Genomic DNA, 144,179 nt, shown 5'->3' with positions numbered 1-144,179 from the left:
GCTGCGTCAAATCTGAAGTCTGGTTTTGAAAAGTGTGGAATTTATCCTTTAAATGAAGACAGGGCTCTTTCCTCACTTCCACATCGCAGCACCGGTACCGAACCAAATGATGGAGATTCGTTTTCTGCAGTGGATGATACCTTAATTTCAGTATTGGAAGGAATGCGTTACAAAGCTAATGCGCAACACAAAGCTCAAAAACGGAAACGGCTAACTGTGGAACCCGGAAGAAGTGTAGGAACGGCCGATGTTCCTTCATGTTCTGATCAAGGTGTGTCACCGGCACAAACTTGTATTAACACCGAATCAACAGAAGTGGACGATTTTGAGGAGGATGATATTGTTGAGATAAATGCGGCAGGAGATTATGTAATTTTTAATTATGAAGGGGAGGTTTTTCCTGGCCAGATCATAGCTGTGGAAAGCGAAGGCTGCTTAATTAAATCTATGGTAAAAAGCGGCTTCCATTGGAAGTGGCCGAAAGACGAAGACATCCTCGTTTATCCTTTTTCAGATGTCAAAAGGAAAATTGCACCTCCACTGGTCAGGAAAAGGGGCATATTCGCTGTACCAGAACTCGATTCCGTTTGGGGATTTTGAACTCTGATATTGATTGATTGACTGCATGGACTTATTTCTTGAGTAACAATAAAACTTCGTTTAAATGCAATTATGTGTGCATTAGTTGCTCCACAACTCCCACATGCGGTTGTCATATTGTAGATTATGAGCCACAAGTCGAAGCATGTTTATTTTAGCAACATCAGTTGGGTTTTATAGGAACAAATACTTAAAAAGCAAAAGCGTTCCTTTTCACCCCGAAGTGTGGGGTGAATAGGAACATCACTTATTTGTCTCTGCTTTCTAAACGTAGTTACTTTCCAACTAATCTGGTTGTTACACGTATACCTAGTGTTGATGTACACATTTTGGAACTATTGTGGTATTGGTTAAGTCGGTAATTTCAAAACAGCATTACAAAATACCTCCAAATTGTTCCTATCCACCCCATCTTACGGTACCAGCTATATCTTTTGTTTTGTCTAATTATAAAGCACTGATGCGTCCCCTTCAAGAATTTAACAACATCAAAGCGATAGGACTCCTTTCTCACTTATTACAAGGCAACACACACTTTGCATTGCAAGTTTGCAAAGTGTTGTTTCAACCAATCGAAAAATTAACTGGCTTGTTGCAAAGCAAAACTTGGATCTTTACATTGAATTCCAGCAGCAAGTTGAAGACATCGGTTGGACAAAAATCCAAACTTCGAGAAGGTGCTGCCAACAAGATATTTCTCATGATGCCACAGAAGAGCACTATAGAAGACAGTTATATACAATTATATATGCATCGACAATTTGGTTCAAGGTCTTACCTATCGCTTTACTGGTGAAGGCACTGAAAATACCAAATGCTTGAGGAAGTTTTGTTTGGTATAATCCAAGACAGCTCTATTACAGCTTTAGAAGAATATGGCTAGTAAAAGTTTTGGGTCAAAATTTAAGTCACTTTCTTCAAAAATTTGTCCCCATCACACACGTATGGGATGCAAAAAATAGATTAATGGGGCTGAAACTTGTTGTGAAAGATTTGTACATCAGTGTGGAAAATCTTGCAAGGCTGCTAATTAGTTAATGGCCACTTTTCTGCGGAAGGAGAAAGAAGCTTCAGCAAATTACGGCGGTTGAAGACATGGCAACAAAGCACGATGACAGCTACCTGACTAAATTCTATTGCTGTATGTCATAGTCACCAAGACTTTTTGGATGAACTAAATGTGGATCGAATCTGTCAAAAATTTGTTTTCAACAATTCTCAAAGATATAAATGCTTCTTAACTGTCTAATAATATTTCAAATTTTAAAGCTTGAAAAACATTTTCATCATAAGTTTTTGTAGGCTAGGCTATAAAAAAGAAAACAGTAGCAGAGGAGAAAATGCTATTCAATTCCAAATGGGAGTTGATTGTTTCATGATTGAGACTCCATCGCATACTATGATGTGTCTAATGTGCAGTCAAGTAGTTAAAACTGTCAAAGCAGATAATGCAAAGCAGCATTTTCGTCGTCATATGTCACATAATTACGTACAATTGGAAGGTGAGTTGAGGAAATCTGTGTTCAAAATTTGAAGAGAAGTGTGTGACAGCAGACATCTTGCATGCCCACTTTCATTCAGTCGAACAATAATCGCTGAGAAGCTTCTTATAAAGTCACATATCATCTTGGTGTGGCGGGAATGCCTTATTCGGATGGAGAACTCGTTAAGCGATGTCTCATAGACGTTGTTAAGTGCATTCATCCTGGTAAGGAAACCGACTATTCTTCAATTGCTCTCTCGCGTAATACAATTCACTTTGTTTTCACTGGCTATCAATGAATCGACTGACATTAAGGACTCTGCGAAAAGCTTCTTTCAATGGAAACACTCTCTTCTCGCACCCGTGGTGGAGACATATTTGTGGCTGTTAAGAATGCTTCCATTCGCAATGGATTAGACTTAAAAAATCTTCGTGGTATTTTCACAGTTGGAGCACATGCAAAATGGGTAACACACAAGGCTTTGTGGCAAGATTTTCAGAATTTGTCTCAAAAAAGTACGATAAAAGCAGCTCACAAACCTTCATTGTATTATCCACCAAGAAGGTTTTGATAGATTCACTGAAGCTTTAAAATGGTGCTTTGAGGAAAATTATGTGATTCTTTTGGTTTTGCATGGTTTATGAGTCAAGCTATTCGTTTTTTCAGGAAATTATGATTAACCACCATCGAAATTTTGCGATGACACAAACCTTGTACCGTACTGTGCACTAAAAGATTACTACTATCACTGCTACAGCTAATCAATAGCACTGATATTTGAAAAGTATTGCTTTCCCATAAAAATATTTATAACATATGATATTTTGTGATATATATGATATATACTTTTTGATCACTTCATCATCTTATCATACGTTTTAGCTGTTAATAACACTATCTCAATAATATTCAGTTATGAATGAAGACAAACATCATATACATGACTTGCAAGTTTTATCCACTTGGAAAGTAGACAATTTGCAGGATTTTTGCAAAAGTTATGGTTTAATTGTTAGCAAAAAGACCAAGGATCAACATTCTGCCCAAGTTATGAAAGTGGAGCCTTCGACAGATAAGCAAAATTCATCGCCTCAATTAGACAAAGAATACACTGACATTTTAAACCTTTCAAACGGGGATACAATTGTCAATCCACTTGTTCTTCCTGATGATGTGTGGATAGCAGAAAGTGCTGCAGTACCTCAGTGGCCTTATTCAAGAAGCTGAAATAATGGAATTTTTGCCCACTACCTCAACTAAGGCTTATGAGTATTTAGAAAGTGAGTGGATAAAACAGGTTTACTTCTTTCGGTGGGGCAAATACTGTTTGTTCAAGTCAAAGTGTACTCCATCACAACGAGTTAAGGACATTCCCCACTGTATATGGATTTGTGTGAAGCATGCAACTGGCTCTATAATGCGGGCATATTGTTTCTGTACTGCTGGATAAGTTGTGCACAAAATAAAATTGTTTGTTGAAGTCTTACTTTACCAATCATGATAGTTTTTCTACTTCCTTGTTGTGTAATACATTCAAGCTGGTTTGTTTGGTTTGGTTTTAAATTTTTATCTTTGGCCTTACAGAGCCTTTGATATTATACTTGTAGATGCTTTTAACACAGAGCCGGTCACCGAGATTGACAGAGTGAAGTTTTCCGATACCGTAAACCGGGGTGACTCAGGCATCCTGGTGTGACAAAGGCAGCATCCCAGGAAAATGTTTTGAGGTACTTTAACGTGTGCTAACGTCTTTTTTCTTTCAAAGTTGTAGATTTTTCAAGTTATTATAGGAAACTGACGTTGTGGTAGACCAGTAGAGTATAACTTAGTAAAAAAAAAATTGTGGATATTTTCCTTCGGTGAGTGAAGTCTATTTGAAAAGTGACATCAATTTTGGAGTTTGACGGATTCTAACTGATATCGCCAAACTTTGGTAAGTGCACTCTGTTCTATTACATTTTCAAAGTTGGGTAAAAGTTAAATATCTTCATTTAATCATCATATGAGGCACAAAACTTTTTTTTTGAAAAATCGTAATTTAAAATTTAGATTAGTTCTCATGGTTAAGAATGGGGTGGCTAAGGCATATCATATAATTGATTTTTATGGGACACAGTATCGTAATATGGCAGCTAATCGATGACTTTTTTTTTATTGTATGTATTTGTATTTCTTGAATAGGGTTGCTAGTGACAATATTTTATGTTTTTAAGCTGAGTGCTGTCATGCCGCGAACCTACAAACCAAAACGAGGAGCACGGTCCTAGAATAAAACCTCCGAAGATTTGTTTAAAAAAATGCATGCTGAACATATGGGTCCACGTCTATTAGGCGCAGACAGTTAGGCGCTGGTCAAATAGGCGCGCACACTGTGGCGTCAGAATACTTAGGTGCGGAGCACTGTGGCGCCCGTTCATTTAGATGCTACTTCTAGTAAAGTCTTCAGATTGTATCAGCTCAGCTTTGGCAAAACCTAGTTGGGGTTTTGATGGAAAACTAAGTTACTCTTCACTCAAGCCCACCACTCGCTTGAATATAGGCTACGGCATATTTTTTACTGATGTTTAGTGTAGTTATTATTTGACTTATATAACTAAAAGCGAACTCAGTCATGTTTGGAAACTTGAATAATTTATTGATAAAGCTTTCGCCAACGCAAACCTGGACTAACAACAAATAAATGCCGAACACGCCCATTAAAAAAAACAATATATTTTTCTGTTCAATAAGATTTTGTGTGAAAAGCATTGCTGGTTTAAGCAGCTTCACTCACCGAAGCCATGACATTTTTTTCTGTTCAATACAACATTTTGTGTGAAAAGCATTGCCAGCTAAAGCAGCTTCACTCATTGAAGCCATGACTAACAACAAATAAATGCACGCGCATTAACAAAACAACATATTTTTCTGTTCAATATAACATTTTGCGTGAACAGCATCGCCCTACCTGCCAAGCTGATACAATCTGCAGACTTTTCTACGAATAGCACCTAAATGAACGGGCGCCACAGTGCTCCGCACCTAAATATCCAGACGCCACAGTGTGCACGCCTATTTGACCGGCGCCTAACTGTCTGCACCTAAAAGACTTGCTCTCGAACATATTGCTGGTGCTTCACCAAAATCTGTATGTGCCAAATACAGCATGACAAGATCAGTTTTTCAGCGTTATATCAAGCAGCTTCAATCTATAGAACGGAGACGAACGCCAGGTGGGCAAACTGCTTTACCCTTTGAAACTAAGGAATCCATCGTTCAACATCTTCTTCATGTGTCTGCTTCGCATGACCGTAAAAAGACTGTTGGACAAACAAGGCACAGCAGTGCCTAAATTCAAAGATAATTTACCAGGCGAAGAGTGGGCCTATTCGTTCATGAAACGACACAAAGACAAAATCAAAAACCAACTGTGTCGAAATATATCTAAAAAGCGTGCTGCCGTGAGCCATGAGGTCATTGTTAATTATGCCTGGAGGAGCTCCAAACCTCCATTACTGCTTCTTCTGACTCTCGTTCATGTACAACCTCGATGTCTACACTGAGCTCGCCTGCGAATTTTAGGCGCTCGGAGCCGAGTACCTCTACTCCGAAAATTACGGACTCCACCGACTTCAAACCCAAACCGAGGTCCAATGACTCAAGGCGTGTTTTATGCTATTACCACCTCACATATGGTAATAAGGCACATCGCTGTGAAAAACCTTGCTCTTGGGTCCCAAGAGGCAAGCCAAAAAACCTCCATTACTGCTTCTTCTGACTCTCGTTCATGTACAACCTCGATGTCTACACTGAGCTCGCCTGCGAATTTTAGGCGCTCGGAGCCGAGTACCTCTACTCCGAAAATTACGGACTCCACCGACTTCAAACCCAAACCGAGGTCCAATGACTCAAGGCGTGTTTTATGCTATTACCACCTCACATATGGTAATAAGGCACATCGCTGTGAAAAACCTTGCTCTTGGGTCCCAAGAGGCAAGCCAAAAAACGAATAACGCCGAGGGATGGACGAGTGGGCAGCCTCGGCTCCGCAGGACCTACGACACATTCCGCTCTTTTCATGATTCTTGACACTCTTACTGACATTAACTTTTGTGTTGATACAGGATCGACCTTTTCGTTGTTGCCGCGTTGTTATACCGACGTTTCCGAACCGCAATCCAGTCTACGCGCAGCTAATCACACTGCGGTTAACATTTTTGGCGAAAGACCATTGACTTTGTCGCTTGGTTTTGACCGCACATTTGAGTGGACGTTCCGCGTTGCAGACGTAGATTTTCCCATTCTTGGACTGGATTTCTTACGCCATTTTTGTTTAACACCTGACGTTGTTAACGGCCGTCTCCTACAGACGACCCCAGCCGATCCCTGTGTATCGAGTACTGACTTTGCTCCTGATACGGATTTGTCTACTTCACCTACTGATGCTGCTGAAGTTCAACTCTATTCTGATGCCTGTTCACCTTCTGCGAGCACGGCACAGATTCCTGCTGAACTAGCTTTCCTAGAGGAAGAGTTTCCTTCTGTTTTTGAGCTGGAGAACTTCAACCGTCCAGTTCGCCACACAACGGAACACTATATTCCTACCAATGGTCCACCTGTGTGCCAACGGGCACGACGACTATCTCCAGAAAAGCTGGAGGGTCTCCGCAAGGAACTGCAGACGCTCCTTGACTTGGACATTATAGAACCGGCAAACTCTCCATACGGTACACCAGTACACCTTGTACCCAAGCCAAATGGGCGGTACAGAATCACGGGTAATTTTCGCTTGCTCAACAAACAAACCACGAAAGACTCCTACCGCATACCCTATCTTCACGACTTTGTAGACCACCTCTCTGGATCCACTATCTTCTCCAGCCTGGATCTCGTGAAGAGCTACCACCAGATACCCATAGCAAAACAGGATCGTCACAAGACGACCCTTGTGACTCCAATGGGGAGTTACAACTTCAAACGTACAGCTATGGGTCTCTCGGGTGCCGCACAGACGTTTCAGCGCTTCATGGATGAAGTGCTGCGGGGACTTCCCTATGTCTATTGTTACATTGACGACGTCCTCGTCCATTCTCGAGACTTAGAGGAGCACAAACGCCACCTATCTCAGGTGTTCAAACGTCTTGACCACTACGGTCTCATCCTCAACAAGGAAAAATGTTCCTTTGCGGTACCCGAGCTGAAGTTCCTAGGACACCAGCTCGACTCGAGCGGCATACGGCCGCTTCCTGGCAAAGTCTCAGCTATCCTGAACTTTCCTCTACCCACCACCGTAAGACAATTACGATGTTTCCTGGGTATGCTCAACTTCTACCGCATGTTCATACCACACTGTGCGGAAATCCTTCAACCTCTGTACACTTCCTTACCGCCTGGTAAGTCGTCAAAGAAACCTCTGATCTGGACTGACATCATGAAGCATGCTTTTGAGACTGCGAAACAGAGCCTCGCGAAAGTCACGTTACTCTCTCACCCCGTTCATGGTGCTCCCATCCAACTAGTCACAGACGCGTCAGATACGGCCGCTGGCGCTGTTGTTCAACAACTCATCGATGGCGAAGCCAAGCTGCTCATGTTTTTTTCTCGTTTCTTTAATACAGCTCAACAGAAGTATAGTGTCTTTGACAGGGAGCTTACAGCCATGTACCTCGCCGTCCGACATTTCTCCTACTTCCTTGAGTCACGTGATTTCACAATCTTTACAGATCACCGTCCGCTAGCTGCAGCTTTCAGCGCAACGATGGCGAAAGCCACAGCACGACAGTTACGTTACTTGGCCTACGTCAGTGAGTTCTCCACTGATGTTCGATACTTAAAGGGTAGTGAAAACTTGGTTGCAGACTGTCTCAGTCGCGCTGCAGTCAATGCCATTTATGAAGATGGTATCAACTTCGACTTTTGTGACCTGGCCATTGCTCAACACGATGACACCTCCTTAGCTGACTTTCGTATGAATCCTACCTCTCTTACATTGGAAAAACGACTCCTACCTGAACACGGCATCTCCATCGAGGGGGATACCTCAACTGGACGCTTTAGAGTCCTGTTGCCGACGACGTATCGCCAAACAGTTTTTGACAAACTGCACAACCTCAACCACGGGGGAATCAAATCAACACAACGCCTTATTGCTCAACGCTACGTTTGGCCTGACATGAAGGCTGACATTAAAGCTTGGGTTAAGACATGTGTCTCTTGTCAACGCGCCAAAATTCAACGGCACGTCTCGGCGCCTCTAACTCATTTTCCTACTCCTGACAAACGTTTTGCGAATGTCCATGTTGATATCGTTGGAGAACTACCTGAGTCCAGCGGATATTCGTATCTCCTCACCGTTATTGACCGCCACACGCGTTGGGTCGAAGCCCTACCGTTGACCAGCATTACTGCACGTGCATGTGCTGATGCCTTTCTCTGGGGTTGGGTATCACGCTTTGGCGCCCCTGTCACCATGGTCACTGACCGTGGTCGACAATTCACCTCTCTCCTGTGGAAAGAGCTATGCCAATACCTTGGGTGTGATCATCGTACAACTACTGCTTACCACCCTGCTTGCAACGGATTAGTTGAAAGGGTGCATCGCACACTCAAAACTGCCATCAGAGCTCAATCCAACCCAAACAACTGGTTCTCCCACCTCGGATTGGCACTCCTGGGCACTCGTGCAGTGATAAAGGAAGATCTTGGTTTTTCTTCTGCTGAAGCCACACTTGGCACCACCCTTCGTTTACCAGGTGATTTTTTTGCAGACCCCGTTGTAGGTCCTGTCAATTCCCACTACGTGCGTCAGTTATGTGATTTTGTCAACAATTTTCCTTACATACGCCCGCGTCATGGCAAACGCTCTGTTTATATGGACGCTGACCTTGACACATGCTCACACGTTTTTATACGACATGATGCAGTGAAGGGACCGTTACGTCCACCTTACGACGGGCCTTACCGTGTAATCGATCGTTGTGAGAAGTACTTTATCGTTGACATCGCTGGTCGCACTGATACAGTTACCATTGACAGATTAAAACCTGCTTATATGGACACCTCCCCTGATGAGGATTTTTCAAGTCATGCCGAAACGTCACTGCCGTTTCGAGACGATACGTTCTTAACTTCTTCGACTTCTTCTATGCAGTACGTTCGTTCCCAGGATGATCCTAGGGTTTCCGATGAGCTCCCAGTCTCATCGACCGCTTCACACTACGTGACACGTACCGGCAGAGAAGTCAGGTTACCTACTCGTTTCCGGAAGTGATGAACCCTTGCCTTTACCGTACCTTTCTGCTGTACACAGTTCCTTTTTTTTTACCTTACCTTGAGTCTAGGGATTCTGTGTTCGTGTCCCTTAGTTTCTCTGGTGAGTCTTGAACATCTTTGAGTATGAGTGTGATTCAAAATTTTTGACTTACTTTAGACACCTTCCTTATGAAGGACTCTTACTGCCTTGTATATACTTTGTAGATATTCACCTCGAACACTGCTGTAGACTGGGTGACACAACTTTGAAAGATCAGAAGAAATCTAAGGACTGATTGGACAATTACGGACATTATGTCATCGCGAGCAGGGATACTCTGCATGTCGATCGCTCACGCGATACTGCGACCGTTTCGCGGGATTTTTATCACATCCGGATCGCTACTCGGAATGACCGTCATGCTAGAAGAACAACGATCATTCTTCTCCGCCTGCTTCATGCCGTAACAACGACCATCAACCGATTCACCCAGAACTACCAATATTTTGTCATTTCGTTTTGTATTCTTGTCGTGTGTTCGCATAACTTCGTACCCACTTAGAGGGGGAGCTATGTCGCGGTACTCCCCTCCATGGAACCCAAATAATAATGTGTTTTGTGCATCACTGGGGAGACAAGCTCGTAGTAGCACGTGATTGGTCCTGTCTTCCACAGTTCTGGAATGTGACGTTAGATTGAGTGAGAGCGCAGTGTTTGTTTCTTCGTTATGAGAGATGCGCTCTTCTCTTGTAAGAAGCCATTTTTATTTCTGAAACTTGAAAAAGTTAGTTCGTTTTGGACGTCTGCTTAACGGTCGCTTATTACAGTCAAGCACTGGATATATGTTTAAATGCATAATCGATTTATTTCGGATCTTGTATCAAAGTAATGATTATATATTGGAGATACAACCCTCAACCTTTGGATGTACAGTAACGTGGAATAAACTACTGGACGCAGTGAACAGTGAATACGGTAATAAGTAGGTTACACAGTTATTGTTATACAGTTACACAGTCGCGTCGCCGAAGCGACTTCCATCACAGTTGCTTCGTAGACCGTGTGGCGCTTAGCAAAGGGCTAAGCTGGTGACCCCAACCCATCCATAAGCGGAAAGGCGACAATACTTAACCATGATTTGCGCAGCAGATTTTTTTTTCAGTTATGGAAACTTCTTGGCTAAACAAGCTAAAGACTACAAGTCTCTCTGCCAGGTACCAAAGATGGTTGTCAAGCTTAGCATGGAACAACTGTGCCAATGGTTTAAACAATTTAGGATACCTGCCTGTGTTACGATCCATCATCAACATTAAATCATTGCTGGGTGACTCAACAGTCAAAGGAGCAGTGAACCATGGCTTAAAGTAAAAAATGCAAAGAAAGACTGTTAACTCTGTTATTCTTTGCAGCTGCTCATCACTACAGATTACAGAAGCTTGGATTAGCACAGTTATCTGCTTTTTTCTCTGCTCTTTTCTTTTTCTGCTTAACTTTAGTGCTGAATTCGACTTTAGGTTTCTCAACAAAGCTATTTTTAGTGTGCATATAATATTATTTTTGTCATCCATCAAGCATGATGGTAGGTACCTGGAGCTTTTATTTTGAAGTATTTTCCATCTAGCAAAATCCCCCTCTGCAATTAAAAACAAGTCTCAGATTTCTCATGTAACCCCTTTATCCGAAGCATCTGACTGCTGTATTGAATTTAATATTAGAGGCTATTTAAATGAAGGTTATTTAACAATTGACAAGTGATAACTGTACTAAAAATAAACTGGAAATGTATTAACTAGTACTGGTTCGAAGTCGAAACCAGCATTAAAGTCAAGCAGATAACTGTGCCAATCCAAGCTTCTGCAACCTGTGGTGATGAGCAGCTGCAAAGAATAACAGAGTTAGCAGAGTTAGCTACGTCTACGAGTTAGCAGAGTTAGCTACGTCTTATGTGCTAAGCAACGGGAGGGCAAATGTTGCGCAAATTTTATGGCAAATGTTTTTCATAAAAAAAAATTTGTTGGAATAAATTCTTGTACTTCAGTTGGCTGTGAAAATGGTTCATCGTTCTACCAAGCATTTTTTGGTTTATCAGAAACTTATTTTTAGAATTTGAATTTTTTCAATAATCAAAATAACCAACTGAATGAAATATCAAAAATAAACAGAGAAATTGAATATTTTTTGTTCCAAATCCAGCATTTCGGTTATTGTTGATCAAAACAAAATATAGTTGAACATCATTACTAAACATGGAGGGTAATATTTTTAATTCAATTGAAAAGCAACTTGATTCATACACTAAAGGGGTTTTGACCAGTAATAGGTGGTCAAAACTGCCCGGTTTAAACCAGGTTTTAACCGGTTTAAACCGATCAACTCTGAATTAAAGGCAGCATTTTTGCAAAACTTTATATGGTAATTGTTTGCTTTTATATGTTTGCTTCAGTGTACTAATAGAAATGCCTTTAGCAGCATTATGAATTTGTTTTTCTTTGCCTTTTTTCTAAAAACCCAATAAATTTCCAACTTTTTTAAGCATTTTTGCTGAAAAAGGGCTCTGATGCCACTAGAGCTCTTGGATAGGGGTCAAACAAGGTCAACAAATGTTTTTTCAAGTACCAATGCAAAAGATGGCCCAAACTGCAACTTTTAGCAGATGCACTAAGCTGAACTCAAAAATTAGTTTTTTGTGATCCACCCTAAAGCGCACGCCCCGAGAACCAAACCAGCGCCGCTTGATCTTGAGTCGGGCGGTAACCACTGAGTCAACGGGGCAGATGAAGTAATTTAAAGTCACACAAAAAACCATTGCCAGAAGATAGCCTATAATTTTGTATTTTTTGCAGTCTTTCTGGAACTTGCAATCATGTCACTGTCATGTTGTTTCAGATTGAACAAAAAAATTAATTACCGTGCACCTCCTTGCCGTGCATGTGGGATGTTCCCGAGCTGACAAAACCATGATGTCGCCTATTATGATCAATGATATGATTATGAACTTCAAAAAGAGCATTCGTGGAAAAACAAGTAGGTTATTGTTTTGTACTCTTTGTGGTTTTGCCATTGCAATGAATGAAAAAGAGTATAAGTGCTTACAACGTCAACTTTATGCCTGATGGAAAACTTTTGAATTGGGCTGTATTGTGAAAACAATTCAGCAATATTCATTCTTTTGTGGTTGTAGCCACTACATAGTTCATCAAATCATTGGCTTGTTTTTAATCTTTTAGACACTACAGTTCTTGCGGATAAAAAGAAAAAAGAGTTCAACCTATTTGCTTGTCAAGCAACAACAACAACACAAGAATGTATCACTCTGCTACAGAAGGTTGTTCCGGAAAGCTGCTTGGTGTCAGCCTTCGCAAAACCCAAATCAACAGTGCCTGAAGATACCCTGCAGTTGATTGACATGCATGAATGTGTAAATTATAATTTACTCTCTCCTCCAATACTTTCATGCAGCACGGTTAATGCTATTGAAGTTGCTACAAGGGGGCAGTCATCAAGTCCGCTGTGGAAGAAAGCAAGGACAGAGAGAATAACTGCTTCTACTTTTCATGAAATCTCAACGAAGATCAAGAAAGTGAATGCAAGCAAAGCGGCAAACTTTGACCCATTGCTTTGTAAAATTATGAATATAAGCAAACCATTGAACCATATTCCAGCTTTGCAACATGGTTGTGATATGGAATCCACAGCAAAATATGTTTATACTAAGATGTTGCAGTCGCAAGGTCATATCAATGTTGTGGTAAAAAACTGTGCCATATTTCTTGATTGCAAGAACATTTACATAAGTGCAAGCCCAGACGCAGTAGTACCCTGCACAAGACTCTAGAGGTAAGTACTCTTCAGGTACTTTGCAAATCACTAAATTGACCCAAAAATTGTCCAAAAAAACTTTTTTAGCTCTTTACAGAACTCTTTGTGGATCGAAAACGATTGTTGACAATCACAATCTTTTTATGTGTATTTACATGATATTTTAGTGTAATTGTACTCCAGTACTTCAATTTTGATTGCTGTTAACCTTTCATTTTATTCTATGTTGTCTTTTTATCTCAAAACTACACAATGTGTTGGGCAAAAAAAAACAGTGTGATATATTATGTCTTTAAATTAGAGTATTGAGTGAATGATAAAGTAAAACATGGTGAGGAATTATGAAAAGGTGAAGAATTACGCTAAGGCGGAAATTGAAAAAGCAGTGGCCGAAGTACAGCAAGGCCAAAGCTTGAATAGCGCTGCTATGAAGTATGGTGCATCCAGGATGCTTTTAAAGAACCGTTTGAAAAATCAAGTCAAGAAGCGAGGAAGGAAGACAGTGTTTCCAATGCATGAAGAAGAGAATATGGCAGCAGCAGGGTTTAGTCCAACTATTCAAGAACTGCAATCAATAGGGAAAGATTACGTTGAAGCAAATGACATTGCTACTCCTTTCAAGGATGGGTTACCCGGTTATGACTGGACTGTGGGATTTATAAAGTGACACAACTTATCCCTGAAGCGTGGAGGGCTGGAGGCCTCATGCAACTGGCAAGAAAAATGTTACATCTGACCCATTTGTAATTGTAATATGGATTTTATGCACTTTTAGATGCTGGAACTAAGAGATTGGGAATCGAGGACCGGCCAGAATGTATCTGGAATTGTGATGAAACAGGTTTTCCGATGGATCCGTCTAAGTTTAAAACCATAGGAGAAAAAGGGAAGAAGTCAATACGTGTAACATGTGGAGCCAACCATGTGAGCAGTTACTGTGCTGATGGAAGATGTTTAGACCCTTAATCATTTTCAAAAGAAAGAACCTGTAAATTTCTTGGCATGGTGATAAAGCTCTTCCAAACACATATTATTCAGTCAGTGAAAGTGGTTGGATGCCCAATTGACCATGGATGTATTTCGTGCATGGTTCGTGAAGTTTGCTGAAGACACAAAAGCAATAAAGCATTAGCTTTTGTTGTTCGATGGCCATATGACGCATTCTTCTATTCAAACAATTCAGTTGGCCAAACAAGAGAATATTTTAATAATGAAATTGCCAGCTAGGGGTGTTCAATTTCGATTTTTGATTCGATTTCAATTAAGGTGATATTCGAAATTCGTTTTCGTATCGGATATATTCGAAATTATAGCCGCCCTTTCGGCTGAACGCAGTTAAAAATAACGCGAGTAGCGCGAAATCTGTATTGTCGCATTTTGCAAGCAAAAAAAGACTTCGACGCATGCGCATCGTCGATCACGTGACTATCACACGCTCTCGCGAGTCCAACGGCCAGTCCTGCACACGTGCGTTGAGGAAAGACAGTAGCCTACTGTAGCCAGAAATCGCCATCAGTGATGTCAGCTAGTTCTTTTAGTTTTAAGGTACCGGTATGTGAAAACACGCTTGCTGATTCCGAACATTAATATTTATTGCAGCAACAATTTAGTTAAATATTAATTTGAAAGTGCCGTGCGATGGCATCAATCTCGAATCGCAGAAGAAGGCGTAGTTCACCTGTTTGGAAACATTTTTCAATTCTGAAAGCCGGTAAAAACACAACAGATATGTTCACGCAGTGCCTAATCTGCAAAGACTGGATGAAGTATTGCGGCTCTCCGACCAGTCTGGCGCAACATCTAATACGACTGCATCCAACTGTGGAAATGTGAGTAATTTTTTACTTGACTGCATAATATTTGTAAGAAACGCCAATTATTTTATTGTGCATTATTTTGTCTGATGAAAAGCGCCCTTTTTTATTTATTGATTGTTCTACCCACAATGCCTTTCGTGTGTGGAAACCGGTAACTAAGGACCTCGTTGTGAACTTTGTAGTTTAAATTTGAAGGAAAGTAATGTTGGCTGGAACTTGGATTCCATATCGTTTTAAATCTTGATCTGTACTTCACTGAATTAGTTTAAACTTTATTTGCGATCTTGCTTTATGCCGGATTTGACTTAATCGTAATTGAATTGATTGAACGCGAAACCAAAATACAGTTATACTAGTTTCTAGTGCTGTTTGGATTGTAGCAGTTTAAGAAAGTCAGTGTACACCTTTACGTTAGACTAAACTCCTGACAATATAGGTGCGCCTGTCAGAGTGCCAGCGACGCATAGTTTACTTTATTTAAAACGTGGTTTAATTCCTAGTGTCCCAGTAAATTCATTTGTTTAATACTGCTGTTGTGTACAGTAGTGTAGTTCTTGAATTGTAAGGTTACTCTGTGACTTGGTTTATCGCAGAGTTTGTAACTTAGTTAGTACCTTAAGCAGGTAGTGTCCTGGGTACGGTAAGTTATACTGTAGATCGATATCGACAGCTTGTAGTAGCATTAATGTGTGTGATAGTTGTGCTAACTATTCGGTGTTGTAACTTTAATGTTTGTGTAATTTGAGGTAACTATTACTTGTAACGTTACTTTGTAATTGTGAAATTAAGTTGTTCATGATGAGTAATAATCAAGGTGATGGCGGGGAATCTGACTCGAGCCATTCCCCCACTGTAGCACCAAACTCCGATCATATGATTAAGAAGCTGAAAAGGGATGTGTTAAAATTAAGAACAGCCCGAGCCCTCCAAAGAAGATTAGGAGAATTTTCAGCTACCACCACCAAGCACAGTGATGTGGTAGCATTGGAGTCGGAATGTTACGATTTCTTAGATAACGTCGACTCCCTTCAATCCAGAATATTGGACAATCCTAGCCCTCTCGAAGCCTTGTGGACAACGGTGGAAAGTATTGGAGATATGGTGGCCAAGGTACAGGATGGTTGTGGTAAGTGGAAGATGCGGTGTGGGCCATCGCTGTCTTATGAGCATAGCGAGTCGTTCTCGGCTCATACCACAGCTGTATTCCATGAACCAGTGGTGACTCCAACCTCAGAATCTTCCCAGGAGGTCAAGGTCACCTCGCATCAAATGCAGGACGTCAACAGGAGCAAAATGATTTGTTTTTTCCAAGATATGAAACGCCCTTAGTGAATATCCCAGGATTCAATCCATCGACTCAATTACCTATTCCGAGGTGTGAGCCTTCTGCTCCATCTCCCACATTTCTAAACCTTCCGCCGGGATTTTCGAGCATACCAAAACTGGACAACAGCGTTAAATTTCCACAATCTTATTTTGGAACCCCTTATCACACCAATACACATACAGCACCGTATCTAGCACTAGAAAACTTTGACGGGGATATTTTGCAATCCGCAAACTTCAAGAGAAAATTTCTGAAATATGTGGATAATGTTTATGCGGACTATCAAGACCGGATGGCATTCCTGGAAACAATGTGTGTTGGTCAGGCACACGATGCCATCGCTGGGCTCAGTTGTTTGGAGAATAGAAGAGAGGCCTATGAATTAGTGTGGACAAGATTGGAAAAGAGATTTGGTTACCCCAAGAAGTTGATGTCGGAGGCAAAACACAATTTGCTGGATGGACGTCCAATCAAAGAATGGGATTCCAAGGCACTTACACAACTGTGATAAAATGTATAAATGCGAGACTAGCTTCAAAGCATGGGGAAAGGCAAGCCTGCTTGATAGTGATGATCTTCTGCAGAGGCTCTTTAATAAGTTGCCATATAAGTTAAGAGCAAAATTCCTCACTATCAGCAACAAGGGTCCAAACCATGGAACCTTTGTCGATCTTCAAATACTGGTGGAGAATGCTGCATCCGAAGCAGATAGTGAGTTTGGTTAGCTACTTCATCAGCCCAAAGAGCGAGAAAAGAAACAGTCTCCATCGTCACAGGCGCCGACTTTTCAAAAAACTTTGGGGGGCGAGAAAAGTGATGACGTCATTACCATAACGCCATTTTTCTTAACTAAAATAGTCTCTGATTAAGCTTACTGTCTTGTTTATATTGACACCTAGGTCGCAAACGGAATTTATTAGAACCACTGCTTGAAACGATTAGTTTTACGATCAAGACAGTGAAGTTATCAAAATAAACCACAAAAAATCATGGTCTCAAGCAGAGTGGAAACCCGCTATCAGTGGGAGTGGCCAGTCTTTTATCGAATAGTGCAGTTTTCTCATGATTGATCAAAAGTGGAAAAAAGTAACTGCAAAAGGTGGTCTGGTACTAAGATACTTCCTCAAATAGGCCATCTACCATTCTACCTAATACAGAAGCTATCACTAAGAAAACAAATTGATAGTTTTTTTTGTTTTGAAAGTTTAGACTGTGAAGAAAAAAAGAACGATTAATTTGTTTTCTCAATAATATATACAAATCAATACAATGCTTATTGAAGCAAAATACGGATGAGAGTTTTGAAAAATGCATTTTTTCTTTAAGCTGTATTCACGTAATTGTTCGTTGCGTCGTAGTTTCAACTGGATAAAGTTTTCTAAAATCGATTTCATGTTTGAAGTCACAGAAAATCTAACGGACGTTTGGATAACTCGTGAAATGAGTAACACTCAACCTCGCATTCGCTACCACGCATTTTGACTTTGAAGTTGCTCCTCACGCGCGGGAAGATAAGCAGTGTGTGACTGTGAGCATGCGTGCCGTGCGCATCTCAGTAGTAATTCACGTTCCAGAGAAAGCCATGCGATCAGCTGTTTTGCGGGCAAGAACAACGTAGACTGTTTTTCGTTTTCGGCATTCTTTAAGTCCGTTTAAATGATCCAAATCTATTTATCGTTGAAACACCACTTGTAATAGTCATTTTTGATGCCCCTCAACCATAAATTTACGGGGGGCGCCGCCCGGCGCGTATGTCCATCGTCCCATGGTTATGGAAATAGACAGTTAACACAAGTGACCATATGCAATGCTCAACAGCATGCAACAAAGTCGCCAGTTTCCCATCGGGACGATCCATGTATTTGTTGCAAAGGAATGCATCGATTGTGGAAATGTCAGACATTCAAGGCCAAGACTGTCGCAGAAAGGATGGACCTTGTTAGGCATGAATGGTTGTGTTTTAATTGCCTGCAAGCTGGACATAGGGTGTCCCAATGCAAGTCGAAGGTTTTGCGTTTAAAGTGCAACAAACACCACAACACTTTATTGCACCGAGAAGAGAAGGATACACAACCAAAAAAGGAGTGTGGCCTCAAGGGAGACGAAGATGTTGTTTCTGCTTGCAGCGCCAGCAGCAACACATTTGTGGGAACGAAAAACACCATATTCAAGGTACTTCCAGTCAAGGTGTGGTCCAGTGACCCCAAGAAGAGTGTATTTACATACGCCTTCATTGACGAAGGTTTGAGTGTGAATATATGCTCCACTGGCCTTGCAAAACGATTGGGAGTACCAGTGAAAAGAGGGAAGGTTGCATTGGTGACTACAAATGCGGTCACCGTGCAAAGCAAACAGATCGAATTTTTGAATATTCAGGGCTTATCTGAAAGCTCTGCCTTCACGCTCAATGACACTCTGGTGATGGATGAAGTGGTGGATGTAAGTTCCAGTATACCAACGGAAGAATTGGCAGAGTCATATCCCCACTTGAAAGATTTAAAGTTCCCACGGTTAAAGGAATGCAAAGTGGAGCTGCTACTGGGGAGTGACTTACACCAAGCATACTTGCTCAAAGATGTCCGCATTGGAGCTCCCGGTGAGCCAAGTGGAATGCATACAGCTTTAGGATGGACCATTTATGGAAAGGACGATGGAGACCATCGTCCTTTCCATAAATTGACGCCAAGCTAAGTACCTTGATTGTACATGAACTGGAGGTTAAATTGCATGCTGTGTATTTGTGGTCAGATGCCACTGTGGTGCTTCGGTACTTAAATAATGAGTCTACTCGATTCGGGACATTTGTTGCAAATAGAATTGCACTCATTCATACTATGAGCAGTGTTCCTCAATGGCGTTATGTGCCATCCACACTGAACCCGGCTGACCTTGCTTCAAGAGGTGTGTGGCCTGATAAGGTCGATTCTGCTGCACTGTGGTTCGACGGTCCAGCATTCTTACGTAAACCTATGGACAATTGGCCTAAACAGCCAGATTTTCTGGCGGACCTTGGAGAAGAGGATCCAGAGGTGAAAAAGAGCTTCTCAACCCAAGTACAAGAGACATCCAATGAAATCATGCACCAGCTGTTCGTGCGGTATTCTGACTTTCGGAAGTTGCAAGTAACTGTGGCGTGGCTACTGCGATTCAAACAGTACCTGAGACGAAAATGTTCAAAGACTTGTTCATCGCCTGCTGTAGGATATTTATCGAATGAAGAGTTGACATTGGCTAAAGAAGCCATCCTGAAATCTGTCCAACAGCAGGTTTACCCTGCAGCATTTGTTGTTCTGCATAATCACGAATCGTTTTGGTCCCCACTAAGTCTAGTATCGGAAACCCAATTGAAAAGGAGTCCCGCACTACGGACGTTGCAGTCTCTGAACCCTTATTTGGTGGATGGCCAGCTTCGTGATGGCCGGCTGATGGCTACCGTCGTTCGTGGAGGAAGACACAGTATCTCGCCGATCGATTCTGGGAGCGGTGGATTTCCCAATATCTACCCTTACTCCAACCTAGGCAAAAATGGTTTGCCACTGCCCCAAGTCTGAAGGTGGGAGATGTCGTTCTGGTTGTGGATGAAACATCTAAACGAGGGCAATGGCCCAAGGCAGTAGTGTTAGAAGTCATCCCAGACTGCAACAACCTGGTCAGAAGAGTCCGTGTACGAACTGCTGGTGGTGCTACATTCCTGAGAGACATTCGCAAAATTTGTTTGTTAGAAGGATGAATGGACTAAGTCTGTTCTTGAGTAGTGAACTGAAAATGAACTTTGAAATTAAGTTGAACTATTAGGCTATGAGTGAACTTCGTTTGGTGCACATTGATTGCATGCTCAATGTTACCATGTGGGATTTGCATGTATAGTTTCATTGTACTGTAGTATTGTAGGTAGTCATTTACTAGGCCTAATGTCGCAGTGGCTATTCTGTTGTTGTGTGACTTGTGTCGCCACGAATTGTGTTGATTCCGCCAAATAACTATTTGTGCTTGCGACCGGGAGCCCCAAAAACTCCACTAATCTCGGTCAGCCCCTTTAAGTATCATACTAGTTTGTTGTCGTTAAAAGCTTACGTTTCGTTGCTCGAGATGGGGTGATTTACCTTATCTACTATACTCCCTATTTTGTTTGGTAGCTTTTTTTTGCGTTTCTTTCCGTTTTAAAGCTACAGTTGTTGACTTCCGCTTTGGAGGTGGGTATGTAAGAAACGCCAATTATTTTATTGTGCATTATTTTGTCTGATGAAAAGCGCCCTTTTTTATTTATTGATTGTTCTACCCACAATGCCTTTCGTGTGTGGAAACCGATTACTAAAGACCTCGTTGTGAATTTTGTAGCTTGAATTTGAAGGAAAGTAATGTTGGCTGGAACTTGGATTCCATATCGTTTTAAATCTTGATCTGTACTTCACTGAATTAGTTTAAACTTTATTTGCGATCTTGCTTTATGCCGGATTCGACTTAATCGTAATTGAATTGATTGAACGCGAAACCAAAATACAGTTATACTAGTTTCTAGTGCTGTTTGGATTGTAGCAGTTCAAGAAAGTCAGTGTACACCTTTACGTTAGACTTGCCCGCTGTTCTAAACTCCTGACAATATAGGTGCGCCTGTCAGAGTGCCAGCGACGCATAGTTTACAATATTGTCTGGGTAATGCATGCTCGCTATCTTCTTGAGTAACTAACTAACTTCAAACGCGTGTGGTTATTTCATAAGTTGCGCTGCCGTTTGCTAAGTCTTTCATGAAATGAATTCGGCAGTAAAATGATGGCCGTTTGCAGCAGCTTAATAGCTATTGTTGCGCAACAGATTGCAACTGCACGTGCCCTAATTGCGTGTGTGCACGAGCGTGCGCCAGAGTTGTAGCAGATCAAAAGCGCGCTTACCGTGATGTATTTCTTGGAAAATAAAATACATGCCACGTAACGTACTTACCGGTAATGCCACTCTTTCCCGCAGTGAGTCTTTCCTAATAACACGTTTGCAATTGTTGCAGAAATGATGATGAAGCTGGGCCCAGCACTCGAAGTGCCAGTGAGCCACTGACTAAATATTTTCGCTCATCAATGACAAAGAACAGGAGCGACAAGATCACGAAATTGCTGTGCAATTTCATTGTTGCCGATCTGTGCCCCATTAATACTGTGGAGGGTGAGCATTTCCAAGCACTGCTTAATCACCTGGAGCCACATTACCAAGTGCCCGGGCGACACTCCATCACAAACCACATCAAAAAAGAGTACGAGGAGAAAAAACTAGCCTTGAAAAGAAGGTTAGCATCAACGGCTCACTTGGCCTTAACCATTGACTTGTTGACCAGCTGCGCCATGGAGTCTTTCCTTGGCATTACTTGCCATTTTGTCATGAAAGACTCTAATTCATCGTGTCTGCGACTTGCACGGTGTGTGCTGCTACTAAGCCTGTCACTGCAGCACACACTGCCGGTAACATCGTGCGCTGGATCAAAAGCATTATGGAAGACTTTGCCATTGATCCTTCGCAGGTGGTTGCAGTTGTTACTGACAATGGCGCAAACATTGTGAAGGCAATGACAGAGCTAACAGAGGATTACAACTGGATACATCACAGATGCATGGCGCACACTCTTCAGCTATGCATTAATGACTGCCTGAAGAAAAGCCAGTACGATCGAGCAAATGGTGAGTGAACATTGCGTGTGCGCCATGCATCTTGTACAGCACTTCCGGCAGTCGTCAAAAGCATTAAACTTAGGCAGAGATACAGAGCCAACGCAACAGAGACGAGAATGACCCGCCTTCTGTTGAGTTAATAATGGACTGCCCAACCCGGTGGAACTCAACATACCAAATGATCGAGTGCCTATGCAGGTACCAGTGGTTGGTGCGGCAGGTCCTGGAGGACATGACTGTATGTTCTAGGAGCGCGTCAGCTCATCTAGAGCTGCGTGATTCGCACTGGATCATATTGCAAAGCCTCGTCAAGCTTTTGGAGCCCATGAAGGTAAGCATGAGACGAATACTTTTGTCTGGAGACTACAGAACTATTTTTAATTTACGACACTAACGAATTTCTTTGTATTATTTAGATTGCCACTGAATTTCTGGAGGGTGACAAGCATGTCACCATCGGAGCCGCTCTACCCTTAATCAAAGGGCTGCTGGAGAAATACGCGAAGACCAGCGTAGGATATGACCGTAACAAGTTGCCATTCTCATTGGATATGGCAAGCTCGCTGAAAAGCAGATTCTCATATGTCTTTAATCCGAACCCCAAAGCGTTGTGCGAAGCCATGCACATTTCGACGTGCTTGCATCCCGCCTACAAGCTTTCGTATCATAGTCGAAATCAAGCTTTTCAGGTATGTAGACTGTCAGATCTTACAACTGTTTGATTGCTTTGCACAGGGTGAAAAAATATGCCACCCACGAAAGTTTAAAGTTTTGTGGGCGACATTTCTTGGTCACCCCGCGCACGTGTTTTGATTAGTTTTTCAAACGTGTCAGTTACGACATGACTAGGCCAGCGTTGGTGTCTTAACACGATCTTAGCTGATGCATTGGTTATTTAATTCAGGTGAAAATCTTAGTAGAAAACCACGCAACGTCGTTGACTTCCACGCGCGTGCAGCCAACGGGAGGTGTCAGTTCTTCCGATAGCCCCGACGTTGAGCCAACAGAGGTGACGCCATCAGGCGATGAGCCAAGACGCCAGACCACTCTGACGGAACTCTTCCCCATGGGCAGGGTCCAGACGGAAGACTCCAACAACAGTGATGATGATGAAATCAGCTCAATCTCAAACGAGATTTCCTATTTTATGAAGCAGAAGCTTGCTTTTGGGCAAGCTGATCCGCTTTTCTGGTGGAAAGCAAACGAAGGCGAGCTATCGCTGCTGAAAAAGCTAGCCGAGAAGGTGTTTGTGATCCCAGCGACCTCGGCTCCAGTGGAGCGATCGTTTTCAAAAGCTGGCCTGACCGTCACGAAGCTGAGATCCCGACTAACGGGTGACCATGTCGATCAGCTTGTGTTCTTAAACACCAACATGGGCCTGGAGCTGTAGACGTTATTTTGTGTTCTTTTTTCGCAAATTTTCATGGCGTTTCTTTCAATAAAATCACATTTTGCAGTGTGGTGAATAGTTGTGATATTCGAAATCGAAAATAAATTGAATTTCAAATATTCAAATAATTGAAATCGAACACCCCTATTGCCAGCTCATTGTACTGATTTGTTGCACCACTTGATGTCAGCTGTTTTGCTCCTTTACAATACTGCAATGCTAATACTGCAATACAATACTGCACAGGCCTGCAATGCTATATGGTAGCGAGACATGGGTATTGAGAGAGAGTGAACTGGCAATCCTGAGAAGAACGGAAAGGTCAATGGTGAGAGCAATGTGTGGGGTGAAAACGAGAAGGGAAAAAAAGGACTGAAGAATTGTTGGATATGCTAGAGATGAGAGAGACCGTAGACCAATTGGCAAGGGCAAATGGAGTAAGATGGTATGGACATGTAATAAGGAGGGAGGAAGGAAGTTTTCTTAGAAAGGCACTAGATCTAAAGGTGGATGGGAAGAGGAAACGCGGTCGTCCAAGAAGAACGTGGAAACAACAAGTGAAGGATGAATTTAAAAAAGTCGGACTGAAGGAGGAAGATGCAAGGGACAGGGTGAAATGGAGAAAGGGGATTAAAACAATTGCTGCACGGAAACAATCGGCCACCCCCACTAGTGGGGAACAAACCGACGATGGATTATGATGATGACAATACTCCAGTGAAAAGGAACTGTTACAGCATGTCCATGAGACCAGAGGACGACAACCACTACGAAAGGTACAGTTTGTATACATGCTTTGTAGTATTTGGAGAAAGGGTTTGCATGAAACAAATATAAAAGCAGGCTTTAAGCTACTGGCATTTTCCCTGTGGACAAAGAAAAGTATAAAATTTCCCGACTGGATAAATTCAAATTGGAGTTGTATAATAAATGGCAATCTAGTGGGTGTTCAAAAGATGAAGAAGGTAATCCAATTTTGGAAAAAGCCAGTCCACAGGAAACTGAATGGTCAAGAATTGTAGAAGAAATGCCATCCACCTCATCAATCTGCAACACTTCCACACTGTCGACGAGCACCACAGTACAATCACGGATCAGAACAAAAAAAGACATCATCAATGAGTTGCTACTTCACGCTCCCGAAGGGATGAAGTATGAAATGCGGCTTGTGCCAAAAGATGAATCGGTTTCAATAGAAAGTGTGTTAAAATCAATAGGACGACAAACAAATTACAAGTAAAAAAGAGTGAAGATGAATGGAAGCATTTTAAGTTAACAAATGGAACAATGTCATGAAATGTCAATGTCATGAAAAAAAGTATCAACACCCTAACCCAGTGTTTCTTAACCTTTTTTACTTTATGGCGCAATGGGCAACCAAAGCAAGCACAAATTTTTTTTTTGCTACGGTATACCAGGGTTTCTCTTGAATTACTTGCAAGTTTTTCAAGACGAGCAAGCAAGCAAGACTCATAGTTTCAGTATCTTTACAGCACTACACAGTATATGCTCATTGCTCAATGAGATAAGCCAAATTAGAAAAACATCTTGTAATTAATAAAACCTTTGATGTTGCAACACAGCAACAGGCCTAATTTCAAATTATGAAAACATACAGCACAAACTTTTGTGTAAAAAGAAATTTTGGTTTGACAAAATATCACCACACCATTCAATAAACGGAATACCGGTAGCCCAGCAAACAGAAAACATATACACCTTAACCAGTGTGCCATAGATGGTTGCCAAGTTCGTGCCGGGGAAATGGAAAAATGTTGGGGTCTGCTACTATTCGGCGAGTCCGATTCGGTGAGTTCCTAACCTCTAATCCCTAACCCCTAACTCTAAAACGGCAATGATAATTAGGCTACGGTACCCGATAATTAAAAAAAAAAATTTGAAAAAATCCCCCGTTAGGGATCGGACTCACCGAATCGGACTCACCGAAACGGGCCATTCCGACCCTTTCTATAGCCGAAATCTCAAAAGATTGCCAATAAATTTGACATATTGGAAGTCTTAAGTACGCCTTATGTACAAAGTCTATTTAGACTTAAGTAGGGTATTGGTAGACTTCCATCACCTTAAATCAGAGACATAGCCACAGGAGGGGGGAGTCGTTTTTCCAAAATGTCATCTTTCCCCCAAAAAACATGTTTTAATACTACTACAACGTTTTAATACCATTATGGAGGTAAGAAAATAGGCTATGCACAATTTTTCGAAACAACGTGCGTGAGTATTGAGAGAAGATCACTTTGTCAGCTTGATTCCACTCGATGTGTAGTATAAAACAATTTTAGAAAGAGCATCATATCAAACGTTGATCTGCAAGAATACAGTAAAAACTCATGAAACTGGAAAGCAGTGCAAATTGAGCAAAGGCACTAAAACGTAAACCACTCTAACCAAACGAGACTGATACAATACCAACTTACGCTATTACAATAATCTAACGAAGCTGATAGTTGACATTGCCACATCCATGATTGGAACATAGACTAATATTGCCAACATGATTCGATGAGCACCACAAAATAAAACAAAAAAATTATCATTTACTAAAATCATTACATGGGCTAAAAACAAAAAAAAAATAACACTTTTCATTTTTAGCAACTGTGTTTTTATTGTAGCCTACAGTAGTAAAGTCTAGACTCTAGATTCTAGAACGTCTTCCTCGACAAGTTTTGCAAAGCCAATTGTAATACAACTTACAATGCATTCATATGAAATAGAGATGTACCGATACCAATATTTTGGCCGATACCGATCCCGATATCACTTTTTTAGGCCGATACCGATACTGATACCGATATTTTGGCCGATACTTTGGTGTTACAAGAAGAAGCAATTTTGGTATTTGCAAGGAATTATATCAAATGCTAAGTTTTACCTTATTTGCATAAAACTATTAAAAAAACCCTTTCAATTGGCATAATTTATTAAAGATTCAAGAATCCAATCTCAACCGCATTGTTGTGTCATAATAGTAGGTTTTAGTAATGAAAGGCCATCGTAATTGAGGATTGGGGTATAAGGGAAGAAACATTACATCACAATTGGGGTTTTTGAAAAATTAATAAAGTGTTTGCGCAAACTCTCCAAATAGGCTATCATAATTGATATAAGATGTAAAATGTAAACCAAGTGATTTGTGTAGTCGTACAAAAACTATTCGACAAGTAATGTGCAACCTAAGGGCGCTTGTTTGGTTGAAAAGCTTTTTTTGCCAGGCCAAGACTACTCAGACTGTAGCAAAAATGCACAATTCTGCATCGCTCCCACCCCGCCAAACGCTCAAAAAACCCGTGCAACTCGGCTGCCCCCAGCAAGCCGGCTCCACCAGTCGGCGATTCAACTTCCACCCTTAGCCGCAACAAACTCACCAAGCCCAAACAATGACACGGCAGAATAAGTAGGCCCAAAAAGAAAGCAATGGGACCACAAACCCTCACTAAACCAATCAAAATGGTCCCGTTGCGCCCAAGATGACAACCTCATTGCAAAAAAAGGAGCGTCCCCCCCCCTCCCGGCCACCAGCACAAGGCTGAGCACTCACCAGCACAGCGAGCTGACACGACCGGCCAACCACAATGGTGCAGCTTCCACACTAGCCATATCAATTCTTGTCGATGTCAATTCTTGCTACAAAACGGCTGCCGAGAAACATATAGTTGATTGGATGGTCTAAATGGCTAGCGTGGAAGCTACACCATTATGGCCAGCGAATCGCAACAGCCCGCCGCACCAGTGAGCGCTCAGCCCCGTGCCAACAGCAGGGAAGGACACCCCTCCCACAATGAGGCCGCCATCCCAGGCGCAACAAGACCACTTATCGATTAGTTCAGTGAGGATTCGCAGTCCCACCGCCCCCACCCCGAGCCCACCCACTCCGCCACATCATTGTTCAAGCCTGGTGAGTCCACCACAACGAAAGACGGAAACCAAATCACAAACTGACAGAACCAGCCCACAAAAAACAACCAAGCCACACGGGTCCCTCAAACGTCCAGTAACGCAAAAACGATGCAAAACTACACATTCCCGCCACCTGGGTAGTCTTGGCCTGGTTTTATCCTCTGCTGAGAGTAAAAAAGAAAGACAAATGATAAATATTGGAAAAATTGAGTCTCCTTCACAACTTAAGAATCGAACAACGCAAAACTGCTGAAACAAAACGTTTTGTTTGAGTGAAAGAATCACTGTAAGCAAACAATGCCAAAAGGTGCGTGCATGAAGTCATGGGAGTGTGAGGTATCAAAAATTTGAACAGGTTGTTATTTTTCTACTTCAATGTGACGTTAGTTACTACTTTAAAAAAATCTATATCTTTGCTTCTGCAGAAAATCCGCAGCAAACGCCTTTTTTTACATGTTTAGTATCGGCCACAGTATCGGCCAAATTTTGCCAATACCGATGCCGATACCGATACTCAAAAAATGGCCGATATCACCGATACCGATATATCGGTACATCTCTAATATGAAACACCATAAAGCTACTGGTACCTGCCTACTAATGACAGCTGGCTTGTTCATATTCAATAAGAGTTTGAATATTTTTCCAAAGAAATTCTTGCACAAATTCTTTAGCTTGTCGTTGGCTTTTCAAAAATGCATTCAATGCATCAAACAATCCTTCAAAGCTAAGAGAACTACAGCAATTCAAAATTTCAAAATCTTCTGAACTGCAATGCAAAATTATATATACAACTTTGGGAGAGAAGTAATTTGTGTATAATGACATGATGCCTTTAAGAGATGATCTTCAACAAAGCAATTGGGTTAAACAGGATCATTCAATTTAATAATAGAACAAGTTCAAACCTGTTCGTTTCAACTCTCATATCCTCGTCAGAAAAACAACAATCAATTACATTCAAAGAAATGAAAGATGAACTAACCAGTGCATTACAAAACTATCCAGAGATGCATTGCGTGTATAATATATGTATAATTCACAGAAAAACCGATTTTGTTAACCAGTAACTCTTAAACGTTCACGTGCCATCACCCCTTAAACATTTTTTTCATCCCTGTTTTAAAAATAGATTATATAAGCTATTCTACGAAATAGTATAGGATTGCATGGTTTGCAGTTCAATGTGATGCATGAATTTCGTAGTCCTTACAGAAGTTTAAGAGTGTAGCATAATCTTGCTGAGTCAATGCCTAGGTAGCAAATATAGCATTGAATATACTTGGATAGTGGTTTAATATTTTCATCCTCCCTCCCCGATAGCTCCTTTAAACTTTTTTTGCACTTACTAATCTTAAAATCGCCCATTTTGAGAAATCTGGTGTAAACCATAATAATGGGGCCATGTCTTTTACGTGTCTGCCAAATAGGTGTGCGGACTGTGGCGTCAGTATAAATTTAGGTGAGGTGCCCGGTTATTGAGGTACTATTCAATGTGTCGAATTACACTCATAATCATATATCAGAACAAGAAATGCTACTAACGAGCATCTCGTTGGACAGCAGAACGAAAGTTTTTCTCGAGATGTACTTCCAACACTTGATGAATGTCTTTGTGTTTACTTTCATTTGCATAAATAAACATGAAAAACAAGGGAAACACGATGCACTTGTATTCGCATCTAGGATGATTATTGAGATCTGGAAAAAGGCTAGAATACATGCCATGGAAGAGCGGAATATAATGAGAAAATAAGAAAAGAGACAAGTAATATAGACAAGTGTTAAAGAACAAGACATCAAGCGGGAAAAAGCAAAGAAAGAAAGAATCGAATTTTCAATCCGCGTCCGCGTGTGTCAAGTTGTTCGATGTTGCACACAGCCACACAGTAATGCTGACGAAACAGTATATACTGTAACTATTGAGGAAGATCGAGTATTTCTTAAAGATCAGAGGGGAAAAAGGATTATGTTGATTGGTGGGGTTGACAAGGAAGTTGCTGAAAAAGAATATTGCCAGTTAACTAACTTGCACTGCACTCTAGACAGATTGAGAACCAATGTGACGGACAGAAAAGCAATGCATCTTCTTTCTGCAACCACTCTTAGCCTTGGACTTGGACATAACATTAATGATGTAGGTATATCTTTCACGTAGCAGTATTCGACGTGCAAGAATCCAAAACCGAGTGACTGAAAAGGAAAGGGCGAAAAGAAGCATTGAAGACAAGGAGTTATAGTTCATTGGGATGGAAAAATTGACATTGTCTTGCATGGTTCAAGGTTGAGATTTTTGAAAGAATGAATAGCCCTAGGCAGTACTTACAGTGAACAAATCGCTATGAAACTTTGGGAACTTAACTTTTTAACCATTTGAAGCTCAAAAATATATTATGAGCACTTAAGAAAAAAAATTTTGGACCACCCTATTACACATAAATAAGTCATGCCACCAGTATAAACATTCACGCTCTTATCATTGCTTGCCATTTAGCTGCACAAAAGGTATTCAACAGAGATTAGCTGCCTGAAAAAAACCCTCTGCCAACAATTAGACTTAGTTTGAGACTAGAATAAAGCAAAATTCAAACCTGAGATCAGACTTTGCACTAATGTTGAGCATCAAACATCGACCACAAAAGTGAGTGCTAAATGAAAGGTCTATAATATTAGTTTCCTGTTTAGAGCTTTTACTCTGAATGAACTGTATATTATAGAATACACAGTCTTCTTTCAAGCTTCTTTTGTCTGTGATATGACCTGAAAACAAAAAAAAGTTGGTAAACTAGATGTAAAGTGAATTCATAAGTTCTGTCTTTAGAAAATAACTATTCAATAAGAGTTGGAACAACCACACAGTTATTTATTCAAGCAAGGTAGCTAAAATCATAGGCGCCTAACTATTTTTTTGGCCGTGGGGGCGAAAGCGTGTTTCATCAGCAACAACGTAAATTCAGCGAAATGTCACGCAGATGGATGACGTAATTATGTCGTCACACTAGGATTGCTTTTATTGCCACACTCGGAGTTATCGCTACGTTCGACCTATCGTTAATTATTATAAACAAAACTCGACCAAAACACATGCTATGCGTCTGCGTTGGCTAGCGGTTGATGGACTGCGATTCTTCAAGCAAAGCACAACATAAAGTTTAGCAACGAACAAGATTTATTAGCATGAAACAAGAGACGAAAAGGTTTACTAAAAGGTATTGTCTGTAAATGGAATGAAAATACTAACTTGATCATACGCTTGAAAATATACCTGTTGAAAGCAAAATCATTCATGTTTACATCAATTCAACAGCACGTCACCTTGAATAAATTTAAAAGTTGCTGACATCCGTAAACAGCCCTTGAAAAATAGTTACGGAGAGACGTTTGATTAAGTTTTCGACTAGACATTGCTCCCTTTTCACTACAATATCGCAACTTATCGCTGACCAGCTTTCAAGTTTCAATTCGCTGTAATACGCCCGTTTTCGTGTTGCAAATGAAACAAAAGATGCGCATATTCCCCGACTTTGATCGGGTTTCTATGGCAACGGGCGTGTGTGCGCCATGCGGTTTGTACCAGCCCTTGTTGCGTTGGTTAGTGGTTACCTCGAGCCGAGACTTCAAGTTCATTTTCACAGCAAGCGGTTCACTACCGCCACAATTCTCTGCAGAGGTTTCGACTTTCGAAAGCGACACCGAGTCTGCTTGCAAGCGCATTAAGCTAAACGCACGCTGCGTCAACGTAGCAAATTATGTTGTTTTTGGGTGCATTCAACATCTGATGACATTGAATCGACGCAAAATGGTAGATTTTTGCTATGTCTCAGGCAACAAAATCAGTCATTTTTACATTAATTCAACGTCTGCAGACGTTAAATCAATGTAAAAATGACAGATTTTTTTTGTCTGGGGTGGGATTGTAGCATCGCCACTCGTTCTAATGATTATTTAGCGCGAAGCTGTTGCGGTTTGCATTTAAAAATGTTTTCCTGCTGCCAATCGCTAGTTCATCTATTGTTTTATGTATCACTGCAGCATAAAAAGTTGCTCCCACGCATAAATATGCGTGGGGGCCTGGCCCCCACGGGTTAGGCGCCTATGGCTAAAATAATACAAAAAGTTAAATCTAAGACTGTAAAAAAAGCAGTGATCAAGGATTTTAAGAAATTGAAACATACTATGATTATGTATTCACTATTCAAGGATATCACAAAGAACTTTGACAGAGAAAATTAAGGCAACTGAGAACTACTAAAATCAAGAAATCAAAATAGATTTTATTGCTGTTTGTAGTAGTACACACATCACAAATCTTATAAAATAAAATGTTTTTTGAATATAGGCTATTACTTCTTTAAATACTTACTTAACCATTCTTTATGGTATGCTAGCATTTCCTGATACCATGCTTGTAGATGATGATTACAAGAATTGGTGCTGTTCGATGAAACATATTCTCTCTGAAATTCAAAAACATGTCAATAAAACAATGATCAAGAATCATAACTTAGAAAACCTGCAAACCCCAACACTACATTCACATAATGTCGTTTATAAATGAATTCATTCAAGTAATAAAAATTAGAAATACTGCACAAGCATCTAAGCTCCTTTATTTTTCCAGCAACCAAGCATAGGCCACCAAAGCTCTTTCCTGGCAGCCAAAATAATAAATCCATCAAAAATCTGTTATTAAAAATCCGTTTATATCATGCTTTTGGTTCATTCAGATGTGGACGTTGCTATAATAGCATCTGGACTGGAAGCCAAACGCCGCTGTCCAAAATGAGGCCTGAAAAGGATTGCCATTTTTCAAAAACGTCAATTTTGAAAAATATATATGCTTTTTTAAATGGACTTTCAGGTTAAAATATGGCACGGTTGCAACACATAGGCTATAATACTTCATACTAGTAATCATGCTGTTGACAAAATCATCCCAAAATGCAATATTATGAAAAGCAAGATCTAGATTCAAAAAAAGTTGCCTATTCAAACTTGATGTTTTGTAAATAGGCTACTAAAACAGAGTTTTTTAAACTACCTGGAATTCTAAAAAAATTAATATGTTAGAATTGCAAATATGGCAATCCTTTTCAGACCTATTCTTGGATGACAGCGCTTGACTTCTAGTCCAGACACTATTATAGCGACGTCCACAATTCTGGTAAGAACAATGCAAACAAAGCCTTGAAGCACATTTGCAGTTGAATTTCTCGTCAGCGTGTAAAAACCTTTGCCTTGTTTATGAAAATCTTGTAAATGAAACTGAAGAGAAAAAAGTTTTACAAACATACGCAAGTGAGAAAAAAGTTTCAAATACCAACAAAGTGTAGAAACGTTGGCATGTGGAAGCGGGTGACCTTTGACCAAACATGACCTACAGGCGCGGTAGTTACGGAGGCAATTTAACGACTTCTCGGCAGCTTTGGTTGCGATGGCCACCGGTGCCTTAGAGGCCTGCTGGAGAACCTTTCTAATGAAAACGGACAATACTTATAGTAAAATGAATAGACTACCCCAATAAAAAAAACAATGCTACCTTTTTGGCTTCCAGCATATTTTTTCGTTGTTTTATTTGTTCCTCAATTTCAAGCAGAAGGCATTCTTGATAATCAAGTGACTGATAAATTGGCAAAATAGTTGAGTAACTACAAATTATATAAAAGTTCGATTTTAAATGATTGTTAATGTTGTTTTACACAAAGATAAAGTTAACTGTTTAGCGAACAGTAATAAAAAGGAAATGCAACTTATAAACCATCAAGCAGGGAACACAAAAACTGCTGTTGATCAGCAAGTTTTTATATTTGTTGTTTTTATAAACAAGTTGAAAACATTGGTCACTCCATGTGCTTCTTCACAATTTCTGCTTCAGTCCAATTATATAAGTTACAATCAAATTCATATTGAACAACTGTATTACAAAAATACAAGCTTACAATGGCAAACTTTGAGGACTTTGAGTAACACTGGTATTTTGGCAATTATCTTGTCTTTTTCTCGACTTATCTTTTTCTTTCAACAATGTTTTGCATACATCCTGGCAAGTTGATTCTAAGTTTCTGAGTTGGGTTACATCCAAAGACATTATTTCCTAAAGATTTTAGGGTATAATATCAACAGCAGCACTAATTTGTTGTTGAAACTTGTTTGTTTATAATAAAACTCTAAGTAAAAAATACACATCAAAGCTAATCACACTGTAGACAACGTTGGTTGAATGATCAGAAAGGTACAATTTCGACAATCCTATACCAGTATGTTTCATTAAATTGATCATGTAACATGCACTACTTGATTGGTTGATTGAATCTTTATCCTCGAACTGGGAAAGCTTCTTGCAGAGCTTAATCCTGGCAGTTTCGCATACTTGTAGAGCAGGGTTTCCCAAACTTTTTTGGGCCATGGACCACTATTTGTGAATCTGTTTATTCGTGGACCCCCAATTTCAATACAAAGGTAAAAATGAATAAAACCGAATTTTGTTTATTTAAAAAACTGACATCAGTGGGACGGATGGGATTGCTTCTTATTGCATAAGTCATCAATTCTCGGAGTTATTTGTGAAAGGCAAACTCATATAAGTCAGGGTCCACGGAAAGTCTGAACCTGTAGGGCGGTAGGCAATTTTGTCTTCATGTTGGCAAGAGCTGAAAATGCTGTCTCACACATATAGGTCGTGGCAAAAGGCAATACAATTTTAGTTGCCTTTTGCGATAGCAATAGGTATTCCTCCACAACACTCAAACAGAAAGATGCAATAGCTGTTTGATTGAAACTAAGCATTAAAGTTCGACCAGATGATAATTCGTCTAATTCTTCTTCTTCGCGTCCTGACAGATCAGTCTTTGTAACAACAAAAGGGTTTACGATCCAGTCAAAATTCTCATATGTCTCTTTTAAAAAGTACTTCTTGAAATGTGCAGAAAGCAATTCCAAATGTTGTATAACGTCAAGAGAAAATCAACTCTGTATTAATTAAGAACTGCGGCAATTATCTTTGACAGGGTACGTAGGCTACTGTACAACATATATGTGTGACTTTTTAATTTCTTGTCATGTCGCCACGGTCCACCTGTGCAGTCGTCGCGGACCACCAATGGTCCGCGGACCACAGATTGGGAAACCCCGTTGTAGAGGCTTTGAATCACTAACGCAGGCCCGGTCACCCAGATTGACAGAGTGAAGTTTCAGATTGATTAAGTCTTGTTGCCGGGGAACTATTCCATCCATTAGATGCCGCTGAATGGAAAGCAGTCCTTAACTTGCGTTGCTCAAGCGCACACCCCAAGAGTCGATCCAGCGCAGCTTGATCTTGAAGCTTCTTCGTTCCAGAAGTGACGTGCTAACCAATTGAAGTATCGGGGCAGACTTGGTATAAAAATGGCATGCAAATCCACTTCTTCCTTTTTCACAATGATTTCGACCAAATGATCAGCAGCTGCAAAAGGAAGCCGATGTTCTGCAATGAAACTAGCCAACTGATATTCAGCACAAGCAACTTGAGCATTGTAATGGAATCCCTGTTCACTTTCTTTCTTAAAAAAACTTTAAACCTTGCAGGATTTCTTGATTGCAAAAACATTCTTTGCATGTGCTTTGCTGTCCTTGTGACGTAAAGGATCTCCTTTTTTTGGTATCTTGAATGTAAGGTTGCAGACGGTACCTCCAAATACCCATTGTCAGGCATTGTCGGGCATTGTCAGGCATTGTCGGGCATTGTCAGGCATTGTCGGGCATTGTCAGGCATTGTCAGGCATTGTCAGGCATTGTCGGGCATTGTCGGCTTCTCGGGGGGTTGTGGAGCATTTCTAGGGGTTGTCAAGCATTTTCAGGGGTTGTCAGGCATTGTAGAGTAGCTACTTTCAGGCATTGTTTGGAATTTCCAGGCATTGTCTAGGATTTCCAGGCATTGTCGCCATTATCAGTGGTTGACGGGTTTGTTAGGCATTATAGAACATTTTCAGGCATTGTCAAACATTTTCAGGGCTTGTCCAGCATTTTCAGGGGTTGTCAGGCATTGTAGAGTAGCTACTTTCAGGCATTGTTGTGAATTTCCAGGCATTGTCGATCATTATCAGTGGTTGACGGGTTTGTTAGGCATTATAGAACATTTTCAGGCATTGTCGAACATTTTCAGGGGTTGTCGAGCATTTTCAGGGGTTGTCAGGCATTGTAGAGTAGCTACTTTCAGGCATTGTTGTGAATTTCCAGGCATTGTCTAGGATTTCCAGGCATTGTCGATCATTATCAGTGGTTGACGGGTTTGTTAGGCATTATAGAACATTTTCAGGCATTGTCGAACATTTTCAGGCATTGTCGAGCATTTTCAGGGGTTGTCAGGCATTGTAGAGTAGCTACTTTCAAGCATTGTTGGGAATTTCCAAGCATTGTCTAGGATTCATTTTCAGGGGTTGTCAGGCATTGTAGAGTAGATACTTTTAGGCATTGTTGTAAATTTCCAGGCATTGTCTAGGATTTCCAGGCATTGTCGATCATTATCAGTGGTTGACGGGTTTGTTAGGCATTGTAAAACATTTTCAGGCATTGTCGAACATTTTCAGGCATTGTCGAACATTTTCAGGCATTGTCGAGCATTTTCAGGGGTTGTCAGGCATTGTAGAGTAGCTACTTTCAGGCATTGTTTGGAATTTCCAGGCATTGTCTAGGATTTCCAGGCATTGTCGATCATTATTAGTGGTTGACGGGTTTGTTAGGCATTATAGAACATTTTCAGGCATTGTCGAACATTTTCAGGGCTTGTCGAGCATTTTCAGGGTTTGTCAGGCATTGTAGAGTAGCTACTTTCAGGCATTGTTTGGAACTTCCAAGCATTGTCTAGGATTTCCAGGCATTGTCTAGGACAGGGGTGGGGAACCTGCGGCCCGCGGGCCGAATGTGGCCCGCGTGACTGTTCCATGTGGCCCGCGTCAAAATTTCTTTACCCAAAATATATTGAAACAACAGCTCAAAAAAGAGTAGGCTCTGCATTCTCGGTATATTGCGAATGGCCGTCGATGAAGAAATGAAACGAAACGAAGTCGATCAGTTCATGAATAATCAGGGAAACCATGTCGTCGAACTCACTGATAGCCAATGGTTGTGTGACCTAGCGTTTATGGTTGACATTAGCGCAGGGGCGTATCCTCAATGGAAGCAAGGGAAGCATTGCTTCCCCTGTCAAAATTGAAAAAGAGAAGCTGATATTTTTCAGTAAAACGATTTCGTAATTTCTTTACCTAAATGCGATTTAGAACGGTTTTTAACTCATGTCCCCCCGTATGATTTTGAACTCGGTTTTAATTTTAAAAAAGTTGGAAGCCAACGGAAGCGAAGATTCGTATTGCATCCGTTGCTCTCGTTTTTGCAATAAGAAGAAACAAGTTTGAAAGAAAGGAAAAAAGCAGCGCAAAGTTTTCGCAATTTACGTTTCTTTTAACTAATCGCTGGAAGCGATTTGAAAATTGCTTCCAGTCGCGGGGTTGCCAGATTAGCCAAAATCCGCGAATTAGTTTTTTTTTAAATAACTTTTCAAAATGCACAATAATCAATATTTCTCTAATATTGTAACCTTACCAGATGAAACCATATTCAGCATTGTTCAATACATGTTCTATACTTGTTTAATACTCGTAATGTGGCGGATCAAAACTCATCCGCTACTTTTATAGGCTAACTTGCTATTTTTTGGACTACTTTCAGAATTATTTTTGCTACAATTTATTAAAATCCACTACAAGTTATAAAATATATATGTAAATTTTATTATTTTTGATAGAAACAGGTAAATATATCCATTTGGCCTTTTTTGTCTAATATTTTCTTTGTTTTGGCCTTTTCTTTGTATTATTTTGGCTTTAAGACTTTTTCATAGTCTGGCAACTCTGCTCTGTTGGATGTTGTGCCAGTGAGCTATGTAATGAGAAAATCTAGGGCACTGTTATGGTTATAATGTCGGCCTTGTAAGCAAAAGTTTGAGTCAAATGTTGGCTTTACACTGTTATCCTAGCTGGATAGACTTTGGAATAAGACAGGATATGTGAGGTCTAAGCTAGACTTGACTTTGTAGCTGAGTTTTTGGTGTTCTCTAATTATAGTCGCATTTTTGCCCTTTGTTCGTTCGTGTGTAAGAGCTACCTTTAATAAGTTAATAGCTGTTTATCTGCTAATAAATTTCATACAAAAATTACCCTAAAAGTGTTTCCAGAAAGCAGTATAATTCATTATTTGAGTGTAATTTTGCAAAAATTTTCCGGGGGAGCATGCCCCCGGACCCCCCTAGAAAACACGTGCCTTCGGCACGCTCTATTCCCCCACGAGTTTTATTGCTTCCCTTGCTCAACCAACCAGGATACGCCACTGCATTAGCGAGCACCTCTCCGAGCTCAACGTCAAGTTGCAGGGACCGAATCAGCTTTTGAACTCCTTGTTTGCAAAAGTGAAATCATTTGAAGCTAAACTACATCTGTGGAAAGTACAACTTGAAAACAATAAGATGTTCTTAATAATGATGTTCCTAATAACTTCCAACATGAAATAGTAGATCTCCAGAATGACGGTAGGCTACGTTGAAAGCGATGTACCAAAACATTCCACAGCTCAACTTTTATCAAAGCTGCATAAATGCTGGTGATTTTCCAGTCATGCGGGAACATGCTTTGAAATATGTGTCTCTGTTTGGAAGCACCTACCGCTGCGAATCAGTTTTTTCTGTAAATAAAATTTCGAAATTTTTAGTGGCCCGCTTGTGTTATTTCTCATTTTATGTGGCCCGCAATACTGAAAAGGTTCCCCACCCCTGGTCTAGGATTTCCAGGCATTGTCGATCATTATCAGTGGTTGACGGGTTTGTTAGGCATTATAGAACATTTTCAGGCATTGTCGAACATGTTCAGGGGTTGTTGAGCATTTGCAGGGGTTGTCAGGCATTGTAGAGTAGCTACTTTCAAGCATTGTTGGGAATTTCCAAGCATTGTCTAGGATTTTCAGGCATTGTCGATCATTATCAGTGGTTGACGGGTTTGTTAGGCATTATAGAACATTTTCAGGCATTGTCGAACATATTCAGGGGTTGTGGAGCATTTTCAGAGGTTATCAGGCATTGTAGAGTAGATACTTTTAGGCATTGTTGTGCATTTCCAGGCATTGTCTAGGATTTCCAGGCATTGTCTAGGATTTCCAGGCATTGTCGATCATTATCAGTGGTTGACGGGTTTGTTAGGCATTGTAGAACATTTTCAGGCATTGTCGAACATTTTCAGGCATTGTCGAACATTTTCAGGGGTTGTCAGGCATTGTAGAGTATAGCTACTTTCAGGCATTGTTTGGAATTTCCAGGCATTGTCTAGGATTTCCAGGCATTGTCGATCATTATTAGTGGTTGACGGGTTTGTTAGGCATTATAGAACATTTTCAGGCATTGTCGAGCATTTTCAGGGGTTGTCGAGCATTTTCAGGGGTTGTCAGGCATTGTAGAGTAGCTACTTTCAGGCATTGTTTGGAATTTCCAGGCATTGTCGATCATTGTTAGTGGTTGACGGGTTTGTTAGGCATTATAGAACATTTTAAGGCATTGTCGAACATTTTCAGGGGTTGTCGAGCATTTCCAGGGGTTGTCAGGCATTGTAGAGTAGCTACTTTCAGGCATTGTTTGGAATTTTCAGGCATTGTCTAGGATTTCCAGGCATTGTCGATCATTATTAGTGGTTGACGGGTTTGTTAGACATTATAGAACATTTTCAGGCATTGTCGAACATTTTCAGGTGTTGTCGAGCATTTTCAGGGGTTATCAGGCATTGTAGAGTAGCTACTTTCAGGCATTGTTGGGAATTTTCAAGCATTGTCTAGGATTTCCAGGCATTGTCGATCATTATCAGTGGTTGACGGGTTTGTTAGGCATTGTAGAACATTTTCAGGCATTGTCGAACATTTTCAGGCATTGTCGAACATTTTCAGGCATTGTCGAATATTTTCAGGCATTGTCGAACATTTTCAGGCATTGTCGAGCATTTTCAGGGGTTGTCAGGCATTGTAGAGTAGCTACTTTCAGGCATTGTTTGGAATTTCCAGGCATTGTCTAGGATTTCCAGGCATTGTCGATCATTATTAGTGGTTGACGGGTTTGTTAGGCATTATAGAACATTTTCAGGCATTGTCGAACATTTTCAGGCATTGTCGAGCATTTTCAGAGGTTGTCAGGCATTGTAGAGTAGCTACTTTCAGGCATTGTTGGGAATTTCCAGGCATTGTCTAGGATTTCCAGGCATTGTCGATCATTATCAGTGGTTGACAGGCTTGTGAGGCATTATCGAATATTTTCAGGCATTGTCGAACATATTCAGGGTTGTCGAGTATTTTCAGGGGTTGTCAGGCATTGTAGAGTAGCTACATTCAGGTGTGGCGATCCCCGCATCATACCCTTCATATAAAATTCCCGCACAGGCAATATTGGGAATTTCCAGGCATTGTCCAGGATTTCCAGGCATTGTCGATCATTATCAGTGGTTGACAGGTTTGTTAGGCATTATATAACATTTTCAGGCATTGTCGAACATATTCAGGGGTTGTCGAGCATTTGCATGGGGTTGTCAGGCATTGTAGAGTAGCTACTTTCAGCAGGATTGTCGATAATTTCCAGGCATTGTCTAGGATTTCCAGGCATTGTCCATCATTATCAGTGATTGACAGGCTTGTTAGGCATTGTCGAACATTTTCAGGGATTGTCGAACATATTCAGGGGTTGTCGAGCATTTTCAGGGGTTGTGGAGCATTTGCAGGAGTTGTCAGGCATTGTAGAGTAGCTACTTTCAGGCATTGTTTGGAATTTCCAGGCATTGTCTAGGATTTCCAGGCATTGTCGAACATATTCAGTGGTTGTTAGGTTTGTTAGGCATTGTCGAATGTTTTCTTGGGTTGTCGATCATTTCCAGGTTCATCAGGCATTGTCGATGTTACACACTATCCACAATACACAGCAAAAAACATACATTAACACATGTTTTCGATAACAAACATTCATACAAGGAAGAAAAACATTCCTAAAAAGCATGTTTTTCATCAATATTCCGGAGAGAAACATTTTCGATCGACTCAGATAATTTGCTTGGTAGATAAATCCAGTCAGAGCTTTAGTAAGTAGGCTGTAGAAACAAAATATCCATTGCTGAAAAATAGAAACTGTTTTTGATGATTTTGAATCTCGATTTAGTGTTTTTCATGAAATCGAAGAAATAGTCGACTACGTCTCATACCCGTTCAAGTCGGATTTAATTGTGTCTACTCTCTACTAATTTCTCTCAAAATAAATGAAATATTTTTGTTGGAAACAGGTACGTAGGTACGATTGAAGTGGAAATGTAGACATTGAAGGTTCGAGCATCCGAAGATGATTTCTGGTGATTTGTTGTTGATGCAAAATAGTGCAATATCAAAAGATGTGCGGAACACATCCATTCTAGTTTTGGTTCAACTTATTTATGTCAATCTGCATTTTGATTTGTGAACGTAATCAAAAAAAAGCAACGTGCTGTGCTAACCGACCGCCACCTGGACGATTGCTTTAGACACCTGATGTAGCCTAATGATAACGGCAAGCTGAAGTACCTACAACATGATGACTCTAATATTTCACTGACTCATTTAGAATAAATTTAAAGTAAATTTACTTGTAGAACATAATTATCCTTCTCGTGTTTTATTGTAAAGAACCAAATTAACTGAAACATGAATAGACTGCTCTGTGCTGACGATGGTAGATGTGTGATAAATGTAAATGCATTTACAGTAAAGGTGTCACTGGAAAAAAATTGTTTAGTGACTTTATCACCGACCGATTGATCGCTAGTGATTAAGAAATTTTCTAGTCGATCACAATCGATGAGAAGTTGGCCATCCCTGGCCTAGTGTATAACAGGAGCAAATTGTAATAACTGCTTCCGAAGTTTGCTTAGGCTACCGTATATCTTCTTCAACAGGAATCCAAAAATAGTCAAGTGGTATAGCGTATTGAAACAACTTTAATCCTTGAGTTCCGTCAGTTCAACAAAGACAACCTGACAAACCTTGCCTCGGAATTTTAGTATGAGGCTCAAATAGAACTTAAGCCTAATCTTTTTGTTCTTCAATAATGGTGAAAACGTCTGCCCCGAATGGTCTGTGGATAAATATCATATTTTAGTAAAATAAACAAAAAAGCAGCAAGATCAAACGAAAGTAATTTTTTAATTTTTGGAGTAGGCTATGTAACTATATGAGCTTGAGCAATGTAGGCTACTTCAAAGCAGTTTTCCATATTCAAATCTGGAAAACAAACAGTAGGCCCATAAAGAACTAACTTCATAGGACCTCCGACCGACAATTTATGCTGACTTCTGAAAATCAAATCATCCTATCAAATCACTAGTCTGCCTTCAAATTGCGAGTCGCTTTTTTAAAAGTATGTTCAGATTGCGGTCCGTCCCGATAGCTCAGTTGGTTAAGCGCCCCCCCCCCCCCCCCCCTTTATGCACTAGAGAAACCGCAAGGCTCTCTGATTCAGCTCACAGGGTGTACGCACGAGCAACACATTTTAAGGACAGTTTGTTTTTATTTCTGACCATCACAGCGAATAACAATATATGCCAAACTTAACAGAGGTCTAGAAAAAGTAGAAGCGACAAAACGCGAAAGTTATGACGTGCTTGACACCAAAATAGAATAATCAGCTTAAAATATGACACAAAGGTAAGCAAGAACTATCTCGAAAAAACTATCCTCTTCTTCAGGCGTACTGAGTAAACTTAGAAAATTTACTTCTAGAAAAGTTCTCATCAATATTTATTATAGCATTGTAGGCTACACTCGCACCTACAATATGGAATTATCAACTGGGAATGCGCACCCACAAAATACTTGAATAGAATCCAAGTTAGACAAAATAAGATAATTAAAATGAAAACTAAATTACTGCCACTCTATCAAGAAAATAAAATAGCCTACTAACTGTTAATTCTCTCTCTTTAGGTATCATAGCTGATACAGCCCTCGATGTACAATGATGTTCCAGTTTGATCGATCTCGTGCTTCTTGCCAAATTTTAGTAGGGTTTTTGATAAGTGGTTGAAAATTGTGCAAAAATGTGAATCTTTGAGCTCCTCTTGACCGTTTTCCTAGAATTTTTCCACTTAAAGATAAATTTTCAAGTTCGCCTTTCCTTATAATGTGACCTAAGAACTTCAGCTGCCGCATTTCTAAAGATCTCAGTATCTGCTGCTCCTGGCCCATCTGTTGGAGAACTGCTCTGTTGGTTCGAAAAGCTGTCCATGGAATTTTAAGAATTCTTCGGTAAAACCACATTTCTGCAGCTTCAAGTTTTTTTCCTGTTTTTGCCGTTAGTGTTTGATTGATTGATTGGTTTATTTTGTTGTGCAATATTATAACAGTAAAATCATTAAATGATGCAGTAGCCTACGCTTAACGAACACAATTGAAACAAAGAAAAATAACAAATGTACACTGCATCTTTGAAGTAAATCACAACGGGAAGCTGCGAAGTGACCATGACGGTCTTCGAGTCAAGCAGCCACCCTCAGCCAAGTCGATGATAAACATTTAGTAAACATTACACTAAAATATCTACACTAGCAACAAAGAGTCAAGATAGGAAACAAACTTGCTTCCATAATATGTCAAAATTTTCACATCCATACATCAAAATTGATCAAACAAAGTATTTTAACAAACGAATTTTTAAGGTTTTTGGAGAGCTTTCGATCTTTAAAGATTTTTGCCATGGTGTTGAAACTTGACTTTGATAATGCAATGCGTCGTCTAATTTTTTCTTCACATCGGGTGCTTGGATTCAGTATTGAGCCCAAATAATTGAATTTTTGAACCTGTTCAATTTTGTTATCATTGCAGTACACGCAAATTGTTGGTTCAGGAAGACATTGTTAATTCTACTTATTTAAGTTACTTAAGAAGACATTGTTAATTCTAATTAATTCTACTTATAGCCTAAACTGGAAATAAGCAAATTTATGTTCAAATTTTATAATAATAAACTACCGGAAAACTTCAAAACTTTCTTTACACATGTATCAGCTATTCATTCGTATAACACCCGACGTTCAAGCTCTAATTCACTTTATACTAAACAGGCAAATACCCAATTATTTCAAAAAAGTTTAAAATGCATGGGAATCAAGGTATGGGACAGTTTACCTCAAAATATGAAAAAAAAAACATGAAAAAAGGCTTCAAATTTTTCATTAAAATGTGCAAAAAACACTTCTTCAATAATCAAGAGCTATAGAAACGACATCCACTACCTGACTATGTTAATTGTTATTATTTTTTGTAGTATCTGTATTTGTTTTTTTCTGTTCTTCCTTCCTTCTTCTTTTTTGTGTCAATTTGCTACAATATTTAAAAACCCAATAGGCCTACTTTCTTTCGTATAACTATTTGAATGAGAGAGTGCAGACTCGACGACCTCCTACGGCCTACGCCTTCAGGGCTACGGTCTTTCGCACTCTCTCATTGGCTGCACACTGTCAGTTTTTGTTTTATGTATGTTTCGGCGTTTCGCATCCAAACAAAAATAAAATGACCATCCATCCATCCAACACCTTCGAAGAGTTTCAATATTTAGAAAAACGACGAGGAAAAAAGAGCAAGGAAAATTTTTTAAATTTATATTGGTAAAAACAAAAAATAATAAACAGTTGCTATGTTGATCGGCCTTGGTGCGTTATCAAGAGTGCTGATGGTCTGGAGGTGTGCGTTATAGTCATGGGGTGGGTGTCTCATCATGGAGGAGAGCAAGCTATTGAAGGTATTGCATCATGAAGAAGAGCTCCATTCAGCTACACTTACTGGATGGAATAATAACAACACTTCAGCAAACGGAAACTTCACTCTGCCAATCTAGGTGACCGGGCCAACGGCGGTGGTTCAAAGCCTCTATAAGTAGGCTATGGGAAACTACAAGAATTAAGCTTTCAAAGAAGGTTTTTTAGTCCAAGGATAGAAACATCTCAAAATCAATTATCATTCCGTTGGCTACACCTAGTGCCGCCGCTCGGCACACTACTGTGCCACGGCATGCTGGTTACAAAGTAGCCCACTGGGCTGTAATGATGTTTCTGAAGAAAGGAATTTGAAAACCTTTACTTTTGTAGTTGGTGCATATAGGGCCTAGATGATGAACTGTTTTATTTTGATCAACGACGCACGAGTACAAAATAATTGACACGGCGAGAAGAACACAATAAACATAGCCAGGTCAGAGACTTTAAAGAACCGGCCTGCCACGCCCCGTGGAGGCGGGAAGCGGCGTGATTATGGGGTGGCGATGCACCCGGAAGGGAAGTCCACCAGCTTAGGTCGCGGGGGCCAGGCTGGGGAGTCTAGGTACCCGTGGAAGGAAAGTGTGGATCGAGAATTTTGTGCGACTCGTCCGCAAAAGTTAGAATGGCGGAACGGCCAGGGAGACGGGCTTTGCTTTCTGCAAACGCAAAAAGGTCAGCTCACAACGGGCCGGGCGACAGAAGTTTTATAAAGCCAGGCAGCGCCCGTAATACAGGTACGTTTGACTCCTACACCCGGTCTGCCCGTAGGCAGAGCGGATAAACGTTGGGGTCTCCCACGAGGAAGAGAAGCTTAGCTACAAGGACGATTTGAATACTCGTGGGAGACGAAAATTATATAAAATCTGGAGCAAAGGCTCAATTAATTGGTGTAAAAAAAAAGATGGCAAGTGGGAATATATTGTATGCTTTACCTACCGAAAAAGTGTTGACGTTGAACCAACGAGCACGGATGTGCACTGGCCAGACGTTGAGGCAGGTTCGCCCAGATGGGTCGGGGGGACTAGCGATCGAAGCATAGATATGACTAGGCTACGTTACCAGGAAAAATATAGAATAGTGGGATGAAACTTTGGAGGTTGCATTGAGTTGATCAGGAAATCATGTTTATCGATGAGTTAAAAGCAACGCGAGGTTGATCCGAGCGGGAAAGAGCAGCATATCGGGAGAAGGTAGTGTGTGATAATCTAAAATATTGCTTTAACTGCAGACAGTGCACACCGTTTCGACCTCCCGGTCTCATCAGTGCAGTAGTTAAGGTGTTAAACTGTTTTATTCGCATCAACAGCGCACGGGTACAAATAATTGACACGGCGAGAGAGCACAAACAAACATAGCCAGGTCGAAGACTTTCAGAAACCGGCCTGCCACACCCCGCGGCGGCGGGGAGCGGCGTGATTTAGGGGTGACGATGCACCCGGAGGGGTAAGTCTACCAGCTTAGGTCGCGGGGGCCAGGCTGGGGAGTCGAGGTACCTGTGGAGGGAGAGTGTGGATCGAAAACGTTACATGACCCGTCCGCAAATTAGAATGGCGGAGCGGGCCAGGGAGACAGGCTCTTTCTGCATTGCCCAGAAAGATGGCCTGCGACGGGCTGGGCGACCCGTCGCGTGTGGAGGCTGGAACCGGCAGTAATTGACCGCCGGACGGCGCCCACGTCTCCCTCACGCGACCTCGGCGCAGGTACTTGACTCTTATACCCGGTCTGCCTGTAGGCAGAGCGGATAAAATTGGGGTCTACCATGAGGAAGAGAGTCAACTATTTAAGGATAATTTGGCTCTCGTGGCAGACGAAATTCAAATAAAAATGTGGAGCAGAGGCTTCCCATTTGTGGTACCTAAACAGTAACCAAAAATGGTACTACTGCCTGATATTTTTTCAATGTTTTTGCAAACATTGCGAAGTTAGAAAGTGAATTGGCTAAAGACATTCATCGTGTTTGAATCATCATCATCATCGACGTATGAGCAGGTCTTTCCAGGCTAGATTGGAGGGCAGGAAGTCATCAGCCACTCAACAGTCTCGTCGTTCAGGACCCTTGGGCCATGCGCACCGTGTGAAGGCCGGTGGATTAGGCAGTGGTGAATGACAGGTCTGCGGTCTGTTCTGTGGCGCCACACTCGCATTCTGATGGAGGAGCCAGGCCCCACTTGTGCATGTCCGAACGAAAGCGGCCGACGCCAGTTCGCAGGCGGTTAAGCCTGATCCACGCAAGCCTTGCGAGGGACATCCCCGGTGGACGGGGATCGGCGTCGGGTATGAAGTCACGGAGCGTGGAGGTATATAGTTTTGCCACTCCGTGATCCACATGTGGTTCGTCCAGTGTTCCCCACTTAACCCAAGTTCTTCTTCGTTCTTAAGTAGTTGTTGTGCGGCAGGCACAAAGGGGCGTCTTGATTTCAGTCGCTGCTTTATAGGTGGGGGTCGCTTGAATGTTGCATGGAGGGGATGGTCGGGGTCCAGAGCGCGGCGAGCGAGAGGAATCGTGGCTCCTTTACGACGTTGCTCAGCAGATTGGATGCCTGCTAGGATAGGTAGACTTAGTCTGTCGGGGTGGAACGCAGGCATCCAGTCACAGTACGCAGCGCATCGTTGATGGCGGTATTAATATGGTGGGTGTGAGAACTACGGCACCAGACTGGTGCGCAGTACTCAGCAGTGGAATGAACAAGGGCTAGGGTAGTTGTACGAAGAGTTTTGGCACCAGCTCTCAAGCAGGAACCCGCCAATCGCCTCAAAAGTGCGAAGCGTGGAGATATTTTTTTGCGCAGTGACTCCAAGTGTCGGCCGTACGTGAGTGACCTGTTCAGGGTTATGCCGAGATAAGTAGGTTCGGCAAGTAGGGAAGGCGTTCCCCGTCAATGTTGATGTTTATCTCGCGCTGTGCTTCCCAGTTGTTAAGGTGGAAGGCCGCCGACACTGTCTTAGCCTTGCTGAGCTGTAGCTTCCATTTCTGGAGGTATGCTGATAGTGTTTGCATGTCTTGGCTGAGGTTCCTCTCCACTGACTGCCAATTTCCCTCTGAGTGCAGGAGTGCCAGGTCGTCTGCGTAAGCATACTTCGTGAAGATGGTGGGGGCATGTCGTAGGTTTAGGCTATGTGTTGAACAGGACAGGAGCCAAGACTGAGCCCTGTGGGACGTCGATTTTGAGTCGGCATAGTCTGCTTCGACGACCGCTACCGGTTGTGAGGGTAAAACTGCGGTTTTGCACAAGTTCCATCATCATATGAACCATGTGTCTGTCAGGGAGCAGACGGAGTAACTCGCAAGTAAGGCCGCTATACCATACAGTATCATAGGCATTAGACAGCCGTGAGATTGACAACACGGCGCCAGCCTTCTTCTTAGCCGAGAAGCTGTCCTCAATGTCTTGGGTCATAAGTGTGACCTGATCTACGGTTGGTCGTCCGTGTCGGAAGCCAGCTTGTTCACCGGGGAGCTGCGGATCTTTTATTGGTTCGACACGGGCGTAGATGAGTCTCTCGAGGATCTTGAAGGGGATGCAGAGCAGTGACATTGGGCGGTAGCTCTTCGGGTCCCCTGGGGGCTTCTTTGGCTTAGGAACTGCAACCACAAGGGCTCTTCTCCAGATCCTGGGAATTCTCAGGTGGCGCAAGCAGCAGGAAAGGAAGTCTTTTAACCAGGACTTTGAGGAGGCAGCAGCATGGAGTATCAACTCCGGGCATAGGTGGTCAGGGTCCGGGGCTTTACCTGGCTTTATGTGCTGGAGGGCGGCGGAAAATTCGTCCGTGGTGAACTCACCCGAGATGTTGTCTCCGTCTGGGGTTGTTATCCTCCAGAGGTCCGTCATTTCTTATAAGACGAATCTGTCTGACTCACGGTCTCTCGGTTTGTATTTCCCGTTCTCCACAAGTTGTGAGGCGATGGAATTTGCTGAAACGGGACGTTGTTGACTAGAGGCATGTGATCTGCCAGTTAGGTTGTTCAATGTACTCCATGCTATGCGACTGGAGTGCGTGAAGTTGATTGATTCAACGGCTTCTGTTCAGCGCTCCTTCCTCTTTGAGTCCAGCTTTGCCAACAGGGCTGTGGCTGAACTGTTGGTGTCATTGCCCTGAGGGGCGTGGAGGAAGTCGGAGAAGAGGCTTTCGCACTCCTTGTCCCAGCACGGCATGTAGTTCTTTCGTCGGCCGCGGGGGATAGAGTGTTTTGCCGCTGATGCTATTGCATCACAAAAGTCCTAGTAAGCTTCTTCCACGTTCTTGGTGTGTGGTGATGGAAGATACTGCCTGGCTTCGTTGGTGAGGAGGCTATAGTACTCCCAGTTAGCCATTCTGAAGTTCCATCGCTTAACAGGCTTGCTCGAGATAGGCATTGTGAGCGTTGGAGCCGTGATAAGCGAGGGTCGGTGTTGAGACTTGGGGAACTTCTCTAGCACACGTTTGTCCGGTTGGCCATTATCGGGGTCATCACTCACGAAGCCAGGTCGGGGTTTGTACCAGTGTTCCAGCGCCCGGAGAAGAAGCTCGCTGCACCCTTGGGATCGTGCAGTAGGGTGAGGTTATTATTGGCTGACCATGAGGCCAGGCTTTCTCCGTCTGTGTTGGTGGTGTTGTAGCCCCAGTGAACGTGGTGGCAATTAAAATCGCCAGCATAGAGGCTGGGTTGGAGGAACTTTGTTTTAATTCTCAATTGATTGATTTTAATGCATTGCCATAGGCTACTTCATTATTACATTGTTATAGGCCTACCCTAAATAGTCGAAGATGAGCTGCCATACTGTATTTTTTGGTTATAGGCTACGATAGAAGCTGACTTTTCTCACCCTGTGGTATTTCACCCCCATCCAAAGTAGGACTTGAGTATGGTATCAGCACCATACGCATGATAATCGAAATAGCCTACTGCAGCGGTCCCCAACCTTTTTGCTCTCACGAACCGTTTTTAAATAAAAATAGCCTTGCGGACCGGCGATAGGAAAAACAAAGTTTGACATCTACGTATAGCCCAGGTCCAATTTTTTATTGCGGTTTAAACACACTTTGAGCAAGATTTGTAAAATATAATAGACAATGTAACAGTTGAGGTCGGAAAATGAAGCTAGTTTAGCAGGGAGTCTGTGAGGATTGCTCCCCAGAAAATTTTGACTAAATTTACGTTGTTTTGATTGCATTTTGATGCACTTTTAGGCCCAATAATGATTTATTTATGAAGTCGCACACCTCGTAATTGCTCAACATCATCAAATTAAAAATAGATTTTTAGAAGTTTGAGTGACAAATTTTGATTTAAAATTAAAGTTACTTTTTAAATATATTTTCTTTCTCGACTACAGAAGGATTTCAATAATTTATTTGTTAAAAGTTTGTATAGTAGTATATTGTATGAGCTTAAAGTAAAATTTCGAAAATCCATTTCAGGTGCCCCCACCTTTCGTATATAGCTTATACAATGCACATTTCACCTTATACTTCAATTTTATTGTTGGGTAGTTGATTGATCTTTATCCTCGGACTGGGAAAGCTTCTTTGAGAGCTTAGGTTAATCCTGACAGTTTCGGGTACTTGTAGAGGCTTTGAACCAGCCGGTCACTGAGATTGACGGAGTGGAATTTTCGCTTGTGTTCTTGTCGGTGTTGAAGTGTTCTTGTCGGTGAATTATTCCATCTACTTGGTGCCACTAAATGGAGAGCTAAACTGAAATGCGTTGCTCAGTCAAATACACACCCCGAGAGCCGAACCAGCGCCGCTTGACCTTGTTTAACTGTAATTAGTTTATTCTATGGCTAAGGACATACTGGGTCGCGACCCGGTTATTGGGAACCCCTGGCCTACTGTACAGCATAGCCTACCCGCGATCTTCATATTTCAAGCTGCATCGAAGAAATAAAAACAAACTGAATCTCACAATGAAGATAGAGTGGAAAGTCTAACTTTTATAAGCTAATGTCTTTCTTATTCCAATTTTGCAGTTCGCAATTTGAAAAAATCGCATCTCGAGTTGGCCCATGTTTAGTCAAAACACCAAGTAAAATGCAGAGCTTTTTATGATTAGGCCTATATGACGATTCAAGATAATGGAAATAAAAAACACGATAATCGTGGATGCGCAGTGTGAAACATGGCTTTGGAGACGGAATCTGGCGTATTCAGACAATGCCTGGAAATCCTAGACAATGCTTGGAAATTCCCAACAATGCCTGAAAGTAGCTACTCTACAATGCCTGACAACCCCTGAATATGTTCGACAATGCCTGAAAATGTTATATAATGCCTAACAAACCCGTCAACCACTGATAATGATCGACAATGCCTGGAAATCCTATAGACGATGCTTGGAAATTCCCAACAATGCCTGAAAGTAGCTACTCTACAATGCCTGACAACCCCTGAAAATGCTCCACAACCCCTGAAAATGTTCGACAATGCCTGAAAATGTTCTATAATGCCTAACAAACCCGTCAACCACTGATAATGATCGACAATGCCTTTAAATCCTAAACAATGCCTGGAAATCCTAGACAATGCCTCGAAATTCCCAACAATGCCTGAAAGTAGCTACTCTACAATGGCTGACAACCCCTGAAAATGCTCCACAACCCCTGAAAATGTTCGACAATGCCTGAAAATGTGTTATAATGCCTAACAAACCCGTCAACCACTGATCATGATCGACAATGCCTGGAAATCCTAGACAATGCCTGAAAGTAGCTACTCTACAATGCCTGACAACCCCTGCAAATGCTCGACAATGCCTGAAAATGTTCGACAATGCCTGAAAATGTTCTATAATGCCTAACAAACCCGTCAACCACTGATAATGATCGACAATGCCTGGAAATCCTATAGACGATGCTTGGAAATTCATAACAATGCCTGAAAGTAGCTACTCTACAATGCCTGACAACCCATGAAAATGCTCGACAACCCCTGAAAATGTTCGACAATGCCTGAAAATGTTCAATAATGCCTAACAAACACGTCAACCACTGATAATGATCGACAATGCCTTTAAATCCTAGACAATGCCTGGAAATCCTAGACAATGCCTCGAAATTCCCAACAATGCCTGAAAGTAGCTACTCTACAATGCCTGATAACCCCTGAAAATGCTCCACAACCCCTGAAAATGTTCGACAATGCCTGAAAATGTGTTATAATGCCTAACAAACCCGTCAACCACTGATCATGATCGACAATGCCTGGAAATCCTAGACAATGCCTGAAAGTAGCTACTCTACAATGCCTGACAACCCCTGCAAATGCTCGACAATGCCTGAAAATGTTCGACAATGCCTGAAAATGTTCTATAATGCCTAACAAACCCGTCAACCACTGATAATGATCGACAATGCCTGGAAATCCTAGACAATGCCTGGAAATTCACAACAATGCTTGAAAGTAGCTACTCTACAATGCCTGACAACCCCTGAAAATGCTCAACAATGCCTGAAAATGTTCGACAATGCCTGAAAATGTTCTATAATGCCTAACAAACCCGTCAACCACTGATAATGATCGACAATGCCTGGAAATCCTATAGACGATGCTTGGAAATTCCAAACAATGCCTGAAAGTAGCTTCTCTACAATGCCTGACAACCCCTGAAAATGCTCGACAACCCCTGAAAATGTTCGACAATGCCTGAAAATGTTCTATAATGCCTAACAAACCCGTCAACCACTGATAATGATCGACAATGCCTTTAAATCCTAGATTCTATTTGAATACAAGGACTATTTGAATAAGTTTCAGGGAATGCTGGAGTAGCTGACATTGTATAGGTTCCTGTATTTTTACTGATAATATCATATTAAATAATTCAAAAAGAAGAAAATATTGAAATATTTGAACTGCAACATGACTACTGAGGACAAGGCAAAGATGGATGAGATACTGAAAGGAATGGCAGAGATTATGGAAAGTCAAAAAAGGTATGAGAAAAAGTATGATAATGTCCAAACCACTGCTGCACCCCCTGCTGCTGCTGTGTCTTCATCTTTTACAGATGGACTTCAGCAGGCCCAACGCTCGGAGCTGACGGAGCTATCAAAACAAGTTTATGCTCTGCAAGAACAAGTTTGGGAACTCCAGCACTCTGTATACAGAACAGAGCGCAAGCTGGATGACTTGGAGCAGTATGGGCGAAGCAATTGCCTCATACTTCATGGATGTACTGACAGCCCAAACAAGGGAAGTAATGTTGATTACTCTGAATATGTGGTAAATAAAATTAATCAAGTAGTTAAACCAACTAACTGCCTTGCTTTGAGTGACATAGATGCATGCCACCCCCTGCCATCTAAAAAACTAAACAAACCAATAATTATTAAATTTGTTAGAAGGATGACAAGGGATGAAATTTTTTATTCAAAAAGCAAGTTAAAAACTGATGATGGTCCTAAACTATCGATTACAGAGTCCTTGACCAAACGACGTCTGTCATTACTTCGTCAAGCGAGAGATGCTTTTGGTTTCAAGGACGTCTGGACATCCAAAGGAATAGTGTGGTGCTTCTGGAATAACAAAAGGCAAGTGATAGATGATTTTTCAGATATTCCAAAAATTTTAAACCATAAGGCATAAAAATTTTAAACCTAACTGCTTAACTTATTTTGTTAGGCTGTAACATTATGCAGTTTTCATTTATCCTTTTGAAGCTAAACAAACCATCTCACATGATATATTATTACCGATGACAAAAAAAAAAAAAAACTCAGGAACCTTTTTACTTTATCCATTCTCTTAATCCTTAGCTTAGCTTTCAACCAACCCTATTTTATACATACCTTTTTGTTTTTCAATTCTACGTTTAAATAATACATGTTATTAAAACCAAAATGTAACTATTGCATGAAAACAATCAGAAAAAATCAAAAATTTATTAAATGTTTAACTTGTCCCATTGAAGTTCATGTTAAATGTTGTAAAAAAAGTGCAAATTATCATGACACACAAAATTGGACATGTACCTTGTGCAGTGACTGGATTCCCCCTTTTGTCCATCTATCCAACACCGAATTAGCTACACTGGTTGGAAGCCACAGTGTATCAAATCTTACCTTCAAGCCTGACTATCTGAATGATATGTTTGCTAGCACATCTTACACAAGCAACAATGACATAGATGACCTTTTTATGCCTAATATATCTGAAACATATGTAGACTCAACAACTGTCAATAAACTAAAAATGGACTGCTCACTAGGGCCAGTCTTCACTTCATTATGTATCAATGCTCGGTCTATTGTTAATGTAAAAAATTTCACCAAACTTGAGGCCCTGTTGATGTCTATAAATATCAGTCCTGATTTAATTTCTGTAGTTGAAACATGGGTTCAGCCTAATTCAAAAGGTCCTTACTTAAACCTACCGGGCTATACATTCATATCAAATGCTCGAATTAACAGTCGCGGTGGAGGAGTAGGAATATACTTAAAAAGTGATATTATGTATACCAAGCGTGATGACCTAACCATTATGAAAGAAAAAGTATTTGAGTCTATTTTTATTGATATTTTTGTTGGTGGTAAACAAGTGACCTGTGGTAGCATTTATCGAGCACCTGCATTGGATGCTAAGTCAAATTTGGAATTTCTTGATATGCTTAGTGAGTGCATGAATAACATAGGTACATCAAAACAATGCTACATAATGGGAGATTTTAATTATAATTTATTGGATTATGAAAACATCAATGTAGGCAATTTTACAGACTTGATGTTCTCAAATTCTTTTTACCCACTAATTAATAAACCTACTAGAATAACTGACACCAGTGCAACAGTCTTAGATCAAATATGGTCCAATGTGCAAACAGGTAATGAAAGTCGGTGTGGAATTCTAATTAATGCAATCTCAGACCACTTTCCAGTTATGCATTGTACAAATATTGGAAAACCCTCAGTTACATGTCATCAATATACCAGATCATTTAATCTCTCAAACATACAAAATTTCTCAAATGCTCTGGAAAATATGGACATCACTTGTTGCTTAAATCAAACTGATGCTGATGAAGCTTATGAGTCATTCATAGGAGAATATACTAGTCAATTTAATAAGCATTTTCCTTTACAAAAAACACCTTTAAAAAAGAATAATTCTTGGTTTGATAGAGAACTACTACATCTATTACGAAGAAAAGAGCGTTTGTTTAAAAAGTACATAGCAAATAAAACTGTTCACTCCAAAAAGAACTACACCTCTGCAAGAAACTTATACTTCCATACAGTTCAACAAAAAAAGAAGGAATTTTATAAATCTAAATTTGAAAAGCAAAAGTTTAATATGAAAGCTACTTGGCAAACAATCAACAATCTATTAGGTAAATCCCAGTCTAAGACTAACCATGGCATCAAAATAAATGATAGTACAGTCATTGACAGATTAACTATTGCAAATCACTTTAATGATCACTTTTCCTGTGCTGCCCATTCCCTTACGAAAAAAATTCCCAAATCAAATACAATATTTTCAACATATCTCGATTCTCCATGCTCTGAGACAATTTATATTTATCAAACTACTTTGAATGAAATTAACAATATTATTCATGCTATGCCAGCAAAAACTAGCAGTGGCATCGATGAAATACCATCCATAGTTGTAAAGTCAACCCCAAACAATATACTGCATGCTTTAACTCATATATTTAACTTATCTTTAACGAGTGGAAAATTCATAAATACATTTAAGTTGGGGAAGGTGATACCTATCTTTAAAAAGGGTAGCTGCAAAGATTCAAACAACTACAGACCAGTCAGCCTACTTCCTGTCTTTTCAAAGATATTAGAAAGAATCATGTACAACAGATTATACTCGTTTTTAATTAGACATAAATTTTTCTATAACAATCAATTTGGTTTCAGAAAAAATCATTCCACAAGCCATGCTGCTTCAATGCTAATAGAAAGTATCACCAGTATACTAAACGACAACCATCTTGCATTAGGAATCTTTCTTGATTTATCTAAAGCATTTGACACCATCGACCATAAAATATTGCTAGCTAAATTATATCATTTCGGAATAAGAGGCGTGGCCTATGATTGGTTCATGAGTTACCTGAGTAATAGAAAACAAAGAGTTGTTTTCAATGGCACACTATCTTCTAACGTTAACAACATATCTTTGGGTGTCCCACAAGGGTCTATCTTAGGCCCTCTTCTATTCCTGATTTATGTAAATGACTTCCCTAACTGCCTTCAACACGGAACTGCAATTATGTTTGCAGATGACACCACCATTATATATAAAAATAAAACCGTTTCTGCTGTATATGATATTGCAAATCAAGAGCTTGTATCCATAGATCAATGGCTATCAACAAATCGATTGTCTCTAAATGTCACCAAAACCAAACATATATTATTTTCAAGTCAAGGAAGCAAGACACTATCAAACAACCCACCCTTAAATATTCGAAAAAACAACATAGAACAAGTTGCCTCAATAAAGTTTCTGGGAATAATTGTAAACGAGCATTTGTCATGGAAATCTCATATGGAAATCTTGCTTCAAAAAATAAGATCAACACTCTGCGTGACAAAAAAAATTAAGCCTTTCCTAAACAAACAAGCACTTCTCTCCATTTACCATTCCTTAGTTGAGAGCCAGATATTATATTGTATCTCAACATGGTGTCATGAAAACAAAACTACATTGCAAAAGCTACAACGTACATGCAATAACTTTCTTCGTACTGTATTTAACATTGACCGCAGAGAAAGCGTAAAAGGTGTGATGGAACTCAATAATTTAAAATCAATTAACCACATGAAAACTACAGAGATTGCAACTTTCATGTTTAAATATTCAAAAAGGCTACTTCCCACAACATTCAATGATATACTTATGTGTAAACAATCAAGTAGCCTAACAACAAGAAGTAATTCTCCTTATATTCCGATATATTGTAGAATTAACACTTGCAAACAATCAATACGGTACATGGGGCCAACAGTTTGGAACAAGCTTCCCCCCACTATAAGAAATGAATGTAAAACTGTAAAAGGCTTTAAATCAAAAATGAACAAGTTAAATCTTTCTTAAAATGATCCTATCTAAGTATTACTTGCACCAAACATACTAATATTTTTTTTTGCCCAGAAATGATAGGCCAATGTGTGTAGATTCATTAGCAAAATAGTATGGTTGTAAGTACTCCTACTGGCCTTCTGGTTCTTGTGTTTTTTGTCCACAGAAGTTCTACAGAGTCTTCAGAAGTTTTTCCATCCTCTTCGACCAATCGCCATCTTTCGGTGAAGCGGTGGCCATGTGCTCCAACCAGTTGCTTTTATATATATCAATATCTTGGACTGGATCGTCATGCTATTGTCTGATTATTTATCTATTTTTCTAACATGCCAAATTGGATTTCTTTATCACTTTTGTTATGGTTTAACGTGTAAAACATATACACGGTAACCCAAATTTATCATATTACTGTGACATGCCACTACTACATCCCAGCTGGCGATCCCTGACGTTTTTGCATTAATTCAACGTTTGCTAACGTTGGATCAGTGTGGAAGTGACGAGTTTAGCTGACTGGGGTTTAAAATTATCGCTTTATCAACGCAACTTTTATCAAAGCACGCTTGATATCTGCAAGACATAACTTCCTTGGGTAAAATTGAATTTCCGCAAGATGATGATGTTGTTTTTGCTAGTTTGTTTTATTTGTTTTTGTCATTGTTTTCAGTGTCGTCAAGTTATAGCCTATCTATTTTGTGAGTCGTGCAAGGCCTATGGTGCGTTGCGCTTGAAATGGCTTTGCCCGTGGTAGGATTTCTTTGTGGGGTTTTCTTTGCCTGCCTTGCTCTTCTTGCTATGAGCTAAACGCATCAAGACGTGTTCCCCTTAAGACCATCAGCACTCTTGATAACGCACCATGGCCGATCTTCATAGCAACTGTCCATACTGATCTTAAATATATCAGCTAAAGCCATGTGGGCTAATAAAGCTATAGCCTAAATTTATTTGTTTTTGTTTTTTTAACATTTTCTTTTTTTTTTATTTTCTTTGTATATCTTAAATTTTTCTGAAGGTGTTGCGACCGTGCCAAATTTTTTTTCAACTCAATAACTTACTTCGGTCACAAGCACGTTTTTAACGTTCGCGTTTTGTCGCTTCTACCTTTTTCTCGACCTTTGCTATGTTGACGTGTATTGTTTTGATATGATGGTCAGAAATAAAAAAACAACTGAACTGAACTGAACAATGCCTGGAAATCCTAGACAATGCCTGGAAATTCACAACAATGCCTGAAAGTAGCTACTCTACAATGCCTGACAACCCCTGCAAATGCTCGACAACCCCTGAAAATGTTTGACAATGCCTGAAAATGTTCTATAATGCCTAACAAACCCGTCAACCACTGATCATGATCGACAATGCCTGGAAATCCTAGACAATGCCTGGAAATTCCCAACAATGCCTGAAAGTAGCTACTCTACAATGCCTGACAACCCCTGAAAATGCTCGACAACCCCTAGAAATGCTCCACAACCCCCCGAGAAGCCGACAATGCCCGACAATGCCTGACAATGCCTGACAATGCCTGACAATGCCCGACAATGCCCGACAATGCCTGACAATGCCTGACAATGCCTAACAATGGGTATTTAGAGGTAGCCTACCCGCGCTCGTTGAAACTCTGTGAATATTTCAATTTCTTATTTTTCATAATTGGTTCACTAGCACTTTCTGAATTATTAGGACTAGACATCTGAATAGTTCCTTAGAAATAGCCTGTGGAGTGTGGACACATAAAGCCTAAGGCTACCCAGTAAACATTGATTGTTGGGGCAACATTGGCAAGAAGTTGGCCGCAACATTGGCAAGATGCAGACGCCAACATTGGCAAGATGTTTTATGCACCATTTGGATGCATCTGGCCAGCGTTGGCGTCTGCATCTTGCCATCGTTGGCTTCTGCATCTTGCCAACATTGGATTATGCATCTTGCCAACGCTGGCTTCTGCATCTTGCCAACATTGGCTTCTGCATCTTGCCAACGGTGGCAAAATGTTTTATGCACCATTTGGATGCATCTGGCCAGCGTTGGCGTCTGCATCTTGCCAACGCTGGCTTCTGCATCTTGCCAACGTTGGCTTCTGCATCTTGCCAACGTTGGCTTCTGCATCTTGCCAACATTGGCTTCTGCATCTTACCAACGTTGGCAAAATGTTTTATGCACCATTTGAATGCATCTGGCCAGCGTTGGCGTATGCATCTTGCCACCGTTGGCGTCTGCATCTAGCCAACGTCGACTTCTGCATCTAGCCAACGTTGGCTTCTGTATCTTGCCAACGTTGGCAAAATGTTTTATGCACCATTTTGCTTCATCTTGCCAACGTTGGCATTTGTATCTGGCCAACGTTGGCAAGATGGCTTGTGCACCATTTTGCTTCATCTGGCGCCTAAATTCTGGTTGACTTTTATGCACCATGATGCTGCTTCATCTGATCTATTGACTATTGTGATGCCCGCGCTTTGACCAAGGTTGGCCATGCAAAGCAAGCTGGTGCATAAAACATCTGAACAGCATTGGCATCTACATTTGCCAAACGTCTCTGTACTTAAACCTCGCTCATCACCAAAAGTTTATTGTTGAACCTAGCTAATCCTTGGGCGAAAGAACAGCAGCAACACGGATTTATAAGCAACACTTCTCCCTTTGTGACAAAGCAAAGTAACAGCCGAGCTTCGTATATTTTCACATTTATTAGAAACAAGCCACATCAAATCGTATTGACAGATGGAGATTCATTGCACATCAGCAGCTTTTTCTTGTGTATCTTTATCATTGTGAATTCCTGCGAATGAAACAAAAATATTTAAATCAAGAGGGCTGTTTGGCAACAGTGTAGGAATCATAGGCGTAACCAGGGGGGCAAAAGGGGCCATGCCCCCCCAAATTTTCAAACTTTGGATTCCGAAGTTGAGCCCTTTGTTGAAAATGCAATAAAGTTTGTAGAAATTTATATCGTTTTCCAAGAGATCTGGCTATTAACACCCCCAAGGACTTGTTTTAGACACACAGAAAGACACCAATAAATTTTCCAAATCGTAAATCGCCCAAAATTTACGCGATTTACATTTCTTTGAACTAATTTGTGGAAGCAATTTCAGAATGGCTTACTCTGTTGGGCTTTTGTGTAGTTATTGAGTTTTTGTTTAGCTGTGTTTTTGGTGTTCTCTAATTTAACCGCAGTTTTTGCCAGTTCGTGTGTAAGAGCTATCTTTAATAAGTTAATAGCTGTTTATCTGCTAATAAATTTCATACAAATATTACCCTAAAAGTGTTTTCAGAAAGCGCTATAATCTATTATTTGAGTGTAATTTTTCAAAAATTTTCCGGGGGAGCATACCCCCGGACCCCCTTAGAATACGCGTGCCTTCGGCACGCTCTAACCCCGCTACCAGTTTTATTGCTTCAACCCACCAGGATACGCCACTGCACATCAAGTGGCGATGGCTTTAACCTGTTAAGTGCGTATAACGACAATTGTCGTCCGAGACAGTCGCTCTTGCTGTGCGTAAGACGACAATTGTCGTTTTCGTGATCGCAGCTATTCATGGCACTTTTAATTTCGCTTTCCTCTATTCGCTTTGTCTGGAAGGCGCAATTATGACGTGTGAAGAAACATAGATGCATTGTTTACACTACAATAACGATTGCAGCCTGACGGAAATCGTTAATCCCTAAATCATTCTATTACAATATTAGGTAGCTTTTGCACTCACCTACAATCTAACCACAATTGCAAGAATAAAAAGATTTCATCCTAAATGTTTTTTCTTCTGAAATAGCTTCCTTCCGGTGTATAAAATTCGAACCACATCATGCGCGTTCAATCAGTGTGAAGTCATTTTCATGTAATGTTGCTAGCAGTTTCAGAAATATTTTGTTGTGTTCGAAAACATATTTTGTAACATATAGTCAACAAAACAATACGGTTTTGTGTTGCTGCTAATGTTAGAACAAGCGTCAGAAAATGATACAGTTTGAATATTTCCAAACTAAACTTACGTGTACTTTGTTTAGTGTCCTATAAATGCTTAGAAATTATTCTGTTCTGTAAACTGATGTATTTTTTTTCTTCATAATGAACAACTAGTTGAATAATTTCACAATATGAAAGGTATAATCACTTGAGAGTAATGCGATTACACCAGAAAGCAATAGTCCAGGCGGAGACTTCTCCGCAATAGTCGATGAAAAAGTAAAGCAATAGACACAAAAGGAAATTGAACAAAAGCGTATTGTGCTGCGTCATGGGGATTCCCCAATATCCTAGCAAGTAATAATGCGACGAAAAATACTGCGAGTGATCAAATTAAATACGCACAGTAAGGAGAGTTTTGAAAAATTAATTACGCACTTAACGGGTTAAATCAAACACTTTGTTGTTCTCTTCAATTCATCAAATATTTGGCCCCCCCAAAACATTTTTCTGGCTACGCCACTGTGTAGGATTTTGATCAGTTGTCGTTCAGGATACTACGAAGTTAATTGACAATCTGCAATATCAATGTAATATCCCTCTCTCCAACGTGCGTGACAAAAAACTTATCATTCGATTCTGCGCCACGCAGAGCAATAATCAAGTTCCAATACATTCTAATTGCGTGTACAGTAGTTATTCAACAACTAAAGCAACACATGCGCTGTTGTCTTTCAAACATATAACAAGCTCACCAAAAGTTAGTTTTTGCCGTTTTCAGTCACCTTGCCTGTCCTTCCAATTTCGAAATCACTCTGAAACTCTTCATCAATTTGCTGCACGGCAGCAGCTTTGTCGTGCGCCATCACCATGTCTAATCATGAAAGTAAAAAAAGAAATGTTAAATCAGTATATAAATGCCGACATAGCCTACTAACCACCATGCTCGTTGTTCACATCACTGCAAATACACCACTAAAACATTTTCATACATTACTCAATACTCTTCACAATTACATCATACATTAATCAAAAGAACAAAATGGCATAGTTATGACATAATCATTTAGTCGTAGTAAAAACATTTATCCGTACTCACCAAGAACAATCTTTTTCAGATTCTTTTTTGAACAATCAAACGAGTGCTTAGACTTCACGACGTTTTTTTTTTCCTTTCTTTTTTCTCGACATGCTTTGAACTGTGTTGTGTTCGATAATAATAGTTGGTAATAAGTCCACTGATACAATCGCTTGCATTTTTGCCAACAGCTTGACTTAAATTTGCTACCTGCAAAATGTAAATCGAATGTAATGACAGGGGTTTCATCCATCATATTAAAAAGCTTCAGCACTTGTTACAGACATTTTCGACTGTTACAAATGACAGCCAACGTTTAAAGTTTATTTTGGGATTCCAGTCGTCTGTTTTGTTGCGTATGTAGGTCGCAGTGTAGGCTACTGTAGGCTATGTTGTCGCAATGGGCGCAAAATAAAACATGTTATTATTATTATTATTCAGTTGACGGCAATGAAAGCTACATTTGCAAATACTCTACAACCATCACAGACCTATCCACACGACATAAAAATACAAACACATTCAAGCAGTCAGGCAAACACTGCCGGAGCAGCAAAATCAAAGATTGAGCAGAACCCTACACATGTTGTGGGACATCACAAGCTCTGCTACTTTGCTGATATCTTCTTAGCACTCATCTAGAAGCACTGGCACTAAATTTGTCACGAGAATATTTCATATGAATGTTTTCCATTGGTCATTGAGTTTTATAACTTTCTCTAAATTGAGTTTTATAACTTTCTTTAAATTGTGTAAACGTAGCCTAGTGACAAAAACGACTTTACACAATTATTTCAGGTTCAATGAATAAAAGACATTCACTTACCAGGTTTTCATAAACATTGTCGTAAGTCATTCTTATAGTTTCATTTTGATCATTTCTAAAACTTCTTTCGGCCGTAATAGGCCTATCTCAATTGAATTCGATTTTTTATATTTTCGATGCAAGAAGCGAAAATTCCTCTTAGCGCTGTTCACATAAGCATTGTGCTTTCGGCTCTCCACGTAATTGTGTATTGAGCACAACCGCCATGCTTGAACAGTCGAAGTGAATCGAGTGACGTCATAATCCCTTTAGCAAAGGATTAAGTCATGGTCTCTGTCTTCCTTCATCAAAACAAACCAAGTTCTTCTGCTAAATTGCATCTCCTCACGTTGATATAACACATCGCCGCATTCTAAAGCTTTGTTGCCTCTTTCACTTCAACGCGTCATATTGCCCAGTCAAAGTTTAAGTAGTGACGTCATAATGGAGTTTTCACAACAATTATTGTGCCTGCAGTGTTGTTCTATGCACCGCGGGAGTAGAAAAAACGATTTGCCGGATCGTTGAAAGTAAAAGTAGCAATCGTTTTGTGAAATCTCGCTTCAAGAAATTGAGGAGAGATTTCGACGCAACATGACTGCTCCTGAAGCTGGCCTATTGTGCAAGCTTTGCTACATTTAAAGTAAAGACGCCCCTTTGTTGGCGACACGAGAATCTCACCCACGTGGTCAAAATCAGACAGTGAGCGAGACTGCTCTCAGAACAAAATCAACAAGTGATACTGCATCAATCGATTTTTTTTTACATTGATTCAGCGTCTGCAGACAAGTCAGCAGCGCGGCGGCAGTGCAGCCGCAACTCAATGATTACATGATCACCACAATCATGCTGCTGTGTCGAGCGCTACTAAACATCAACAAGTGAATTCGATTAAGCTTACAAGTTGTTTTAAATTTTCTTGAACTGCACGCAAATTTTGAGGTTAGTCCTGAAAAAATGTTTTCAAAAATATTACAAAACATTTTAGTATAGTTAAACTTGAAAATTAAAAAAGCTTTTGTTGAACATAAGAAAAAAATGAAGACCTGGCAACTTGAATCTGCAGACGTTGAATCAATGTAAACAGAACGGATTATGCTAGTTGGGTATTGGAGGCGCCAAAGCCTAAACTTTCTGGAAGTGTTCTCTGAATCACAAGACATTTATTGCACTAAATTATCTGAAGCAATTGAATATGAACAAACGATTTTTATCATGGCGTTGTTGGTACAAGAATACGGTATGCGAAAGAAACTGTGTTTTTCCACTAAACCACATGAGTCATTTAGTTAAAGAGTCATTTTATTGTTGGCTATTAATATTTTCAAAGAATAAATCCAGTGAAGCTGAAATAAAGTAGCCAACGTTGCAATTGTTTATTTTGTAGAAACGCGTAGGGCGAATGGAAACTTTAAACTGGTTCGGTATCAAGCACGTTATCGCGTTCGCGTTTTGTTGCTCCTACCTTTTTCTAGACCTCTGCTCCGTTTGGCATAAACAAACTTGGCAAACTGTTGGCTACACTTCTGACCAACTCTGGTCTTAACTATTCATAGTATACTTGTACGGTATCAAAAAATAATAACAGCATTGATAGCCTATTATTAAAATGTAAAATTGTAGCAAAATCATGGTATACATTTGCATAATTTTAAAGAAAACACCGAAATTGTTATGAATTGGCACAACGCTGGCAATGCTTCTGACCGATGTTAGCCAACCACACAACTGTGTTTTGAAGCAATACCACATGAAAAGAGGTTTGTGTTAGTAATTTTAAAGATTAAAACAAATAAACCTGAAATAAAATCTTTGAGACCTTTTTGAACGCATGATAAGAAATAAGTTATTGAAATTGATGGCGTATTGTTGGCAACATGTTGGACATAATTGCCAATCTTGTGCCCTCACATCCAGCATATAGCCGACATTGCAATTGTTTATTTTGTGGAAACGTGTAGGGCAAATGGAAACTTAAACTGTTTCAGTATCAAGCACGGAATCACGTTCGCGTTTCTGTTGCTCCTACCTTTTTCTAGACCTCTGCTCCGTTTGGCATAAACAAACTTGGCAAACTGTTGGCTACACTTCTGACCAACGCTGGTCTTAAATATTCATAGTATACTTGTACGGTATCAGAAAATAATAACAGCATTGATAGCCTATTATTAAAATGTAAAATTGTAGCAAAATCATGGTAGGCCTATACATTTGCATAATTTTAAAGAAAACACCGAAATTGTTATAAATTGGCACAACGCTGGCAATGCTTCTGACCGATGTTAGCCAACCACACAACTGTGTTTTGAAGCAATACCACATGAAAAGAAGTTTGTGTTAGTAATTTTAAAGATTAAAACAAATAAACCTGAAATAAAATCTTTGAGACCTTTTTGAACGCATGATAAGAAATAAGTTATTGAAATTGATGGCGTATTGTTGGCAAAATGTTGGACATAATTGCCAATCTTGTGCCCTCACATCCAGCATATAGCCGACATTGCAATTGTTTATTTTGTGGAAACGTGTAGGGCTAATGGAAAGTTTAAACTGTTTGGGTATCAAGCACGTTATCGCGTTCGCGTTTTGTTGCTCCAGCCTTTTTCTAGACCTCTGCTCAGTTTGGCATAAACAAACTAAAATGAAACTACTTTGTTGGCAAACTGTTGGCTACCCTTCTGACCAACGCTGGTCTTAAGTATTCATAGTATACTTGTACGGTATCAGAAAATAATAACAGCATTGATAGCCTATTATTAAAATGTAAAATTGTAGCAAAATGATGGTATTACATTTGCATAATTTTGAAGAAAACACCGAAATTGTTATGAATTGGCACAACACTGGCAATGCTTCTGACCGATGTCAGCCAATCACACAACTGTGTTTTGAAGCAATACCACATGAAAAGAGGTTTGTGTTAGTATTTTTACAGTTTAAAACAAATAAACCTGAAACAAAATCTTTAAGACCTTTTTGAACGCATAATAAGAAGTATTGAAATTGTTGGCGTAATGTTGGCAATGTTGGCAAAATGTTGGACAAAATTGCCAGCCTTGTGCCAACATACCCAGCATATAGCCGACGCTGGCCCAGCAATCAATGTTTGCTGGGTAGTTGTGTAGTAGTTATGTTATACGAAATACATTAATCAGATCACAAACCTACAGTATTCATATATAAGACTACTGCCCTAATAAAAACTGCCTTCATATTATATAGAAGTACTCAGCCCTAGAAAAAAAATCACACATCAAAACATCAGATGTGGTAACGCTGCGCAGGAACAGGACAGCATGCACGCAGCACCTGTCTCTGCTCTGCTGCACAGTGCACACCTGTCTTTGCTGCGCTCAGCAGTGAATTTGCACGGTAGCCACTATAACAAGTCGAAATTCTGCCACTGCGAATGACTACAATGCAACCGCCAACCAATCAGAACATGTTATAAGAGACTACCGTCCAATTGTGACCCTTCTAGCACTCATCCAGAGAGTTAATGCTTGTTTTGAACTTTATTTGGTAATTACAGAAGAAAAAGAACAATAGCAGTGGTGGGAATCGAACCCGCATCAATGAAATAACTACTTTCTAACCCAGTAACGTAGCCAGGAATTTTGAAAGGGGGGGGTTTTGACCACCCAACGGCGGGGGGTCTGGGGGGCCTCCCCCAGAAAATTTTGAAAAATTACTTTCAATTTGGTGCATTCTGAGAGCATTTTCAACAAAAATGTGGGTACGAATATTCCTGTAAAATGGTGCTTTTCGGTGGCATAGCAAAAGGATAAGATCATGTTTTCTTCGGCATTTTTCGGAAATAAAGCTAAGTCTCTATGTTTTCTTGTTGCTAATTCCTGGCTGAGATGTTTGGTATTGGCAAAACTCGCTCTTTTAATGCAGCTTTGTTTAAAATTAGGCAATTTTTTTTACTAAAAGCATCATTCTCAATATCGTGACGTCACACGCGTGCCAAAGGGGGGGGTTGTAACCCCCAAAACCCCCCCTTGGCTACGCCACTGTTCTAGCCCTAACCCCTAAGCCAGCCAGCTGTCAAAAATTCCATCACTTAATTTGCTTTCTATCACCTTTATTTCGCCATTTTTTACGTCACTTAAACCGTAGCTTATGATTGGTTGGCGGTTTCATTCTAGTCAACCCAAAAGCATTTTCAGCCAACAATCAGCCCAAAAACAAGCCAACTTTTTGCAAGCACCAAAAAAGGAGCCAAACACAGTGGCGTATCCTGGTTGGTTGAGCAAGGGAAGCAATAAAACTCGTGGGGGATTAGGTCCAGTGGCATACCCCTCGGAAAATTTTTGCAAAATTACACTCAAATAATGGATTATAGTGCTTTCTGTAAACACTTTTAGGGTAATGTTTGTATGAAACTTATTAGCAGATAAACAGTTATTAACTTATTAAAGGTAAAATTAGAGAACACCAAAAACTCAGCTACAGCTAATCGGTACATACTGCTATAGAGCAGAATTGCCAGACTATGTAAAGATGTTAAAGCTAAAATAATACAAAACAAGGAAAATATTACACAAAAAAAACAAATGGATATATTTACCTGTTTCTATTAAAAATAATAAAATGAACATATATTTTATGACTTGTAGAGGATTTTAATAAATTGTAGAAAAAATAATTCTGAAAATAGCCCGAAAAATAGCAAGTATAAAAATTAAAAGGACTGTAGCAAATGAGTTTTAATTCTCCACATTACGAGTATTAGGCTTAAACAAGCATAGAACATGTATTGAACAATGGTAAATATGGTTTCATCTGGTAAGGTTACGATATTTCAGAAATATTGATTATTATGCAATAGGCATTTTGAAGAGTTAATTTAAAAAAAACTTAATTCGAAGAATTTGGCCAATCTGGCAACCTTGTGACAAGATAAGCAGTTTATAATCAGGGTTGTCAGATTGGAATAATTGATTCCAGATTGATTGATTGATTGATTGATTGAATCTTTATCCTCGGACTGGGAAAGCTTCTTGCAGAGCTTAATCCTGGCAGTTTCGCATACTTGTAGAGGCTTTGAATCACTGACGCAGGCCCGGTCACCGAGATTGACAGAGTGAAGTTTCCGATTGTTGAAGTCTTGTTGCCGGGGAACTATTCCATCCATTAGATGCCGCTGAATGGAGAGCAGTCCTTAACGTGCGTTGCTCAAGCGCACACCCCGAGAGTCGAACCAGCGCCGCTTGATCTTGAATCTTCTTCGTTCCAGAAGTGACGCGCTAACCAATTGAGCTATCGGGGCGGACTAGGGGCGAGGACTCGGGGCGAGATCTGGAATCAAAACGAACTGTCTAGTAGAGAAAAAAAATGTCTGGAATCTGGAATAATTTTTAGAAGCAAATTGGGATTATTTAGACAAGTCTAGATTGTTTCGGTAATTGTATTTTTTTCATTGCATTTAGTAGCTGCAACGCGTGCGCGTAACTTTCTGCCCTAGTTCCGTCTCTTTCTTTGAAACTTTGTTGCTGAATTGCACGCTCTCTGGCGCGAAAGCCTGTCTGTGAGAAGTGTGACGCAACCTAGTTAGCTGACAGGACCTTCCGCACACTTAACACTGGGTTATATTTCCATGTATGTTAAGTTTACTTTTAATCTGTTATGTTTTTAGGTTGTTACAGAATACAGTACCGTAGTTATTGTTAAGTACCGGTATGGTATTTATTGATTTTCATATTTTGTTGCATCGAAGAAGTTAGATAAGAAGTTCAAAAATCCAAGCGTATGTGAAGTTTATTGTAGGAAGAATATGGCTCTACGCCAGGGGTTCTTAACCGGGGGTAAATTTACCCCCTGGGGGTAAATTTCACCTACCGAGGGGGTAAATTTACTGACTCATAAATTAAAGCAAACTTCATTTTTTCAGTTATTAAAATACTGGTAGTGTTGCACTCGATTTTGATTCAAATTTATGCTAAATGTAAGTTTTCATCTTTTTCTTTTATCTTCACGCAAGTAGACTGCCAGTTTCATTTCAACAGCGTATGTGTGTTACATTTTTGGAAAAAATGGATACTGGAAAAAATGGACACTTTCTTTCAACAAAATAATATATCCTGGAATCATGTGGGTTTACTTTGCACAGAAGGTGCCCCTTCTATGCTCGGTACTAAGTCTGGCTTTACAACTCTGGTGGAAAAAACGCGCACTGAACATCATTTCTACTCACTGTGCCCTTCATCGACATGCACTGACAAGTAAAACCCTTCCAGAATATTTGAAAGCAGTATTGAAGCACGTGGTTGAATGTGTGAATTTTATCAGGGCACGTGCTCTAAATCATCGTCTTTTCAAAGTGGTTTGTGATCAGATGGGATCAGAACACTCTGTTCTCCTTTATCACACCGAAGTTTGGTGGCTCTCTATAAGGGTCTTGTTTTGTCTCGAGTTTTGGAATTAAATGGTGAAATCGAGATTTTTCTTCGAGAACGCAAATCCGCGTTGAGTAAGCACTTTGGCGACAACAAATTTATTGATGCATTGGCTTACTTAACGGACATTTTTTCAAGTTTGAACCAGCTCAATATGCAAATGCAAGGAAAAGTGTTAACATTAATTATAGATGTACCGTACATGATAAAATTCAGGGCTTTCAGACAAAATTAGATCTGTAGAGTAGAAGAGTTCAAAAAGGAAATTTTTAGTACTCATATTTACGCAAATTTTTCAACATTTGATGATTGGAAAGTCAGTAGAAGTCGCAACGAGATTTCTGACTTCGAAGTCGACATGCGCCAGCACCTTGCCGCCCTAAAAAAGAACTTTGAAGGTTACTTCGAAGGTGAAAGTTTTAACAGTACCGGTACTGCTCTTTGGATAACTCCTCCCTTCGAAGCCAAGTTAGAAAGTATTGCTGACGATGATCTTTGCAAAGATGAATTGATTGATCTTTAATGTTCAACAACGCTTTGTACCAAATTCTTATCGTGCAATGGTGACTTTTCCAAGTTTGTTTGTTTGTTTATCTTTATCCTGCATTGTGGGAAAGCGGACATGAGCGCTATGCATCGGTGTACGCCTTCCGACATACACCTGACCAACGCTGCAGCCGACAGCAATGTCTGTTTCCGGTTGTCTACTCTACTTATGACTTAAATTTGGTACTACCCATTACTCGAAATCGATCACTGGGTAGAGGCAATTATCGTAAAGTTTCTTGCCCAGAGAAACAACAGCAAGTGCGGGTGGCTGGAGTCGAACATGCAGGCTCTCGACTGCGAGCCCAACGCGCTAACCACTCGGCCACTGGTGTGGATTAGTCGAAGAGTTTCCTACGCTGACTAAGCATGCATTTGAAGTTATTATACCTTTCCAACTACTTATCTGTGTGAAGCAGGGTTCTCTTCATTGTTGACTATTAAAACAAAACATCGATCTCGCTTAGTTTCCAAAGACGACATGCGAGTAGCTCTTTCAATGACTGTTCCAAGAATCTCCAAAATTGTTTGTGGAAAGCAAGCACAAAAGTCATTTGAGTAGACATTATTTTTCACAGGGCCCCGTCAAGAACAATCGTGTCTTCGGCAAATAAACAGCTTGTTTTTGATATATGCCAAGGTAAATCCAGACAAAAAAGGATGTTTTGCGTTTCTTCGCATGGTTGACTGGACACGATGACATCACAAGGGGCCATCAAAACGGTGGGGGTAAATTTTACTTTTTTCATTTGGCAAGGGGTAAACGAGACAAAAAAGGTTAAGAACCACTGCTCTACGCAGTGGCGTATCCTGGTGGGTTGAGCAAGGGATTGAAGGGAAGCAATAAAACTCATGGGGGGTAAGAACGTTTCGAAGACACGCGTATTCTAGGGGGTCCGAGGGCATGCCCCCTGGAAAATTTTTGCAAAATTACACTCAAATAATGGATTATACGGTAGTGCTTTCTGGAAACACTTTTAGGGTAGGCTAATATTTGTATGTACGGTATGATATTTTTTAGCAGATGTACAGCGATTAACTTATCAAAGGTAGCTCTTACACAAACAGGCAAAAACTGGGCAAGGCTTCTCAGCAGGAGGCAACCCTACGACTACGTACATTTTTCAAGAATTCTAATGATATAAAGAAAAAAACAGTTGCTCTTTCACTTGCTGTGTTCATTTGTTAGCATACATCGTTTACACTGCCGACCATTTGACAAACTTTTTCAACAAGCACGCAGGCACAGATATAAAATTGGGGTGAACAAAGGCTACAAAACTTGATAAAAAATGTGCTGGCATCATCTTATCGTAGGGATATTTTCATTTCAACATGAAGATTCTCACCACTACTTATTGTAAGTTATATCATATTTACAACATACACTGCATATTTAATGGTATTTTGTTTTAGACTTAAAATGAAATGTCTAGAATAAATTTAGAATAATTTAGAATCAAACTGACATGCAATCTGGAAGGGAAGGCTACAACTAATCTGACAACCCTGTTTATAATTTGTTTCCACAGATTAGTTAGGCTAAGAGAAACATAAATCGCGCAAACTTTGAGCTGCTTTTTTTCCTTTCTCTTTCACTTGTTTCTTCTTATAGCAAAAACGAGAGCAAGGGATGCGATACGACTCTTTGCTTCCGTAAGCTTCCAACTTTTTTGAAATCAAAACCGAGCGGAAATCATACGGGGACATGAGTTAGAAACTGTTCTAATTTGCATGCAGGTAAAGAAATTACGAAATCGTTTTACTGAAAAATATCATCTTCTCTTTTTTCAATTTTGACAGGGGAAGCAATGCTTCCCTTGTTTCCATTGAGGATATGCCCTTGAGCCAAAGCATACAGGTTTTTGTTTGTCGTATCCAGGCTTGCACCCGGTGATTGAAGATTTAGATTAAGTGGACGGGAAAGCAAGGAAGCCAATCTTTGACTCTTCGTGTCCACCTTCAGGCATGCCTTTTAGTGTCCTGCCACAGACACAGCCGCATGCTCTTGAGCGGTGTCGAACCGGCGCCCTTTCGATTGCCGTTCCAGGGTTCTCACCACTCGGTAATTTGAGCAAACATGAAATGACCAAAACGCTCGTAAAAACAGATTTCTTTTACAAAATAGTACTAATTTTCACAAAATCAGCAAGTTTCCTCAACTTGTTACTGTGAGAGCTTTTCAAGACATTGTTAAAACTGAATTGTGATTTTACCAAGATAAAAAATTACAGGAAACCGACTCTGTTTGACCATAAATGACTTACTAAGTAACTTAGTAGCCTAAGTTATCTATGGTTTGACCCATGACGTTAGAAAAAAATTAAAAACAAAGATTCAATTGAGCGCAATAAAGTACAAGGTGAATAGTGAATTTTAAAATCTGTAGGCTACCGTAATTCATGTACTTATTATTCAAACAAGCTTTCATCATTTAATTTCAGTTTAAAACAGTTGTATTGAACAGTGGTAAAGGCAAAAATAACTCGACTGCTGCAAAACACATCAAGCCACGTTGATAGGCCTACCGACAAGGAAGGTCAATTGTGGAGATCATTGTTTCAGACAGAAGCATGTTCTTGAGCTTTCCAGTGCCGATTTGGATCATCTCTGTGTTCAGATCCAGTGTTAATTGCCATTGTTTTCTACGTAATATTTGTGTCATTGTCAAATCGGCAGCAGTGGCCGAGTGGTTAGCGCGTTGGGCACGCAGTCGAGAGCCTGCATGTTTGACTCCAGCCACCCGCACTTGCTGTTGTTTCTCTGGGCAAGAAACTTTACGATAATTGCCTCTACCCAGTGATCGATTTCGAGTAATGGGTACGGTAGTACCAAATTTAAATCATAAGTAGAGTAGACAACCGGAAACAGACATTGCAGTCTGCTGCAGCGTGGGTCAGGTGTACGTCGGAAGGCGTACACCGATGCATAGCGCTCAAGTCCGCTTTCCCGCAATGCAGGATAAAGATAATAATAAAAAAAAAAAAAGTTCCCATATTTAAAACCTTTAATTTTAACCTTTATAGCTTTAACTTAACTGTTTTACACTTACAGGGCTTAAGGGAAGTAACTAACTGGCTCTCATTTTTAAGCAAGTTAATCATAATAATTTGACTCAAGAAAAACAAGGGTCATCTTGTATTTTCGAAGTTGTTTTTGCAGATTTCAATTATTATATATATATATAACAAAACAAACCTAATAATGGTATGTATAATAAACAAGAAATCGTTTAATCAACATATTTACATTGTTTGCTATATTAATATAGGCAGTGGATATACAATAAATATTGTAAAAGAGATTTACAGGTTTTGAAGTTATGGTTGCAGAGTTACTTGGGCATTATGTGCATAAATGTATTGTTCTGCGATCGTGTTTGCGCATCCACAAGAGCAAACACTTTTGTGGTGAATTCAGTAATTCAAACTTGCATAGGCGTAGAGTTTTAGAAATTACCGGGGGTGCAGAAAGCAACGTGTTTCTCAACACGAAATTCACAACACTTGACAATACGTCAAGTGCTGTCATAGCGTGATGGTTCTGGCTGAAACTTTCCTGCACAACTAAATTTATTTGATGGCCTGTGCAATAAAAATGTATGTTGCCAATGGACTGACTTCCACAAATCTTTTTTTCTTGCAAACGTTCCACGGGGTCGAGGTACCTGGCTGCTTAGAACCGCTAGGCACAACAGCAAGCGCTTCGGTGGCTTCCACCGACTTGCTGATTTTACTTAAAAACATATCCATGCTAGCTTGTCCTTTACCTGCCCTCTTCATTGTTTTCGTGTGATAGACCAGGCCTTAAAACTCGTGTTTTTTTCCGGCAGCTATCGTGGCCTACCGACAGCTCCTTCTCGACGGCCAAATCTACTTGCTTGGAGGCCATAATGCAAATAACAATAGCACAAGTAGATAGAATTAAACTTGCAGCAATGCCTAAATGATCACTTGGTGTTGTTGAAGTCTGGGCGATGTCCTGTTATAGAATCGTTGTACCACTCAATAACTCCTTTGTCGGGATTGTAATCCATGCAGTATTGCGGGACGGACCATCTAACTTTTTTATTATTATTTTTTTTTACCAGGCCTTAAAACTCGTGTTTTTTTTCGGCAGCCATCATGGCTTACCGAGAGCTCCTTCTCGACGGCCAAATCTACTTGCTTGGAGGCCAAAATGCAAATAACAATAGCACAAGTAGATAGAATTAAACTTGCAACAATGCCAAAATGATCACTTGGTGTTGAAGTCTGGGCGACGTCCTGTTATAGAATCGTTGTACCACTCAATAACTCCTTTGTCGGGATTGTAATCCATGCAGTATTGCGGACCATCTAACTTTTTTATTATTATTTTTTTTATCGACATCTAACGACACTAAATTGTTTCAACTGCATACCGCCTTTCATAAAACCTGACCATTTATACTCTTATGATGTCACCATTGAGGGTGTGAAATCACTAACCCACAGCCGAAACATTTCTCAACCCCGAAGACACGTGCTTTCCCCTCGGATGTCAACTAACCTACCCAGACAACAAAATTCATCATTTTTACATTGATTCTACATTTGCAGTCGTTAAATCAGGGTAAAAATGACGAATTTTGTTGTCTGGGTAGTTATTTTTTTTAACAACGATTCAATGTTCGACAACATTGAATCTACATAAATTCGACGATATTGCCAGCCGATGTAAATTAGCACTTCGGATTGACACTTTGTTAAAATAAACGTTGGGAATTACAAACAAGACTTATAGCTGGTGAATGGTGATTGCAGCTGGACATTTCCATACAATAGCAAAAGTTTCCGCACAATGCAACGCAGTGGTTATTATGACGCGCTGACCTAATTCTGCGTCACTCTTTGATACTACTGTAGATATTTTCAACAGTTAATCCTCGATCATTCTATTGCAAAATTAAATAATTAGCTAGAAGAAACCGGCGGCCAAATTGGCCGACTGAGGAGGTAGCACCGGAGGTCATTCAAGCACTACTTAGCGGCCATGGCCGCCGGCTGCTTTAAGGCTTGTAGACGCGTAACTAATCACAGAGAATCCAGGTCTAAACTTTTCAAGACACTTTAACAAGGCAAATTAATAACTTTATTACTTTAAGCAAGTCTATAGCTGCACATGAACTGTAAAGTTGCCTACTTCATTTTAATTATTATGGTTGTTGTTTTCGGCGCTTTATGACTGCTTAACGCAATAACAACGCGCGAGCACGTGGTTAACCACAAGACTGCTACACCAGGTTACACTTACATTAAACCTGCGCATGCATTTGTTAAGTCTGCATTGTTACGTCATAGCGAATCGAAGTCATTCAATAAGTCTGAGCTTCAAACGGGCGGGGAAATGAACAAGTCAGCAATTCTTGATGTAACAGCTATTGTTGCGTTTAACGATATTGTTGCTTTCTTTGAATGATAACACCGTATAATGGACCCTAAACCTCAGGCGTTTTTGTAGCTTGCTGCGTCGGAAACAAACTAAATTAGTGTGAATTTGAAACAGATATATTTTGAATACCGTAATAAAATGAAAATTAAAATGAAAAAAAGAATTAAAATACTGAAGAGAGCAGGGGGTGCGCCGCACCCCTGCACCCCCGTACTCTACGCCAGTGCAAACTTGGCCAGATTGCCTTTTTATTCTCCTCAAAAAATTCCAAGCTATTTACTTTTCAATGCAGCAACAACTGATTCAGCGAGACACAGTGTTCATGATAAAGAAAAAAAAATTAAAAGGTGCAACAGGGTCACGTTTTGCAGTGACAGTGCCTTCTTTTTGCATTAAACATATTAACAATATTTGTTTTTACTATAGGTAGATGCTGTCATCAAGTCATTTACTCTTCATGACAATGTTCTCCATGGGTTGATCGATGCAATGGACTATGAATTAGATAAAGGGTTGAAGAAAGCAACAAATCATGAAGCTGAAATAAAAATGTTGCCAACTTTTGTTACAAGCACACCAGATGGAAGTGGTAATGATGCCTACTATGTTGTTCAAAAAATACAGAACCTAAAATGAAGTCATTAAATTCATATTCAGCTAACAGTTTGAAAACCAGACTCTTTTCATCTTTAGTGTTATTGAAGTTAAATTTAGTTTTTTGAGTTCAGTACAGCGTCTTCATATTTTAAGCCACTAACTAATGTAGTTAAAGCACAAAACATCACATGGCAAATGAATAATGCATACAATACATCTATTGTATGTAAATTATCATGCATACACCATCTATATTGAATGATGTATGAATTCGCCTGCTGATTTTACTTAGTTTATTTTATTTTTAGAAATCGGTGAATTTTTAGCCTTGGATTTGGGTGGAACAAATTTCAGGGTGTTGCTAGTGAAGATATCTGACAATCATAAAATTGAGATGGATAGCCAAGTATATTCAATATCAAATGAGCTTATGACTGGGACAGGTACCAAGGTAATTTTTGAGTAGGCTATCAACCCTTGTATGCTCCAAGCATAGCAACCTATAAACAATCACAGGCTCACATTGCCATTTGCCACCCTATGTTATGTCATTACGAATGCTAAAGGTATGTACTTGATATTTCATTGAAATGATAGTTTTAAGAATCTAAATTTCCAAAATGTAGTCACTAAATCTCAAAAGAATACAAAATTCCTAGTTTCACTTGCACTCCTCTTTAGATTTCCAACACAAGTTCCAAAATCTAGTTTATTGGGCTATTTGCATGGTAAAAACAACACCAAAGTGACACAAAAACCATGTATCAACTGCCACTCAGACTATCAACTGAAACTAGCTATTCTGGCTGCTATGATTCATAGTATAGTATGATTGAAGAGACATAGCTTCATAGCATGAAGCGTACGGTACCAGATCAGCCTCCAGTCAAATTTTAAGCTTGCGCAATGCGCATTGTCATTGTATATTACTCCTAATGACCCCAAGTTACTGTTTTTTTTTCACTGATTCAAGCATGTTTGTTAACACACTTGATTTGAAACGTTGTTAGTCAATGTATTTCATCAAATTTTTCAAAACATCAAATATTTCATGCATTTTATCAAATTAGTTTGCTATATTTATCACATATCTATTTTTATAGTTGTTTGACCATCTGGTGGATTGCTTATGGAATTTTCTAGTGGAAAGAAATATGATGTGTCAATTGCTACCAATCGGATTTACCTTCTCATTTCCTACCAGACACCTGGGCATTAAGAAGGTAAATGTGAACAAATATATGGTGCTGTTCCGCCATGACCATCTTAGATGTTGGTTGACTTAATTTTGGTTCTGTGTTAATTTGTGTAGTTTATCACTTAAAAGTTTTACAAAATTATATTGTTCTTTACCCTACTCGAAGGGGTAGTTTTTCGCGATACACGACTAAATGCCGCTGTTCGAATGACGCGAACATGAATGACGCCTTCCCTAGGCCGCGAGCCACGAATGACGCAAAACACAAATGTTGCATAATATGAATGACGCGTGACTGGGTTACTTTTTGTTGCGGCAGTATTTAAAGAAGGGCCACCCTGACCCATGTATAGCTGCAGTAGTGCAACAGCATCCGAGCACGGTAGTGGTGGGGATGAACAGAGAACGGCGTCTATATATTCTTTGTAGTAATTTTCTGCAATACCGGTTCTTCACACATCGAAACAAAAGAGAGTAAGACCGGTCTGACGAAATTAAGCCAACAACGGAGTGTAAAACTGATTGAAATCAACCTTGAAACTGAAGCCCATAACGAGAGTTTCTACTGTCGGAGCATACTACTCATCTTGAAAACCATTGAAACTACTTTTCTACATTCAACTGCATGTTCAAACTTCTTGAAACATATATACCAAACTTACATACTGCAACCAACTCATTTCACAACTTGTCGAATCTTATATATCAAAAGTTAAGCCTTCTACTAGTTTTCATACTCTAGATTACAAACATGGCCTCGACTTATTGATTACACACAGCACACAACAGACCAACAACGCAGATAAATGCAAAATTATGTGAATGCAAGAGAGAAAGTACGCACTCTTTAAAATTCTAGTCTGAGGATCTGTACGCAATGCAGGGAAAAAATTATGAGCCTGTAAGGCCACTCGGATTTCAGAAGCAATTATGAAAAGACGTAGGCCCCTATACACAGCCGCAGTAGCTACTCTTCTTACTAAAATTCATTGTTTTTTTTTAGTACGGTAGTATTACAATTTCGTTTTTTATGATAACAAATTCAATTTTCATTTGTTTCACAAAACAAAAATTCAAAAGTTGTTTTATATATACTTAACAAAATAAAAATGAATCATTTGGCTTAGAAAATTTGTTAGCTGTTATCTACAATAGTTGTATATGTAAACGTCGCCATGGCTGGTGCAAACCTCAAGGTCGTTTCAACGCAGTCATCTCATATTGAACTATTAAAAATACAATTAACTTTAGTAAGAAATAAGCAAGTCTCGCGTCATTCATATATTACGGTGTTCAGGTCTTGCGTCATTTGTGCCTTGCGACCTACAGATGGCGTCATTTTGACCGCGACATAAAGTCGCGTATCCAGTTTTCGAGATCTCTGTTGAGACAAAATTCAAAAGATTTTGTCTTTTATAAAAGTTTATTTGTCTTTTTCTTCTTGAGGCTATCTAATTGGGTTTCTGCTTTCTCTTGTTTAGTTGACTGGATGTGTTTTTTGTTTTGCTTGAAAATTCTTTTGGTCTTTTTTTCAAACTGTGTTTTTTAGTCATTCAGAAGATACATACATATTGGATAGATTTTGATTTTCAGACAATTCTAGTGAACTGGACAAAAGGCTACACTGCTTCGGGAGTGGTTGGAGAAGACATAGGGCGACTTTTAAATGAAGCAATTGATAGAAAATTTCGAATTCGTTGTTTGGTAGGTGATACCACGTTAGATTGTGAATATTAGTGTGTATGGCGGTGCTGCTATTTTGCCTTCACCGAATGCTGGCATTTGCACAACAATCTGATCTCTCAGCATAATCTATTTAGAATCGATTTTGCTGTATGGGAGTTTAAACTGTATGGATTTTGGTGTCATTGCACCAAAACAGAAGCTACTGTATTTCTTAGACTCTAAGACGCAAAATTTTGTACCAAATGTTTACTCGTAAAGTTGGTGTGCGACTTATAAACTGCGACTTTATAATTTTGTATTATTTTAGATTTTACTAGACCTGAGTTAGTTATACTCGAATAAATACGGCACTTTTGCGAACTGCAGTCCAAGCACAAAGATACTGCGTTTCCAACATTACATAAAGAGCAGCATACAAATAACTTGTGATCAACTTTTTAAACTATTATTGGATATATTTCATGGATGTTGAAAATTTATTCATGAGCGAATATAAATTTTACATTGCTGCTTCAACATTGCAGAACTTTGAGTTGAAAATCATGTCTACCGTTGTGAATGATACTGTTGGAACTATGGTTTCTTGCGCCTACGATCATCACAAAACGTCATTGGGACTCATTGTTGGTAAGTGGAATAATAGTAATGGTAAGTACTAAGTAGTATTATGATCATTGGATTTTGGTAAGCAATTGTGGATGAGTGTCACTGAACGAATATTAACAAACCTGTTCTAACACCGAAAAGACTCACATTGCATTCACAAACTATTCACTCTCCTTCGCAGAAATTTTCTCATTTATTTTCACAGACTTTGACAATTTTCTGAATAGTATAAATCACATTTAATGGTATGATTTTCTCTGTATGACACTACTACCGGTATTTCAGCTCATGTGGTCTGAAGGTGCTCACTATAACATGAACAACAAAACAAAATCTTCGTCTCTTGCTCGTTTCCGTTAATGTTGATCGACTGTGTTAGGTACTGGCACCAACATGTGCTACATGGAGTCAATGCAAGCGATTGAGATGCTTGATGACGATGACAAGGCTGGCAGAGAGGAGATGTGCATCAACACAGAATGGGGAGCGTTTGGTGACGTAAGCGGTGCCCTCGATGACGTGAAAACAACTTTCGATAAAGAAGTTGACGCAGAATCACCCAACAAAGGACAACACATGTATGTACAATTGTGCAATGTGCATCAATAAAATTCCATTGTTGTCTTTCAGGGTAAACATGGTAGTTCAGTTTACAGACTGCACTAAAGTTTTAATGCACAATCATGATGTTGTGTATGATTCCTTAACAGCAGGGGTGTCCAAAGTCCAGCCCGCGGGCCAACTTTAAACGAGAAACCCTTTAAACTTTAAAAGGTTCCTCGTTTGTTATGAGTATTGATTTCTTGCTGCATTATATTGGTGCGTCATTCTGCATTTTTAAATCACTGTGCCGCATTCACACTTTAAGTAAGTCAGTTAGTTAAACAAGAGGTTGGATGCACTCAATAGCCGAAAAAGAAACAATGATAGTTATCGGTCACTTATTCATTCTCATGCTATGAACAAGAACGTTTGTAAGGGTTCCGTAGCAAACACGAAAGTAAATCAGGGGTTCCTCGATGACAAAAGTGTTGAATAGTGCTATGTCATACGGTATATATATTATATATATGAATAAGGTCCTTCTGATGATCCTTATTTAGGTGAAACAGGCTGTTAAGGGTTCAGATAGTAATAACTATATTTGATTTAATATATATACTATATATCCCTAATTCATATATACTCCATTAATTCATATATAATCAATTAATCATATATACCGTACTCCAGTTTTAAAGTTACTTTCGGAAAATGGTTTAGGGCAGAGGTGTCCCCAGTCCTTCTTGCGATGCGTTTTGTATGACCCACTCGTGTTATTGCACGATGCGTTATATTTGGCTCGCAGACACATAGAAATTATACCAATTCAACTTGCAAAAAAAAAACACTATAGACCGCACTGTCTCATAGACGAGGCGCATAGAAAAGCCAGGCGAGAAAAGTTAGAATCTAATTGTGTCATGATTGCGAGATCAACACTATAGTCCTGAAGAGTATGGTAATGAGTGATGGACGAGCATTTGTTCATTTCCTTGCTAGCAAATTCAACGGCCGCTTTCGGAATTTTTTCCACAATTTAAAAGAACTTTCCTATTTACTTTCTGCGTGAACCCTGATGAGTCTCCAGTCACTCACAGCTAATTTAGCATCCTTGCGATGCCGAAGTCGACATCAACATCTTTTCCTCGTACCTTTTTACTACCAGCTAACGTTTGCAAAAAAATGTTGAGCTTGTTCTGCTCAACATATTTGTGTGAGCAGATGTTCTCAGTTGTAAACTTAAACAAAAACCGCTTGAGATCAAAAGCGAGCAACTGTCAACTACTTGATACTTTACGCTTGTCTACTTTTAACCTCGAACCACACTTGACCTGGGTATTAAAAGGTCATTCTTCGCATACACATCAGTTATGAAAGTAACGCAGTATTAGTGCATATATGCATCTTCTTTTGCGCAAAACTAGATTATCAGATATTGTTGGCCCGCAGGCACTTCCGCATTATCAAATTTAATCTGCCCGTAAAAAAATTGGACACCCCTGCTTTACAGCATTATCGATTCCACCGACTCGGCTGAATATTGTACAATTCTACACGAACATGATAATACAGTAGGTTTAAAATTTTGCAAACGTGCATATTTTTAAAATGTTGCCAAATCATACAACGTTTTGTATGTACTGTAAAAACATTACTGTTTGCGGATGAGCAATTAGGTTGGTTTCATTTCCATATTGCACGGTGGTTAGCCATGGTATATTTGAAATAGAGGTTGTGTTACACTTTGAGCGGCTGCTGACAAATGCTGTATATTTATTAGGGTGTTTCATTTTTTCACCATTTTTGAAATTCAAAATGCCTGGGGTCCCATCTGGTGGTATTTTGGGTAAAAATTTTACACTCCAAAATTTTTTCAATTATGACGTCATATTGAAGTGGTCCACGAGGTTTGAAATTTTTTGTCCTCAAAATCTCGAAACTTGGCCGTATCTCCGGAACCACTCATCATAGATCAACAAAATTAGTGTCAAAATGCGCAGAAGGGTTGGTTTCCTATACCTGATGTAAAGAATATTAAGGTCTATCTGTTTCAGAAAAAAAGTTATTTCAAAAAATCTGATTTTCGGTCTATTTTCTCCTGATGAACAGTGATCAAGATAAACAGTTTTTCTATATTTTTCCACTCCTGGAAGCTGCTATTGCGTAATAATAGTCCTCGTTCGTTTTGCAAAAGATGAAACGGTAATAATTGAAGGTATTACTATTATACTGTAAGTTTGTAACCGTTGAGGAAGAGGTATGCTGCTCACTTGCTTTAGAATTTGATTAAGTGTCAATATGGCATTAAAGTCAAACTATTAGTAAGTCGATGCAAAACTTCAAGGAATTGGATAGAAATGTGCTTAGCTTTTAAATGCACAGCAGCTATTCTTGTTACCGGAACGTTCAACTGATCAGTTGGTGTTAAGATTTAAGTACTTGGCTTGTCTAGTCTTGGTACCTGGTTAAGCAAAGCCCCATCTTGCATTGCTCCAGGATCCTTCTTGGCGCCGTCCACAAAAGAAATGACATGGGAAAGATATATTTCGTTTATGTGGAACATGCATTCAAGGTATGAATATCACGACCAACTTTATCATTAAAATAATTGACCAGTCGAGTATTGACTTCGGACTTTTTTTTGTGGTGAAAGCAGTCGTATTAGCCACGACTGAATATACTTGGGATAGGTGAACTCTGCAAGCCTCCTGGATGATGGTGTCAAAAATCAGTTCTGCAGTGACCGACACACTTTTGGGAAAAGATTTAACAGCAAGCACACTTTCGTGCTTCATGCCATTATCATCAACAAGTTGACCCAAGAAAACGTATTGATCTATTTTATCGACAACGCACCCATCATAACATAACTGCATAGCAGAAGCTGAGTTGACAAGGTTCTCACTTTCCATCAGAGATTTTTCTCTTGTTTTTTGTTGTTGACGGTATACTGTCGAAGGTGATGCAGCTATTTAATCTTTTCCAAGAACCGACCTCATAAGATCTGACTGCTGGCGTACCGAAGTCATCCTACGATCAGCAAGTAAACAACTTCTATCATTTATTGAAAAAGAATGTAGGGATTGTTCAACTTCACTGCTCGTTTCCCACCTCCTTGTATGATTTTCTTGTTCCAAAGTCTCTTGGTTGACATCTATGCCACCGATAAACATAGTGACAAAATAGTGACTGACTATATCTGAATTAAGGGGAAACACAATTCTCTCCAATTGATAATTAAAGTAACTTGCGTTCTTCTGGTGACTATTTACTAGGTTACCTCCTGATGTTAAAGATGATAACTAGCTTTTTGTATTTCCGACGTTAGTTATCATCTTTAACATCAGGAGGTAACCTATGGTCACAGCGGTAAACCATAATCTCTTCGTGGGGAAAATTGTAACATAAGATTCCCGAATCCGTTCGTCTGTACGTAATGACCGAAAAATAAACACACTTTCGAAACGTCTATTCAAAGGTGTATTCCAGTAAAATTAGCCCGCGGCTATCGAAATCGAGGGGGTGCAACGCCGTACACATCTAAAACTGTCACTACAATACAAATTAGTTGGATAAAAGACGGAGAATTTGTCCAGCTAGCAAGCACCAAATAAACCAGTTAAATGTGCGACCGACTTCCAACAAACAACTTCGAGAATGAATCAGAAAAATTTGTGATAACTCAAAGGCACGAGAGCAGTTCGTGACGCAATATTTTATGTCCAAACAGGTCTCAAACTGAAACAGGTTTAAACCGGTCTGACACGAGTCTTACGGACGATGGTGCAATTTTGGCTCATGTTTTAGGAATTTCCATGACGTAATATTCAGTAGACCCGAACGGTTTCTACATGACGTTTGACCAGGCGAACAACCGTCTGTAACAACCTAGTAAATAGTCACCAGAAGAACGCAAGTTTCTTTAATTATCAAATGCCTGGTGAACAGTCTCTCTCTGTTTTTTCTCTTCAATTGCTTGAAATTTTCATCGACTCGCTAATACTTGACCTCAATGCCATAATGACACCTAATCAAAATCTAAAGCAGGTGAGCAGAATACCTCTTAAACGGTTACATTATAATAGTAACACCTTCAATTACTAACGTTTTATCTCGTGCAAAACGAACAAGGACTATTATTACGCAATAGCAGCTACCAGGAGTGGAAAAATACAGAAAAACTGTTTATCTTGATAACCTGATTTATGTTTATCAGAAGAAAATAGACCGAAAATCAGATTTTTTGAAATAACTTTTCTGAAACAGATAGACCTTAATATTCTTTACATCAGGTATAGAAAACCGACACTTCTGCGCATTTTGACACTAATTTTGTCGATCTATGATGAGTGGTTTCGGAGATACGGCCAAATTTCGAGGCCCAAAAATTTCAAACCTCGTAGACCACCTCAATATGACGTCATAACTGAAAAAATTGGGGTGTAAACTTTTTACTCTAAATACCACCAGATGGGACCCCAGGCATTTTGAATTTCAAAAATGGTGAAAAAATAAAACACCCTAGTATTTATGATATACATTTAAAATGTATGGCTGTACGGCGGTACGCCTGCATCATTTGAACAGAAATAAAGCATCTCTGCAATGTAACTAAAAATGCATCTTTATTATCTGCATAATTATGTTACAACAGTTTTGAAAAGATGATTAGTGGAATGTACATGGGAGAAATAGTCCGAAGAATCATCATGGATCTTGGAAAAACCAAAAAACTTTTTCACTCCATTTCACCTGATAGCTCTTTGTTAAAACCTGGACTCTCAACAGCCTTTGTTTCTCAAATTTTAAGGTAAACTTCGTTGTGATACTTTTAAACACAAGCAGCTTAGCGACAAAGAAGCTGCTGATTATTGAGTCCTTACAAGCTTTTTTAGTAATTTACTTGACTTTTATTATATTTTCTTGTAATAAAAACTGTAAAGTACGGTACAGAAATTGTATGAGCTTCCTGCGTAAGCTATGAGGTGGAAAACTTCCATTTTTATGTTCGAAATATAAAGCTTTCTCTGCGATTAAAAGTGAAACTTTCTTTTTCAGTCCGGAGTTTACGGTGGATAAGATTAGAGACTATCTAGTTGGATATGGGGTTGAAGCAAGCGAGCTTGATTGCACACATGTGAAAGAAGTAAGCTTTCCAAAATTACGAAACGTATATATATAGCTACCTAACAGAAAGTCAGATTTGTGACCTCGCAAATGGATGTAGTCCTGCAACTCTTTCAAAGATTTTTTATGTTTTATCACAACTAAGTTAGATTGCAACCCTTCGACGACTTTGTGACATGGAATGGTTCTAATCACTGATGTATTTTTAGAACTTGTTGCTATGAACAAGATCAATTACATTCAGTAAAATTTTAACAACCAAGATTTAAAATATGTCACTGCTTCATCGATCAAAAATCTTTTAATGCAGTTTAATTAAGATGAACTTTTACTGCTGTCGAAGTCACTATCTTGGTAAGCTACACGGATGATATTGATGGGTAGTATTAAAGCTTTTTCAACAATGCAACAGATCTGTGAGGCTGTGTCGTCCCGATCAGCTTACTTATGCGCTGTGGGGGTAGTGGCGGTTGCGAAGCGAATCAAGAAGAATCGCAAACAAAATCATCTAGTGATTGGAGTGGACGGCTCCGTGTACAGAAAGCATCCAACGTAACTATGTGGAATTTTGCTTTTTATTTTCTTAAAAGTATTCCTGAAGTTTAGTTTGTTGCGTCTGTAATAACTTGGATTTCAAACTCAAATTCTTCAAAATGATTCATTTTCAGGAAAACATGACCCCTTTAATTTTTTGACAAATATCTTGTGATCATTACCAATTCTGCCTACACTGACCAATATGTAGCTTAGGAGTATGAACAAACCTTTTTTGGCGAATTTTTTATTCCCCATGCCACCATGAGTTTTTCATGTTTTGAAAGAAACTATCAGTAACAAAGCTTAACAAGTAAAAAACGTCTCTCTCCGTATTGAAAACGTTTCACGTGTATTCATTTCTCTCATTGCATGTTAATAAGACATATTAAAGTAAGTGTGTTTTAGCGGTTTCTGCAGTATTTTAAACATGAGAGCTAAAAATCTCACTCAATGTACCGTACCTCCTTTTTGAAAAAATTGGTGAAATTAGAAAAAAATCATTTCCAGGATTTTACACGGCTGCTAGAATATTATGGTCCACTGCAAACCGCATCAGAAAAAAAAACAAATGACAACCTTTTTCGAAGGAGGATGACAACTCAATCAAACTTCCCAAAATGCAACGCCACAGACCACCTCATATTGGAGTGGTTTAGCCACTACCTATATAAAGTTTTTTTTATGCAAACAATCATCTGGCCGCGAATGCTACAAAAGTTATCGTTACAGCAAATTTCAAGTAGTTCCAACTTTTCAGATTCAAAAAACTTCTTAAAGCTAAAACCAAACAACTTGCTCCTGATATGGATGTTGAGTTTCAGTTATCGACGGATGGAAGTGGTCGAGGTGCGGCGCTGGTAGCTGCGGTCGAGTGCAGGCTGCAACACTTGCAAACTACAGTGAAGCCGTGAAAGAACAAATCGTTGAATTTCTACTTGGCAGTTCATTTGTACCTCATATGCATAATTTTGATAACGTGTTTCATTGAATTACAATCATTACTGTATACTTGTAGAGAATTCATAGACATGCAGTAGTGCATTTGTTTGTTTTGTAGTGCTTTTGATTTTGCACTTAGAACGTTGTAGCAGCATTAGTATGGCCGTCCCATTCATTTTACGGATAACATATTGCCTATTATGTGGTATCACCTACCATCTTTGAAGTCTTCTTAAAATTGTTGAATTACATTTACGTTTGTTGTGTGATTGAGATACCATGTGGTAAATATTGCATCCACGCCATATACAATAACTGCAGATTTTTTTTGCACAGTGGAGATGAGTTGTAGAAACAAAAAGGTGTAAAGATCATTTCGCTAGCATTTTTTTTAAAAGGAGTAATTATGTGCGTTGTGATAACTTTGTAAAAACATAATCACTTTGCACATTTGTAACCAAAAGTTGCTAATAATGATGTCTGTCGAAAATCACTTCCAACAACATTGAAGCAAGCTTTCTAATACAATGCATTCATGATTCCCTGTTTGTGTTAATGATTAAACTTGTTGTTTTTGCACAAAACAAAATAAATTATATCTCGGTATGAAGCATTGGTGGCCACAGTTTTGTTTGAAACAAGATTTGCCCATGCCGTTTGGTGGTGTGACACTCAATGGTGACATACCTCTCACGGCTGTCGCAAGATCCCGAGGTAGCCAAGTGGCTAAATCCTGGACGTGGTCGGTCGAGCGATTAAGCATACCGTATCGACTTATCGAGGCATATTTACTTTTGCTGGTTCATAAAACGGCGATGTCGGTGGTACACGTCGGGCCCGCGATAAAAGGATATCACACGATTGGTACGAGTGAAAGTTACAAGCTTTAATGTTTAAAATACACATGAGAATCAAAGACGTTTGTTGGAAAATCGTCTAGAAATAAAATTCATATAAAATATCACGTTGCAGAGTGTATTGGCAAAACTGAAATTAATAACATAGATACTCGTGATATAGCGTACTGTGTTTTAACCAGGGCTGTGGAGGCGGAAGAAGATTGGCGTGTCCGGAGTTGATGTATATTTTTCGCTCGACCCCACATCCCTGGTTTTAACCAAGGCGACCCTTGTGTATTAACGTTAGTGGGCCTAAAAAAGCATTTCTGTAAGGATTACTGCAATGGCATAAAGTGTCACGTCACATCAGTGTAAAAAAATAGTTACAGTACTCAAACAATTGCCATTAAAAAAGTTCTATTTTTATTATCAACATCCAGGGATTCATAGAACTACGGGATGACCAACTAGGATCCTACTGTATCTGACAAGCGAAGGATATGCTTGTCTGATATTTGGATATCCCAGACTTTTATGAATCCCAAACTAACATCGCATATAAAATTGCTGCAATAGCCGAAATGTGTAACGTTAACACTAGGGTGGTCTTTATTTATAAAAAAAAGAGAACTTTAGTCTGATCCTGTAAAACTGTTCTTCTAATTAGACAAACACTCGATGGAGAAATATAACCTTTTTAGAAGCGGCTCAATAGGATTGAATTAAGACAAAGCAGATGCTTTCAGTATGGAAGAAAATATGCACAGGATACTGCGACTACGGTTGATGCCCAACGCAACAGCTCTAGATCACTTTAATGTGTTTGGCTGCTCACCCGAGTAAAAGCAAGATAATTTTTTGCGGTGGTCAACAATAACATTCAGAGGGAAGAGCAGTTGATCATCCTTATGGAAGCCACCTGAGTTTCATCTGTCACTGCAGTGCCAGATTCAGCATGGCGTTGTTAATGTTTTCTCTGAGCTAGCCAATTTTTGACATTCTGGCAAGAATGCAAGTTTATTCAAAAATGTTTGGACTTCTTTGCTGCAAAGTCGAGCAGTTTTAAAATTTAGAACATAAATTACTTTGGTTGTTGATTACAGAGTTCTAAGTGCAATCATTACACGCCTGAAAATTCATTTTCATTCCGAAAGTTTTAATGCATCAAACCAACCCACTTCATATACTGTTTTGCTCAACGGTTGAGCTTTTTAGCACACTCGTACCAAGAAATTGCGACACAAATATACTCTAAAAACCAAGTAGCTCACAAAATTTTGTTTGATGCAATAGTTCTGATTGACGATATGCTTCCCAAAGTTGCAAAGATCATACAAAGCTGATTTCTAAATCAAGAACTAATTGTGACCATCTGTACAATGTTTGTCGTATCCAGGCTTACGCCCAGTGATTAAAGATTTAGATTAAGTGAAGGGGAAGGCTTGGAAGCCAATCTTTGTGACCACCTTCAGGCATGCCTTTAAGTGTCTTGCCAAAGACACAGTCGCATGCTCTTAAGCGGTGTCGAACCGCGCCCTTTCGAACGTCGTATGTACATTGTACAATGAGTGATATTCATTAGGGTGTTTCATTTTTTCATCATTTTTGAAATTCAAAATGCCTGGGGTCCCATCTGGTGGTATTTGGGGTAAAAAGTTTACACCCCAATTTTTTTTCAATTATGACGTCATATTGAGGTGGTCCACGAGGTTTGAATTTTTTGGGCCTCAAAATCTCGAAATTTGGCCGTATCTCCGGAACCGCTCATCATAGATCGACAAAATTAGTATCAAAATGCGCAGAAGGGTCGGTTTCCTATATCTGATGTAAAGAATGTTAAGGTCTATCTGCTTCAAAAAAAAAGTTATTTTAAAAAATCTGATTTTTGGTATATTTTCTCCTGATGAACAAAGATCAGGTGATCAAGATAATAATTTTTTTTGTATTTTTCCACTCTTGTAAGCTGCTATTGCGTAATAATAGTTGGTGTTAAGGTTTCAGTACTGGGCTTGCTATCTGGTTAAGCAAAACCCCATCTTGCATTGCTCCGGGATCCTTCTTGGCGCCGTCCCCAAAAGAAATGAGATGGAAAAGATATATTTCGTTTATGTGGAACATGCATTTCAGGGTATGAATATCATGACCAACTTCATCATTAAAATAATTGACCAGTCGGTATTGACTCCGGACTTTTTTCCTGTGTTGAGAGCAGTCGTATCAGCCATGACTGAATATACTTGGGATAGGTGAACTCTGAAGCAAATAGACCTTAATATTCTCTACATCAGGTATAGGAAACCGACCCTTCTGCGCATTTTGATACTAATATTGTCGATCTATGATGAGCGGTTCCGGAGATGCGGCCAAATTTCGAGATTTTGAGGCCCAAAAATTTCAAACCGCGTGGACCACCTCAATATGACGTCATAATTGAAAAAAATTTGGGGTGTAAACTTTTTTCCCCAAATACCACCAGATGGGACCCCAGGCATATTGAATTTCAAAAATGGTGAAAAAATGAAACACCCTAATATTCATAGCTTTTCTCCGAATTAATAGAGTCATGTCTTACTTTCAACTTATTCCGTAGCAGTTATTTTTATTTGAACTAAAAAAATATCTTGGAAATTTTGGGGGAGGATCAGACTAGAAACATAAGGAACACCCTTATCAGCACCTTCAAACAGAACTGAATAAATACAATATAATCTATAAAATGAATCCACTGCTTTTTTCATCGCTGCAGCTACAAATATAATGCTTCCAAGACGTTGATACTACGTTGACATTACGCTTCAAGATCTCGCTTCGAACCGTTAAAGTTAGCTTGAAATAGAGCGGAATCAGAAGAAATCCTCATGGGGTTTTGCTGTGCTTCTCCAAGTGTCTCAACAATATCTGCATAAACAAAATGTAGAATTTTATGACCAGTTTCAATCGTATTACCTACATATACCATCGAGAATAAAAAAAGCTTCCGGGTCGGGAGAACACACGTCGAAAATGGCCGTCAAGAGTGTGAGTTGGTTGAAAGTATGTCCTTAGCTATAAAATAAATTAACTGCAGTGAAAACAATTGCAGCCATGCACTAAATTCGTACAAATAAAGATTACCTTTAAATTTTGTTTAACCACAGACAGATAAAAACCAAGCAACCACACGGCATTTAACATCATACACAGTCTTCGAAATTAGCATATTTTTACTTGGCAGAAACGTTGCCAAAGCCAAATGGCAAAAGTTGAAAGTGCCTCGGCAATTGATGTAAACATTTATTACGAAAAAAATTGTACCAAAACATAAAATGAGAAGCGAAAAAACTCCCGGGGGGGGGGGGGGGGTAGTAAGTTAATTTTGGGTTGATTCAACGTTCGAGTCAGCACAAATCGATTTAATTTTCCCGGCGGGTTATATAGCGTAACAACAATGCCCAATAAGAAATTTACGTTTGTTTTACATTAATTCGACATCTAGCGACGTTGAATTATTATCATAAAATAACGTTAATTGCGCAACCAGGTACCGGTAACAAATTAATAGCTCCCTGCGAGGAGATTGCCTCGATTTACGCATAAGCTAATATAATTTCGGCACAATTGGGACACTGCGAGCAACACAAAGTATGTTTGAAACGAGATAACGGAAAGCGAGGCGCAATAAGGAGTAGATGATTACAATAATCTGACGTCTGCTGGCGTTAAATCAATGCAAATAGGGTGATATTTCTATAAAAAATTCAATTCTCATAGCTGGGCACGTGTCTAAGTGCCGGCGAAGTAGGAAGTAACCCAAATAAAACATTCAGCAATAGTAAGATTGAATCAACATCCTAGTCTGGTGTAGTCTAAGAAAATTAGTTTTTTAAAACAACGTTAAATTAGTCAAATGTCTTGGCGAACAACCCTCCCAGGCTCCCTGCAAAACTAATTAAACTCGTTTTCCGACCTCGACTTTTACATTGTCGATTTTACTTTACAAATCTTGCTTCAAGTGTCCGCCACAAACAATTAGTGTTAGACCAAATAGGCAGTCTGGATGTCAAATTTCGTTTCCTCCATTGCCGGTCCGCAAGGGTGTTTTCACTTTTAAACCGGTCGCTGAGAGAGAAAAAGGGTTGGGGAACGCTGCATTAAAGGATAAGTGGGCAACTGGCTAGACGTAGCTGATAAATATTGGCAGCCTGTTATGACAGTTGAAAATGCAAATTTTGTTAGTACATGGACTACATACCTTCGACAACTCTGTGGTAGGCAAAATGTAAATAAAGCAAAAATAACATGTGGAAACTGACGATAGATAAACAGAGCATTAAACGTTGAGACTTTCCAACAGTTCTTGACAGCAATACGGTGACCTAAACACAAAGTAAACAGAACGTTTAATGTAAATTACGAGGATGGTTATTGTGTTGTCTATTTTGTCCATAGTTTTTCTATTTTTGGCATGTGTCACTGACAAAACTACAAGCCATTGTAATACCCATCATAAAGATAGAATGGTCATGGGCAAGGCATACAGCAAGATATCAAGACACCCTGAAAAAAACACAAAGTAGGAAAGCCAAAAATGAGATGGAGAGACGAGATTGATAAAGAATTAAGAACAACCAACAAGTAAAAAACACACAAACTGAGTGGATTGGAAAGAAAAGAGAAAGGTTTTCGCTCCGCAGTGGGATACAACCGGCGGAAAATGATGATAAGATGAAGTTGTTAAACCTGCACCAATTGTATCGCTTTAACATAACTGGTTAATTAGATGGTTTATCATGTTATTTCAAAACATGTACAAATGAGTGCATTAAAAATTGTAAAAAGAAAAGATAGGATCTCATTCAAGTTGGATGCATATGAGCCATATGAGATTCTTGGCTGACACTATTCGTAATTAGAGTATTGTTAAAGTAAAACAACTATAAAGAAGCTTTTTTCGTTCTTTTGATCTCAGCTTTTAATAGACCTACAAGCTACTGAAGATATGGATATTGACCTAACATACATTTCGTATACTACAAACGTAAACGAATACGCACGTTGACAGAAAGCATGAAACTACAGAGACAGTTAATCTGTAACAACGTCTCATATATATATATTATACATATACAGTATATAAGCAATGAACATCTCTATAGAACACATAAATTTACCATTCTTGCTGCTGAAAATCCAGCTCCGACTGCCCAAAGCAAATAAAAAATTCCATGGGAATAATGTGTGAAGTGACCCAAGAGAAGTATCACACAGTGACTGACCATTCCATAACCCTGAAAGCAATTATTTTTGTGTAAGCCGATTATTGAACTATGTTATTTAAAGAGAGAATAAAACTAGTACAATAGAACCGTGATGATTCAGATACTGTTTCAAAAGAAGGAAGTCAACTTAAAAATTTAAATCTAACAACAAAGTGTTCACCAGATCAATCGGTGGCTTTGTGATGAAATTCATACAGTTGTGAAACTGAGGATTTAGAAACATGCACATTGCACAGATAACACACGCTTAATCGGCTTAGATTAACTCACAGAAAAATTATTACCGTACTTTACTACATACCAGCAGTGACAAGCATTGCACGATGCTTATATAAGTGTTGCAAATATAAGCTAAAAAGTACATGAAGCCAGACACTCCCAACCAATATCCGAAACAAATTCCAAAAGCTGTACCCATCAATGTTCCTTGTTGCTGAAAGACACAAACTTTTACTACGGAACAAAATAACAAGAACAGGACAGATTGGAATTTTAGTTGTCAATTCGATGATTGTCAACCTAAATATTTAGACAAGACATCTTCCTGCACATCACAGAAAAAAGAATACTGGACTAAAACAATTTATATTGATAAAACAGTTGAACAAAGCTGTTGCATGTACGCATATAAAATACTTTAAATTTTAAAAGCACTTTCGTTGTACCCAGGCTTCCACCCCGATGGTTGAAGACTTAGGTTCGGTGGATAGGAAGGCAAGGAAGCCAAACTTTGTGTCCACCTTCAGGCAATCAGGCATGTCATTAAGTCTCTTACTAAAGACAACTGCTCCTCATCAGTGTTGAACCGGTTGGTTGGTTGTGAATCAAACTTTCGAGTGTCAAACTCACTCTCAGTTAGTACTTTACAGGGTAAAAGTAAACAAATCTGCATCAAAAATGTAATCCGAAAATAAACCAACAACTACCATGTGGCTTAGTACATCACTTTTCACGATGTCAGTAATTATTTCAAACACAAAAAATAATGGGTTGATCTTATGCAGTATAATATATGGTAACTTTATGTTTTTGCTCATACCAATACTGTTCCAGCATTCTTCATATTTAACAATAGAATTGCTATCAGGGTGAAGACTGTCATAAGCGGTCCATAAAGCTCATTTGGAATTTTCTGTATAAAACGGGAAAGGAAAATTACAAACACTGGAACAGCTATAATTTACTGTATAAGAACTGTAATACAGTAGTATGTTCATTGTTCATTGGCAGGTGAAAATATCCCACCTAGTAAAAACATTGCACCTCATTGTCTTATGCAATAAACCAAACACCATTTATGAAATTTTTTTAAGAGATACCTTTGCCATACCGTACTATGTGTTTGAGATAAAACTTTTCAAGGTTACCAAAAGGGCTGTCACTTTCCTTCTTTCATTTGGTACAAATATTAAATTTTTATCATGTTCTCTATTGCTTAATAATAATAATAACAACAATAATTATGACACTGCATTGCAGTTTGAAACCAACAAAAAAAGAAAATTATTTTTAACCACAACAAACTTGAGAACTTTAACTTTTATGCTTTGAAACCATTTTTTTTTTCTTGAAAACTTTTCATCGCTTTCTACATCACGTTTATCGTTTAAGTATAAAAACTAGTGCCAACATCATATTTGAAACGAATGCCAACACCTAAATATGTTTGAATGACAATATAAGAATTTTAGTTTATTGATACTTACATGAGGCTTAGAGAGTGAATGCAATGGTACAAAAGATGAAGCTAATCTAACCATTAACATCCGACATTCTATATCGAAATATGGTCTTAAGATATCTATATTGGCATAGACATTCAACATCTTTCGAGCTTGCTGCTGTCCACTCACCCACATCTGTTAATAAAAATATTTGTAAACATGTAAACATCCATTTTTCACACTTGCAGTATAACAGAACTAGATGCAGCATAACTTGTGGTGAAATAAATTATATATATATACAGTATATACAGCTTCACCTGATCAGCCATTGCCTTCCCCAAATTTCCACTAAGACCGGACATCATCTCAGAAGGATCAACCACCGAAGGTTGGTCAGAGTTGTTTCTTTTTGTAGGTAAAGCCTCTCCAACCTCTTCAAAACTTGATGAACCAGAAGAATCATCAACATTGCTCATATCTATGATAGCAGATGAACCTCCACCCTGGGGTGGCTAAAAGATGAATATAAAAACTTTAAGTTTGAGGTGGACCCTAAGTTATCATAGAAGAGAATCAGCAGCTTTGATGACTATGGTCTGCAATAAAAGCAAAAAATGTCAGCGCACAGCAAATAAATGCTTGTAGTTGAATGAGTTTCGCTTTTAGCAGCATGATCGTTGCTTACTTCACAGTGTAGATTCAAACGATCTGTTATAGCCTGATGCTGCGGGTTCTTTTTGGCAATATCAAATTACACTAGCTTTCGGAACACAGTTCCCTAGTAGAAAGCTAGTGTAATTTGATATTGCCAAAAAGAACCCGCAGCATCAGGCTATAACAGATCGTTTGAATCTACAATAAAAAGTGAAACATTGTAAAAAAATAGTTTTTATTTATTTGGCAGTCATTATTCAGCTTAAAACATACTGTATTTAAAATCGGAATGGCCCGTTTCGGCTAGTCCGATTCGGCTGATCCGATTCGGCTAGTCCGATTCGGCTATTACCCTTTTCGGCTACAGCCCGATTCGGCTAGTCCGATTTGGCTGATCCGATTCGGCTAGTTCCCTATTGGGCTACAGTCTTTAGCGGTTAGTTCCCTATTCGGCAATTTTTTGAAAATCCAACGATAATCCTTCTGTTATCCAACAAAATCCAACATCGTTTCTTTTGCATTCCGACAAATTTAGCGAAAAATGTTTGAATTATATTAAATTTCTTTTACAGTTGAAATTATCGAAGCTTTAGATGAGTGGGGTTTTGACCTAACCATTGAGATCTTAAAACTAAAAAGCGAATTAAATTTATTTTTGAACTATTACTGTTTGCTCAGATGAAATTGACATGTATCATGCGTCACCGTCTGCATGCAAACTTAGAATATATTAGAATCCTGAACTATTACAAAATTCTAAATCCAACGACGCTTTCTGTTTATTTACAGTAGAGAATTTTGTATTTTGATCTCGAAGCTTTAGATGAGTGGAGTTTAGACCTAACCACTGAGATCATAAATCATATTTATGACACCGGTTACATCCCTAGTGATATGGTACGTTCCATATTCATAACTTTACCAAACAAAATCGGAGCAACAGAATGCTCACTCCACAGAACAATTAGCCTTGTGAATTACGTAACAAACAGCTTACTCCAAATCATGTTGATGCGATTGAGACCAAAACTACAATCGGAAATTTCAACAGCACAGTTTTTATTTGTTCCAGACAAAGGGACCACAAAAGGAATTTTTACATTAAAAATGATAACAGAGAGATGTGTCCAAACTCCAGATCTTATCAACGCTTACAGTGAGATGATTTTGAGAGACATCGAACATATGAATGGAGTAAAGGTTGGGGTACAAAATGTAACAAGCTTGAGATACGCTGATGAATGATGATACAGTCCTGATAGCAGAATCTGCAAACGATCTACAGGACTTATTAAATTGTGCTGTCAATAACAGTACACGAATGGGTTAAGAGTTAAATTCAAAAACAGAATGTATGACCGTATCAAAAATGAAAACTTATCCAAATTGCAACCATACATTCAATGGTGTGTTGCACTCAATGGTGTGAACAAGTTGATAAATTGAAATATCTTGGGTACACTATAACTTGCGATGGCAAAGTGACACTGAAATTAAAAAGAGAATCGCTATAGCAAAGGATACTTTCAGTAAAATGAGCGTAGTCTTCAGGAATCGCAACATGACAACAAAGACCAAAATTAAACTTTTGAAAGCATATGTAATATCAATTCTAACCTACGGATGTGAATGCTAGACAATAAGTAACGATATGATAATAAGAACAGTTAGAAGGCGCCAGATGCAATTTGTAGGTCATATTTACAGACAGGGAGATTTGGGATGGGAAAAAGAAGCAGTGGCCGTCAAAGATTAACTTATTTAAACAGATTGAATCAATGGGCCACAAACACAACAGTTAAAACGAACGATTTTATACCAATGGCAAATGACAGAAAAGATTGGAAGACCATGATCGCCAACGTCTGTATCAGATGAGACACATAATCATCATCAATCGTTTCTTTTGCATTCCGACAAAGAAAAATAAATTGAATTGAAATTTAGCGAAACATAAAAAGCGAATTGAATTTATTTTTGGACTATTAAATTAAAATGTTGCTCACATAAACTTGACATGTATCCTGCGTCACCGTCTGTATGCAAACTTAGAATATATTCGAATCCTCAACTATTACAAAATTCCAATCCCTAGTTTAACAAGTCAATACAATCAATACGGTACATAACAAGTAGGGTGGGTCGAAACGGACTTTTTCTCCGATTTCATTGCTACAAACTTTCTTTCTTGCGAATAATCATAAAACGACATTCCTGAAAGTTTGAGCTTGATCGAACATCGTCTTCATTTCTAAAAATGCTGATTCTTGCCAGTGTTCACTACCTGTGAAATAAGTAGGGCCAGTAAAAGTCATTAAAGTCATATTTTTTTGGTAATGCAGAAAGTTGTCAAACCGATAACAGTGAAACAACGACGTTTCTACGGTGTCTATTTAAGAAGTTATAAAGTCATAAAAAGTTATATTTTCTGTTTTAGATCATAAAATATGACTTCATTTTTACTTCAAAATACAAAGATTGAGCCGGAGTAACTTTGTAAATGCAGTTCAAACAGCTCCTGTAGACATTGAACTTTGATAATTTGTGGAAGGGAGGCAATGAGAGTTCTCACGCTGAGTCTCACTTAGCATTGGAAGCAACATTTTTATTACTTTCTGTAGCCTAGTAATAGCGCTTGCTGTTTGATGTTAATTTGCATTGTGACATCATCTTGACACATTATTTTGCAACACACAATCCAGTCTCTGAACATTATAAACACTTGCAGTAGGCCACTACGTCGCTAATAAGCTGAACCGTCGTAACTCCAAAAATGCAGTTTTGAGAAAATTGAATTTTAAAGTTCACGCTGTGTTTGCTGTACATTGTTTGATCTTTCTAAAAGTTCTCTAACGGAAAAACATGAAAACTATACATTGTCTTTCATGGAGCTTTGTTGTTGAAAAAAAGATAATTCTTTTTTGCAAAAATTGAACGTTAGAAAAATGAGTATGGACATACGATAGTTTAACAATAAAAAATTGTCGAAATGTAGTTACAATACAGGCCTCGAAATATCCGGCGGTCATGGCGGACATGACCTCCGGAATGACCTTGAATGTCTGCCGAAGCCGGCTCATTGGTCGGTCATAAATGACCGCCGCAAAATTCATGACAAAAATAGAGCTAATGCAGCAAAAATATATTTTAAATTTGAATTGTAACAATTGTTTGTTTAACGCGAACAAATACGGAGCTGAAGCAATAATAGTAGGGATGTGCCGATTACAGAATTTTTGCCGATACCGATTCTTAAATATTTGCCGATTCCGATTCTTTGGTTAAATGATTAAAGCTGCTTTTAGTTGGCGCTCTACAAGTGGTTGCGATTTTGTTACAAGTTGCTGCCTTTGAAATGTCTAAAAGCGTTCACTTTGTCGCCTGCTCTAGACAGCGTGATTTTTTACGGTAGTTCTTCGCTTCTTGCGCGCTACAAAGTGGTGATAGACACGTTTTATTTGTTGTGGAAATCAGTGAAAAGAGAAAAATCGCCATTGCTCACAGAGTGCAAAATCAACGTAGCTTAATGCAGTGTGCAAAATATTATCTTGTGCGGTTTGCAGTATTTTTCTCGCAGAATTCAAGAAGGTGCCTGAAACAAGAAGAGAAAAAGACTAGAATGTAAAAGAAAATGAACGCAGCGGTATTGAATATACAAAAACCTTTAAAAAAGTAACACACCAGCCTTGCATTCAAAGTGCACCAATAGGCGAAAAAAGAAAAACATCTTGTGAAGAAATTAGTATTGTTTTCGAACGCAGAGTTGCAGCCAATCTTGTTGCTTAGCAAACACGTGAAGATTACCGGGTAGCTGGTTTGATTACGTTTGCGCAATCTCACGATCGTTTGTTGAACGCATTAAGCGTAATAGGCCAATACTTGGAAGTTACTTCTCTCTGCTTAGTAAATTAACATTAAGCAACTTTCAGTGACTACGAATTTTACAACGATTAAACAATAATTACAAAGAACATTTCCGCTTTTTAATATTCAAAATTAAAGGCACGTAAATTAAAATGCAATATCATCAACTTTTCTCCAGTTGCTGGAGTAATTCTGTTCCGTTGAGGCGTAAAAATATTGCCACCTGTGCTAAAAATTCGTTCGCTTTCGATCGACGATGGTGGTGACGAAAGCAATTTATTTGCAATTTTGCTCAGCTCAGGAAACATAGTATTATTTACTTTCCACCAAATCACTTCTCTTCTTGCTGCGCTAAAAATGTCTGCATTAAGGTATATTCTACAGAACAAAGAAAACTCCCTAATTTTGACGAACCCCGACTAGAGCTGGGACAGCATTTGGCTGTAACATAGTCCGTTTCATGGGTTGAACAAACAATCAAGTGATTATTGCGCAAACGAGGTAATCTTTTTTCACGTGTTTACTAAGTGACAAGATTAATTCACTGCAATTCAGCGTCTGAAAAGATATAACTTGCAACTTCACACGTTGTTTTCCATTGACGCCCTTTGTTTTTTTTCTAAAAGCGTTTTGAATCTTTCAGACTGTTGTTCTCATTTTCTTTGCAGTTTATACCCCCTCGCTTTTAACTTGCTTTTAGCGCCTTGCATACTGCAAGCTAATAACTATTACGTAATAATCCATTTCTCCTTTAACTTCTAACCGTTGTGTAATCATTCAACTTTTATATTTTATCTGGTCTGACTTTCTCTTTGAACGTTTTTCGTCATTTCAAAGAAAGAAAGTATTTTGATCTCGTGCCTACTAAACAAGAGTTTACAAAATGGCGGACAATCGTCATAATTTAGAGTTTTAGACTACCGCTCTCCGAATGCTAGTTGACGCTGATGCGGTTGTTCAAAGAAGCCGTTCTTTGATCGGTATTTCCACGCGCTCGCGCTACTTTTGATTAGGAAACTTTGATAAAGAATCGGCAATTTTTTCCGATGCCGATTCTCCAAAAATTGCCGATACCGATTAATCGACACATCCTTAAATAATAGTACAGGCAATTGCTTTAAAGATCACATTAAAGTGGCCTGGTTAACGAGCTGATGTCAAAAGTAGCCATTTTTACATCATTTCAATGCCTTGCAATGTTGCCTTGAAATAAAGTTGTCTGAACTTTTCGGCAGGATATATTGTATTATAATTTTAACAATGCGGATTATTGCGTTACATTGATCGTTTGTTAAAACGATACGTCACAGAGAAGCAAGTCTCAGCCGGGTTTCGCACGTGCTTAGGTGAATGTGGCGACCTGATTTACGCTGATTTCAATTGTGTTTATTGCGTCATTACACGACTGTCATTAACGCACTGATTTATTTGCAAGCAAACTGCTCCAGTACACTTCAGGGTCGGTTAATTAAGCCATCAACCATTGCAGAGTTATTCTGTTGTAGAAAATCTTCTACAAACACGACTACTGTGGTGTGATTTTGTGCAAAATCTACATGCAAAAAATATGTCCGGTTGAGATATTAAATGTCCGCTGAAAGGGCCAGTCTGGTAGGACGTGCTTGACCGCCGGACAAAAGTATAAATTTCGAGGCCTGCAATAAAACAGCAAAATTGTTATGCGAAATAGAAAGAAATATAAGTAAGCCTTGAATATCAACATGCAAAAAACGATTGAAAGAAAAATTAACTAAAAGAAAAGGGAGTGTTAACGTGAAACGTGTAAAATTACTTTCAGAGCAGAGTATCGTAAGTCCCATTTTATTATTTTATTTTTTTGCAAAACTATCGTAACTCCAATTTGCGATAGTTCATCGTTCTGTATCATCAAAACTAAAGCAGATGGACTTACGATGCTTTAACAAAATAAACTGTAGTTTATAAAGATATCAAATCAATCAAAAACGCAATTTTGAAAAATTTGGACTTACGATAGTTCAGCTTAACGGCGACTAAGTCAACCAGTGCTGAGACCTCAAGAGTCAAGGGTACTTTTCGAGTACAGAGCTTTGACTCTTACTACTAAGTAGCTTGTTTGGTAGGTAGGCCTACACATAGGCGCCGACTTTTATTTTTGCACGGGGTGGCAGATAGCACAATATGGCAACCTATAAACTTTCAAACTGCATGTTTTTGTTTGATTTTTACTAAGCATTCGAAAATTGCATTTTTTTAATTTGAAAATAGATATTCATTTAGGGGGTGGAGCTATCAATTATCGAGATAATTTTATTTCCGAGTATTTTATAGCTGTCATAATTTATAGCGATATTGAGCAGTTTAAAATTTTTCAAAAAAGATTTTTGGGAGAGGCAATGGAAAGATCGTATTTTATTTGATTAATAAATCCCATTGTAAACCTAACAAATGTAACAATGACTTATGAAAAGTAACAAATAAAACGATCCCAACAACAAGGAAACAAATCGTAGCCACGTGTTGCGTAATCTTCACGTAGCTTGCTTGATGTTACGCAAGTATCATGCTTGTGACAAAAACAATCATTTTCTTCGCAATACTGTATTGGTTCACCTCTTGCTTTACGTTGACTTGAAGCGAAAACCAATGATCAAAAAAAGATTTAAACGTCCGTTCAAATTACATTTATTTGCAGTAAGTAATGTAACCTAAACGGGGTGGCTGCCATCATGCCATAGAGGTTAAGGGGTGGCGTGGCTGGCCACCCCGCAAGTCGGCGCCAGTGGATGCATTAGACATTTGAATTTTTGTAGTGATTTTCAAGTGAAATAGAAGTGTTTTGTTAGTTGTTCGAGTGTGTTATTGTTCAAAATACATGTAAAAACTTACATACGAGTTATTAATTAGAGATTAGCATAAATTTGATGCTTAAAACAAAGTCATATATTATCATATATTTCAAAAAATAAAGTCATATTTTTCAATTTTTTAGGTAAAAAAATGGCCCTAGTAATAAGTAATAGCACAACGTCACTATCAAAGCAGTTGTTATTATTAGGGTAGGCCAGTCCGTGGTGCATTCCCAGGTCCAACGTCAATGCAGGTGAACAATGGTTGCGATTATTACAATTCAAGTACTTGACATTTCTTGGCACATTTTCTCAAATGATCAAAATATAGTCATCATAACACACATTATTACCTGATTTGTTGCCACACAAGTGTGGATGCGAGCCTTGCATTTCTCATCACGTCGGGAACAACGCCAGTATTTCTTAAGCCCGTCTGGACTATATTGAGCTAGTTGAAACATGTAGCCATCATGTGTGGATGCGAGTGTGGATATGTCACAATCAAGGTGCAAATGCCTCGCGATGGCTTGCTTTGTATCTTCAACGAATGTGCTATTTTCATTATGGAATTCTGGTGCGTTGTGTTATTGTCGGTTATGACCTGAAGTAACCTCTGATGACGAAATCTGTATTATGTAACGTGTTTTCTGGAATCATTTTCCCTACGTGACCTTCTATAGACTTCGGTTGTTTACATTTAAATGCTACGTGACCGAACGATGGTTCTTTATGATGTAACCTTCTCGAAGTTATTGGACTGAACAGCCAACTATAAATAGTGGTGTAGTTTGTGTAATGTTTATTCTGAGATTCTGAGATTATTATTATGGGAGTTGTATTATGATGAGTTGGTGATGAGAGTTCATTATTGTAGTAGTAGCAGTTGTTAATAGACGCAAAGATTATTGTTGATCGAGAGTGGAAGTATTGAATACGAGTACTGTAAAGCAAAGTTGATGCTAATATAATTTCTGATTGAAATTAGAATCGTATGAGAAGCTGTGAGTGGATCACGTTAAACTCGATCAATAGTCGCAAGCATTGGAATCTATTGCTGTTTACTATTACTTTGATTAATTGTTGGAAGTGGTGAACCATTCGTTGGAGTCCTTCAAGCGTTTTTATATATCATTTCACCAGTAGAACTATCCGTGAATTTAATTGACTGCTTTTCGGTTTGACCCATTAAACTACGTCATTGAACCTTTCCAAGTCTTTTTCCTGGTAAGAGATAGAAAGAAATCGTGACATTCTGGGGGCTCGTCCGGGATTTAACCGAAAAGATTTAACCGAAAAACCGAAGAATACCAAAGATTTATTGAAAGAATAATAAATTAATGTCAAGATGGCGGATACTGTCAAACATGAGATGATTGAAGACTTACGGAGCATGGCTGAACGAATGGGGCTGAGTGACAATGAAAAGTCTCAGTTTGTGATGGAAGAGTATCACAAGATAATGGACCAAAAAGCTCAGCGAGAAGCTGACGAAAGAGAAAATAGAAGAGCTGCTCGTGAAATAAGGAAAGCAGAACTTGAAGCTGAAGAAAAGCGAGCACAATTTGAAGCTGAAGCAGAGGAGAAGCGGGCGCAGCGCGAAGCTGAAGAAAAACAAGCTCAACGAGAAGCTGAAGAGAAACAAGCGCAGCGCGAAGCTGAAGCTGAAGAAAAACAAGCTCAACGAGAAGCTGAAGAGAAACAAGCGCAGCGCGAAGCAGAAGAAAGAAGAGCGCAATATGAATTGGAAAAGTTAAAACTTGAATTAGAAAGACAAAAGCTGGACATTGGTGAGCGATCTAATTCTACTAATGATAATGCTCGAGATGTTATTGTGGCGCAAGTTAGACGTCCAGATTTGCCATCATTTGTTGAAGAAAAAGATGAGTTGGATAGTTATTTGTTAAGATTTGAAAGATATGCTACAATAGCCAAATTGGAGAAGTCGACGTGGGCTACCCAGCTAAGCATGTTACTATCGGGACAAGCTCTTGATGTATATTCAAGACTTTCGCAAGAAGAAGCCATGAACTACGACAGATTGAAGTTAGCTCTGTTAAAGCGATACAATTTTACCGAGCATGGATACCGTCAAAGATTCCGTGAGGCAAAGCCTGAAAAACACGAAAGCCCAGGTCAATTTATTGAACGTTTAAGAAACCTTTTGTTAAAGTGGTTTGAGCTTTCGGGGGCCGATCAATCATTGGACGGATTGGCAAACCTTATAGTTAAGGAACAATTCACAGATTCATGTTCAAAAAATCTGTCTGTTTATTTAATGGAGAGAAGTCCAAAGAATCTAGAAGAAATAGCCAGTGTGGCAGAACAGTACTTAGTTGCTCATGATGAGAAGTTGTCGACTGAAGAAACGTTGTCATGCGATAATGACGAGGAGCAAACAAATAATTTTAAAGGAGGTGCTGTTCCAAGAGAAGTACGTTGTTTTAATTGTAATGGCTTAGGTCATAAATCTGTTAACTGCCGGAGGAAGACTAACAGAAATCATCAGGAATCGAGGAAGTGGTGCAATCGTTGCAATAGGCAAGGACACGAAGCGAAGGAATGCAAGGACAAGTCGTTTTCCTTACCTAATCAGTCTGGAAAAGATAAAGACACGGACGTTTATCGATGCGGTTGTGCGTTAATGATTCCTGAACCCACGCTTGACGAGGAGAATCCGGATGAAAATGTTTGCGGATAAATAATACCTGAAGATCACCTGCCAGTAGTGGATGGAAAAGTTGGAGACAAAAAGGTAAAAGTTTTACGTGATTCTGGTTCTACTGGTATAATAGTGAGGAGAGATTTGGTTAAAGACAGTCAATTAACGGGAAAAACTGGCCATGTGACAAAAATAGATACCACTTCAATCCAAGGACCGTTAGCGATGATATCTATCGAAACTCCGTATTGTAGTGGGACTGTGAAAGCGTTATGTTTACAAAACTCTTTAGTTGATCTGATAATCGGAAATGTTATTGAGAGAGATTCTGAAGTTACTTGTTATTCTTGTGGCAAGAATGGTCACTTTGCTCAAGATTGTTCTGCAGATAATCAGCAACGATCTCACGATGATGGATATTACGAGCGCGAAGAACCGAGGAGAAGAGGCAGGCGACGACCATTTGGAGTTTGCTATAGATGCGGTAGACGCGGATATTTCGCCAGGGAGTGCGTTGCTGACGGCGGACATTCGGAAAATAGACGTTGCCGTGACAACCACTGCTACCGATGTGGGGAGATTGGACACATAGCCAGGAGCTGCCCTTTTGATGAAAAGGCTTGCTACAATTGTCGTAAAGAAGGTCATCTCGCCAAGGACTGTCCGGAGAGGAGATGTTTCCGATGTAGGAAAATGGGTCATCTCGCTCGCCGATGCACTGAAGATGTTGAGGACGTTGGAGACTTTCGCAGAAAACGTGACTATTGTTTTAAGAAAAGCTATCGTTGGTAGATCATGCAACGATAGACTTATGAGAACTGATTATTGAGTAATTAATTGTTTTATGGTGTGTTTTGTATTGATTGTGTTGTTATATTGTTTGCAACAATATTCTAAGGGGGGGCGTATGTCACAATCAAGGTGCAAATGCCTCGCGATGGCTTGCTTTGTATCTTCAACGAATGTGCTATTTTCATTATGGAATTCTGGTGCGTTGTGTTATTGTCGGTTATGACCTGAAGTAACCTCTGATGACGAAATCTGTATTATGTAACGTGTTTTCTGGAATCATTTTCCCTACGTGACCTTCTATAGACTTCGGTTGTTTACATTTAAATGCTACGTGACCGAACGATGGTTCTTTATGATGTAACCTTCTCGAAGTTATTGGACTGAACAGCCAACTATAAATAGTGGTGTAGTTTGTGTAATGTTTATTCTGAGATTCTGAGATTATTATTATGGGAGTTGTATTATGATGAGTTGGTGATGAGAGTTCATTATTGTAGTAGTAGCAGTTGTTAATAGACGCAAAGATTATTGTTGATCGAGAGTGGAAGTATTGAATACGAGTACTGTAAAGCAAAGTTGATGCTAATATAATTTCTGATTGAAATTAGAATCGTATGAGAAGCTGTGAGTGGATCACGTTAAACTCGATCAATAGTCGCAAGCATTGGAATCTATTGCTGTTTACTATTACTTTGATTAATTGTTGGAAGTGGTGAACCATTCGTTGGAGTCCTTCAAGCGTTTTTATATATCATTTCACCAGTAGAACTATCCGTGAATTTAATTGACTGCTTTTCGGTTTGACCCATTAAACTACGTCATTGAACCTTTCCAAGTCTTTTTCCTGGTAAGAGATAGAAAGAAATCGTGACAGTCATCATAACACACATTATTACCTGATTTGTTGCCACACAAGTGTGGATGCGAGCCTTGCATTTCTCATCACGTCGGGAACAACGCCAGTATTTCTTAAGCCCGTCTGGACTATATTGAGCTAGTTGAAACATGTAGCCATCATGTAGAAAAACCTCACCTTTGCGCTGCGTACTAATCGATTCCTCTGCCATGATCAAGTAACATCAACTGAGAGTCTAACGAAGGAACTAACCAAAGGAATTTCAGGTCATGTAACGCCGAAACCCAGGTTTACTCTAAACTGCCACTTAGGTTTTAACTTCATCTTTTATTGCAAACGCTATTTGGCAACTGTCTTTTTTTCGTTGACACGTTTTCGCTGAGACTTTATCTCATTAACCCCTATTGGTAATTATGAAAACTGTTGTTTTCATGTAAAACACATATTTTGAACGAACCCAGACATCAAAACTCGTCATTTTTACATTGATTCAACGTCTGCAGACGTTGAATGAATGTAAAAATGACAGATTTTGCCGTCTGGGAAGGCACTCAAAGGTAAACACTGGAAAAATGCAAGAATGCAAAAGATACCATATTGTCGAATTAAAATACAAAATTCTCTAAATAAACAGAAGAACCGGACATACATTTCTCTGTCATCATTTTTAATGTAAAAAATTCCTTTTGTGGTCCCTTTGTCTGGAACAAATAAAAACTGTGCTGTTGAAATTTCCGATTGTAGTTTTGGTCTCAATCTCATCAACATGATTCGGAGTAAGCTGTTTGTTACGTAATTCACAAGGCTAATTGTTCTGTGGAGTGACCATTCTGTTGCTCCGGTTTTCTTTGGTAAAGTTATGAATATGGAACGTACCATATCACTAGGGATGTAACCGGTGTCATAAATATGATTTATGATCTCAGTGGTTAGGTCTAAACTCCACTCATCTAAAGCTTCGAGATCAAAATACAAAATTCTCTACAGTAAATAAACAGAAAGCGTCGTTGGATTTAGAATTTTGTAATAGTTGAGGATTCTAATATATTCTAAGTTTGCATGCAGACGGCGACGCATGATACATGTCAATTTTATCTGAGCAAACATTGATAGTTCAAAAATAAATTTAATTCGCTTTTTAGTTTTAAGATCTCAATGGTTAGGTCTAAACCCCACTCATCTAAAGCTTCGATGATTTCAACTATAAAAGAAGCGATATTACAACATTCTCTAAATAAACAGAAGACGTTGTTGTCCATTTTATGTGAGCAAACAGTTCAATTTAATAGTTCAAACATTTTTCGCTAAATTTCATTTCAATTTGTTTTTCTTTGTCGGAATGCAAAAGAAACGATGTTGGATTACAGAAGGATTATCGTTGGATTTTCAAAAAATTGCCGAATAGGGAACTAACCGATAAAGACTGTAGCCCAATAGGGAACTAGCCGAATCGGATCAGCCAAATCGGACTAGCCGAATCGGGCTGTAGCCGAAAAGGGTAATAGCCGAATCGGACTAGCCGAATCGGATCAGCCGAATCGGACTAGCCGAATAGTAGCAGACCCATTTAAAATACCATTTGCGACTTCACTAAAACTGTGCAAACATGTTGCATAATAATTACACACACTTTTTTCTTACCCAGACTTCAAAGTGATATCTGGTGATGTTGTCAAGCTGATTATGAGTGTGAATATGAGCAATAAATGTGCTAACCTGTGACAACTTACTATATAAAAAATTAAATATGATCAGTGACATAGATATAGTCACTTCTAACATGCTCACTGCTCAGCAACTATGATCTAACACAAGTTTAATACATAATGCACATATATCATAAGCAAACCTATGCAACAATAGATACAATTAAATGTACTTTGAAAGTGTACCCAGACAACCACTGTATCTGGTCCGGGATGGCATTGCATTTTCCTAGTACAGCTAGAGTACAAGAAAAGTTATTACCCATCTTATAAAGTACCACTCAAATTATGCATATGTAAATAAATTTCCAATCTAAGGTTTACCAGTATGCTATTGTTTGATCATCTAAAGGAGTAAAAACCTTTTAGGCAGTTAATCAACAATGCCTTTTAGTCGAAATTATAGAAAGTCCGCCTAAAGCTAGCTGAACATACCTTGGAAGAAAACCCTTGTTCATCGCCACTGCTAAATCCTCCCCAGTCATCTGTTGATGAAGTCATTGTCCAAAGGTGAAACAATAAATATTAATATGTGCTACACTAACTTTAAGCTAAATTTGAAAAACACATATGATTTAAATATAGCAGCTGACAAAAACAACATTATATGTGATTATGTCAATCCTCCAATTGATTGATTGAATCTTTATCCTCAGACTGGGAAAGCTTTTTGCAGAGCTTAATCCTGGCAGTTTTGCATACTTGTAGAGACTTTGAACCACTGACGCAGGCACGGTCATCAAGATTAACAGATTGAAGTTTCCGATGGTTGAAGTGTTGTGGCCAGGAATTATTCCATCTATTAGATGCCGCTGAATGGAGAGCAGTCCTTAAAGTGTGTTGCTCAAGCTCAAGCACACACCCCAAAAGTTGAACCAGCGACACTTGATCTTGAAGCTTCTTCGTTGAAGTCACGTACTTAACTAATTAAGCTGTCAGGGGGGACTTGATTGATTCATTTTCATCAACCAGATTGGACTAAACAGGCCAGAAACTAATTCTCAAGTGTGGCCGGTCTATTTGAGGATTGTGTTTGATAATCTAACAAGTAGACTAATCGGTGCAATGACCACTTAGAGGTTAACTCTGGTAAAAGTCTAAACTGCTAATCATAGGCGCCGACTTTTCAAAAAACCTTGGGGGGCGTGAAAGGTGATGACGTCATATACTCATAACCATAATGCTATTTTACTCAATTAAAATAGTCTTTGATTGAGCTTACTGTCTTGTTTATATTGACACCTAGGTTGCAAACCGAATTTATTAAAACCGCTGATTAAAACGATTAGTTTTACGAATGCAGTCGTAAAAATTTCGATATTGTTAGCTCATAATTGAAACAATTGGAAAACAAGCCGATTCATTTCCTTCTCGTGCGAGTGAATAACAACGATCAAGACAGTGAAGTTATCGAAATAAAACGCAAAAAATCATGATCTCAAGCAGAGTGGAAACCCGCTATCAGTTTTATTTACCTCGTTTTGCTAATTACTTACCTTCAAAGCGTTAACAACGGTTTTCGGAAACTGTTTTCGGAAAATGTTTTCGGAAACTGTGATTAGCGAGGGTTAGAGCATAGATTACTCTATGGCCAGCAATGAAAAATAAATTGAATTGAAATTGAATGGTTACGATAAAGGTTAGCGGAAACTGCGGAAAAATGTTTGCGGAAACTGCAATCAGCAAGAGTTAGGGTTAGAGCAAAAATTACTCTATGGTTAGAATTAGGGTAAGGGTTAACGGAAACTGCGATCAGCGAGGGTTAGGGTTAGAGCATAGATTACGCCATGGTTAGAGTTAGCGGAAACTGCGGGAAAAATGTTTGCGGAAAATGCGATCAGCGGACTTCGGCTATGAGCTATTTTTTCTCTCAATCTTTTCAGGGGGAAAATTTTAAAATGATTGCGGAAACTGCGATCAGCGACTTCGGCTTTTTTTAATTTTTTCTCTCGATCTTTTCAAGGTACGAACTGACGGTCTGAACTGTTCATGGTACGAACTAGGTTGCATCCGGCCTATTCTATTGAAGTCGATTCGAAATAATCGGAAATCAAAGGATTCAACAATATCAAAACCTGCAACTGCCAAAAATTTCCTGCAACTGGGAAGCCAAACAGCTCAATTGGCAGGCTGGTTGTCGGACCATAATCTTAATCCACACCCCAATCGTGACCCAAACTGTAATTCACAAAACTGGTCTAATTTGAACTGGCAACCAATGACAATATCGGTATGTATTTAGAAGTACCGGTCGAAACGCACATTAAGAGGGCATGGTAGAGCTGAATTTGTTGACCCTTGTGGACTCTGCTAAGATACCAGGCTGCTAAGACACCAAAACACCATTTTTTAATAATAAATCTGTATAGGCCTACATCCAAATCATTTGCAGTGCAGAAGAAAAATCAGAATTCTGAATCTGGGTTAGTTTCAGGGTTACCAGATACTCAAGCTATGGTAAGGCCAAATCCATTATAAAATAAGGCCAAAAAAAGGCCAAATTTTTTATTTACTTCTATTAAGGCTAAATAAACGCTAACAACTTAATTAAAATATATTTTTGTAAATGCCATTTAGCGATCAAGCATAACAGAAAATACTTTAACACTGTCAGAGCATAATGACCGGTTCGTTTGCATAATCTGTTTAATAAACAATTACTGTAGTAGCACAAAAACTAGAAACCATTATCACTTTAATTCATCATCAGTATGCCTTACTTACTGTATACTTAATCATTTTCAATACTTGGAGAATAGGCTATACCTTAACCTTTCAAAAAAATGATTAAAATATAACTGTTTCTGATAAAATTGGTTCTTTCTATTATTATTACCCTATAATCAGCAGGTCTATGAAGTTTTTAGATGGTTTACACTTACAGAATCAGTTGCTTACACCTTACTATGCTGTTGGTACTATGTACTGACTGCTGACTAAGCTAAGAGACTTCACTAATTAGGCTACTTGGCAATAGTCCCGAAACCCGGTTCAACTTAATAGAACCACCCTGTCCACAGCTAACACATTCTCTATACTCTCTATGTCTCTACTTAGTAATTAAAACGGATATAGTTCAGGCTTTAAGTGATGATAAGTGATACTTTTATTTGAAATTTACTTAAATAAATACTTTCTAAACTAGTCAAAATTTGCAGCCATAAAAAAATCCAAATAAGGCCAGATTTTCTGGCGTTATTTGCATCAATGTAAAAGTAGCGGTATAGCGGCGCTACTTTTTAGTTGGAGTAGCGGCTGCAGTAGCGGCGCTATTTTTATTCCAAAGAAGCGGTAGCGGGAGAGGCGCTATTTTTTTTCTGTCGCACTCCCGCTATCCGCTACTTTAATTTAAATTGAAAAAAATTCTTGGTTTTTTTGCAATAGGCCTGTACCGACTGCTGTCTCGTATTCGTCATCAGCCATATCTGCAGTGCAGTTATCATAATTCTACTGTTTAGTCTACTTTCAAGTTTTTATATTATTAGCATAATTCAACTGTTTCAAGTTTTATTAATTCATTTCCAATGCGCCTGGCAGCACTCGATTCTTGCATAAAACACGCTAGCATGGCAATATTCGTTCTTTTTAAATTGACACAACTTGGTGTAGCTCGTCGTTGTCTCGGCTATCTGATGACATCCTCTTGCACGCTGGGTAATCAATAAAGAAACCCTTTTGAGAAGCAACAGTAGTGCTTTGTCTATGTATACAGAATGTTAGCTTAGCCACTTCTGTTACAATGGTGACCCCGAGTACATCTTCAGAACTCACGACCTGCAACAAAGGCATCCACGCCACCTGGTAATGTACCACGTTTTTTCAAATATTTTTTTAACTTTCTGAAATTATCTCTAACTGTAGTCTACATGCATAGTTTCTAACTTCTATTCCTAGATACCTTATCCTTGTGGTTGCCATACAAACCACCGCTTGCCAAATTTTTTAACTTTTGTAGTTATCTCCTGTAGTCTACATGCATAGTTTTTAACTTCTATTTCTACGGTACCTTAACCTTGTGGTTGCCGTACAAACCACTGCATGCTAAAATTTTTAACCTTATGTAATTATCTACGGTAGTCTTTATGCATCGTTTATAACTTCCACTTTTTTTCTACGGTACCTTATCTTTACTGTTGCTATAAAAACCACTGTATAAATTTTTTTTTAACTAATTGCAAGTAGCTTATTGCCGCCCTTATTCCTCATTAATTTCCCCACTATGTCTCGTTTCCCTACAGTTTCTCGTGGCGTCACTCCCCATACAACGATATTCGTCATACTTACATTGCTTCAACGTTTGCTGACGTTGCATCAATGTAAGGGTGACGGATCCACCTCTGTGTCTTCATAATCAAGTTTATCGCCTTCATGACGTAGCCTAACCACTGCAATGTCAACTAACTACGTCATGATGTCTCATTGCGCGCTGGTCAACTGCCAGCGCAAATATTTCTGTGTTTACATAAGCAACCGCCATACACCTACTGTATTGTTTCACATGCTGCAAACTCACTTGTCAGCCTACCGATTTTATCTCGGTATGTAGCTTACATCGCAGCCTCGCACACGGTTTCAGCTTGCGCTTGTCGCTACTTTTATCACAGCAATTTACCGTCCTGAGCAAGACGTCAAAACTGCATCCATTCTGTAGCTTACCGTCCTGAGCAAGACGTCAAAACTGCATCCATTCTGTAGCTACCGTCCTGAGCAAGACGTCAAAACTGCATCCATTCTGTAGCTTACCGTCCTGAGCAAGACGTCAAAACTGCATCCATTCTGTAGCTTACCGTCCTGAGCAAGACGTGAAAACTGCATCCATTCATTCATTTTATAATCACTCGCTTAACTACAGTCATGTGACGTTGTAACTACTTTTTATGCTCGTGTTTGTCGCTCTTTTTTAATGAGTGCTGAGCCTACTCCGTACTTATACCACGACTTTCATAGTTTCTTGTCTCGTTTCCTACCTATCCAGCCGGCATTGCCTTGCCATGCCTTACCAATTTAATAACTTGTATCCCTGCATGTATCGCTATTCTTTTTTCATTATGTGTCCCATCATCAGACGGCGTCTGCCGCCTATGGCACTGCCATATTGCAACTACTTGTATCCCTGCATGTATCGCTATTCTTTTTCATTATGTGTCCCATCATCAGCCGGCGTCTGCCGCCTATGGCACTGCCATATTGTAACTACTTGTATCCCCGCATGTATCGCTTTTTTTAATGTGTCTGAACTGCTTATGTGTAACTTTCTAGCGGTCGCTACTTTGTATCAATTTCGTTTCAGACCTGCCTATCAACACGGTTGCTGCGAGAGGTTGATGCGAGACTTCAAGAAACTTCAATACAACACCACGATGATGACACGACAAGCTCACTGATGAGACCACTTCAACATGGCACCACAGCACCCCATGTTCACCACGACTTGCACTGAGTTGAACAGTCCCTCATCACATACCTCAACATGAGATGCCTCAACCACGAGATGCCTCCACGGAGATGACCCTCAATACGGCTATCCACAGCCACCGACGCAACTCTAACATGGTAAACCCCATGTCTGCCGCTACTTGCGACACAACCTTCGACATGCAATTGCTGCATTGTCCATCCTTCAAGCCTTCTCTGCGTCAGAAGCACACCGCGACGTCAACCCAACCAGTGCCGCTATTTTGCGCCACTTTCGACATGCAATGGCTGCATGTCACACAGCTTGCAACTATACAAGCTGGCCTCTTTCCTGTCATATTCGTCCTATATCAACGGACTCACTACTCAGCTGCTGTCGTGCTTGTCATCCATCAATGGACTACTAACTGAACTGCTTATCAGCTGCTGTCGTGCTCATCATATACATCACCGAACTTCCAAATGAACTGCTGTCGTCTTGTCCTCCCTCATCAAAAAAAACTCGAACTAATAGTATGACTCTCGGACATTCATGTCTCGCACAACCCTGCGCGCGCACCGCTTAGCCTATGTACTTTTTACTTTTCTGGTTTGCTTCCATGGATGTCAACTCCTATCTCTTCGGAGGCAGGACATGGACAGACATGGACGCTTACCTGTTTGCATACATGCTTAATTTTTTTCTCTATAAACGCTTGTAAATATTTTTCTCTCATGGCTGATTTTACAGTTGTGCCCCAGTATTCAATTTCAGTTTCTAACCCTCAATCATAACTTAATTTGTTTTCGTCATTCACGACGTTTCATCTACGTTTCAACGTCGTTTTGACTGGGGCCAACGTATGTACCGACTGCTGTTTCGTATTCGTCATCAGCCATATCTGCAGTGCAGTTATCATAATTCTACTGTTTAGTCTACTTTCAAGTTTTTATATTATTAGCATAATTCAACTGTTTCAAGTTTTATTAATTCATTTCCAATGCGCCTGGCAGCACTCGATTCTTGCATAAAACACGCTAGCATGGCAATATTCGTTCTTTTTAAATTGACACAACTTGGTGTAGCTCGTCGTTGTCTCGGCTATCTGATGACATCCTCTTGCACGCTGGGTAATCAATAAAGAAACCCTTTTGAGAAGCAACAGTAGTGCTTTGTCTATGTATACAGAATGTTAGCTTAGCCACATCTGCTTTAGCCACTTCTGTTACAGGCCTACTGGCGTGGTCAAGCAGCTATATAATCGGCTTGGTTGCAAAGTTTCGGCCTTTTCTAGCTGACGTCAACTTCTTCGGCGAATATCTCCGTGTGATGAAGCCTATCTGCCAGGCTTTAGACATTCTCCAGGGCAAGTCCAAGGCATATTACAGAGTCTTGCTTCCAACCATCACAATGTGCGGGAAGAAGTTGACCGAGATCAGTGATCTTGTGACCTGTGAGGAGTTGAAGGTGAAAGTCCTTGAAGGGGTGAGGAAACGATTCAACCAGTGCTTCAACAACATGAAATGCGTCATGGCATCATGTCTTCATCCCTCTTTCAAAACGTCGTGGCTACAATTTCTGCACTACGTTTTCACGGATGATGCTGACGCACTGCGAGAAAAAGTCAAGACAGATGTAATTCGACTGTTGCGGAGACATCAAGCCAGGTTGATACCGATAAGAGTGACACCAACACCAGTCATGACTCCGAGGATGTATTTTTTGGAGTGTTTGCGCCATCCCGTGAAACGTCGGTGCAGAAGGAAGCAACAATCGTGGACGCCTTTTTTTCGGACAAGAGCAAGTCCTTGAGCTTTTCGAATACCGAGTTAAAACATCTGTTCATTAAATACACCTCCATTCCTTCCAGTGCTGCGGTGGAGAAACTTTTATCTGTTGGAAAAGATGTGCTTAAGCGAAAGCGGGCAGGACTTAGTGACTCTCATTTTGAAATGATCGTGTTTTTGAAAGATGCGTAACAATAAATTTCCCTTAGAATGTGTTTTCTATAACGATGTTGAAATAACAGTGTAAACGAATGATAACATTCGTTTTCAAGGTCATTCTTGCGTCACAAGGTACTTGAGTGCTTCCTAGTGTCATTTTAGACAAAAGTAGCGGAAGAAATAGCGGTAGCGCGCGCTACTTTGGCCCGAGTAGCGGTAGCGGGTAGCGCGCTACTTTTATAAATTGGTAGCGGGTAGCGTTAGCGCGCGCTACTTTGGCCCAAGTAGCGGTAGCGGGTAGCGCGCTACTTTAAAAGTAGCGAGTGCCCACCTCTGAGTATATTATACACAAGGCAGACATGCACTCAGTATGTCAGTAGCCTATCATGCAGACATACACTCATACTCACTATACAAAACAGCGAACGATGTGTTTTGGTAACTATACCAACGTTGCCTTCACGATAGCCATTTCTCAGGGATATCTAAAGGAGTGGATGCGAAGGCTCGCAGCGATTGCTTTTTCTACTTTTTTAAAATTTAAATTGCAGAAATTTTTGTAGTGCAGCTGGTACAGTCAGCTACAGAAGACAGTTAGCAAATGTTAAGTAGAGCAATTAAAAATATACTTGTTTGGAAAGACAGTTGAAACGTTACCAATAAGCTGTTTTTCTTAACAAAGCCTTTGCAGTACCGTATCCGACGAGTAGTTGAAAGCAAGGAATCACGAGCATGCAGAGAATATCTAGGCCTGATACTAATATCGCAATGCATGTTATTATAACACAGTGACGATCGGTGAGGAAAAGCAAGGAAAGCAGTGCTTAGCCTACCTGAGCGAAAACTATGCAAAATATAATGACTGAATTCTATAGGTTTAACTTCTTATTATTTTTATCACGTCTACTTTAACTTGAAAATTACTGTATTCGTGACTAGAATTACTCGTAACGCTTGTGAGTAGTCTAAGTCCTCACTGTAATGTTTTGATCTCTCAAGATATGTTGATTCTTATACTGAATTATAGCTTCATCAAACTAGCGTCTTGCGCATACATCAGTACTCGTGAGAATATATATTTCGTCATAGTAATGGTAACCGCACATATATACAAGTGGTAGATGGCGCTATAGGCCTAATCATTCAATCTGTTACATCTTCCTTCTTCAAATAGGCCAACATGATTTACACAGCATAAAAATACAATCGTGAAATATGAACAGTAACACAAATGCTTGTAAGTCACAAGTCGGTGAATAAATCAATCACGATATCTTTGTGGGGTGACAACTTGTCTGCCAGATCGCGTTGTCCTATTTTCAAGTCGAGAAGTACTTGATTCATTTCGAACATCAGGCACATTTTGATTCAAATCATGATTATTTGCGATACAGTTTTCATCAGGATCAAAATTGAAATCACCATGACAGTACGGATCAGCGGGCATTTGCAATAGATGTCTACGATTACGTCGAAGAGGTCCACGTTCATTGCGAACAATGTAAGATCGAGGTTCATTGCATACATTCGAAACAACAGCATTGTTCCAATAATTACGTGTTTTATAACGTACTTTATCTCCTTTCTGCAAAGTAGGTAAGGGTTTTGTATGACGATCAAAATAAGACTTCTGGCGATTTTGACGTTTGCGTAAATCAGCATACACATCAACAACTTTAGGCACAAGTAAAGTGTTAGCAATAGGCAATTTACTGCGAAGACGACGACTCATCAAAATTTGAGCAGGTGAGTAACCAAGACCAGCAATGGGTGTATTACGGTACTCTAACAAAGCTAAATAGGGGTCAGTGCCTGCATCAAAAGCTTTTTTGAGCATTTTCTTTAACGTCTGAACAGTGCGTTCAGCCTGGCCATTACTCTGAGGATATTCGGGGCTGGAGGTAATACTCTTAACACCATACTCTTTACAAAACTCAACAAACTCTTTGCTTCGAAACGGCATATTGTCGCTGACAATTTCTTCAGGAATACCGTGTCTCGCACAGACACTTTTAACTTGTTCTACAACAGTCTTTGCTGTCTTGTCAGCTAAGGAAAGCAGTTCTTGGGTACTTGGAATAATAGTCAACAACAACAAGATAATCGCGATTTTTAACAGTCATTATGTCCATAGCAATTTTTAAAAAGCGTCCATCTGGAATTTCGTGAGAAACTAGCGGTTCACGTTGGTTGTTTCGTTGATGAGCACAACAAACATTGCATTTTGCAACAATGTTTTCGATGTCTGATAACATCCTAGGCCAATAAAGCAAGTCTTGCGCTCTGGATTTGCATTTTTCCATTCCAAAGTGGCTTTCATGGATTAAATTCAACATAAACGATCGTAACTCGACTGGGACAACGATTCGATCGTTGGCCATTATTAAATGTTCGGCTTCATGCAATATGTCACGCATATTCCAGTAACTTCTAGCTTCGACCGGAACGTCTCTTTGTGCACGAGGCCATCCATTTTTGCAATAGCTTTTGACCTTTTTTAGACCTGCATCTCGCTCTGTAGCCTCAATAAGCTCGTCCATGCGAGATGGCGTAACTGGAAGGCTAGTTATAAGAGTGTGGATTACACGAACAAGGTCATCATTCAATTCATTGTCTGGCACAACATTGAGATAAGCACGTGATAAAGTATCAGCTAGGTACATTTCTTTTCCTGGAACAAATTTGATTTTTAAATCGTATGGCTGCAAACAAAGCATTAAACGTTGAAGTCTAGGCGGAGCTTTGCACAATGGCTTCTTCATAATTGATTCAATTGGTTTGTGATCAGACTCAACAACAATAGAGTCTTTTCCATAAATGTACTGATGGAACTTTTTTGCTGCAAAAACGATAGAGAGCATCTCTTTTTCTATTTGTGCATAGTTTTGTTCGGCGGAAGTCATGGACCTAGAAGCATAGGCAATCGGTTTTCCATCTTGAAGTAAGCACGCTCCGAGTCCCTTTTGAGAAGCGTCGGACTGGATTGTTACAGGCTTCATGACATCGTAGAACGATAAAACTGGCTTACTTGTCAACAGTAATTTAAGATGAGTTAATGCTTCGTCATGAGCATCAGTCCACTTCCATTCAACTCCTTTCTTTAACAGATCACGTAAAGGCGCTGTAATGGAGGATTCATTAGGTATATATTGAGATAAGAACTTCGTCATTCCTAGCAATCGTTGCAAAGAATGGACATCTGTGGGCTTGGGCATGTTCACAATAGCGTCAATTTTCTTTTCATCCGGCTTCAGACCATCTTGTGAAACAATGTTACCCATATATTCAACAGTTTTCACTTTGAGTTGGATTTTCTTTTTGTTAAACTTCACTCCTTTTTGACGAGCTCTGTCTAGCACAGCTTTGAGAATTTCATCATGTTCTTTCTCAGAAGATGCTGCTATGATGATGTCATCAGCTATGACATGCACATTGGCAATGTCACCAAATGTCTCTTCATTTCGTTTCTGCATTATTTCAGATGCGGACGACAGTCCAAAAGGCATTCGAAGAAATCGTTTTCTACCCCAAGGGGTGTGAAACGTAGTGAGGTACGAAGATTCTTCTGTCAACTTTACATGCCAGTAAGCGTCTTTCATGTCAATTACAGTAAATAAATTCTTTCCGGACAGTTGGGATTGGACATCCGCTGGTGTAGGAATATTATGACGTTCACGCTTAATAAAAGTATTCAATGGCAGGGACGTGCAGTCAGGGGAGGCAGGTGAGGCAGTGCCTCACCTGCCAACATCTGGCAAAGCAAAAGTTATATCAAAGAAATGGTTATCACAGAATAAATATTTTTTGTTAAAAAGTAGTAAATATTACACGTTTTTAGGTGCTTTAGTTTGTGTGAATTGCTGTAGTCGTGCCCCCTTTCCCCCAAATTTTACGTTTCTACACCTAAACTGTGCTTTAATTTGTTTCTGTGGCGATATTCCTATCGAGCGTTCATGTGGTCAAAATCGTTGAAATACGCAAGGAGAGGCAACGCCAGCTTTGCCTCACTTCAGATCAGAAAACTTCCATACACTGCACTATGCGTGCCTTTTTCTTTCGCAAAGTCGCCAGAAATCATCATGAACGATTTAGCTACGATTTGAGGCACGCCTCAAATGTGACGTCACAGCTATGAAACCTTTTTCGTCAAGCTGGAGTGCCCGCGAGCCTACGTGGTATGTGACTTCTTGCAGCGTAAAGGATTGTTTCTTATAAAATGTAAATAAAATGGAGGAAGATTTAGTATCAAATCTGAGAGATTTTTAAAAACTAAACTTTCAATCCAAAGTTGAAGTCATAAATAAAGGAAGACCTGTTCCAAATTTATAAGGTTTGCATCAGACGACTGAACAAAAAAAAAATAACTTGCAACTTTCAAAGAGATTGGTACTCAAAAAAGAAGTGGCTGTGTGGCTATGCTTTAAAAAATGCCTTTTCTGCTTTCCCGTCTCTTATTTTCAATATCTAGTGATTATGTTTGGAGTAAAGAAGGGTCTCTACAACAAAGTCACAGATGTTTTAGTCCAAAAGGATAGGCGCATGGATTTTATTTTTAATAAATGTGAAAGCATGCTGCTAATTTACCGTTTTTGTTGTTAAAAAATTTTATTGTAAAAGTGACTTGAAAAAAGTAGTGCCTCACCATCTAGGAACCTCACCGCACGTCACTGTTCAATGGTTTTGGGTCTAAACAAATGCGCAACGATTTGTCTTTCTTTTCAACTACAACAAGGTTATTTACCCAATCAGTTGGCGTATCAACATCAGCAATGATTTTTTGTGTTTTAAGTTTTTCAAGATGCTCTTGCAAGTGTGATCTTATAGCATAAGGGATTTTTCTGGGGTGCTGGATTACAGCTTTGGCATCAGGCTTGAGCATTATGTGGTATTCTTTATCATAAGCTCCAATGCCAGAAAAAATATCAGCATATTCATGGGTAATATTTGCAATAGTACCAGTGCCATTTTGTGTGTATGCGTCGATACGTTTAACAAGGTTTAAAATAGCACATGCATGTTCACCAAGAATAGCAATATCAATGACATCAGTTACGTAAAATAACAAGTCAAAACAATTGTCGCTTTTATCATAGCATTTGATTACGGTGGTGCCATGCGGCTTAACAACGCTATTACCAAAACCACAAAGCTTGGTGCTCGTCTGCTGCAATTCAAGACCGGACATTTGTGCAAAAAAATTGTAAGGAATAACATTTGCAGCTGCACCAGTGTCAAGCTTACACAATACAGAATATTTGTGACCATCAGGATCACCAATAACCAAGCGAGTTTTCATTTTCGTGCTGCTTTCTTGTTCATCAATGGTGGAAACTTGTAGAAATGTTGGTTCTGATTCTTCGGCTTTGATGTCATGCATCGGCTTCGTAGGAGGATTTCGACACACCGATTTAAAATGATTACGCACACCACAGTTGAGACACGTTTTACCATAAGCAGGGCATTTTCTGGGTGCGTGGACTTTACCACAGTATCTGCAACTGTCTCTTAGCTTTGGTACGGGTTGCATCGCAGAGGCTGCGCGGTTCGTCATGGTTGACTGGCGTTTACTACTAATGCTGTCGATATGTTGTGGTTGTATGTTATTCATGACCAACAAATGGCTTCTTGTTGCGTCATAAGCGTGGCATAAATCAATGGCTTTTGCCAGCGTTAAGTCTGAGGTTTGCATCAGCTTTTCTCTAATACTCTGGTTTGAAATACCACAGACAATTTGATCACGAAGATTTCTCTCTTTAACAGCTTGATTATGAAATGCACAGTCATTTGCAAGTGTTCTGAGATCATTAATCCAACAATCAAAAGACTCACCATCAAGTTGATTTCTGTGCCAAAACTTGTACGTGGAAAAAATTTCATTCTTCTTTGGTTCACAATATAACCGAAATTTTCTCAGTACGTGGTCGTAATTGTCTTTGCTATCATTATCATCATTGTCTGGAAAGACAAAATTGCTAAAGATTTCTTGTGCTGCAGTCCCAGCACAGTGTAGCAAGATTGCGACTTGCGTCTCTGCTGACTTCTTACTGATCTCAGCGGCTACATAATAGGTTCGGAAAGACATCTCCCATTTTTTCCATGCTTCTGCTATGCTTGAACTGTTGAAGTTCATCGGGGCAGGCTGCTTAAAATCTGCCATGTTTTAAGACTAAAAAAACGACTATTGATAATTCTTCTTGCAATACGTAGGTTCAAGTAAGTTCTGACACCATGTAATGTCTTGATCTCTCAAGATATGTTGATTCTTATACTGAATTATAGCTTCATCAAACTAGCGTCTTGCGCATACATCAGTACTCGTGAGAATATATATTTCGTCATAGTAATGGTAACCGCACATATATACAAGTGGTAGATGGCGCTATAGGCCTAATCATTCAATCTGTTACACTCACCAAACCGCATGTTTTGCCTTAAATGCCAATTAATGCAAACCCTTCTGTCAGAAACAATCACTGAGGCTCCAGGTAAGCAACTATACTACAAACTTGCTTTCCCAGATTCAAAAACGTCAAAAAACGCCTTCGTTTTATCCAATTTTCACTCGTTTTGCAAAACGTCACCAGCTGCTCAGCCAACCAGATGTGTTATGGTTATGGTATGGTTAGTTTTGCTTTCCCAGTGACGTCAATGCAAACATTTGCTAGAGCGGCTAGACTAACTCGTCAGAATGGTCTCTCGTCACGGTACAGAGCACAGCATCATAATGCCGAAATAATTGTTGCTGTTTTTTGATGTCTCCTCGCCATGTACTTTAGCCTACTAGCTTTCATAGTCATGCCTTTGCCCTTTTTACAGCTTTGATATAACGTTACTTCGCCAATGAACGTTCAGGTGCGGATGCAATATTTAGTTCGTTAAGCTTCTATACCAGCGGTTCTTAAACTGGGGGGCGCGAAAGGTTCACAAGGGGGGCGCGAGCGATATCAAACTATGTGACTAAACGCATGTGACTAAGTGGATTTATTTCCAGGATAAAGCAAAAAAGTCCCAATGCCATTGGATCTCACTGCGTGATTCACCGTGAGGCTCTGGCCTCCAGGACTCTACCAGCTGCAATGAAAGATAAGCTTACAGTAATCATACGAGCCGTCAACTTCGTCAAAACCAGTGCCGTCAATACGAGACTGTTTACCAAGCTGTGCAAGGATATGGATTCGAACCATGAGACTCTCCTCTTCTATACATCTGTTCGTTGGTTATCGAAAGGTAATATGTTAGCCCGCGTGTATGAAATGAGAGATGAACTGATGTTATTTTTGGAAACTCATGAGAATCTCCTTCTGCCATTTTCATCAGAGAAGTTTCAGCTGGAGTTGGCATACCTCGTGGACATTTTCGAGGCCCTCAATAACTTAAATCTGCTCTTGCAGGGCAGAAATACTAACCGGATTAATAGCTATGATTCCATTCGAGCATTTGTGGCAAAGCTGGGGTTGTGGCACCGCCGAATACAAATAGGAAATGCAGCTTTATTTCCCAACCTAGATACTGCACTTGACAAAAAGCAACTTAAACTGGAAGGTGAGCTTAAGGCTGAAGTAGAAGCTCACCTTCAGCTTTTGAAACAAGAATTCGAATGCTATTTCCCAGACTTGGGTGACACCGACCTTCCAGAATGGAAGATGACAAGAAGTCCCTTTCGTGTTAACGAGGACATTCTTCCCGACGGTTTGCAAGAGGAATTCTTGAAAATAAAGTGTAACTCCACTGCAAAAACGATTATGAAGCAATGCCACTAATTGATTTTTGGGTTAAATATTTACACATATAGGCCTACAAGGGAGTGGGTAGCGTGGCGATACGCACACTTCTTCCGTTTTCTTCCACTTATCTGTGCGAAAGTGGTTTTTCTACACTTTTAAACATAAAAATAAAACATCGAAACAAACTTATTGATTGTGAAGCCGATCTGAGGTGTGCATTATCAGTTACAAAGCCTCGAATTAAACTTTTGGTTTCCGAAAAACAATTACATCCCTTACATTGATGAAAGCTAAATATAAACTCCTGTAGTCATTACACATTAATGTTTGCTAATTTTGTAGTTTGTTGGGGCGCAAGTTTGGATGGCATGTCAAAGAGGGGCGCGGGTCAAAAAGTTTAAGAACCCCTGTTCTATACGCAGGAGGCAAACTTATCCAGCTTTTTGTACAAATTGCTTGCGGTTGCAATGTTTAGGCCTAAGCAGGCCTGGATTAACCATTGTGCTAGGGTGTGCTAAAGCACAGGGGCCCCGCAGACAGAGGCCCCACTTTTCCTAAAAATGAAATAAATAAAATAACAAATTTTTCCTGAAAAAAATTTTCAAAAAAAAATTTAAGATAATTGGGCCCCTCTGTCTAAAAAAAGTAACACATTTATCAATATATCTCCCCCTTCACTGCAACTGCAGACTTGCTAGAAACTTCTGCTGCAAGAGATAAATTTAGGATAAAACCATTTATTCCAGTAATTGATGCTCTTCGCTCTCATTTAAGCAGAAGAGCTACTGTGTACAAAAAAGTTGCTAAGAATTTCTCGTTTTTAATTGATCTTCATGCATCAAAAGAATAGATTTTACATAGTGTCATGAATTTAGCTAAAGAGTTTCCTACTGATGTTGATCTCTGTCTTGTTGATTGTCACGATTTCTTTCTATCTCTTACCAGGAAAAAGACTTGGAAAGGTTCAATGACGTAGTTTAATGGGTCAAACCGAAAAGCAGTCAATTAAATGTCGAATAATTCTACTAGTGAAATGATAATCTGACTTCTTGAAGAACTTTAACGAACGGCTTCTCAAATAACTCTAATTTCTGCATCAACTACCAATCCACAACTCATAACACAACTCTCATAACCAACTCAATAATAATCATCATAAATTAATAATAAATATAAACAAACTACACCACTATTTATATAGTTGGTTGTTCAGTCCAGTAACTTCGAGAAGGTAACGTAGTGTTGCATCACACGAACTCATCGTCGGTCACGTAGCATTTAAATGTAAACAACAGAAGTCTCTAGAATGTCACGTAGGGCCGAAGGTTGTAGAAAACACGTTACATAATACAGATTTCGTCATCAGAGGTTACTTTAGGTCAATACCCGATAATAACACATCGCTCAAGAATTCCATAATGAAAACAGCACATTCTGTCAAGACGCAAAGCAGCCCGACGCGAGGCTTTGCACATTGATTGTGACATACGCCCCCCCTTAGAATATTGTTGCAAACAATATAAGAACACAATCAATACAAAACACACCACAAAACAATTAATTACTCAATAAATCAATTCTCATAAGTCCATCGTTGCATGATCTACCAACGATAACTTTTCTCAAAACAATAATCACGTTTACTGTGAAAGTTTTCATCGTCGTCAATGTCTTCAGTGCATCGGCGAGCAAGATGACCCATTTTCCTACATCGGAAACACCTCCTCTCCGGACAGTCCTTGGCGAGATGACCTTTTTTATGACAATTGTAGCAAGCCTTTTCATCAAAAGGGCAGCTCCTGGCTATGTGTCCAATCTCCCCACATCGGTAGCAGTGGTTGTCACGGCAACGTCTATTTTCCGAATGTCCGCCGTCAGCAACGCACTCCCTGGCGAAGTGTCCGCGTCTACCGCATCTATAGCAAACTCCAAATGGTCGTCGCCTGCCTCTTCTCCTCGGTTCATCGCGCTCGTAATATCCATCATCGTGAGATCGTTGCTGATTATCTGCAGAACAATCTCGAGCAAAGTGACCATTCTTGCCACAAGAATAACAAGTAACTTCAGAATCTCTCTCAATAACATTTCCGATTATAAGATCAACTAAAGAGTTTTGTAAACATAACGCTTTCACAGTCCCACTACAATATGGAGTTTCGATGTCTATCATCGCTAAAGGTCCTTGAATTGAAGTGTTATTTATCGACATCACAATTCCAGTTTTTCCCGTTAATTGACTGTCTTTAACCAAATCTCTCCTCACCATTATACCCGTAGAACCAAAATCACGTAAAACTTTTACCTTTTTGTTTCCAACTTTTCCATCCACTACTGGCAGGTAATCTTCAGGTATTATTTTTTCACAATCATCTTCATCCGGTCTCTCCTCCCCAAGCGTGGGTTCAGGAATCATTAACGCACAACCGCATCGATAAACGTCCGTGTCTTCATCTTTTCCAGACTGATTGGATCGGGACAACGACTTGTCCTTGCATTCCTTCGCTTCGTGTCCTTGCCTATTGCAACGATTGCACCACTTCCTCGATTCCTGATGATTTCTGTTAGTCTTCTTCCGGCAGTTAACAGACTTATGACCTAAGCCATTACAATTAAAACAACGTACTTCTCTTGGAACCGCACCTCCTTTAAAATTATTTGTTTGCTCCTCGTCATCATCGCATGACAACGTCTCTTCAGTCGACAACTTTTTATCATGAGCAACTAAGTACTGTTCTGCCACACTGGCTATGTCTTCTAGATTCTTTGGACTTCTCTCCATTAAATAAACAGACAGATCTTTTGAACATGAATCTGTGAATTGTTCCTTAACTATAAGGTTTGCCAATCCGTCCAATGATTGTTCGGCCCCCGAAAGTTCAAACCATTTTAACAAAAGGTTTCTTAAACGTTCAATAAATTGACCTGGACTTTCGTGTCGTTCAGGCTTTGCCTCAAGGAATCTTTGACGGTATCCATGCTCGGTAAAATGGTATCGCTTTAACAGAGCTAACTTCAATCTGTCGTAGTTCATGGCCTCTTCTTGCGAAAGTCTTGAATATACATCAAGAGCTTGTCCCGATAATAACATGCTTAGCTGCATAGCATCTTTTCACATATAAACTAGGTGGGCACTTGCCCACCTAGTCCCTGTGCTTGCCCCCCTAGCCCTTTCTTTGCCCACCTAGTTTGAAACTAGGTGGGCAATTTTTAAGACTTAATTTTTGTTTAGATCCAAGTTAAAGAATGAACAGCTAAATTCAGTGGTTCTCAACCTTCTTTGGCTGTTACCCTAATCTCCGCCCTGAAGTGAGCTAATTACCCCCAAGATCAATTTTCAAAAATAACATGTTTATTGCTATGAATTTCAAAGGGCTAACTATGACAATCAACATGCAATACAATGCTGAATAGCCTACAAGATGACAATGCATGGTAAACATTCAATGTGAAGGTTGGACCTGGACTTCAGCCGCCAGCTTTGTGATCCTGGACTTTGTGGTACTGCGAGGGCGATTCTTGTGCGCTTTTGACATCCAGGCGATTGGGCTTCTTTGTCTTCATTCCCAAGAGTCAAGACAGTTGAAAACCTTTGTTCACGGCGATACGTTGTTGAAAAAGATGTCAGGATATTTAATGCAGCGTCGCTAATGTTGGTGCGTCCTGGAGTCTGCCAAACCAGAAGAGTTCCAATCCAAGCCTTTCCCCTTGAAATCAAGTTTCAACGCTTCGTTCATTCGGAGAGTGATAAATTCTTTTTTGGCCGGAAAGTCGTCATCATCTACCTGGCTGACATCACATGTGAAGGGCTCAGCGCAACATTGGAGACGCCGTGCCCAAGCCGTGTCCAAATTCGAAAAGTAGTTGGCCAATGTCCATCTTTTTGGCTTACTGGTTTAAGTGGTCAGCTCAGGGAGGTCAGCTACGTCGTCCTTCAACGCCGCTGTCAACTCAAGTCCATTGCCTTCGAAGTGCATGTCAAGCGTCTGAAACTGCACTACTTTGCCTCTTCCAACTCGGTTGTTCCACAATTTAACCTTTGCGATAAACGCAGCTACGGCTATTTGGTGTCGATCACAGTTACATTCTTGCCTTGAATTAAAATATTGTATTTGTTTAATTCACCAAAGATTTCAGCCAGATAGCACAGCTGGGAAATCCACTGTTGGTTAGGGAAATATTCAGCCAAGTCGGACTTTTTTTCTATCAGAAAAACATGGACAGATGCACGAAGTTCGACCAAGCCGGTTAACACCTTGCCACGAGACAGCCATCGTACTTGTGTGTGGTACAGTAATGCTTCTTATCTTTCTCCCATCTTCTTGCACAGTTCCTTGGAAAGACGGCTGTTCAATTCCTTCGCTTTTATAAAGTTCGCAACCTTCACTTGCTTCATTGTTTCCAAATCAGGTCTCGTTACCCCCCCAAAATAGGAAAATTACCCCCCGGAGGTAATTTACCCTCAGGTTGGGAACCACTGAGCTAAATGGAAAGCTTTAGCATACATTTAGAACCTATGAGCCTACCTTAGGTTCGTTACCCCCCCAAAATAGGAAAATTACCCCCCGGAGGTAATTTACCCTCAGGTTGGGAACCACTGAGCTAAATGGAAAGCTTTAGCATACATTTAGAACCTATGAGCCTACCTTTAACCTACTTATAATATCCTTAATGTTCCATTCAGGCAGATTAATTATCAATTTGTGTTGTGAGTACCTCAAATTTTGTGTGAGATTCTATATGTCTAAATTACCGAGGTTTGTTTCCTGATTTTCATCAAAATAAACTACCAGCTCTTTAGAATCATCTAATTCTGCAAAGATTCAACTCATTATTGTATCTTAGCAGTTGTGTTTCATATGTATAGGCTATTACCATAGTTGTTCCTTTTTACTTTAGTGCAAGAGACCTCTGCAACTAAATGTTGCTAAATTAAATTTTATTTCATTATTATTTACAAAATATTGTGGGCGAGGATGAATATAGGAATCAATTATGGGTCTCAAAAGTTTATTCTAATTATAATATGCTTTTTCACCCACAATTTGCCTGAGAAATCTACATTTTTAAGCTTACATGTTTTACGCTCGGGAAAAAAATGCGCTTTGTTTCATCATTTACGCGCAAAAAGTGCCTTTTTTAACATAACTCTCGCGCTAAAAGTGCCCTTTTTTGAAAATTTGCCCACCTAGTCCCAATTTGTGAAAAGATGCTATGCTTAGCTGGGTAGCCCACGTCGACTTCTCTAATTTGGCTATTGTAGCATATCTTTCAAATCTTAACAAATAACTATCCAACTCATCTTTTTCTTTAACAAATGATGGCAAATCTGGACGTCTAAATTGCGCCACAATAACATTTCGAGCATTATCATTAGTAGAATTAGATCGCTCACCAATGTCCAGCTTTTGTCTTTCTAATTCAAGTTTTAACTTTTCCAATTCATATTGCGCTCTTCTTTCTTCAGCTTCTGCTTCGTACTGCCATTGAGCACGTTTTTCTTCAGCTTCTCGTTGTGCTTGTTTTTCTTCAGCTTCGCGCTGCGCCCGCTTCTTCTCTGCTTCGCGCTGCGCCCGCTTCTCCTCTGCTTCAGCTTCAAGTTGTGCTCGCTTTTCCTCAGCTTCAAGTTGTGCTCGCTTTTCCTCAGCTTCAAGTTGTGCTCGCTTTTCTTCAGCTTCAAGTTGTGCTCGCTTTTCTTCAGCTTCAAGTTCTGCTTTCCTTATTTCACGAGCAGCTCTTCTATCTTCTCTTTCGTCAGCTTCTCGCTGAGCTTTTTGGGCCATTATCTTGTGATACTCTTCCATCACAAACTGAGACTTCTCATTGTCACTCAGCCCCATTCGTTCAGCCATGCTCCGTAAGTCTTCAATCATCTCATGTTTGACGGTATCCGCCATTTTGACAGCTTGTTGTTAATTTATTATTCTTTCAATAAACCTTTCGGTATTGTTCGGTTTTTCTAATCCGTTTTTTGGTTTATTCCCGGACGAGCCCCCAGAATGTCACGATTTCTTTCTATCTCTTACCAGGAAAAAGACTTGGAAAGGTTCAATGACGTAGTTTAATGGGTCAAACCGAAAAGCAGTCAATTAAATGTCGAATAATTCTACTAGTGAAATGATAATCTGACTTCTTGAAGAACTTTAACGAACGGCTTCTCAAATAACTCTAATTTCTGCATCAACTACCAATCCACAACTCATAACACAACTCTCATAACCAACTCAATAATAATCATCATAAATTAATAATAAATATAAACAAACTACACCACTATTTATATAGTTGGTTGTTCAGTCCAGTAACTTCGAGAAGGTAACGTAGTGTTGCATCACACGAACTCATCGTCGGTCACGTAGCATTTAAATGTAAACAACAGAAGTCTCTAGAATGTCACGTAGGGCCGAAGGTTGTAGAAAACACGTTACATAATACAGATTTCGTCATCAGAGGTTACTTTAGGTCAATACCCGATAATAACACATCGCTCAAGAATTCCATAATGAAAACAGCACATTCTGTCAAGACGCAAAGCAGCCCGACGCGAGGCTTTGCACATTGATAAACTTTTGAATTTCTACCTGTATCTTAAAAAGGCTTATGGAAATAAAGCAAGTTTTAGTCATGAAAACATGTAGGCTACCAGATAATAAAGAATGACAAAGTTGAAGCTGCTTTCCCTAATGTAGAAACAATTCTTAGATTGTTTCTTTGTATGATGGTCACTAACTGTCCTGGAGAAAGATGAACTGCGACTTCTCAATTCAGAAAAAAGTCGTTCGACTGAATTTCATGTTGGTTTTCTAAATCCTATTGGTAGTTATAGTAGTGAATGAAAGAACAGTTTAGAATAGAAATTCAGAATAACCTTTCATTGCAATTTGCAGTGTAGTGTGCAGTAGGCTAGTGCTACTAACAGTGGTCCCTTGCGACAATGTTTTCCCTTGCACGGTTTCGTTGATTGAATGTGTGTGATTTTGCATCCATTATAACGTAAACATTGTTGACTTAATTAGCACATGCTTATTTAATCATCGATCACGTGCTATTTCAAAGTTATCTAACTTACCTAAGCAAGGCTCGGTTTCCTCTGCAAGCGAAACCAGCTTAGCCTACTTCCATTACGCTCCACCTAAGCTGGTAAGGACCCCCATAGCATTCATTAGCACAGGGGCCCCATTTGACCTTAATCCGGGACTGGGCCTAAGTGTTAGTTTTTGTAGTGTATACGCCTAACTGAATATCTGAGAATGAACATTCATGACAAATTAAATATTTAGACAACTATTATTCCATGTCTATCACAGGATTTTGGTCCTGCAACGTTAAAATTAAGATTGTTCATGACTTCTAAACATTAAATGGATGTATGATCACGACATAGGCGAAGCACAATTTGACAGATTTTTATTTTTGATTTGTTTTGGAAATGCTCTCAGAGCGCACCAAATTGGAAGTGTTTTTCAAAAATTTCTGGGGGAGGTCCCCCAGACCCCCGCTGCAAGTGTTGCCTTCGGCAACACGCCTTCGGGCTTCAGACGGTTACGCCCTTCGTGCCTACTACCTTGCTGCAGCATATTTCCAAGTTGCTTTCCCAACGGTTTAAGCCACCGAACGTCACTGTTATAACAAGATTAATTGTATAATTGTCATTTTACAATAAACAAAAGGCCTTCTATTGTCAAATGTGATAAAAGCCTTCGTATCTCCTTCTTTAGATATCCCTGACTTTCCAATCAACAAATGTGTCTTATAGTAGTCGAGTGAGCTGAAAATTGAGAGCGAATGACACATGTTTGCCTTTGACAATTAGGCTTATTAGCATCGCACCACTAATTCATGTCACAGAGCTTTCCACTGTTGCTGCGCCTGCACCGCTGATGAGTTGAACATCATAAGCTAAAAATGTGTTTATCACTGTCAATTCTTGCCAAACTTGACTGTCGAAAAACAAAACAAAAGCAACAATGCGAGTGACTTTGTGAACGAAAGAAGCTTCAAGATCAAGCAGCGAGGGTTCGGTTCTCGGGTTGTGCGCTTGAGCAACATACGTTGAGGAATTCATTTCTCCATTCAGCGGCATCTGATGGATGGAATAATTCCCCGGCAACAACAGTTCAACAATCGGAAAACTTTAATCTGTCAATCTCGGTGACCGTGTCTGCGTAACCTAAGTGGTTCAAAGCCTCTACAAGTAGGCTATGCGAAACTGCCAGGATGAAGCCCTCAACGAAGCTTTCCCAGTCCGAGGAAAAAGATTCAATCAATCACTGAGTGGATTGTTGGTTTTGTGGAGTTATCTCGTATTGTGCTTCAGTCCATCTTGCGCAATACTTGTAGTCTGAACTTAATCCATTGAGTTGTGTACGGTGCGGTAGTCATTTTGTATGTGAGCAAGATAGGCAGTCTTTGAATGTTTAGATTAAATAATATTTTTGATGTTTCTCTACAATTTTCTTATGCGATGTGTAGGCTAGGCTAATTATTTTTTCTTTTATAGCCTAAGCTTGAAAAGGACTAAATGTAGGCGAGAGTCGAAAACATCGCTTTATTTTGGCGTTATAGACTAGTGTTAAAGTTCGTATTGTTGCTGAGCTAGCCTATGCTTGCGAAACTGGTTTATGGTTAAAAAAATAACTTCTTTACCCAAAATAAAACTATTGCCCATTCTAGCCTAGAGTTTTACAGGGTTCTACCATGGAGAAACTTATAGCCTAATGCCTGTAGCCTATCCACAGACCATGCAAACTTTAAACAGGGATATCTAGAAAAGGGGATATGAAGGCTCGCAGTGATTGCCTTATTCTCATGACACTACCAGGGCGGTAGTTTGCAGTGCTTTAAACATGTGGTTCTTTTTTAAAATCGTAGAAAGTTTTGTAGTGCAGCTGGTACAATGAGCTACAGTAAACAGTTAGCAAATGTTACGTGGAGCATATTTAAAAAATTCTTGTTTACAAAGACAGTTGAAAAGTTACCAGTAAGCTGTTTTTTTAACAAAGCCGTTACAGTATGGCTAAATGTAAAGCAAGTATATGGGTAGTTGAATTAACAAGCAATTAACCATGAGCATGCTGTGAATATCCCGGCCTGATGCTAATAGCGTAATGCAAGTTATCATAACAAGATTTATTAAACTACTATTGGTGCCAATTGTCATTTTACGATAAACACAGATTATTTACGATAAACAAAAGCCCTTCTATTGTCAGACGTAATAAAAGCCTTCGTATCCCCTTCTTAAGATATCCCTGACTTTAAATCTGATTGGGGGAAAATTTGCAACCAGAGAGTTCACAAGGATGATTTTAGGACCCTGGAACATCTCCAGGTGACCTGGACACTTCAAAAAAGTACCACATATTTTTTTAGAAATCATGTTAAATTTATCATACCTTTTTCGGAGACAAATGCTGCTTTTAGAGGGAAGATAACACTGGTCTACAAAAAAAGATTTTTTTTTTGCTCCATGAACTTTGAAGACTTATTTAGAGTAATTTTGGGGTGCTGAATCCGAATCTGACCTCAGATTTATCCTATCACGTCAGGTTTGTGAAGTATGATAACAACAAATTGCTACTTTCGTCAAAAGTGGAAGATTTGGCGTTGCGTTTACCACCAACATATGCAGTGCTGTAACAAAAGGTTAGCGTTAGACAGGCCAAAACAGCCTAAATATGGTTACTGAACAAGCATTGCCATAGGCTTGCTAAAATCTTTGTGGTTTCATGCAAAACATTGACGGGGGGAGGGGGTCAGTTACACTTATAGCCTCCCTTTTAGCTTGTTATTACTGCCTTGTTAATAATGTTGCTTAGAAAACAAATTGGTATCAAATTGTAATTGGTAGGTGTATTTCAGCTACTTATGCACCACATGGCCTGGATTTCTGAATCTTGCACAATGTGTATGTGCAATAAACGCAACGTCAAATCTTCCACTTTTGACAAAAGTAACAATATGTTGTTATCATATCTCACAAACCTGACGTGATAGCATAAATCTGAGGTCATATTCGGATTCAGCACCCCAAAATTACTCTAAATCAGTTTTCAAAGTTCACAGAGCAAAAATCGTGTAGACCAGTGTAATCATTTGTTTTCTCGTTGATTTTACAAGCACCTGTAGCCTATCAATCACCTCAGGTTTTTATCTTTTAAAGTGGGTAGTTTTTTGTTAGATGTGCCTGGTATGGTGCATCATTTGCCCCCGACTTTTAACAATAGACCCTTAGAAAACAACTTTTGGATTTTTTTTTTTATAAATCATGTACAGTCTGAGCCTCCCACCCAGCTCTTTTCAAATGAGACTTGAGCATTTTTACAAAAACTTTCCACTAGATGGAGTTAGACAATTAGACATTAAATATAATACTGTAGTGTACTTACTTTAAAAACAAATGATGTAAAACTGGAGTCTGTTACTTTTTGTGTTTTATCTCTTATTTTGTTATTGAAATTAACAGATGTTTCCTTTTAGGATAAGTTAGGACGCCGGACATGAGAATCTGAAGTGAGATTCTATCGCAGAAAAGTCGGTCAATGGTCAAAAACAGCATGCAATGCAAACAGAAAAACGCAATCTTATGGGAATTGTCTTCAATAAAAACTATTACCGCAAATCTGTTCACAGCATGACGTTCGTTTGGAAGCCGCAATTCAACCAGTGCATCAGCATGTTTGACAGGAAAACGGTCGACTTTTTATGAAACTTCTTTGCGGGAACCGCAAACAGGAGTCAAATTGGAAGAAACGTCGAGATATTCGGTGTCAAATCTGCCGAATTGGCTGTGTGCATAACCATAAACCAATAGCCAGAAAATGCGTCGAATTAGAGAGAACGTCTAGTTAGCCGGTGGCGACTTAGGCGAGTTCTACTGTATAAATTTTGCATGGATTTGTTTGTTTGTTTATCTTTATCCTGCATTGCGGGAAAGCGGACTTGAGCGCTATGCATCGGTGTACGCCTTCCGACATACACCTGACCCACGCTGCAGCCGACAGCAATGTCAGTTTCCGGTTGTCTACTTTACTTATGACTTAAATTTGGTACTACCCATTACTCGAAATCGATCACTAGGTAGAGGCAATTATCGTAAAGTTTCTTGCCCAGAGAAACAACAGCAAGTGCGAGTGGCTGGAGTCGAACATGCAGGCTCTCGCCTGCGAGCCCAACGCGCTAACCACTCGCCCACGACTGCCAAAGCACATTTGTAATTACTTCACCAGGAACTGATCTTTTCTTATTTACGATACATAAGCTTTTCACGCATAACCATTAACCAATAAACAGCTTCATGATACGATGCGGATTTGGTGTATTACAGATTTGATACTTGTTTTCGTGCATGTTGCAATGCAAACTGATACACTTGATGAGAAATATAAGCTTCTTGAGCTGATTTGGCATCAGAATAAGGATGCATGGCAGGAGGAAAAGCATGACCAGTTGGTGTGAAAGGAAATAATAATGGAGGGGGAAAAATTGGGTGAGAATTTTGCGAAGTTGGGTGATGCGAAGCGTCGATAGGTTGCCAGCTGCCGATTCCGGGCCCATATTTACGACCATCGTCTGAAGTCAAAGATGTTTCACAGGACGATCTAGAAGTATCATCATCTTCAGTATATTCATCACTAGATTGGTCACTATACGATTCATCACTACCAAACGAACTTTCGTCACTGCTCGAACTGTTCGAAGCAGCTTTATCATAAACTTTCGTATTGGTAGCGTGAGACTGCGACCACACGTTTAATTTTCCCTCTTGGTCACCGTTGCAATAGTGAGAAAAATGTTTTCTTCTGGCAGGTATAACGTAACAACTGGAAGCTGAGCGAGTAACAAACTCAGACTTTGACGTAACTGTGGGAGTGTTTGTTTTTTCTTTATTGGGAGAGTAATCTTGAGATTTAGAGGCAGAAACTTTTTCAACGGAAGTCCAGTGTTTGAGTATGTCAATTGCAGCCGCACCACACAACGGGTTACGCCGACGCACACCCTTGGACTGCAGACTTTGATTTGAGGAAGAACTGTTTCTTTGATTAGAGGCGCCAGGTAAGCTTGTGTTCAAAATTTCTTTCGAGATTTTTCCGTTTGTTGTCTTTGTCTGTTTAAGCACTGTCGAGCTTGTAATTTCAGAACAAATGGGCAGTTCTGTCGTATTTGACTTCACAAGTGATGTGCTATCAGCAGAAAGGTCTTCTCCTGTGGCATGGACGTCGACGACTTCCATTTCCTCATCTGCAGCTTTGTTGATTTTCAATTCCTTCATCTGTAAACTTAAGCGCGCAAGCAATGAGGCGTCTGGTTTATCAAACTGGTGAGTTCTCTTGAAGTACGCGTAATTGGACTTCAATTGCTCGTAGTTCATTTGTAAGCAGTGCGTATTGGCCCGAAAGTGCCAACTCCGCTCTTTTAGTTCGACTAAGCTAGGAATTAATGGTAAAGAGCTCTTTTGGTTTACTGTACTGAAAGGAAACGAATCATTTAAGTTTGAATCAGTACCAGAATCAATAGCATCCCCAGAAGACGATGTTTCTTCTGTTCTTTCAGAATCAGTTTCAATGGAAATCTCATCGCTGGATGTATCAACATTTTTGACAGCGTTTAGATTGTTATGACGCTGTGTGTTATCTTGAGATGTTACATTCGTGATTTGATTTTCTTGATCCGTTATTAGCTGAGCATCGTTTTTCCCAGTCGTTGAAGGGCTGCCTCCATCATGTGATTTCTCGTCCCGTGACTGCAACTCGCCATTGTGATTGTAAGCCTATGCAGAAAACATTATTTAACAAGTGACAACAGTATTGTGACGATTGCACAAATTATCACAAAGTGCTGGGAAAACACAAGAGCCTATTTCAGTTCCTTCAAAAACCTTTTCATAGTTTTTATTATATTTACTAGCAAAGCCGTATAATGATGTTCTTACTTCGGCCATCAGAAAAATAGGAGCATTGTGGTGAGATATCCACGACTGAAGTCTCGCTTCTTCTTCTGCATTGACTAGAGAAATTGCCATACCACGAGATCCAAACCTATTCAAAACATCAATTCACATAAAAGAAAAATAAACAGGTAAGCGTTGTATGAAAACATTGTTTCACTCAAAGTTGTTTAAAGTGAACCAAGGAATTCAGAAGAACGGGATCTCCAGTTAGTTTACGTTACCTGCCAAGAAATGGGTAAGTTAAGAGAAAGCGTTGCCACATTGTTCTTTTTCTTCAAATTTTAAGCAGAAATGCTATTTGATTGTGGGGGACGGGGGTCGCCCAAATCTTGTATGTTTAAAATTAGCCAAAATTTAATGTTATACAAAATTGGTCTAAAACAATATATAATCAGCTCATCTTGCAATAATATTTGTAAATTAACTTACAAAACTTTAACAATTTGAAAATGTTAAGTACACTTTATGTATATTCAAAATGTATATCCAGTATCGGGTGAACATGTGTCAAGTAGTAAATCCTATAATTTCCTTAGCAGGGGGCAATGGGGCATCATGCACTTTTAGATATCCCTGGGTGAACCACAGTCTGAATACCTTCCGAAAACTGTAAGGAACAAAAACACATCAACAGTTTTGTCACGTTTTCTTTCTATCTCTTACCAGGAAAAAGACTTGGAAAGGTTCAATGACGTATTTTAATGGGTTATAACCGAAAAGCAGTCAATTAAATGTCGAAAGGTTCCACTAGTGAAATGATAATCTAACTTCTTGAAGGACTTTAACGAACGGCTTCTCAAATAACTCTAATTTCGAACACAATTTATATCAGCACCAATTCTCATCTACTTGTATTCGATTTCTTCAACTCTCAAACAACAATAATTTCTGCACCAACTACCAATCCACAACTCATAACACAACTCTCATAATCAACTCGTCATAATACAACTCCCATAATAATCATTACGCAAATTACACCACTATTTATAAAAGGTTTGTTCGGTCTAGTAACTTCGAGAAGGTTACGTAATGTTGCATCACACGAACTCATCGTTCGGTCACGTTGCACTGAGCGGCGTAAACAAGCAAGTTTAAAGAAGACTCTAGATATGCACGTAGCAATTGAATGACCTAGAAATCTAGAATACACGTTACATAATACAGATTTCGTAATCAGAGGTTACTTCAGGATAATGACCGATGATAACCTATAGCATAAGAATTTTACAATCAAAACAGCACGCTCGATCGAGATACAAGCAGCACGTCGCAAGAGCTCGCACATTGATTGTGACAAGTTTGATCAGGACATTAATGTATAAAGCATCACGAACGAGTGGTTGCCGATGCTTTTCGCCATCCTCTAGAACAGGGGTTCCCAACCGGGGGTACGAGATTAAACATCAAGGGGTACGAAGATCCTTGGGTTACCAATCAGCTTTTCAAACAGATTTCACAGTACAGTTTTATTTTGGAATTGTAAATGATTTTATGCCATTACGGTCTTTGCTTTGAAGAACAAAAACAATTATCTACAAATAATTGTTGTTATTTAGTAGGCTAAGAAGCCTCATTGTCTCATAACAATGTGTTTTTTTACTTGCTGCTGCTGAAAATGAAAACCTTGCTAATTTTCCTCGTCTTGATCAAATTGCAAATAACTCTTTGCTGTAAAATGTCAAAAATGAACTTATTTCCCATTTAAAGATGTTGGTTGATTCTTTTGATGGTTACTTTTTTGCTGGTGAATTGAATTATGTCAAGCAATGGATTATAAATCCATTTCTTTTTGATTTAACTAAAATGTCGGATGAGGATAATTTGAAGAACATCATCGAAATGAAAAGCTGCCAAAAATTGAAACTGCCATTTGACAAATCAAAGTTAGAAGATTTTTGGTGTGTTGCTATGAAGCCTTCCCAAGTCTTGCTATGGAAGCCATGACAGTGTTAATTCTCTTCTCAAAACTTATTACTGTGAAAGTGGCTTTTCGACCATGATGCATATCAATAATACGTACAGAAATCGTCTGCAACTGGATGATGATTTACGTGTTGCCTTAAGTAAAATCGAACTATCGTTTGAGCGAATTTTATCAATGGAGCAACAACAAATATCTCACTGAGAAGTCAAAAACAAAACAACTGACATTTAATTTATTTTGGTAATTTTTGCATTTTTGTGTAAAATATCGGCTTAACGTTTCATTGAGCTATAAAAGCAATTCAATTTAGCAATATATTCTTAAAAAATTCAATCAGATTTTTTTGGAGGGTACAAAGAATGCTCTGACCTGACAAAGGGGTACGAACAGCAAAAAAGGTTGAGAACCCCTGCTTTAGAAAGATATTTTTAAACGCTGATGCATTAAAGACCGTTAGAAAACTTAAAACAGCAAACCTTCCCGCGCGTCCAATCCTGTGCATATAAGTTTCCCAATCGCTCGGCAAGTCCAAGTTGATGACCAGGTCGACGTTGCGCGCGTCAATACCCCGTGACGTCAAATCAGTAGACAATAAAATTCTGCAAAACAATGATTTCATCTTCCTACGTTGGTTGAAATTAATAGCGTATTAGAAAGCATAATTAGAAATATTTCAACAGTCGGGGGATATATGCTGAAAAGAAGATTAGACAATGCCTAAACAAGATTGATGTTTTGTTTTTTTCGTAAACTTCATTCTTACTATGAAGTAACTATGAAGTGACTATGAAGGTACTATGAAGTTTTTTTCGTAAACTTCATTCTTTGCTACCGGCTTTGAACAAAAAATCAACACAATCATAAAAAATTCTCAGGAACAATACTAGACACTATGATCAAACTCGTTACCTGCATTCATACAGCTTCAATTTATTGATAGCTTCGATTCTTCTAGATTGAGTCATGTTTCCCGACACGTAAGTAGCCGGCCATCCATAGGTGTTCAGCGCGTCACATGCGCTTTCTGCTCTGAATGGAAAGAAACCTTATTTTCAAAACGACTTTCACGTACAACAATGTATGAATAAGAATACACTGATTTTTCTTCAGTCTCTGCGTAGCATCAACAAAATTCTCATACAGACGAATGCCTTTTGCATGTAGCTTTAATCAACTTAAATATCAGATAAGACTCTATAGTTTATAAGAAAATGAAGTCATCTTTTATACAATAGAAAACAGGTTCATTACTTCAACTAAAATTCATTACTTAAACTAATCATAACATCTTATAATATACTGTATATAATTTCATTAACCTAAACAAAATCACATATAATAAAATACTAATGAATGTTTCATGTCTGTCGTCTACTTAAAACAATACACGAAGCAATTAACTGAACTCGTAGCGCAAGCAACTTCATTAATTAAACAAAGAATTGTAAGAACTTACTTGGAGTGATAATTGGAAAAGACCAGCGCTTGCTGATAAGTAGTGGCCGATAAAAGGCGAAGCAATTCTTCAAGCTTCCTTTCAAATATTAAATGAGGCAAGGTGCAGTCTTTAATTTCAACATAATACTGACGCAAGCCTGAAATCAATAATTTATTTGCTTTGGAATGCTTAACGTGGTGACCGCAGAAAGCTATTATGGGGATATGATATTCAGGCATAACGCAAAATAAAATATATTTTTCTGGGTCCATGGTGGTAATAACAGGCGCAGTAAGTGAATTGAAAACTTTATGAAGCGGCAAAAGTGTAAATCCATAGAGTTTGATAACAACGCAACAGTTAAGATCAACAAAAACAAGTAAAAAGAACTGTGGTATTGAGTAAAAATAGTAGAACAAAAGTCAAACAACTTAACACCTCATAAACGGGATCGTACGTGAAAGTTTAAACTATGTGGCCACCAAAAAAATTACTTTTTACGACATGAAATCAACTTTCTAGAAAATATACTCATTCACTGCAGTAGCCTACCAGAAACGACATAATATGCTCACCAAGAAGAGGCTGATCGGAAGAATCCAATCGGGCATAGGTGGGCTCCCTCATATATCTGGTTAGAAACTCAGCAAGAGTGTTGGGGTATGTTGCAGAAAGAGCAATGACTTGTTTGTTCTCTGGTAGAGATGAGTAGATCCAACTAAACAAGGCAAATAGCGATCAGATACACACAGTTAAAAGATATTAGACATGTCACATGTGTAGCCTACTATTAAATTAAAGTACACAATTGTGCATTAAACTGAAAAGATACAGTGCTTTGAAATTGCGATTTGATATAGTTAAACGTGACACATCAACATCAAAGTTAGAAAACTACGATATTTCGGACACATTGCAAGAAGTAACTCGTTGGGAAACGTAATTTTGACTGAGATGGTACAAGGCAAACGAATAAAAAGACAAAGACGACAAAAATGAAATATTTTGACAATATCAAGCAAATTTCTGTAATGGAAAGCATGCCGGAATTACTAATCAAAACAAGACAGAACAAATTAGACGAAGTTCATAAGGGAGGTCACAGAAGAAGAAACAACTATTCTCGAAAAAAAAAAAGGTGACCATACACAAAAATGGTATTGCGCACAAATGAAAAATCTTAAATGCAGTACCTAATTTAACAGATTATGTCCTGGTCAAAATTTATTTTATTCTTTCACATGTGTTTACTTTTTGAGAATTTAATAATAAACACTATCAAATTCAACTAACACAGCAAGCACACTAAAAATTACTGACTTTATTTGTTGTTGAAAATTTCCTTCTTCAACTAACTTATCAGCTTCATCCAACACAAACATTTGGACATTACTAGTGACCAAAATTCCAAGTTCAATAAGCTGCTTAATGCGCCCTGAAATGACAATGTATTATTTGCATTTTTTTTTCGATACAAAAAAATAACAACTTCAGTAAATACTGATGCATCAACAACGTTTTGAAAGCTTGATGCTAACAACATTGGGTCTGCTACTATTTGGTGAGTCCGATTCGGTGAGTCTGATTCGGTGAGTTCCTAACCTCTAACCCTAAAACGGCAATGATAATTAGGCTACGGTACCCGGTAATTTAAAAAAAATAATTGAAAAAATCCCCCGTTAAGGGATCGGACTCACCGAAACGGGCCATTCCGAACAACATTAGGGGTCCGTGTCTTTTAGGTGCAGACAGTTAGGTGCCTGCCAAACAGGTGCACAAACTGTGGCGTTAGGATATTTAGGTGTGGCACCCGGTCATTTAGGTGCTTAAAATTACACAGATTGCCTTGGCTACCTTAAACCTTGGTCAGACTACATCATAGGAGGATTAGGCTACTCTACAGTATATATGCGAGACTTATATTTATATGCGAGACGTCAAGTGTGTTGTATCATAATGTCTGTTTTAAATACAAAATATATCCAAATGAGTAATCTAGCTTTTAAAAACTTTAACAAAATATCGTCAATGCAAGCTGAGTATGGCAGGCTAATCTTATATCGGTACAACATAATTAGCTGTTTATAATGGGCGTTTTTTTAATTTGTTTTCATTTTGTTTCGAAAATTATTTCGAACGCCTTCCCCCGCCTCCTTTGAAAAAATCCTGCGTACGCCAAGGTCTGCAGTATTACCATCAACCACATAATGAAATAGACTTTACTGGGAATACCACCAAAATGACCGGGCGCTACAGTGCGTCACACATAAATATCCAAACGCCACAGCGTGGGTTGTACTGCTATTTAGCAGGCATCTGACTGTCTGCACCCAGAGTCTGCTACTATTTGGCGAGTCCAATTCGGCGAGTGCCCTATTCGGTGAGAGCCCTTTTCGGCAAGTTCCCTATTCGGCAATTTTTTAAAATTTGTTTTAAAATTATCGGGTACCGTAGCCTAATTATCATTGCCGCTTTTACATCGCTTTAACGTCGCTAAACGTTGAAATAAGACCCTAAACCCCAACCCCTAAAACGGCAATGATAATTAGGCTACAATACCCAATAATTTAAAAAAAATTCAAAAAATCGCCGAATAGGAAACTCGCCAAAAAGGGCTCTCACCGAATATGGCACTTGCCGAATCGGACTAGCCGAATTGGACTCGCCGAAACGAGCCATTCCGCTGCACCCAACATTAGACATTTCACAGTAGTTGCATTCTCTCGCCATGTCAAAGTAATTTATTTTGTCATTCCAATATAATTCAAACAAAACTATCACACAAAACCAAAAGATTCACAAAGTTAAGAAAACACAATGCTTTCATAGTTCATACCAGGTGATCCAATAGCAATGTGGCATTTCTTTGCTTTGATTCTGTCATCAGCAACCAGTGTACCACCAATAAAAGACTGAGCGTTCAGCCCAGGTATATCTTGCCCAATACATGCAATAACGCCTTGTATTTGCAAAGCAATTTCTCTTGTAGGAGCTAATACCACGACCTGGTCAACAAATGAGGAGATTATTATCAGCTTAATCAAAATATAAATGGCTTTCCTAGTAAACTGGACAAAGATCACCTAAAAATGACTGGTCTACGACTTTATTCCGCCATCCGCATGACGTGAACGTAAATGACGCCATCCCTAGGCCGGACATGATTGACGCAAGATTTGATTATTTTGTACTAAAATAATTGAATTTGGTACGGTAGTAATTTCATTTTTTATGCAAACAAATATATATATAAAAATTGTTTTTGCACCTAACAAAATAAAGATGAGACTTGGTTATTTCTTGCTAAAACTTATGTATTTTTAATATGGTAGTAATTTAATTTGCTATGGGAGCAACTTCAATTTTTTCCACTTAACAAAATAAAGCTGTCACTTATTCATTTGTTGCTTTTTAAACTCAATGGACATGTCTGCAGGGAACTCTTACTAATTGGAAATGTTTGGCAAACTCGAAGTGTAGGCTAGGTCTGGCTTCCTGCAGTCAATTTTGTTCCTCGCCACTTTCGGAGCAACACAGGTCAGTTACACTATTTTGTTTTCAAAGACTGATTAGGTTTGGACTCGCTGTCAGTGTCAAGCAGTGTTTCGTAATTAAAACTACTATCTCAATTTGCGCACAACTTTTTTTGCAATGTAACATTCTCCTGCTAATAGTTTAATGCAGGGGTCACCAAACTTTTCGCTGAGGACCGGATTGCTGCGAGATTAACAGCTGCGGGCCGGATGCAAATTGCGAAAAGATATACAACTATTTAGAATGTTCATTGACTTGAATTGAGCACAATAAATAACAAAGTCAGCGATGGAATAGCAAAGTTGTGATGAAAATCGAAAGGTTGCTGGAAAAGTTATCCCCTGCTGTGATAACACTAGAGGGGCATCGTGCTCTTGAAAAAAAAATACATCTTTACAATTTGGCCAAGGCTGTCCCCATTTGTGGTGGCCTAATGATAAAAACAGAACACCAACATGTAGGCTGCCTGGTTGAAAAATGTACAAATTCAACATACAACAACGAACTATAAGAACGAACAATTTTAACAAAGAAGTCTCTATTACACAAAAAGGCAATGCCAAAAACGGTTGCTAATGCCAAGGGAAGCACATGTACAGAATTGTAGTGCAGCTGTAATTGCCGCAGCACGTAGCGGGCCGGATGAAATTGGTTCCAAGGCCGTAGTTTGGTGACCCCTGGTCTAATGGTAAACTGAATTGTTAGAACTTAATAGGAATAAACCTCTTGTTATGCCATATTGCTAATACCATATTTTACCTGTAATGACAATGATGATGAGTTAATGCTTTCCAATGCTATGACAGAAAAGACACAGGTCTTTCCAGTACCAGATTTTGCCTGAACCACCAAGTCTACAAAGCAGAAAAAGAGTTGTGGATTAAGTGCTGACAAAACAGTTGCACTAACCTATGGTTCCAGAGTTGCTTAAGCATTAACTTTATGCTTAATACATCAGCCCAAAAAGAGAAGAATAGGCAAGTAAAAAAAAGGTAATGTTCCATTGAAAATAAATCTTGATTAACTTATAGCCTAGAGTTAATTTTTTGCTTCTAGTTGGAAGTATCCTAAATTAGAAAATGCTCCTTTAGCAACCAATAAGTCTAATATCGTATACCTGGTATGTAATAAGTCACTTTTTGATCAGCAAAGCAATGTCTGGCCAATGGCCATGCTTGGATTGAACCTGAATGCTCAAGCTGTACAAGCACACAACTGTATACTCAAATGATCATAGACGAATGCTATTGTAAAACCATATGCTTGAGTGCGTAATATTAATATGGAATATCCATTACTTACCGAGTACAAACATTAATTTCAAGTGTCTCTAAAACCACAGCATCAGAAGCTATGTTTTCCTATTCAGGTCAACAGCAGCCACTGCTTAATACACCAAATAAACTCCATTGCTTTGCTAAATTTATGTTCAAAATAAAATAATTTACAAAAAAAAGTTATCACATCCACACAACCATACTAAATTTTCCTGTGTAGGCTAGAACTGGGCGATATTGGTAAAATAATTTCGATACGATATTACCAAAAATAAAACGATATTATCTAAGTTTCGATATTTTACGGCGAATCACAAAGCACGGCTTTCTATAACTGCATGAAAAACATACTGAGCACTGGTACTGAAATGAACAACATTTATTGCAAACAATGCTGCGATTTAACTGTCGCAAACTAAAGATTTTTGGACAAAAATGTCAGCATGTTGACACTGCAGGGTTTTAGGCACGATCTCTTCTTGGAAACCATTGAGCCACTAAGTGAAAACACTCTTTCACTACTAACACTGGTGGCTTGAATGCACAGAAGTTTTCTTGCAACTTTTGCAAGTGTAGGAAAAGTCAGTGCATTAGCTCGCCACCATGTACAGATGCAGCTATCCTTGTTGATAGTTTTTGATGCGAAATAGAGATGCAGCTGTGAGTAGCAAAACAAAATAAAGTATCTACCTAGCTGTAGCTACCGTAGGCTACGGCCGCTACGCTATGCTACGTAAATTCAGTCAGTTTGCAAGTTTCCTATATCGTATTTACCGGACTTCATCCTTCGCAACAACGCAACACGTGGGAATCAATAAGCAGGATTGCGTAATCACAAACACTGCTTGTAATGCGTAAACAATGCACACACGCTTGAGGATTGTCTGCGCATGCGATGTCAGACTACTCGCAATGCGTAAACAATGCACACACACTGGGCTGTCTACGCATGCGATGTCTGTGTCACTGCGCATGCGAAAATGTTGCTTTAATTTCAGTACATTTTTAAACGATAAAATCGGAGCTTTGTGAATAAATATCGCTGCCGAAAAAATATCGTATCGTATCGAAATATCGCCCAGCTCTAGTGTAGGCATGCGCTTACAAATTTACATACCTAAACCACATCTTCCTAAAGGTATTGCTTTGAGCTGGATAGGTGATGGCTTATGAAATCCAGACTTTTTTAAGCCACTCAATATTCTTTCAGAAAGAAGAAGTTCTTCAAATGTTACTGTTTCTGTTGTCAAAACATCATTAGTCCTGAGTTTGATATCAAGTGAATGTGCAACTTGTTGATCTTGCCACATTTTCCATCAACAATGTAACCTCATCAATTTATCCCCTATAAAAGGTCAAGGTGTGGTTAACAGTAGACAGCTTTTTGA

The 144,179-nt window shown here is 39.2% G+C and overlaps 8 protein-coding genes and 1 long non-coding RNA gene across 11 annotated transcripts; 4 read left to right on the top strand and 5 right to left on the bottom strand.

The window, feature by feature from the left end:
- The first annotated feature begins 16,790 nt into the window (after positions 1-16,790).
- On the top strand, positions 16,791-18,969 carry LOC145766772 (uncharacterized). The gene is made up of 2 exons (XM_082578481.1): positions 16,791-16,989; positions 18,152-18,969. The coding sequence occupies exons 1-2, from the start codon at positions 16,791-16,793 to the stop codon at positions 18,967-18,969; spliced, it is 1,017 nt and encodes a 338-aa protein (XP_082434607.1).
- Positions 18,970-21,754: 2,785 nt separating this feature from the next.
- Positions 21,755-23,425, top strand: LOC145766764 (E3 SUMO-protein ligase ZBED1-like). Its single transcript, XM_082578473.1, has 4 exons — positions 21,755-21,941; positions 22,019-22,263; positions 22,349-22,621; positions 22,837-23,425. The coding sequence occupies exons 1-4, from the start codon at positions 21,755-21,757 to the stop codon at positions 23,320-23,322; spliced, it is 1,191 nt and encodes a 396-aa protein (XP_082434599.1). The 3' UTR covers positions 23,323-23,425.
- Positions 23,426-24,918: 1,493 nt separating this feature from the next.
- Positions 24,919-33,403, bottom strand: LOC145781759 (uncharacterized). 2 transcript variants are annotated; one of them, XM_082593433.1, is made up of 6 exons: positions 33,183-33,403; positions 32,783-32,891; positions 31,607-31,700; positions 29,835-30,003; positions 27,834-28,012; positions 24,919-25,650 (listed from the first exon to the last, which is right to left on the bottom strand). In XM_082593433.1, exons 1-5 carry the CDS (start codon positions 33,329-33,331, stop codon positions 27,841-27,843), a joined length of 693 nt encoding a protein of 230 aa, XP_082449559.1. In that variant the 5' UTR covers positions 33,332-33,403; the 3' UTR covers positions 24,919-25,650; positions 27,834-27,840. The 2 variants fall into 2 exon arrangements, with proteins under 2 accessions (XP_082449559.1, XP_082449563.1); XM_082593437.1 differs by having other exon boundaries at positions 27,838-28,012.
- Positions 33,404-58,548: 25,145 nt separating this feature from the next.
- LOC145779777 (uncharacterized) lies at positions 58,549-62,147 on the bottom strand. The gene is made up of 4 exons (XR_014290568.1): positions 61,908-62,147; positions 61,103-61,291; positions 60,759-60,877; positions 58,549-58,872 (listed from the first exon to the last, which is right to left on the bottom strand). It is a non-coding gene; the product is annotated as an uncharacterized LOC145779777 (long non-coding RNA).
- Positions 62,148-63,005: 858 nt separating this feature from the next.
- On the top strand, positions 63,006-86,082 carry LOC145782383 (hexokinase-4-like). 2 transcript variants are annotated; one of them, XM_082594167.1, is made up of 11 exons: positions 63,006-63,126; positions 74,672-74,834; positions 75,151-75,293; positions 75,946-76,065; positions 77,634-77,744; positions 78,251-78,353; positions 78,712-78,910; positions 83,530-83,685; positions 83,934-84,021; positions 84,415-84,554; positions 85,297-86,082. In XM_082594167.1, exons 1-11 carry the CDS (start codon positions 63,082-63,084, stop codon positions 85,448-85,450), a joined length of 1,422 nt encoding a protein of 473 aa, XP_082450293.1. In that variant the 5' UTR covers positions 63,006-63,081; the 3' UTR covers positions 85,451-86,082. The 2 variants fall into 2 exon arrangements, with proteins under 2 accessions (XP_082450293.1, XP_082450301.1); XM_082594175.1 differs by lacking the exon at positions 63,006-63,126 and adding an exon at positions 71,901-72,040.
- Positions 86,083-86,343: 261 nt separating this feature from the next.
- LOC145782396 (protein YIPF3-like) lies at positions 86,344-107,155 on the bottom strand. The gene is made up of 8 exons (XM_082594182.1): positions 107,040-107,155; positions 93,560-93,754; positions 93,282-93,434; positions 92,615-92,707; positions 91,877-92,008; positions 91,468-91,584; positions 90,549-90,672; positions 86,344-89,215 (listed from the first exon to the last, which is right to left on the bottom strand). The coding sequence occupies exons 1-8, from the start codon at positions 107,103-107,105 to the stop codon at positions 89,106-89,108; spliced, it is 990 nt and encodes a 329-aa protein (XP_082450308.1). The 5' UTR covers positions 107,106-107,155; the 3' UTR covers positions 86,344-89,105.
- Positions 107,156-118,599: 11,444 nt separating this feature from the next.
- On the bottom strand, positions 118,600-120,102 carry LOC145766748 (uncharacterized). Its single transcript, XM_082578456.1, has one exon. It carries the CDS (start codon positions 120,100-120,102, stop codon positions 118,600-118,602), a length of 1,503 nt encoding a protein of 500 aa, XP_082434582.1.
- Positions 120,103-120,288: 186 nt separating this feature from the next.
- Positions 120,289-121,705, top strand: LOC145766737 (protein FAM200A-like). Its single transcript, XM_082578446.1, has 2 exons — positions 120,289-120,314; positions 120,937-121,705. Exons 1-2 carry the CDS (start codon positions 120,289-120,291, stop codon positions 121,703-121,705), a joined length of 795 nt encoding a protein of 264 aa, XP_082434572.1.
- Positions 121,706-132,902: 11,197 nt separating this feature from the next.
- LOC145771132 (uncharacterized) lies at positions 132,903-144,172 on the bottom strand. Its single transcript, XM_082582873.1, has 10 exons — positions 143,909-144,172; positions 142,274-142,368; positions 140,817-140,985; positions 139,301-139,415; positions 138,556-138,698; positions 137,999-138,137; positions 137,452-137,571; positions 137,019-137,141; positions 134,598-134,703; positions 132,903-134,435 (listed from the first exon to the last, which is right to left on the bottom strand). Exons 1-10 carry the CDS (start codon positions 144,099-144,101, stop codon positions 132,987-132,989), a joined length of 2,652 nt encoding a protein of 883 aa, XP_082438999.1. The 5' UTR covers positions 144,102-144,172; the 3' UTR covers positions 132,903-132,986.
- Positions 144,173-144,179: the final 7 nt, after the last annotated feature.

Source organism: Aplidium turbinatum, chromosome 1, assembly GCF_918807975.1.
Source record: "Aplidium turbinatum chromosome 1, kaAplTurb1.1, whole genome shotgun sequence".
In the NCBI taxonomy this organism is placed as follows: Eukaryota; Metazoa; Chordata; class Ascidiacea; order Aplousobranchia; family Polyclinidae; genus Aplidium; species Aplidium turbinatum.
This window is presented reverse-complemented; position numbering and strand designations above follow the sequence as displayed.

What these genes read in the sequence shown, in the direction of transcription:
- LOC145766772 (XM_082578481.1), top strand. Translation starts at nt 16,791, where the DNA reads ATGTATAAATGCGAGACTAGCTTCAAAGCATGGGGAAAGGCAAGCCTG. An exon ending in TGCTGCATCCGAAGCAGATA is followed by an intron (nt 16,990 to 18,151) that starts GTGAGTTTGGTT and finishes TTTGTTGCAAAG; the next exon opens with GAATGCATCGATTGTGGAAA.
- LOC145766764 (XM_082578473.1), top strand. Translation starts at nt 21,755, where the DNA reads ATGGAAGACTTTGCCATTGATCCTTCGCAGGTGGTTGCAGTTGTTACT. An exon ending in CCAGTACGATCGAGCAAATG is followed by an intron (nt 21,942 to 22,018) that starts GTGAGTGAACAT and finishes AAACTTAGGCAG; the next exon opens with AGATACAGAGCCAACGCAAC. An exon ending in GTCGAAATCAAGCTTTTCAG is followed by an intron (nt 22,622 to 22,836) that starts GTATGTAGACTG and finishes TATTTAATTCAG; the next exon opens with GTGAAAATCTTAGTAGAAAA.
- LOC145781759 (XM_082593433.1), bottom strand. Translation starts at nt 33,331, where the DNA reads ATGTCTTTGGATGTAACCCAACTCAGAAACTTAGAATCAACTTGCCAG. An exon ending in ATATGCTGGAAGCCAAAAAG is followed by an intron (nt 31,701 to 32,782) that starts GTAGCATTGTTT and finishes TTTGAATTTCAG; the next exon opens with AGAGAATATGTTTCATCGAA. An exon ending in AGTGCAAAGTCTGATCTCAG is followed by an intron (nt 28,013 to 29,834) that starts GTTTGAATTTTG and finishes TTTGCATTGCAG; the next exon opens with TTCAGAAGATTTTGAAATTT.
- LOC145782383 (XM_082594167.1), top strand. Translation starts at nt 63,082, where the DNA reads ATGAACAAACGATTTTTATCATGGCGTTGTTGGTACAAGAATACG. An exon ending in AAGCACACCAGATGGAAGTG is followed by an intron (nt 74,835 to 75,150) that starts GTAATGATGCCT and finishes TTTTATTTTTAG; the next exon opens with AAATCGGTGAATTTTTAGCC. An exon ending in GACACCTGGGCATTAAGAAG is followed by an intron (nt 76,066 to 77,633) that starts GTAAATGTGAAC and finishes TTTGATTTTCAG; the next exon opens with ACAATTCTAGTGAACTGGAC.
- LOC145782396 (XM_082594182.1), bottom strand. Translation starts at nt 107,105, where the DNA reads ATGACTTCATCAACAGATGACTGGGGAGGATTTAGCAGTGGCGATGAA. An exon ending in AACAAGGGTTTTCTTCCAAG is followed by an intron (nt 93,755 to 107,039) that starts GTATGTTCAGCT and finishes TTCATCTTTTAG; the next exon opens with CCACCCCAGGGTGGAGGTTC. An exon ending in GATTTTCAGCAGCAAGAATG is followed by an intron (nt 90,673 to 91,467) that starts GTAAATTTATGT and finishes CTTTGTGTTTAG; the next exon opens with GTCACCGTATTGCTGTCAAG.
- LOC145766748 (XM_082578456.1), bottom strand. Translation starts at nt 120,102, where the DNA reads ATGGCAGATTTTAAGCAGCCTGCCCCGATGAACTTCAACAGTTCAAGC.
- LOC145766737 (XM_082578446.1), top strand. Translation starts at nt 120,289, where the DNA reads ATGGTAACCGCACATATATACAAGTG. An exon ending in ACCGCACATATATACAAGTG is followed by an intron (nt 120,315 to 120,936) that starts GTAGATGGCGCT and finishes ATTTATTTCCAG; the next exon opens with GATAAAGCAAAAAAGTCCCA.
- LOC145771132 (XM_082582873.1), bottom strand. Translation starts at nt 144,101, where the DNA reads ATGTGGCAAGATCAACAAGTTGCACATTCACTTGATATCAAACTCAGG. An exon ending in TTTAGGAAGATGTGGTTTAG is followed by an intron (nt 142,369 to 143,908) that starts GTATGTAAATTT and finishes TCTGCTTTGTAG; the next exon opens with ACTTGGTGGTTCAGGCAAAA. An exon ending in TTGAAGCTGTATGAATGCAG is followed by an intron (nt 137,142 to 137,451) that starts GTAACGAGTTTG and finishes ATTGTTTTGCAG; the next exon opens with AATTTTATTGTCTACTGATT.